Source organism: Hyaena hyaena, unplaced genomic scaffold (genome assembly GCF_003009895.1).
Source record: "Hyaena hyaena isolate Hyena2069 unplaced genomic scaffold, ASM300989v1 scaffold_311, whole genome shotgun sequence".
Lineage (NCBI taxonomy): Eukaryota > Metazoa > Chordata > Mammalia > Carnivora > Hyaenidae > Hyaena > Hyaena hyaena.
Genome location: NW_024080944.1, coordinates 1,948,352 through 2,081,390, shown reverse-complemented (window position 1 = coordinate 2,081,390; position 133,039 = coordinate 1,948,352). Strand labels below are relative to the sequence as shown.

Below are 133,039 nucleotides of genomic sequence, written 5' to 3'. Positions count from 1 at the left end.
AAAAAAAAAAAAAAAACAAAAAACTAAGGGCTTTTATAGAATAAAGCAATTAACTCTTGGCAACCTAATAGGGAGGAAAGCTGGGGAGCAAATACTAGGACTTCATTTTGCCTTCCCTCCAATATCCCACTGGTGCCCTTTACTGGTCAAAGCCAACTGGGCAACCATAGTGTAAGGAAGCCCTTTGATGGAGTCCATGCATATCAGCCTCCCAAGACACAGTACAGAATGAAGGGTGGAGAGAGAATCTGGATGGGCAAACAGAAGATGTACACTGTGGTATTTATACATTGGGCCACTGTGGAGTTTTAAATGGTAACAATAATGGAAGCACCAAATAGTGATCCATACAAAATCATGTTATAACTATATTAGGAAGATTGAAAGGATGCACATACATGGTGGTGGTGGATGGAAATGTGTGTGTACTCTTCCATGGTGAAAATCTATAGATCATGCCCAAAACTGGGGGAAAAAAATACATTACCTATGGAAAGAAATACAAAAAGACTTAACATGACTGCCTAAAATAAAAAGAAATAAAAACAATAAGGCAGTTGAAGAAGATCTCTCACTTTCTTCTCAGTCCTACCCTATTATCTCATGGTCCATGGGTGGAAAATGGTACATTTGACTCGTGAAACCTCTACCTCCAGAACAATTCAGAGATCCAAACCCTGTAAATTAGATGTTCTCACAGTCTGAAAATATCCCTCTGTGGATGACGTTAGTACACAAGGGAGAGCACACCTTCAGAGTGTGACATTTGGTGGTCACTCTCCTAGGGATGTAGTCAAGCCTGGCATATGGGTGTCCCTTTTTTTGAAAGGCTGCCTCCTGCCGCTTTATTTTCACGAAAGACTTGCTTTTGCTTTCTAAAAGAAATCCAGAGAGCTTGTTCCCTTTTAGGAAGAAAGGCTAAAAGCACAGATCGCGTGCAGGCTTGTGTTACAGCCAGCCCAGCCGTGGTAGAGGTGGCGGGGAGCAGGTAGAGGGGCCATGCCCAGCTCCTTCCTGGGATGGACACTCAGCATCTCAGTATCAAGCCGCCTCACCTTTGAATTTTTTCTGTGAGTATCTCTGCTTTATCTCCATTTATTTTGTGCATCTGTCAGCAAGCTGTGTCCTAAGGTATCAAAAAAAACCCAAGAGGTTATTTTTGGGGTCTGGGGATGTGCAAAATTTTTTCCTCATTTAACGGTAATTGCTTCTTCACTTTCTGCCATTTCAGCTTACAAAAGGTTTTACACAGATGGCTTTCGGATAGCGGGGGGAACCTGTAGTGGCCAAGGGGACTGATGATAGTCTGTGGTTCTTGCTGCATGTAAGGGGAAGGACACAACAGCCACAATGTGGTGTTCTTGCCAAAAATGCCTGACTTTAATGAACAAAAACGGTCAAACAAATATGGGATTTATGGGACTGGAACAAATCCAGTCCAGGCAACTGGCCCGATCTCTTCCAAACGACGATGGGGGCAGGAGGTATTGGGAGAGATTCAAGAAACCTAACACTCAAAAACAAAGTGTGAACTTTGATGGGATTGATGTTAGAAAAAAACAAACAAAAAACAAAACAAAGAAAAAACACATTGATAAGACATTTTGTGGAACAATCAGTATCCTTGAGTATGGGCAATATTATTGAATGGTTCTTGATCTTGGAAGGTGCACACTGAAGTATTTAGGAGTGAAGTGTCATACATCTGCCTCCCACTTTCAAATGGTCTAGCATTAAGAAAACATAGAAAAAGATGGAGGCAGTGTTGTAAGAAGTCAACAAGAGCCCTTCAGATGAGAACAATTCAAGTATGAATATCTAAATACTGTTTGCAACTCTCGTGCTGGTTCAAAAAAAATTTTTTTTTAAGTGTTTCTTTGTAGAGACAAATGTGGGGATGGGTGTGCTGCTGTTTTTTCATAATCAGCCTTGTTGAGTCTTTGACTCTAAACTACATACATGTTTAACTTTGATAAGAATAAAAATGAATACAATAAGTTGTCGAGGCTAATTGGAGAAATGTTACAATATTGAGAAATGTGTAGTAAGGAAATCAGTACTAATAGGAGATTAGCACTTTCTAAACTTGGCCGTTGAGTCTTATGGTTGGAATTTACCTTGAAGAACTTCTCAGCCTGCCTCCTCCATTGCAGTGATTAAGAAAAGGAAGTTCAGGGGAGTTAAGTGACTTGCCAGAGGTCAAGTACCTATGAAGCAGCAGAGCCAGGTCTAGAGGCCAGATCTCCTCACTTTCATTCCAAAATCTTTCCCTTATAATGCCAGGGATTATTTATCTGCTACTGTATAACACTATTGCATAATGTGTACATGGCTGGCTCTTTTCTTAAGAAAGATCATGACAGCAGTGGGTGAAAGGGGAGGAGAAAGGAAAAACACATGCCAAGAAGACCACAGTTGGATATCATCTGGGAAGAGAAATTGAGACTGACATTGCAGAGTGGTTACTCTCAGGCAATAAAGAATTCGTTCTCCTAAATTAGAGGGTTTCGACTGCTCGCACTGTAATTGGCTATTAGAGCTTAGTAATTGATATTAAGAAGCTTATAAGCCTTTGGCTCCCAACATTTGGCCCAGCTGTCAAAAGTCAGCACAGACAAGATGGACAAAAAAGCTTTATAGCTGTTCCTGGCGATCACGGAGATTTTTAGACAAAGAAAAATTGTTTCTTAGAATTTGAGGTACGTGGTTTGTTTTAAAAAATATCTATCCAATTTCCTTGCCAAGTTTTAAGACCACAAACAATAAGAAGGGTGGGTTTGATGATGTATATTATTATTTCTTTTCTCTTATATTTTATTACAAAATTTTTCCAAGCACATGTAAAAGGTAAAAAAATTCATTTCAGTTACCATCCATATACACACCACCTAAATTATACCATTAATATTTTACTTTTCTTACTCTATCAAATATCTAGCCATCTACATGTCTCTCTTTCCATTTAATAATCCATCTGACTTTTGTATGCATCTCAAAATCAGTTGCAGACATCAGGATACTTTCCCCGAAATACTTCAACATTCAGCATGCATGTCATTATTTCAGTATTTTAATGGTTATTTTTTCTTTTTTTTTTTACGTTCATTTATTTGTTTTGAGAAAGAGAGAGCACGCAGGAGGGGCAGAGAGAGGGAGAGAGAGAGAATCCTGAGCACTGTGACCGTAGAGCCCCTTGTGGTGCTCAAACTGATGAGCCGAAACCAATAGTCAGATGCTTAACTGACTGAGCCACCCAGGAGCCCACTTTTCTGTTTCTTTAAAGGTAAAATTTACATAAAACAAAACGCAAAGATCTTAGGTGTTCAATTCCATAAGTTCCAACAAATACATGCTTGTGTGCAAACTAAACCACTACCAAGACACAGAACCTAAACATTACACTCAGAAAAGTTCCTCATATCCTCTTCCAATAAATCACTACCCCCAAACAGAGACAACCATTGTTCTGAAACTTGTTCACCAAAAATTAATTTTGCCATTCCTAGCACTTCATATCCATGGGAAAATGCAGTTATGCACTCTTTATGCAAGGTTTCTTTTACTCAATACAGTGTTTTAGAATTCATTCATGTTGTGTGTATCAGTCATTTGTTTCTCTGTATTTCTGAATAGCAGTCCATTGTGTGAAGGACATGGCGTGTGATTTATTCCCCAGCTGATGAACAGCTGAGCTGTTTCCAGTTTGGGCTCTTATGAATAATGCTGTTCCGGATGTTCTTATATAAGCCTTTTTGTGGACATTTGTTTTTCATTTATCTTCGGTAAATACCTAGGATTGGAATCTGTGGGTCATAGGATATGCATATGTTTAGTTTCATATAGAAACCATTGGCCTTTTTTCAAAGTGTTTGTACTGTTTTATACTCCACCACCAAAGTAGGAAAATTTGTCCTGGTTGTCTTAAACATGAGCCATTCTGTTCACATGTAGAGTTTTGGGTTTTTTTTTTTTTTTGATAAATGCATTTCCTTTCTTTTCTTTTCATGTTTATTTGAGAGAGAGCATGAGATGGGGAGGGGCATAGAGAAAGGGAGATAGAGAATCCCACACCTCGATCTCGCAAACCCTGAGATCATGATCTGAGCCTTAATCAGAGTCAGAGTCTTAACTGACTGAACCACCCAGGCATCCCTATGGATTTTCTTATTCTTGGTATTTCATATAAGTAGAATAACATAATATGTTACTTTTACATTATATGATATTAGGAATAGTTATAGATTCCTTGGATGACAGAACACACAAACTGGAAACACACGTTTGTTATTTATAGTCCAAATGAGAGAAGGAAGCTTCACAGGGTCACACAGGGAGCTGCACCTCAGGACAAGGTAACAGTAAGTTGAAAGTCCAAATTGTTGGGGGCAATGCTTGTGGGCTTCCTAAGAACTAAGTATTTTGAATAATTCTGTGGGTCCAAGCAAGAAGAAGCCACCCCTGGGTGTTAGGTATCTAGGGGCCTCTAGCAGTTGGAAATGTGTGTCAAAACCCAGGAGTGTCAGGGCCCAAAAGGGAAGTAGATAGGGTGGAATCTTCTTAGCAAACTACCCACAAAAGGGCAGGGGAAATGAAAATGTTAACCATGACTTCAAAACTGGCTCAAGACAGCACTTGTGAAATGTGTTATAGCAGCTTTTTGGATCAGACTTCTTTCATTTGGCATAGTGCTTAAGTTCATTCATGCTGTAGCATGTATCTGTACTCCATTCCTTGTTATGGCTGATCATTATTCCATTGTCAGGATACACCACATTTTGTTTAGTCATTCATCCATTTAATGGACATTAGGACCGTTTCCACCTTTTGGCTGTTACTAATAGTGCTGCCATAAACATTGATGCACAAGTTTTTATTCACACACTTGTTCTCTGTTCTTTAGAGCATTTACCTAGAAGAGGAATTGCTGGCTGATATTTAACCTACTGAAGAATCACCAAACTTTTCCACAATGGCTGCCCCATCTTACATTTCTACTAGCAATGGATGAAGCTTCCAATTTCTCTACATCTTCACCAACACTTGTTATTTTCCATTTAAAAAAAATTATAACCAGACCACCTAGGTGGCTCATTTGGCTAAGGTCTGACTTCAGCTCTGGTCATGATCTCATGGTTCATGGGTTCAAGCTCTGCTTCAGGCTTTGTGCTGACAGCTCAGAGCCTGGAGCCTACTTCAGATTCTGTGCCTTCCTCTCTTTCTGCCCTTCCCCTGCTCATGCTCTGTCTCTCTCTCTCAAAAATGAACATTAAAAAAATTATGACCACCATGTCATTTTGATTTGCATTTCCCTAATGACTTAATGGCACTGAGCAACTTTTCATCTGCTCTATGGCCATTTATATATCTCTTTTCAAGAGATATCTATTCAAGTCCTTTGCTTATTCTTTTTATTTACTTTTTTTTTTAAGAGAGGGAGAGAGGAAGAGGGAGAGAGGAAGAGGGAGAGAGGAAGAGGGAGAAAGAGAATCTTAGGCAGGGTCCATGCCCAGCACTAGCCCAACTAGGGCTCAATCTCACAAGCCCGACTTGGGGCTGGACCATGACCTGAGCCAAAATCAAGATTCAGACACTCAACTGACTGAGCCACCAGGTGTCCCAAGTCCTTTGCCTCTTCTGAAATTGGGTTGTGTGCCTTTTCTGCATGAAGTCTATTATAATTCCAGAAAGCAATCTTCTTTTTCTAATAATTTTCTCTTATTTTCAATATTTGTAATCTGAATTTGATAGATTAAGGTTTGTTTATTCCAACAGGTGACATTTTTAAAAACATGGTTAAGCAAAATGTACACATTGCTTAATGAAAGGATCAACTTTCCAGATGACTCTATTCTAGTTTTCAGAAAAGAACTGAATATCCTGATTAAGAGGCATTAAGTTAAACTGAAATTCAAGTCTCAAAATCCTATTATTGGAAAAAATGGCAAAACCTTGTTTTCGTAACCAGAAATGTTAAATACAATGGAAAAATGATGAGTCTCATTAACCCTCTAAAATAAAATTTTAATTGTGGGCAAGAGTTCGTCAAGTTATACTAAGAAAAACTAAATTTTAATACTATAAAAAATGAGAGGTCTTGGCCTTTATAGTTCTAGGCAGGTGGGTTGGGTTTTTTGTTTTTTGTTTTTTTTTTGCCTATGTTAGGGAAACTGTATCATGACCATGAAAATCGTAGCCAACATGACCAATTGAGGGATTTTACCGTATATATATATACACACACACACACACACACACACACACATGCACACCAAAATATAAACCCCCAAAAATCAGGGAATGAACAAAAACTAACCCTTAATAAGTACTATTTGAGTTTGGGGTGTTTATTTTTTAAAGTTTATTTATTTTTGAAAGAAATTTATTTTTGAAAGAAAGACTGCATGTGAGCAGACGAGGGGCAGAGAGAGGGAGAGAATCTCAAGCAGGCTCTGCGTTGTCGCTGCTGAGCCCAATGTGGGGCCCAATCTCAAGAACGGTGAGATCTTGACCTGAGCTGAAATCAAGAGTCAGACAGTTAGCACACAGCCACGCAAGCACCCCTTAGTAAGTATTATTTTAATTCAACTCAGTTAGTAACTATAATTTCTCTAAATGGAAAAACAGCCCAAATCATCCCACTAAACTTTTTTCAAGTGCTAAATAAGTGGACAGAAAACACATGAACAAGGATAACATTTATTTAGTCTAACAAAGTGAGTGTGACTAGGCTTTACACTAAATTCTCTCTTTTTAAAAAATTTTTTAAATGTTTTATTTCTGAGAGACAGGGAAAGACAGCGTGAGCAGGGGAGGGTCAGAGAGAGAGGGAGATACAGAATCTGAAACAGGCTCCAGGCTCTGAGCTGGCTGTCAGCACAGAGCCCGATGCAGGGCTCAAACCCACGAAGTCTGAGATCATGACCTGAGCCGAAGTAGAACGCTCAACTGACTGAGCAACACAGGCGCCCCTAAAATCTCTTTAAAAAAAAAAAAAAAAGGTTCCTTAGTTTTAGGGAAAATGTACCTGGAGAACTGCCTTAGAGATAAGAAACAGGACCAGAATAAACACATTCCTCTCACACTGAAGATCTGGATCTCAGGAATCAGAGTGAACCCTTGTTTCACTTAACATTGTGGTACTCAGTCTGGATGAGGAAGTTCACAGTGACATACTTAGGTTGTTTGGTAACAAATTGTTGTGTTATAAAAATGTCAATCCCAGGAGCAGCTCGTGGTAGGAAGCCAACTCTGGGAGCTTGCTGGCAAGGTCTGAAAATGGGAATCGTTTCCAAAAGGGTTTAGCTAAACTCAGAGATTGTTGCTTCCTTCTTTGGTCTATTCAAAAAACATTTATTTCATCCCTACTATATAGTTGGTGGTGACAATGCAAAGATGAAAGAAACTGAGTCCCTGCCCTCAGGAGGGTCTCTACCCAGGGAAAGGAGAGGGTAATACAGAAGATTAACTGGCTGTATGCCTCAACAGAAATATCTATAGGGCCCTGTGGTATACGGCAAAGACAGTGTTCAAATCCATCAGAAAGAGCTTCATAATGAAGGTACAAATGTGTTGAGCCTTTCCCCTCAACTTCTTGTTTTAAAAACTTTCAATCAGGGAAGGCTGGGTGGCTTGATAGGTTAAGTGTCCGACTTCAGGTCAGGTCATGATCTGACAGTTTGTGGGTTCAAGCCCCGCATCAGACTCTGCTCTCAGCACAGAGGTCACTTTGGATCCTCTGTCCCACATTCCCTCTGCCCCTCCCATGCTTGTGGTTTCTCTCTCTCTCTCTCTCTCTCAAAATAAATAAATAAACTTAAAAAACAAAAACTTTAAAACCCATAGGAAAGTTGCAAAGATTGCATAATGAACATCTACATATCCATCATCCAGGTTCACCAGCTGTTGACATTTTGCCCCATTTATTCTTTCTCTTTCTCCCTTTCTAATCCTTTATCTCAAAATTCTTAAGCATGTATTTCCTAGACATTCCCCTACAAAACAAATTATCACAATGAGGAATTTTAATTTGGATACAATTCTATTGCTAATATACAGGTCATATTCAAATTTCCAGGATATTAAAACTGCTCCCCACTCCCCCAATCTAAGATCCAATTAGGATTGTGCATTGAATTTAGTTGTCACGTCTCTTTAATTTATCTTAATCTAAATTAAATTCTCAGCTTTTTTTTCCTTTCCTATCTCTCACGACATTAACATTTTGAAGGTTCCAGGCCGGTTATGCAGAATAGCTTTTAGTCTGGATTTTCCTGATTGTTTTCTCTTATGTTACGTTTTCTGTTATGATTAGATTCAGGTTAGATACTTGAGGCAGGAATCTGACTTTGGTATTATTACATAGACACTGGCAAATAGTGACAGGTTTGGCTGGGGTCTATACTCCAAACAGCTTAAGCAAGGAAATAGACACTTAATAACTGGCATCGGGCAAGTAGGAAGCACTGAGTCAAAACAGAAGCTTGTCTATTTCCACTCCCAGTCAAATCAGTAGAAATTCTGATTAATACTTAACAACAGCAACCAAAGAATATTTTATTTATTTTTTATTTTTAATAGTTTATTGTCAAGTTGTCAAGTAACACCCACTGCTCATCCCAACAAGTGCCCTCCTCCATGCTCATCTCCCCTCTCCCTCTCCCCCCACCTCATCTACCTTCAGTTTGTTCTCGGCATTCAAGAATCTCTCATGGTTTGCCTCCCTCCCTCTCCCCAACTATTTTTCCCCTTCTTCTCCCCCATGATCCTCCGTTAAGTTCCTCCTAATCCACCTATACGTGCAAACATATGGTATCTGTCCTTCTCGGCCTGACTTATTTTGCTCAGCATAACACCTTCAAGTTCCATCCATGTTGCTACACATGGCCAGATTTCATTCTCATTGCCATGTAGTATTCCATTGTATAGATAAACCACATCTTGATCCATTCGTCAGCTGATGGACACTTAGGCTCTTCCCATGTTTTGGCTATTGTTGAGAGTGCTGCTATGAACATTGGGGTCCATGTGCTCCTATGCATCAGCACTCCTGTATCCCTTGGGTACATTCCTAGCAGTATTCTTGCTGGGTCATAGGGGAGTTCTATTGTTAATTATTTGAGAAACCTCCACACTGCTTTCCAGAGGAGATGCACGAGTTTACATTCCCACCAACAGTGTAGGAGGGTGCCCGTTTCTCCACATCCTCGCCAGCATCTAGAGTTCTCTGATTTGCTCATTTTAGCCACTCTGACCGGCATGAAGTGGTATCTCAGTGTGGTTTTGATCTGTATTTCCCTGAGGAGGGATGCTGAGCATCATTTCATGTGTCTGTTGGCCATCTGGATGTCCTCTTTGGAGAAGTGTCTGTTCATATTCTTCTGCCCATTTCTTCACTGGATTGTTTATTTTTTGGGTGTGGAGTTTGGTGAGTTTCTTATAGATTTTGGATACTAGCCTTTTATCTGATATGTCATTTGCAACTATCTTTTCCCATTCTGTCGGTTGCCTATTAGTTTTATGGACTGTTTCCTTTGCAAAGAATATTTTATGTACGGTCATGCTTAAAACCAAGAAAAGCAATTCTCAATGGACTTAAGGTTAGAGCAGTGAGTTGGGGCTCAGGGTAGGAAAAGTCACTTATAGGAAACTGGGACCTTTGTGTTGGGAGATTCTCTATGGCATTTCTGCATGTATTGTGATGACTTTTATCCTACATTATCTTTTCAAGGATGTTTATACAGCAAATAGCTTCGGGGATTAGAGATAGTATCTCCCACTGGAGATTTATTACTGGGCAGATTTATTTCCTGATAAGGCTAACAATGATAATGTTGTCCTCAGGGGCAAAGATTGGGCACATATGCCAGCAGCCCCTTCAAAAGATGGGGGTGTTCTTAAGCTCGGTGCTTCTCAGCTGTGACACAGACTCACTGTGTGCACAGCATCTACCTGGGCCTCAGGGGCAACAAGAACCAGTGAACACAGGAAGTCATGCTGCCTGCTGTGCCTAAATCCATTTGGGTTGTTCTCCACAGTAGCTGAATATATGGAAGTGTGGAAAGCTGATCTTGAGCTATAGGAGTCGCTGTCACTTGACTGCTTGACACTCTGCCACCGACCAGCAACTGCAGGGTCTGAATTCACAATACTCACATTTGCTTCAACCTGGTAAATTAACATAGAAACTCATCTGGGTGGCTCAGTCAGTTGAGCATCTGACTCTTGGCTTTGGCTTAGGTCATGATCTCATGGTTTGTGAGTTTGAGCCCTGCGTTGGATTCTGTGCTGGTAGCATATAGCCTGCTTGGGATTTTCTCTCTCTCTCTCTCTCTTTCTCTCTCTCTCTCTCTCTCTCCCTCCCTCTCTCTCTCCCTCTCCCTCTCCCTCTCCCCAGCTTACTCTCAGTCTCTCTTTTAGGCCCTGGCAGAGGCAAACTTGAAAGTGCTTTATAAGAGTGCTTGCATAACCCACAACATAAAGAATTTCCATTGAAGAGAACCTCTCCACCTATCATTTCACAATTTAAGAGAGAACAGCTCACAGAAGAAACTGTACCACTGGAAATGTGAGGGAGGATACATAGCTGCTGAGAGCATTTAGGCTCTAAGATGAATAGATAAGACAGCAGTCTGAAAGAGACTTTCATGAAGTATGTTTAAAATATAACCATTCCTTGGAGATATTACAAGTTCAGTTCCAGACCACTGCAGTAAAATGAGTATCACAATAAAGCAAGTCAAACTAAGGTTTTCTTGATCCAGTGCATATACAAATATTATGTTTACACTATACAGTAGTCTATTAGGTGTGCAAAAATATTATGTCTAAAACAATATACAGACCTTAATTTAAAATATTCTTTATTGTTAAAAATGCTAATCATTAGCTGAGCTTTCAGTGAGTCATAACCTTTTGGCTGGTGAAGGGTCTTGCCTCAATGTTGCTGGCTGCTGACTGATTAAGGTGAGGTTTGCTAAAGGTTGGGGTGGCTGTGGCAATTCTTGAAATAAGACAATGAAGTTTGCTGCATTGATGGACTCTTCCTTTCACAATTTCTCAGTAGCAGGTGATACCACTTGATAACATTTTACCCACAGTAGAACTTCTTTCAAAATTGCAGTCAGTGCTCTCAAATCCTGCTGCTCTTTTATCACCTGAGCCTGGACCTAGAAGCAGTGATACTCCAGTAGCAATTAGCATATCTAGCACACAGATTTTGGTTAAAAAAATTTTTTTAACACTTATTTATTTTTGAGAGACAGAGTGGGACAGAGCATCAGCTAAGGAGGGGCAGAGAAAGAGGGAGACACAGAAACAGAAGCAGGCTCCAGGCTCTGAGCTGTCAGCACAGAGCCCGATGCGGGGCTCAAGCCCATGAACTATAAGATCATGACCTGAGCCAAAGTTGGACACTTAACTGACTGAGGTGCCCCCAGATTTTGATTTTTAAATGTTATTCTCCACTTAAAGGAAGCAAAGCACCTTGGAGAGATGGCTGATTTTAGAGGGGGATAGGGTAGCTATAAGATGAGCCTGTGCCAAGAAAGTGAGGAAGTGCATATTTAATACTAGGGCCCCATGGAAAGGACAGAAGGGCTAGCTTGAAGCTCCCACCAGCCAAATCTAGGGCAATTCAACCCTCAAGATAATTATAGCTCATTGGCTATAATATGAATCAATAAGTCTACCTTTATATAAACAAACAAATGGGAAGAAGGGAAAATTGTCCTGACCATAGAAGGATAACTAATAAATGTAGAAAGAATGATGGAATGAAAAAATCTTTTTGGCAACCATCTTATTAATTTTTTTAAAAATGGTTTTTCTTATTTTTTTTTGAGACAGCACAAGCTGGGGAGGGGCAGAGAGAAGGGGACAGAGGATCTGAAGCAGGCTCTGTGCTGACAGGCTGAAAGCAGTGAGCCTGATGTGGGCCTCGAACCCACGAAACATGAGATTATGACTGTGTCAAAGTCAGATGCTCAACCTACTGAGCCACCCAGGTGCCCCCACTTAAATAATTGCTTCAGCCAAGAGTCACCAATCAAAAAATTACTGGGCAAAAGTTAGAAAAGTGATAGGATATTTAGATAATCTCTAAGTATCTTCTTTTTAAAAAATGTTTATTTATTTTTGAGAGTGAGCGTGAGTAGGGGAAGGGCAGAGAGAGAGAGGGACAGAGGATCCAAAGCAGGTCCCCACACTGACAGCAGCAAGCCCAGTGTGGGGCTCAAACCCACGAACCACAAGGTCATGACCTAAGCGGAAGTTAGATGCTCAACTGACCGAGACACCCAGGCTCCCCAAGACATTTCTTAATTACAAACAAACAAAAAAAAGTTATAGTAACTGCACAATGAGGATATCTGTCTGAATGTACTTTAACAGAGTGTCAACAGATATCACACTGGACCAACAATAACACATATCTCCTCATAGCATGCATTGAGAAACAGGGCTGGGACTAGGGTGAGGCAAGCTAGGCACTTAGAGCTGACTCTGTACTTGAGAATGAACATTTCCTTAAAATCTGCACACTAAGAACCTACTCCCCGACTGACTCTGGTCCCAGCCCTGCTGAGAACAGCACAATATCACTTGGGTGCCACTCTGACCCAAAGTACCTAACTTGAACCTAATCATGAGGAAACATTGGATGAACTCAAAATGAAAGACATTCTACAAACTAACTGGCCTATATTCTTCAAAAATGTCAATGCCATGAAAGGCAAAGAAAGATTAAGCAAAGATCCCAAATAAAAGGAGATTTTAAAAAAAGATAACCGGTTACAACATATGATCTGGGATTTTCTTTTTCTGTAAGGGGCGCTATTGTGACAATTGGTGAAATCTGAATAAGATCTCTAGGTTAGCTAATAGTATTGTGTATGATGATTATATAAGAGAATATATTTGTTTTTAGAAAATTCTGATTCAGGTATTTAGGAACAAATGAGCATTGTGCCTGCAACTTACTTTCAAATGCTTCAGGGGAAAAAAAAGGGTAAATAGATAGAAAAAGATAAAGTAAATGTGGTAAAATACTATTGTTTCGTAACTCTGGGTAAAAGGCATATGGGACTTCTTTGTGATACCTTGCAACTTTTCTGTAGGTCTGAAATTGTGACAGACTAATTTTTTCAGATCAAATATCTGATAAGAGTTCCCTAAGAAGACAATAGAGAGAATGGGAAGAGGAAATGTGTACAAAGCAAACCATTTTCCAGAATTGAAGACCTAAGTCCTCCATCTGACAGGTCACAACAGGACGTCCCCAGTAGAATAAATCAAAAACTAAAATCAACAACACAGGGAACAAGTGATGGTGAGGATGTGGAGAAAAGAGAACCTTCCTGCACTGTTGTAGGAATGCAAATTGGTGCAGCCAGGCTGGGAAACAGTATGGAGGTTCTTCAAGAAGTTAAAATACAATTATTCTACCATCTAGCAATCAAACTACTAGGTTTTTACCCAAAGAATACAAAAACACTAATTCAAAGGGATACATGAACCCTTATCTATTTATAGCAGTATTATTTACAATAGCCGAGATATGGAAGCAGTGTCCATCAACTGACGAGTGGGTGAAGAAGATGTGGTGTATACACAATGGAATATTATTCAGCCATAAAAATGAATGAGACCGGCGCGCCTGGGTGGCTTAGTTGGTTAGGAGTCCGACTTTCGCTTAGGTCATGATCTCGCGGTTCATGGGCTCGAGCCCCGCGTTGGGCTCTGTGCTGACTGCCAGCTCGGAGCCTGGAGCCTATTTCAGAGTCTGTATCTCCCTCTCTCTCTGGCCCTCCCCTGCTCACGCTCTCTCTCTCTCTCTCTCTCTCTCTCTCTCCTAGAAATAAATAAAAATATTTTAAAAAAATGAATGAGACCTTGCTATTTGCAACAACATGGTTGGAGCTAGAGAGTATTCTGTTAAGTGAAATAAGTCAGTCAGAGAAAGACAAATACGATATAATTTCACTTACTTGTGAAATTTAAGAAACAAAACAAATGAGCAAATCAGGAAAAAAAGAGAGAGAGAATAAATAAAAAATAAGGCCACCTCGAGGTAGGTCAGAACATTGATTCTGAATAGAAAACTTTAAAGATATCAGACAGAGAGGCACCTAGGTGGGTCAGTCGGTTAAGCATCTGACTTCAGCTCAGGTCACGGTCTCACGGTTTGTGGGTTTGAGCCCCGTGTCGAGCTCTGTGCCAACAGCCAGCTCAGAGCCTGGAGACTGTTTCAGATTCTGTGTCTCCTCTCTCTCTGACCCTTCCCTGCTCACACTGTCTCTCTCTCTCAGAAATAAATAAAACATTAAAAAAAAGAATTTATAAAGATATCAGAGAGAAAAGACAGAGTACACACAAAAGACTAAGATCAGACTAGCCGCAAACTTATTTGAAATGACAATGCTAGAAGCCAATGCAACAATATTTTCCAAGTGCAGAAAGAAAATAACCAGGATGGCTCAGTCGGTTAAGCGTCCGACTCTTGGTTTCAGCTTGGGCATGATCTCATGGTTTATGAGTTTGAGTCCCACATTGGGCTCCATGCTGACAATGTGGAGACCACTTGGGATTCTCTCTCTCCCCCTGTCTCTCTCTACTCCTCCTCTGCTCACCTCTCTGTCTCTCTCTCAAAAATAAATAAACTTAAACAAATGTTTTTTAAAAAATTTAAAAGAGAATAACTGTCCAACTAGAATTCTTACCAAGCTGACTGTCTCTTGAAAGGGATGGATATATTATTTTCAGATACTCAGAAACTAAGGAAGTTTACTACTCAAAGATCCTCACTGAAAGAACTACTTCTTGATATAATCTAAGAAGAAGAAATCAAAGATGAAAGTTGAATGAGGTATGAAAAGCAATGCTGAACAAATAGACTGATAAGCTCTTTGTTAAATCTATATACGACATACCTGAAAGAGAGACAGAGACAGATGTGCACACTCATCTAATACAACATTCTGCCTCGTTTTGGCTCTTATACTGTAGACAGATGTTCTTTGTAATATTTAGTGCCATCCATTCACATCTGTGCTTTTTTTTGGTGATTTTGCCATTAAAAGGGCTCCCACGGGTGTAGTGAAATGCTGTGTAGTGTTCCCAGGCATAAGAAGGCTGTGATGTGCCCTACAGAGAGAATACGTGTGTTAGAAAAGCTTCATTCAGGCATAAATTATAGTACTTTGACTGTGAGTCCAATGTTAATAAATCAACAATATACAGCAAATAAAGTTTCTCTTCTTTAAAGAGAAACACACATAAAACAAGGTTATTTATTGACTCATTGATGGAGGTATGACCTATGACTGCAGGAACCCAACCCCGTATTGCCTCCAGGAGAAATGGTTCAGTGTTTGCCAACTTCGTTCTGGCGGTATCTTTACAGAACATAACTACTGCAAATAATGAGACTAGACTGTACTTTTTTCCAGTTAATTTAAGATTTAGGTTTATTTTTTATGGCTCCTTATTTCTTTCTTTCCAGTGTGTTCTGAATTAGATTTTATTCTGCTTCATCTATTTCACAGTACTAAAGCATAATATACCGGAGTTCCAATTCCTTCCTTCGTTCCTTCGTTCCTTCCTTCCTTCCTTCCACTTCTTTGAGTATGACTGATACATGCTATTCCATTAATTTCAGGTGTACAGCTTAGTGATTCAGCAACTCCATATGTTATGCTAAGCTCACTGCAAGTATAAATGCTATCTGTCATCATGCAGTGTTATTACAATCTTATGGACTGTATTCACTATGCTGTACCTTTTATTCCTATGATTTACTCATTCCATAAACTGGAAGCCTGTATCTCCCATTTCCCTTCACCATACCAGTGCGTTCTCTGTAGTTATAGGTCTGATTCTGCTTTTTGTTTGCTTGTTTGTTTTGTTACTTAGATTCCACATGAAAGTGAAATCATATGGTATATGTCTTTCTCTGTCTGATTTATCTCTCTTAGCCGAGGTTGTAGTAACTATATTCCAAAGCAGGGTTTTTCCTTCTTTGACAACATAAATGTAAACATGCCTACTAAAGTGTTCTCATTGCTAACAATCATACCAAACAGTTTGGATTTACTCACGTCATACAAATGAACCCAGAATTGTTAGTTGTTATGCCTAGCTTTACACAAGTATGTCATTTAGTGAAAACCCTAGGTCAACACATCTTGCCCATGTGTCACAGGATGCGCTGATTAAAAGTCAGTTTGAAAACTTCTTGAAATGGGCTGAACCTAAAATGATTGAGATCAATCTGCTAAATTCAAGAATTCTGAGTTATTTTTGCAGCTGATCTATCACCTTATGCTCATGGTAAAGGATTCAGAGTGCTGTGTGCAAAGGGAGTTTTCATGGGTGATGGAAATATTTTCTATCTCAGTGGTGGTGGTGGTGGTTACACAGACGTATACATCAAAATTCATGTAACTGTACATCTCAATAAACCTGGCTTTAAAAAATGAGAATCTTATGGTATTAGGGAAGAAAACAGTGACAAGAGTGGCTGAGCAATATGTGAGAAGAAGTTTCCTTTTTTATTTTGGCTTCTTAGCCAAAGAGCAGAGATAGAAATCTTTATTACTGAATAACTCAGCAGTAATTTCCCACATTTTCTTCTGCAGGACCATTCTTTACTTTGGATTTTTAATTGCCTTATACAAAACTTCTAAATTTTTCCTCAAAATACAAAGTTTTATTTGTATCTATGAATTTAAAAAAATTTTTAGCCATTCTCTAATGTGGTTTTCATCTTAACTCACAGAACTCATTCACTGGAGATTTGATAATGTCCATAGTTGAATAAAAGGCTTTAGACCATGAGCAAAACAGGATGATTGAAATCAGAAGGGGAGGTAGAATATTCCTCTTAAGTAAAGCCCTCTCTTTAGAACTTTCCAGACACCGGATGATCATAAACACAAAAGGCATGTTCCTAAACCTGTGCATTATAAAGCTCTTTCCCTTCTCACAACATACACAGATAAGTGAGTGAATAAAAAGATTTCCTGTCACTTAATACACTTCAGGTGGGGAGAATTTAAGACGTGGAAGAATGGGCCCGCTCATGTTTCTGACACGGGATGCCTCTTAAGAGCATGGAGATGGGCAAGATACCTGGGCAATTATGGCAGGTGTGACTATGGTTTCCTTTAGATTAGATGGTAACCCTTTCTAAGCCTCCAGTGGCTCAGCCGTGAAAAGAGGCCACTATTTCTGCAGAGTCCCCTCAAGGTTTAGCCAGACCGGGTACCTGTTCGCTTCCCTCTCTGAAGGCTGGAAGAAGGCTTCCACATATCATGGCAACGATGCTGTGGGATTTGTACAGACATACCTACCAGGTGAAGGAGTAGTTCTCATTGCTGACCTCTGGAAAGAGTTGATGTTTCAGGTGCACTGAAGAAGCATGGTATGGGGGGAAAAATCCCGCGTTCATCATGGACTAACTGTGCAAGTGCCCAGTGGCTCTTCCTGGGTTCTGGAGAGAATTTAGTGAGAGAACACGCAGGACTAATTACACATGTATAAGTGCAGTGACGGGCACGGCAGTTACTCATGTGACTTCTCTCTTTCTGACAGATTTCACATTTTCCTTTATGCTTGTTTGCTAGGATGCATGTGACTGTGGTTTTATTTGTTTGGATTCTCAAGTAATTTCCTCTAGTCCGGGTTTTTTTAAGTAAAGTTATTCTTCCTTTCAATTTCTACTTCCCCTTGATTTTGGTGGAGCCCAAAGTCCTCTTTTATTTTCATATCTTGATGGGCATCAGGCCGGAGATTTTGAAGTTCTCGGTTCTCATTCCTTCTGGTTTGACTGTGTCAGGGTGTGATTGGGCTCAACAGCAAGGCAAGCAAGGACCTCAGCAGAGCACTGGTGAGGTATGGGCAGCACTGGATTAATCTGGCCCTCAGGAGGGAAGCCAGTGCTTACCACCATGATCTCTCAGACTTGTGTAGGGAGAACAGACTCGATCTCACTGTCAGTATTCAAGGAGTTCAGAACAGTGAGTCAGGGTGGTGGTACTCAGAGTAGGTGCGAGGCAGTTTTCTGCACCACCACCTGGGGGTTGGGAAGAGTGAGTCCAGATGCTGAGAAAGAGGGAATTTCTGAGGACTTGCAAGGGTTGGAAGATTATGGTTTTGTGAGATCTGAAGTTTGTAAAACTGAGGGGCCTTCTTGAAGAAAAAAAAAACAAAATAATTTACTTTTGCAAATGCTATACAGCATGGAACTCTGAAAAGCTAGCTAAGTCTCTGCTCAGGACCTTGGCAGGGACCCCTTCAAGGAGGGGACATGAAGCATCAGCTTCATGAACTTCATGGTATGTTTATCTCTGTCCCATAGTGGTGTTAAGGCTAGGACTTGGGACACAAGAGTGAATGCAGATCAGGAAAGTGAGGCAGGAGTCCAATCCAAATGAGACTAGGCACATAAAATAAAGGATAAGAAAAGGAGCTGACTTGATATTCACGAGGGCATCCAGGGCTCAGTTCCAGATACAGGACTTACGGCAGCCTGCACAACTCCACACCTTCCTTACACAGTAGAAAGCCTGCATTGGTGGCCATATGATAACATGCCCAGATTCATAGGGATTACGAAGGGCTCACTTCTCTGTCTTGTGGCCAAGTCACACAGAAGATGAGTCTGACAGGGACTTGAACACACTAATTTATTTGTTTGTTCATTCAGTCATCGAGCAGTTACTTTGTGTGTTTTGGAGGAAAAATGAAGACTAAGTCCCCATCTCTTTCCTCAAGGAGCTCATGTCTAGAAGCAGTGGCTAACATCTACACATGAGTAGCCAGTGTCCCCCCAAAAATCAGCTGTGGACCCCAAGAGCCTCTGACAGTGAGGTGGACTGTCCTGGTTTTAGCATTTCAAATCCTATGTTTTAAGAAGTTCCCTAGTCTAGGGCACACTGGGTCAGTTGGTCACCCTAGCAGGGAGGGACTGTGACTAGTTTTCTTAGAGGCAGGACAGCATTGAGGTTTCTGGGTTCAGCCTTGAAGCACCATTCATTTCCCTTTAGGGTGTGGTGGCCCTTGAGTACTTTCGGATCTATTCTTGAGGAAGTGACTCCAAGTTCCTGGGAGTGTGTGATACAGTGCGTGGTAATCCTGGGCTCTGGTGTAAGAAGAAAAAGTGCAAGGAGTGACAGTGGTGGGGAAGAGCCTGGGAGAGCAGCCTCCTGGGCCACTTGTGAGGCCAAGCCCAGAATGTGAGGAGCCCGATAAAGTCCAGGGCCTCCAGGTAGCGGAGCTCAGAGAGTAGTGGCCTCTGAATCAAGAACAATGGACTGGCCCACTAGCAAAGGGACCTTCAGAGTTTGTGAACCTGCTGCCCTATAGCCCACAGGCTCCTTACCCTGAGAGCAGAGCTGGGTTAAGAGATGCCAGCAGAGAACAATGAACATGGAAGAAACACAGTATCCCTTTGTTGCTCAGCCCTCCCTTGGGCAATAGTCTGTCTGGGTTAGGGAAACCAGCTCTGGATTTTTAACCTGAGAGCTTCATGTTTAGTTTATCTCATACCCAACACCTGAAATTACATGCCAAATTATGTATATATATAAGCATATTCTCAGAAGATAGCATCCATCAGGGTCTCAAAGTTGCTCAAGAGTAGAAACAGATTAAGAAACACTAGACTAAGTAGTTGCTAAAGTCCTTGTTTTCACATTCTATGATTCTTTGATAATACTCTGGATAACGGATTTGAATTTATAAAAGGCGAAAGATTTATGTGATCTGAAGACAAATTGGAATATATGATTCTGTAGTCTGTAGAATTCAGACTCAAGATTTTAATGTTTACTCTTACCTGAATTTCTAGATTTTCAGTCTGCCCTACAGATGTCTGAACTTTCCAGCCATAAAAGCATGTGAGCCAATTTCTTAATTCTTCTTTCTCTTCCTCTCTCTCTCTATTCTACTGAGTCTGTTTCTCTGGGAAACTCTGATCAGTACACAATCCATTAGTCATTTATTTCAAGTTACAATACTGAGGATTAACATATATATGACTCACCAGAATTCTTCAGTTCACCACTGGTGAAAGCAAGCCTGAGGCCATTTGGGATAAATGAGTACTACTGGATAGAAACAAGGTACAGAGTGAAAAGAATATACTCTTTTGAGTATATTGAACTCAACATATTTGAAGTATGTTGCAAGCTTCAAGTAATAAGGCCAAAGAGCCCAGTTTGGTAAACTTGGCTGAAAGCAAGTTGGTTAATATGACGGTTTAGTCAAAAGGACAATTTGGTTAAAAATGAAGATCCTTTACTTTCTAATTGCACTGTTAAAATTTTTCAAAAAAGTATGTATGCATATTACTTTCATAATTTTACAAAAAGAAGATAGTGAATATTTTCAGGCACTGGTTTTTCGGAATGCTGGTGGTAGTGGAGAGGCTGCTGAAGTAGGCAGTAACACCTCCCTGCTGCCTACAGAGGAGGGCTGCACCTTGGGAGCTGGACCACCCCCTGGGAAATAAAGCTACAGGAATCTCAAAATTTACATAGGCCTCCTTTCTGCGACTGCCATGGGCTCTTCTGGCTGAAAAAGTGACTGCTGGAGGGTGGAGGGTGGGGCTTGATTAACAGTGGCCACCCAACACTTTGTCATGTCTTCCTCACCAGAGGGCTGGAGAAGGTCTTACTCATTGCGTGTTATTTCACTTATAAGTATTTATTGATGTGTATTACATGCACAAGTTTTACCAGGTTTTCTTGGGAGAGCTGGGGGCTCTGTTTGTTAATATATACTTCGGGCTGAATTTTTAATTTCTTTACAGGTCACTTTATTTTTTTAAATAGATATTCATAAATTGTAACTTTGGGAAAAGGAAACGCCAAGGACCGCCTCCAAGAACTCGCTCACCTCCACGCGCCCCTAGCGACCGCCCGGCCTCAGCACAGGCTCCGAAAGGGTCTCTGCGCAGCCGTGACGTCACGGCGTCGGGGCGGGGCCGCGGCAGGGGCGGGCCGCTTCCCGGATCTCGCGGTGGGGCGGGCAGGAGGCGGTGGCCCTGCGGGGCGCGCTCGGTCCCTGAGGTGCGGGCCTTTATAAACGTTCCCGCTCCGTAGGCGGTTGTCGCGGAGAAGTTTGCGGGGTCGGGATGGTCGGTGTGCGTGCGGTCTCAGAGCAGAGGCGCCCGGAGCAGAGCGCGCCAGTCCCGCCTCGCGCAGGCTTCGTGCTAGGGCTGGACGTGGGCAGCTCGGTGATCCGCTGCCACGTCTATGACCACGCGGCGCTGATCCGCGGCTCCAGCGCGCAGAAGGTGACGGGGGAGCGGGCTTCGGGGCCACGAGTCAGGGTCGCGCAGAGCAGGCGGGATCGAGTCGCGGGAGGCGAGCGGGCGGGGCAGCCGTATCCAGCTGGACGCAGCCACCTGTAGCACCCGCGGGACCTTGGCCCTGACCGGCGGACCGAGAGCGGCCAGACACACAGATTGCCTCCACGGGCAGGGCTGACACTTGCGCGCCCTTCCTTCCTGTCCTGGCTGAGGGCTGGAGGAGCCGGGTTTGTGACCAGGTCGTTGGCTCGCTTCTGTCACCTGCTGATTCGCCTTTCCTGGGTGGGACTGCGGAGACTCGTAGGGCATGGCCAGGCAGGGCACTCCACGCTTATCCAACTAAAAGGTTTCTTTGTGACTTGCTAGGTTTTTCCCAGTTCCTCGGTAGATCTCCAGTCCCGTCTTTATTTACATTACATTGTTGTCCATTCTTCAGTTTCATTATTAACTCCTTTCCAGGGTGCTGGTTGTTCACCCGAGCAACTGATTTTCATGGATATAGGAGGTATCCGATAAGTTTTAAAGGCTATATTGTCATTCCTTGTATCTTTTCCATCTTTGAGCACTGATAAAAATAGCTTTTTCTGATTTGAGAAACCTACCAAATCTTGTTATTAGTAAAGCAACCAATAGATTGGTGTTCTCCCGTTCTTATTTTAATGCAGTGTTAATTTCTACGAGTGCACCAGAATAATACTGATTGGCTATGGTGTTCTTGCGCTTAGCCATGTTAGGAGCCATTAGTTACCTAAACCATTCCCAACAGTCTTGGATTCTCCCATTTGCTCAGTTCCCACTCTTCTTCCCAACCCCTTAGCAGTGGTTTTCACCCATAGCATTTGCCAGGAGTAGCTCTAGCCAAGTGACTGCTTTTAGCAAAGAGGGGAATTTCATTCTGGGCTCAGGACCAGGACAGAGAGCTGGGAGCCCAGTCCCTTGCTGGGCCCTACTCTGGCTACCTGTGCAGAGACCTACACGCACCAACCCTCCTCCAACCTGAAAGAACACTGCCTTTCAGTGACTATATATCTTATCTTTTTATGAGTCTTTATCACAACACAATGATACTTTTCACTCAGTCTCCCTCATAATTGTAGACATAAAATACTTTTGTTTTAGGCAGTCGTGGGTTTTTTGTTTGTTTGGTGGTGGTGGTGGTGTGTGTGTGTGTGTAAGGAATGGAAGTATTTGGAACCAAAGGAAGACACAGATTGTCAGAAAATACAAAGTTTCAGTTGCTGTTTTATGATTAACTTTTTAGAAATGAGATAGGAATCTCATAGTTGAATCAAGGTTTCTGTGAGTAGCCGGAGCAAAGAATGGTTTGCTCAGACTCTGTACTGTTAAGTGTCTGGAAAGACATGTGGATTAATAAATATACAAAAGGTCCCTGCCCTAAACGATGAAACACTTAGCTTAAAGAGTTTTTAGCAATGCACCTCCAGCTGTAGTGGGACTTTATAGCAGTGCTTCTTAAAGTGTAGTTCCTGGGCATCTCAGGTAGAAATAAAGAAACTAAGATTTAGAAACGTGTGTAGCAGTTTGGTAGAGTAATTTTATGTCTGTTGACCTTAATAATGAAATATTTGGGGTTTTATTTTGTGTGTAATTTTTTCCTGTAAAATTGTTTTATTTTTATTTTTAAATTTATTTTTAAGAGAGAGAGAGCACAAGCAGGGGAGGGACAGAGAGAAAGGGGCACAGAGGATCTAAAGCAGGCTCTGCGCTTACAGTAGAGAGCCCGATGCCAGGCTCAAACTCACAAACTCTGAGTTCATGACCTGAGCTGAAGTCAGATACTCAACCGACTAAGCCACCCAGGCACCCCTAGAAAATTGTTTTAATTGCGTCTTTCTTTTTTTAATGTTTAATTTTCAAGAGACACTGCCAGTGGGGGAGGGGAAGAGAGAGAGGGAGACACAGAATCTGAAGTAGGCTCCATGCTCTGAGCTGTCAGCACAGAGCCCAACTTGGGGCTCAAACTCAAGGACTGTGAGATCGTGACCTGAGCCAAAGTCCTACGCTCAACTGACTGAGCCACCCAGCTGATCTTAGAAAATTGTTGTAATTGTGTCTTTAAAAATTGTTGTTCCAGGCGTGTCTTTCTGTGTCTTTCAGAAAAAAAAAAATTATTGGTCCCTGCGTCACCTGGGTGGCTCAGTCACTTGAGTGTCAGACTCTTGATTTCAGGTCAGGTCATGATCTTGCAGTTTGTGGGATTGGCCAGTGTCAGGCTCCAGGCTGTCAGCTTGGGATTCTCTCCCTCTCTCTCTCTGCCCCTCCCCTGTTCACGCTCTGTCTCTCTCTCTCTCAAAAATAATTAAATATTAAAAAAAATTTTTTAAACCCAAATCTTTCTATAGATTCTTAAACATTGGTGTTACAGACTAGTATTCAGATTTTAAAATCTACATGTCAATACTTGATGTTTCTAGTTTTAGAAATGGAGAAAGTTTATCATGTTCCCCACTGGAACATCATGCTATTGTGAGAAATCGTGGAAAACAATAACGTCTTAGTGGGAAGAACAGGATAGAAAGACCACTTCAAAGAAAACAGTAGAGCCTCTACTACTGTGTACCCATTCGGACAGTCGTGAAAACTTCTGGTTGCTGTCTTTTTGTATTGTTTGTAACCCACAAAACGGATCGTGTTAGCTTTGGTTATACTCTTGTCTAATTTCAGTGTGGTCTTCCTTCGGTACAGGAGGACATTTCTCTGCTGTGACATGTTTGGGGATAATGAGCTGTCTGGGCTGGTGGAGTGGGGGAAGTGACTGTGGAGTGCCACCATCAAGTCTGAAGGTTTGTGGGCTTGATGCAGTGATACCCGCTTTGAGTTTTTTTGGTTGAGGAAATGTTTGTTGCAGCTGAGGCATTTGTCTGTGGTCATGAAAGTCTTGCCTAGAAAAAGCAAGTATTAGAGAGAAGGGGAATAGGTTTTGTTAAATCTGTCTCAGAACTCACTGGGGAGTAGTAGATTCTTTTTTCATATCAGACATTGTCATTTTCATGCTCCCCGCATAGCCACTGTTTCCTCTTTATTTTGGCCTTTTCTTACATGTTAGATCTTTGGTTGGCTATTCGTTCATATTTTCAGTAGCACTCAGTAGTCTTACCCCACTCAGCTATATCTGGTATTTGCAGGGAAAGAACTCTTCTGGTTCAGTCCCTCTGGAGAGTAAACCTGTTACCTTCTGCTTGGTTAGGAAGGGGTGATGGGACTGGAGGAGGGGATTGGGGATCCTTATAAAGCCTTTGAAGCAATCTTGTATGTTCAACCTCATTTGGCAGGTACCTCTAATTTACCATGGAATCTCCGCCGGGGGTTGAACAAAGATTTGGTGCAATCTGAGTAGGGAGTGAAGTATCAGCTTTCTGTTCTGTTTAGCCATGTGCTGCCCACACACTCACTGTTATTATTAAAAACATTTGATAAAACCTAGGTCTGAGCCTGTTTGCTCTCTTCTCATTGTCCTTCTGCATAAACCTTGCAGAGGAGAGAGACAGAGAGAGAAAATGAAAATGAAAATCTTAAGCAGGCTCCAGGCTCAGCATGAAGCCTGACTCAGGGATTGATCCTACAACCCCCCGGGATCATGACCTGAGTTGAAATGAAGAGTCCGACGCTCAACCAACTGAGGCTCTCAGGCCCCCCTTGAATATATAGACTTTAAATCTTCCACTGAACTTGGGAAATTTTTAGCACTATTACTTCCCTGAAGTCATTTTTATTTTATTTGCACTGAACTCTTTATTTTCTTCTTGGAGGGCTCTGATGACATAAATACCAAATCTTTTGTTCTTGTCTCGTAGATCCCTTAGCCTTTATTCTAATTTTTTCCAATATATTTCCTTTCTGATATTTATGTCAGATAATTTCTGTTGATCTGTCTTTGATTTACTGACTTCGTTACCTTTATTCTACTATTGAGGCCATCCAGGATTTAAATTTTTTTTTCATTTATTATTTTTTAGAGAAAGCATGAGTGGCTGAGGAGCATAGGGAGAGAGAGAGAATCTTAAGCAGGCTTCATATTCAGTGCAGAGCCCGATGAGGTGCTCAATCCCAAGACCCTGGGATCATTGCCTGAACTGAAATCAAGAGTTGGGTTCTCAACTGAGTGAGCCACCCAGGCGCCCCTATTTTAATTATTGTATTTTTATTTTTTAAAATTAATTTTACCAGCTTTATTGAGGTGTGATTGACAGATAAAAGTTGTATATATGTAAAGTGTTTTGGTATACATATACATTATGAAATGATTACTGCAATTAAGCTAACATACCCATTAACTCACATAGTCACTATTTGTGCATGTGCATGTATGTTGAGAGCACTTCAGAACTGCTCTCTTAGCAATTTCAAGTGTACAGTATGTTATTATTAACTAGAGTTACCATGCTGTATGTCAGGTCTCCAGAACTTACTCATCTTATATCCGAAAGTGTGTACCCTTTGACCACCATCTTTCTTTTTCCCCCATTCCCCTAATTATTGTATTTTTCAGTTCTAATATTTCTTTTTTTTTTTTTGTCTTAATGTTTCTTGGCTGAGATTTTTATCTTGGCATTTGTTTCAATATAATTTGCCCTTTCTTCTTGGAACATTTTTTGTAATTGCTGCTTTGAAGTCTTGATCTGATATCTGTCACCCTGGCATTAGTATCTATTATCTTTTCCCATGTGAGGTGAGATTTTTTTCTGGTTCTTCACACACCTTATAACTTTCAGATAGTTTCATGGACATTTTGAATATTGTGGTATAAGACTCTGGGTTTTGTGGAAGTCCTATGATGAATGTTGATATTTTTCTTTTTTTTTAATTTTTTTATTTTTATTTATTTCTAGGAGAGACAGAGAGAGAGAGAGAGAGTGTGAGCAGGGGAGGGTCAGAGAGAGGGAGACACAGACTCTGAAACAGGCTCCAGGCTCTGAGCTGGCAGTCAGCACAGAGCCCGACGCGGGGCTCGAACCCACACTGCGAGATCATGACCTAAGCGAAAGTCGGATGCTTAACCGACTAAGCCACCCAGGCGCCCTGATATTTTTCTTTTACCGGGCAATGAATGTAGTTGGGTGCAGGCTACATGTTCCACCAGCCTTCTGTGGACTTTGGTTTTACTGTTGGTTATTTCCAAAATCTTGGCGGTACTATTTGTATCTACCCTGTGTATGTGCCACCCAGTAGTCAGTCTAGCACCTGAGTAGTGGTCTCTCCCTTAATTCTGTTCTTAACATCTTTACTATGCTGGTTAGGATTACATTCACACATGCGGAGCTTTGAGGTGAGCCTCAGGATTCATTCACAGCTTTCTGGAGCAGCTTTCCCAAGCTCCTCCCTCTCTGAGATCTTCCTGGGACTTTTGGTTCCTGTTTTGGCTCCTCTTGCCAGAAAGCTGGAGCTTTCATTACCCTACTTTGCTGGCACTTCTATGCCCACAGCTGCGCTACACATCAGGAAGCACACAGAGAGAAAAAAAGCCATGGGGATCTTGGGCCACAGCTCCTCTGGTTGGAGAGAAAGTTTTACCTCCTTCAGTGTTTTAGGTGCTTGTGATTACTGGTGCAACCACTACCACAAGATAGCCTGGGTACAAAAATATGGAGGCAACGTGGGGAAAAATAAAAATATGGGAGACTTCTCCTGTTCTCTCTGAGTATTAGCCAAAACATGAGAGCTTCTCCTGGAGTTCCCAATGTGCCCTGGTACTCACTTCTGATTTTGTGGGCTGCCTTGGGTACAGGTTAGGGGAGGTCAGGGGAAAAAATGGGTGACTTAACCACCAGTTCAGCTGTAGAACTTACCCCAAACAGCTGCTCCGTGCATTCAGTGGGAGAGACGGGATGGAGTGCACTTCCTTCATCATAGTCTGAGCAACAACCTGGTACTTGATTTGTTAATTTTTATTTTTTTAAAAATATTTTTCTTATTACATAAATAGTACATATCCATTCTAGAAAACTTGGAAAATAAAAATAAATTTGGAAAGTAAAGACAAAGACTGCTAAAATTTTCTGTAAACTCATGAACAAAAGAAAACTTTTTATTTCCTATTTTGCATTTTAACAATAAAAATGAATTAGATAATAAAATCATGTTAATCATTTTAACTGATAATTTTAAGACTCAGATATTATTGACTTGCTTTAATGTTGTTTTTACTAAATTTTCTCTTTTTCTAAATAGGTGGAAAGTCTTTGTCCTCAAACTGGCTGGGTTGAAATTGATCCGGATGTTCTCTGGCTTCAGTTTGTTACTGTAATAAAAGAGTCTGTTAAAGGTAATTAGACATATAAAAATAATAAAGTATATTTTGTGTTAGTAAGAGTTTCCCTCAGTGTTTAGAATTGTGGGTTTCCTAAGTTATAATTATACAAATAGTATTTTACTGAGGTCACAATTTCCAGTTTTTTCCCGCAGACATTTGTGGTTTACTGTTAACCACTTTATCAAGGAAAAATAACAGCAACTCTCTCCTCTGGCTTAATTCTTCTTTCAACTGCAGTATAAAGGCTCACCTTCCTTCTTCATTCCAAGTTGTAGCTAGTGCTCATTTGATTTCCTGTTGTGTACAAAATACCAGAGGGTTATTAACAAAGTTATACCTGATACACAGTTCCTGCTCTTAGGAATTTACACTTGAATTACCTTTATTGTCAAGTTTTTGTTTTTAATTTTTTTTTTAATGTTTATTTATATTTGAGTCAGAGAGAGACAGAGCATGGGCCTGGGAGGGGAAGAGAGAGAGAGGGAGACACAGAATCTGAAGCAGGCTCCAGGCTCTCAGCTGTTAGCACAGAGCCCGATGAGGGGCTCGAACTTACAAGCTATGAGATCATGACCTGAGCTGAAGTCAGATGCTTAACCAACAGAGCCACCCAGATGCCCCCGTTTTTGTTTTTCTGTGTGGCCTCTTGATGCAAAGCGCTGTTCTGGCCATAGCCGCAGTTGGAAATCTTAGCTCTTTAAGAACATTTTCAGTGCAACTTTCTTTAAGAACATGGTCAAAGATGACTTGTAAATGTGAATTCTAAAAGATCTTTTACTTCATTTTTGTGGTTGAATTGCATCTCCTTCTGACCTTTTTGATTTGAAATACATCAAAACTTATTTTAAAAAGTTGCAAAAATAGTAATACATGGAGTATCTGTATACCTTCCTCCCAGATTCAAATATGTTTAGTAGTGTTTACCATCCTTTGCAGACTCTTTCATTTGACCAGTCTGAACATTGGTTCTGACATAATAACTTGTTCTCCCTAAATTTGAGCATTATCTCCAAAGAAAGGAGAATTCTGTATAACTACAGTGCACTTATCTCAGAGGAAATTAACATTAATATAGTAATATTTTCTAATGCTTCATCTTCAATATTCCTCTCTTATCTCAGTCATTAATAGCTTTTTTTCCAGTCTGGAATCCAGCCAAAGATGATGCATTGCATATAGCAGTCAGTCTACCTAGCCTCTTTTAATCTAGAGCATGTTCTTTATGACACTGACAGTTTTCAGAAGTACAGGCCAGTTTATTAGACAGTCCTACATTATAGGGTTGTCCTGATTTATTTCCTCATAATTAGCTTCAGGTTAAATAGTTTTGAGAGTAGCACTGTACAGGGGTGATGTGTTTTCCTCAGTGCTGAAACTGAGGTTGTCCCTGTTTTTCCTAGTGGAATAAATTGCTCTTTTAAAAGAACATCACAAAAAATACATGAGTAGCTGATTTTAAGAAATATGAACCAAAAAAACCCATGTTTTACGTGCATTTTAACATCTGTATAGAAAATAAGATCTGAGCTTCAGTAATTACAATACTTTCCCTGAAGATTTTCCTTTATTGTCATCAACCAGCTCCTATTATGGTGTATTGATCTTAAAAATAAGTTGTTTTACCGGCAGAAAGGGGTTTATTCAGGAATAGCAGAATTGCAATTTGGGTCAAGCAAGCTATGGCAAAAACCACAGGCTAGTCCAACAAACAAAAGAGAGGAATGTTATTTTGTCAAGAAGGAGAAAGAAATTGGGAAGGATTGTTTTGAACTGTGGTCCATTGAGAGACAAGCAAAGTTTGGGGTGATGATGGTTTCTCATTGGCTGGGGTAGTAGATTTGTTATAGAAGATGCAGTGTACATCTTTTCCTATTAGGACCTGTGATTGTTGATTCTTTTCTGCTGAAGATTCTTCTCTTGGGGTCTTTAACTGATAGGTCTTCCTGTAATTGACCCAGGGGTATGGCCCTGACTGTGTTTTAGAGAGGGTTTCCTTTATTAATTTGATCATTGCTTGAATTAAGATCCAGTCTTTTAGTCTTACAAGAAGAAAATACAATCTGACTTACCTTGAGTATTGTTTATTTTTTCCTAACATTTAAAGCAAAAACCCATTTTTTAATTATTCGAATACGACCTTTTTCCTTTTAAGTAAAAATTTACTACAAAATCATCTTAGTAATGCTTTCTTTATTAGCTCCGTTATACTACTAAATGCTAAACCCAGATGTTTTTCTTAAAGATTATATTGAATGATTTATTTATCATCCTACAATATTATAGAGAAAACTTCACTGGCTTTTACACATGTGTTTTACCTATCTTTATTTTTAGCTGCAGGAATAGAGATGAATCAAATTGTTGGTCTTGGCATTTCAACACAGAGAGCAACTTTTATTACGTGGAACAAGTAAGTTCATTGTTCGATTCGATAAGCATTCTGTTGCTGGGTTCATACCACAGTGAATGCACTGCTGTGAAACCTTTTTGAGGAGTTTTAAATTTGTGAATTAAGAGTTTTGCTTGGTTCAGAGGGATGGAAGTCGTCCTACGTTTTAAAGTATACTCCCTGCGTGTTATTTGGGATTGACTTCTATTAAATAATAACAATAAAAAATATTGTTACTGTCATTACAATTCTCCATTCCTTTCTTTTGATATGAGTTAGTTTTTCAAATAAGCATGGATTGATATCTTAAAAATTAGCTTATACCTAAAAAGATTCAGGAGAGTCTAACAAATTTCATAAACACAATTCTCTAATTATGGTTTATTTTTTTCAGTCTGTTCCAAATTTAATATTTAAGTACCAACAGCATAGGAAGTGTGTATAAACATAATGATAATATCATAATGGCTACCGTATAGTGAATACTTATGATATTTCAGCTTCTATTATCCTAACAAAGGTACCTCTCTCTCTCCCCCTCTTTGCCCCCCTCCCACTCTTTCTCTTTCAAATAAAATAATAAAAGAAAATAATAAAAAAATAAAAACAGTAACAACAACAACAAAACTCTATAAAATATTTCTTTGTTACAAAGCATTAGACTCCAAAGGGCATCTTGAGGATGGTGCAGTGGGGAGGAAAAGTGGTAGATATAAGGGAAGGGATAAATGTGAGAAACATAATCAGGGGGAATTCACAAGGACTTAGCCTCTAATTCAGTATTGGGCAAGAGGAAGAAGTTTTAATTTACCAATGATGTTTGGAAATTATAGAGAACATAAAAGGAGAAACGAGTTAGGTGGTGATGAGGGTAGGTAGAAGGGAATATGATAAAGTGTTTGGTTTGAGACACAGGGATATGGAGATACCCCAAAGGTGGTTAGAACATTTGTCTGGTTTATACTGAAGCATGGCTCATTTCCTGCAGATAGGAGCTCTTTCTTTGAGGGTATAATGCATCTCAGATTGATGCCTGCATCTATAGTCCCTCTGAACCTTCCCCCAGCCTCTCACCCAGTGCATTGGGCACAGTGAGGCTTAAATAGGTAATACATTTGTCAGATTAAAGAATAAAGGAATTAAAGTCATCAGTGTAGATCAGGGTTTCTAAATAGTGGCACCATTGACATTTTGGGCCAGATGTTTCTTTGTTGTTGGGACTCTCCTGGGCATTGTAGGGTGTTTAGCAGCATCCCTGACCTCTGCCTGCCAGGTACCAATAGCACCCTCATCCCCTGGTTTTGGAAACCAAAAACATCTCCAGACATTGCCCAATGTCCCCTGGGCGGAAGAATCGCTCCCAGTTGAGAACTCTTGACATAAATAAAGTCTAGAAAAGTAGGTGTGTTCTCAGGTAGAGATTATATGGATAAAAGAAAAGAAAACTGAGGATTTGGACAATGAGTATCCACCCCTCCACACACACCCCCGCCCCACCCCCTACTAAAAGGGAGTCAGAAAGCAAAAACCTAGCATGACAGGTCAAACATACCTGGGAAGTGAGTGGTATGGAAGTTGAGGCAGGAGAATGTTCCTAGGGAAACAACTGATTGGAAGTGTCCTGTTTTGTTGGATTTGGAGATTAGATCATTGGCCACAGAGATTGCTTTTATCAGAACCTAGATTCCAGGGGTGCCTGATGGCTCAGTCAGTTAAGCATCCGACTTCGGTTCAGGTCATGATCTTGTGGTTCGTGGTTTCGAGCCTCACATCGGGCTCTGTGTTGGCAGCTCAGAGCCTGGAACCTGTTTCAGATTCTGTGTCTCCCTCTCTCTCTGCCCCTCTTCTGCACATGCTCTGTCTCTCTCTCTGTCTCAAAAATAAACTATTTAAAAAAATTAAAAATAAAAGAACCTAGGTTCCAGGTCATTCATGACAGGAAGGTAAAAATATTAGGATGCAAAGTTTTTATCTGGCAGTAGAAGCATACCTCATTTTTAGGAGAAACAGAGGAGTCAGATTCCAAGACCATCCAAGACCATTCACTTCCCTTACTGGTGTTGTTGCCATTTTGGAAGGATAAGATTTCTTCCTCAGACAATTAATTTTGAGTTTTCTTTTTGGCTATCCTTTTTTGAGATGTTCATAATTCTTTCATCATGAGTTTTGGAAACTTTTCTTGTAGGAACTGAAATACTAGATATTTTAAAAAAAAAAAAAAAGCCCACACAAAGCTTTGTGCTTCTTTCACCTTAAGATAATGGAGTCTTAAAGTTCCCTGGGCCCTGCGAAGCCACTGTAGCACATAATGCTGGCAGATCTACAAGCTTCCCAACAAAGAGCTGAGATACAGCACGGGAGTGAGTGGGCACAGCTCCGAGCTCATTTCTTAGAGAGGGATTGACAGATAGGACCCTGGCACAATGTACTGTGCATTCCAGACCCGGACAGCACCTCCTCCCGACTCACCGTTTCTCCTGCGGTCACCGTGCATTTCTGTCGTCACAGCCACAGAAACATTGTTTTCCTGTTGTTGTCAGGAAGTCTAAAACTTTGAACTTTCTTTTTGTTTTTCTTTTTTCCTCTCCTTTAGATGCTCAGTGTTTATTGACTTTTTTACAGGCCTTGACTTTTCTTCATATTCTTCAGATTAAAGTATTTTTCAGTATATTTAATCAGTGGTGTGTTTAGCCTGTATCTGACAGTAACTATATGATATCTCCTCCATTTTGGTTGTTTTAAATCCTTTTGTTCTACAAAATCAGAGGTGTTTTGTTCCTTCAATCCCTGTGTCTCTCGGGGAGACTCCTTAAAGCTAACCTTAGATCAGGGTGTGTGCCGATTAGTAACATAAACTATGAGTCATGCAGGTGAACTGAGATTCACTCCGTAACTGTTTGAGGACTTACAGGGAGTAAGGCAATGTGCTGGCTGCAGAGCTGAATGTGAAAATGAATAAGAACACCAGCCCCAAGGAATTTACGGTCTCATAATACAAGTATATAAATGACTGTGGTCCCACACCACCAAAAATATCTTTTATTGTAGTCCTTGATACTTGTGTTAATGGTTCTTACCAATTACTTATGACACAAATATATTAAGAGCCATGGAATGGTACAATGTGTTAGAGAGGTTTAAGGCAACTCATTTATTATATTGCTATTTGTGTTTTTCCTCCATTTCTCTTTTTATTGTTGACAGAGGTAAAACAAACATAAATCACAGCTAAGTGAATATTGTAATATGTGCTACTTCTTAAGATGAGTATTCTGGATTGTCTTCTATCTACCATGCTATGAATTAATGATGCTTCTTTCCTCTTGTGATCTTATCCCTTTGTTTTTCAGCTGTACTAGCGTTTAATGCATCATGCTTCATCCTGGCAACCTTTGAACATGTAAAACATTTTGTCAGTAGTGTTCACTCTCCTCGTTTGTTATTACCTACCCTTCAGAGCTCAGCTCTGTTGTCATTTCTCAAGCCTTTCCTGACCTTTACTCTAGGCAGGGTCTCCTTTAAGTGTTATCAGGGCACTCCGTATTTTTCCTTCATAGGACTTATTCCTGTAGTAAGTAAGCAGTGGAGTAATTGAATATTTGTTTGGTCCCTTGTAGAAAATATATTGATGTTTGTTTGCTTATTTTGAAAGAGAGAGGGAGTGGAGGAGGAGCAGATAAAGAGGGAGACAGAGAATCAAAAGCAGGCTCTGGTCTGTCAGTGGAAAGCCTGATACGGGCCTTGAACTCATGAACTGTGAGGTCATGACCTGAGCCAAAGATGGACACTTAACCAATCGAGCCATCCAGGCACCCCATGAGTAGAAGTTTTCTAAGTAGGAAGAGCAAATCATGGACAAAAAACAGGAGGTGTAAGGGTATGGGGTGTCTGGAGAATCAAAGGTACTTTGAAATTCAGGGGGTAAAATAGGGAAGGCACCACACCCAAGGGTTCTGATTCTACCTAACTCTCACCTTCTCTCTGACTACCCTCCTAGTCTGTGCTCCACCCACACTGGCCTGCTCTCTCTGTTTCTTGAACATTCCCCTGGCTCCTACTTTTATTAGAAGCAGCTTTGCACTTGTTGCTCCCTCAATCTGGAATTCTCTTATCTGAGATCTTACCTCTTTCTCATCATTCTGACATCACCACAGAGATCATTTCTCCTAGGAGACTGTCTCTGACCATTTTATTTACTCATCACTTTACAATTTTATTTTCTTGATATCACTTATTATCCAAAATTCTTGTTTTCTTATCTGCATATTTATTTATTACATATCTCCCATACTTATAAGAAGTTCCATGAGTGTTCAGATTTTTGTCTGCCATATTCTCACTAGGTCCTTCACACTTAGAAGTAGGCCTTCAAATCTTTGAGTGATTGAGATGTACCTGGAGAGGAAGACAGAGTCCCAGACCAGGAAAGGTCATTTGTTGTGGTAAGGAGTTTATCTCTTATAAGCAGTGGGGATTTATCAAAAGCTGTTAAGCAGAGGGATAATAAGATCGAATTTACATTTTAGAAAGAATATTCTTAAAATATTTTTTCATGTTTATTTATTTATTTTTGAGAGAGACAGAGCACGAGTAGGGGAGGGGCAGACAAAGAGGGAGAGAGAGAGAACATCCCAAGCAAGCTCCTCACTGTCAGCCCAGAGTCCGATGTGGGGCTGGAATCCATGAACCATGAGATCATGACCTGAGCTGAAACCAAGCCAGATGCTTAACTGACTGAGCCACCCAAGTGCCCCTAGAAAGAATATTCTTGAATCAGGGTAGATAGTGGATTTGAGGTGAATGAGAGTAAGACTGGGAAGTCTCTTTGAAGACTATTGCTTATTCAAGCCTCCGCTCTCATACCTAAAAACATTCCCCACCCTCAGTTACTCTATTCCTTTACCATGCCAGTCTTTCATGGCATCATCCTTATATGAAATGATAGCTTTAATTACTCATTTGCTTCTCCCCTCCATTAAAATATAAACTCCAGGGATATAACAGAATCCCTGTAGACTTAGGATGATCTCCTCACTTCCCCCTGGTTTTTGGCTGAAGCAGCTAAAGGATACCATTAACTCAAGTGTGGCACACCGCAGAAAGAGGGGGAGCAGGTTTGGGTGGACATGTTGCATTTGAGGTGTTATGGAGCCATCTTAGGAGATATGCAGAAGATAGCTATTTGTGAAGGGGATGGAAATTAAGTGAGGACTGGCCCTAGAGATGTAGATGGGTGAGTAGTCCTGTGCTGACTGCATTCATGAGTGTGGGTCAGATTTCTTTAGAGAGAACAGCTAGTTAAAAAGAGAAGGGGGTCAAGCATACAACTCTCAACAGATACTAGCATTTAACTGGCAGTCAGAGGAAGAAGTATTTGCAAAGGAAACCAAAAACATATACTTAGAGAGATAGGAGGAAAAACAGCACAGTGATATCATGGAAGCTTAGGAAAGTAACAGTTTTCTTTTCTCTTTTTTAATTTAAATGTTTGTTTATTTTTGAGAGAGAGTGCGCAAGCAGGGAAAGGGCAGAGAGAGGGGGAGACAGGATCCAAAGCAGGTATAATGGAGTAGGAACCTGTGAGGATTGAGAATTGGTCAAAGCAACTATTGAGATGGAAACAGAGGTTGAATACTTCGGAACTCTAGAACCTAATCAGGCCTTATAACACCTAGGGGAGTTCTGGATGAGGTAGTGGCAGCTATTCTCAGGTAAGAGGATGTGTGCAAGCTGGCCGCCGTCTTTTACTCCTCAGTCCTGCTGGAGGTATGGGGAAAGCAACTCCCATTACTGGAGTAAGTGGCTACTACTAGGGCAAGCAGTGGGGACACTGTCCCACAAAAATTTGGGTGTATATGCTTTGGTAGGTTTGGTGGTGCCCCACAGGACTGGCATAGATGCTTACCTAGGTTCCTGCCCTCTCAGCTACAGAGACTTTCTTAACCAGGGTCCGTTGAAAGACTTAATGGTTTTTTCTGGAGTCAGGCATTTAAGAAAATCTTTGTCAGCTCACTAGCTAGTCACAGATAACAGAAGTTGCAGAAACTTTAGTGACCGCACACAACAAGGAATACACACTTTGCAGTAATAGTTTGGAAAAGTTACACACTGACAACTCCAACCTTCAAGAAAGACAAATCGGCAATCTCTGAGGAGGGCATAAACCAGATTTCTAGAGTTACCACTTTTATTTTCAAAGGAATAAGTTTTAAACATCTCACTGACTGAAGGAATTAGTCACACTTTAAGGAATGTTTGATGAATTAATCTGTTAAAGACTAAAATTATACACTAAGATATAAAATTATGCATAATAAATAGTATAATTTAAAACTATACAATTCAGGATTCATGACATTTCCTTATAACCACTTTCAACATAATCACTCTGTCTTTCCTGTAAATAGCACCTCTCAGTGTTCAGTCTTACAAGTTATTAAAGCGAGGTGCATTTTTAAAATATAATTTATTGTCACATTGGTTTCCATACAACACCCAGTGCTCATCCCAGCAAGTGCCCTCCTTAATACCCCTCACCTACTTTCCCCTCTCCCCTATCCCCAACAAACACCCCCTCAGTTTGTTCTCTGTATTTAAGAGTCTCTTATGGTTTGCCTTCCTCCCTTGCTGTAACTTTTTTTCCCCTTCCTCTCCTCCATGGTCTTTTGTTAAGTTTCTCAAGATCCACATATGAGTGAAAACATACGGTATCTGTCTTTCTCTGCCTGACTTATTTCACTTAACATAATGCTCCCCAGTTCCATCTACATTGCTACAAATGGCTAGATTTCATTCTTTCTCACTGCCAAGTACTATTCCATTGTATATGTAAACAACATCTTTATCCATTCATCAGTTGATGGACACTTCGTTTTTTTTCATAATTTGGCTATTGTTGAAAGTGTTGCAATAGACATTGGGGTACATACGCCCCTGTGCATCAGCACTCCTGTATCCCTTGGGTAAAGGGCTAGCAGTGCTATTTCTGGGTTGTAGGGTAGTGCTATTTTTAAGTTTTTGAGGAACTTCCACACTGTTTTCCAGAGCAGCTGCACTAGCTTGCATTCCCACCTATTGTGCAAGAGGGTTCCTGTTTCTCCACATCCTTGCCACCATCTATAGTCTCCTGATTTGTTCCTTTTAGCCACTCTGACCAGTGTGAGGTGGTATCTCAGTGTGGTTTTAATTTGTATTTCCCTGATGATGAGTAATGTTGAGCATCGTTTCATGTGTCTGTTGGCCATCTGGATGCCTTCTCTGGAGAAGTGTCTATTCATGTCTTTTCCCCATTTCTTCACTGGGTTATTTGGTTTTTGGGTGTGGAGTTTGGTGAATTCTTTATAGATTTTGGATACTAGCCCTTTATCTGATATGTCATTTGCAAATATCTTTTCTCATTCATTGGTTGCCTTTTAGTTTTGTTGATTATTTCCTTTGCAGTGCAGAAATTTTTTATCTTGATGAGGTCCCAATAGTTCATTTTTGCTTTTAATTCCCATGCCTTTGGAGGAGTGTGGAGTAAGAAATTGCTGCAGCTGAGGTCAAAGAGGTTGTTTCCTGCTTTCTCCTCTAGGGTTTTGATGGTTTCCTGTATCATATTTAGGTCCTTCATCCATTTTGAGTTTATTTTTATGTGTGGTGTAAGACAGTGGTCTAGCTTCATTCTTCTGCATGTTGTTGTCCAGTTCTCCCAGCATCAAGGTTCATTTTTATATATTAAACTAACAAACAGTCTGGGTTAGATTATGGCAGAAGTGTTTCACTCATACATTGCTGTCATATTTTTATAATGTATTTATTTTCGTATAAAATTATTGTCTCCAAATAGCTATCAAGTACAACCAATGCTCCAGATGTTCCCTGAAGCACCATCTGGTATGGGCACCCTCGTTGAGAAGACATTAGAAGTAGCATAATAATCAATATACAGTATTGGTTATAACATCACCTATTGCAGGTTTGGCTACATATGAGGGGCTGGAAAATTTTCTTACCTTTTGACTCTATAATCTCACACTTAGGAGTAAGGGAGATTTGGGGGAGATAACCCAACAGAAGCAACAACAGCTCTTCAAAATTTGCCCTTGGGAAATAGGGTCACTGCAGATGTAATTAGTTAAATTAGGATGAGGTTATAATGCAGTAGGGTAGATTTCTAATTCAGTATGACTAATGTCCTCATACAAAGACAGCTGCATGAAGACAGACACACAGAAGATGTCGTGTGAAGAAGAGTTGGAGTGATGCAGCTATGAGCCGAGGAATGCCAGAGATTGCTACAAACCACCAGGACAAGGCAAGAAAGGACCCCCTTACAGGTTTTAGAGGGAGTGTGGCCCTGGCAACACCATGAATATGGATGTCTAGCCTCCAAACTATGAGACAATAAATTGATTTTGTCTTAAGCTGTTATTGCAGCCTAAAGAATCAAATACAATGGTCAATTGATTTTTGACAAGGGCTCCAAGACCAGGCAATGTGGAAAGAATCATCTTTTCAACAAAAGATCTTGAGAAAACTGGATGTCCATTTGCAACAATATGAATGTGGACCCTTACCTTATACTATATACAAAAATTAAAGAATAGATCAAAGTCTCAATTTAAAAGATAAAACTTTGTAGTTTTAAAGAAAACATGGAGGAAAAATTTTCATGACCATGGATGTAGCATTGACTTCTTAAATGGCACCAAAAGCACAGTTAATAAAACAAAAAATAGATAAATTGGACTTCATCAATATCAAAAACTTTTATGCATCAGAGAACATCATTAAGATATTTTCATATTTTTGACGACTAATTTTTCTTTAATTTTCTTAACTGCTGGAAGTCTCTGAAGCATAAAAATTGCTCCAAATTTAATCATAAATAAAAAAATAAAGCCATGTTGAAATTATTTTGACATAATGTACAATTTGCATTTTAAAAATATGTCTGTGGGGTGCCTAGGTGGCTCCTTCGGTTAAGCATCTGACTTTTGATCCCAGCTCAGGTCTTGATCTCAGGGTTGTGAGTCTGAGATTTAAAAAAATGTGTCCGGAAAAATTTACATTCATTGGTGTCTTAAATGTGTAGTTAGATTTCTGGAAACTGACTATAGCCTGTAATATGGAAGGTGTGTGTCTCGGTGTGCATCTTTGTGTGTTTGGTTTGTAATTCCATCTAGGATAGAGGACTACATTTGTGCTAATGATAATGGTAACTGTTTGGATCACTGAAGGAAAAAGAAGTAACATGTTCATGACGTAGGTGAATGCTGTGATTCTCATTAGTACAGGTGAAAAACGAAGGGGAAGGACACTATTAAGAGAGTGAAAAAGAACCCTCACAAAATGGTAGAAAATATTTATTTGCAAATCATGTATTTGATAAAAAATTAATATTTAGAATATATAAAGAACTCTTACAAGTCAACAAAAACAACAAACAACACAATTCACAAATGGACAAAGGACTTGAATAATATACAAATAGTCAATAAGCACATGAAAAGATTCTGTACAGTATCACTAGTCCTTGGGAAACATGTATCAACTACAGTGAGATACCGCTTCACACCCACCAGGATGGTTATAATTAAAAAAATGGAAAACAGCAAGTGTTGGTGAGGGTGTGGAAAGACTGAAACTCTTGTATACTGGTGGCAGAGTGTAAATGGTGCAGCACTGTGGGGAAAAGTTCAGCAGTTCTTCAAAAACTAGACTTACATTATGACCCAGCAATTCTGTTCCTAGGCATATACCCAAAGGAATTGAAAACAAGGACTCAAATAGGTACTTGCATAACAGTGTTTATAGCAGCATTATTCACAAAGGCAAGGAGGTAGAAACAACCCAAATGTTTGGAAATAACGGTGATGGTAATATATGACATTGTGAAATGTGCTTAATGCCACTGAACTGCACACTTAAACATGCTTAAAGTGGCAAATTTATGTTATATATTTTACCACAGTTTTTAAAAAGAGAGTCACAGGGTAGAGAGTGTGCTAGATCATCAGATTCAGGAAAGGATGGAAGCCTGAGAAAGGTTGGTAGGAAGACAAGGGACTGTTTGAGGGATTAAAGGTTACAGTGAGTTTGAACATAAGTTATTTTTAAAAAGTTTTAAAATATTTTTATTATTGAGAGACAGAGAGAGACAGAGACAGAGCATGAGCATGGGAAGGGTAGAAAGAGGGGGAGACAAAGATTCTGAAGGAGTTTCTAGGCTCTGAGCTATCAGCACAGAGCCCAACGTGGGGCTTGAACTCACAAACCGCGAGATCATGAACTGAGCCCAAGTCGGACGCTTAACCGACTGAGCCACCCAGGTGCACCAGCTATTTTTTTCTTAAGATTATTTATTTATTTTGAGAGAGACAGAAATAGCGCGAGTGGAGGAAGGACAGAATGAGATGGGGAGAGAGAGAGAATCCCAAGCAGACTCTGCACTGTTAGTGCAGAGCCAGGCGTGAACCTATGAGATCGTGTGATCATGACCTGAGCTGAAACCAAGAGTTGGATGCTGAAGCGACTGAGCCACCCAGTGCCCCTGAAGGGAAGGTATTTAGAGAGTAAGACTGAGAGAACTGAAAGAGTAGCAAAATGTGTTGACTAATACATTGGAATGTTAAAATTTCGAGTGTCGAATGTTTCCAGGTAATATAATTGAGGATGTGCCCATTGGTGTGGACTGCTTAAGAAATATGGGAAATAACAGTTTAGGGAGTTGAATGTGGTCAAACTCACACAGGAGGGCACCTGAAATAGGGTAGAAAGCAAGCCTGAGTTGGATATTGAAGATTATTAGATATCAGTGTTTGAATTTGCAGGAACCAAAAAGAAAAATGATTTATTTCTATGGTATTTCTTAGTTCTGTACTTATATTGTAGTGTTGACCCAGAGTTCGTTGAATTTTGTCTTATTGAACAAATTTTGATAAACTTGGTAGGTTACCAGTGGATAAGCCAGTCCTAAAGTTGAGAGGTATATAAATAGGTTCAGGCAATATTTCAGCTCTTCTGTGTAGGTACATATGTTTTTATATGATTGTGTGTATCAAGTAAAATGAAGGGAGGAAGCATTGGCTTCTTGCTTTTTAAAGTGTGTAACCAAGTCTTTAAAGGCCGTTTCATTAGATGGGTTTTGTTGTAGACATATGCACATTGTACTGCTTTAAAAAGAATATCTTTTTTGATAGAATTTGATGTAGAGTTACTTACCACATTATATTACTTACCACATTATATTACCACATTACATCATATTACTTACCACATTATAATTGTTACAAAATGTGTTCAGTTTATAAAATGAAAAAATCATTCGGCAAGCCCCATCTAATTAAATCCTACTTTGAGATTCCAGTGTTGCCTTTAATTTTGTTTTCTCTTGTGAAAGATCTTTTATTTAATACAGCCTCTGATTTATATTGAGTCTCAGAATAATGTTATTTAATATAGCCTCTGATTTATATTGAGTCTCAGAATACTGTTTTTTATCATTCTTAGGAAAACGGGAAATCATTTTCACAACTTCATTAGTTGGCAAGATCTAAGAGCCATTGAGCTTGTAAAATCTTGGAATAATTCACTCATTATGAAGGTAAACTTTTTCTTATCTTCTGGGATTTAGATATTACTATTTTCCCTGTAAATGTCTCTTAACTGTATAATCTCCTACCTGAGCAGTTTTGGACTGTTGAGAAGAGAATACACAGATGTACACTCCTCACATCAGGGAAACTTAATCATAGCTACCCAGAAGTACATGTGGTAGACTAAAGTACTTAACAACTACACTTCAGGAGGACCTGAGGTTTAGGATAAACCACAGTTTCTCATGTTGGGTGAGAATTCATATTGCCATTCTTGGAGAAGTAGACCATGTCCAGAAAAAATAGAGAAATGTCCAGATTTCATCATCTTTTGTTATAAAAGTGGAGAATGGATATTGAGACACATAACTATCTGATGGCCACAAGCTCTTCACCTGATGCCTGTCACATCGTGGTAGCAAATAACAGTGATCCTGACTATGACAGTGACAGCAGTGGTGGTGGCAACATAAGTGTGAGATTACTGAGTCAGAGGGTAAGACAGTTTTCCAAATGTGGCCAGATCTGCAGTCTGTGATGTTATAATTAATATTGCATATTGCAGTTTTACATATTATAATACCACACAGCTAAGTGCCTTTTCAGTTAGGGTGCTTGTACAGAATGGTGCTGCAAGGCGTATCTGGAGCATTGATTTTACTCAATAACTATTTGGAGACATTAATTTTATATGAAAACAAATATGAATATATTATAGAATATGACAGTAGTGCATGAGTGAAAGAAACACTTTTGCTGTAATGTCACCCACATTGGTTTTTCTTTTGTTAGTTTAATATATGAAGATGTACCTTGCTTTAATAATTTGTCAGAGTGAGTACTGAGAGATGCTGTTTACAAGAGGGAGTGATTAAAGAGCTGAAAATGAGTATAAGAAAATGTCATGAACTTTGAATGGTATAATTTAAAATTATACAGTTTATAGGGGTGCCTGGGTGGCTCAGTTGGTTAAGCATCTGACTCTTGATTTTTGGCTTAGGTCATGATCTCATGGTTTGTGAGTTTGAGCCCCACCTCAGGCTCTGTGCTGACAGTGCAGAGCCTGCTTGGGATTCTCTCTCTCCCTCTCTCTCTGCCCCTCCCCCACTCACTCTCTCTGTCTCAAAATAAATAAACTTAAAAAAATTTTTTTTAATTTAAAAAATTAAGTGACACTAATTTATAATGTATAGTTCTACATCTTAATGTATAATTTAGTTTTAAGTTGGTCAATTTATCAAGCTTTTTTTAGGTTAATCAGTGAGGTTTAAAACATTTATTCCTTTAAAAATAAGTCATGACATTGAAAACATTTACTTTTGTAATATGAACACCAAATCTCAAATCATGATATAAAACTGACTTCAGGGACTCCTGGGTGGCTTAGTCAGTTAAGTGGTTGACTTCAGTTCAGGTCACGATCTCTTGGTTCATGAGTTTGAGCCCTGTGTCAGACTCTATGCTGACAGCTCAGAGCCTGGAGCCGGCTTTGGATTCAGGGTCTCCCTCGCTCTCTGCCCTTCCCCCACTCACATTCTGTCTCTGTCTTTCTCATTAAAAAAAAAAATAGTAAAAATTGACTTCGAGCACAAAACTCAGTGTTTAAAGCACTTTTTCTACTCAATATTGAACATGTGCATCATGTAAGCTTTGGCTTCTCTTAGGAGAAAAATGTGCATGGATTCTTACAGGTTAGCACATGCTCTTCCAGGGACTGTCCTGCCAGTGGAGGAACCCCACCCTGCACCCATCCTATCCTAGATGCTTATGGTTTATTGACTGAGGCTCCTGGAAATGTTTAGGGTGTACATGCCAGAGATGGCACCAAAGTCATCAGTTTAGCCACGTTTAGCTCCAGGCAACAAAGTGAAGTAACTAAAATGTGTTGGCAATCTCCTGGCACCATTGTTTTCCTCCAGTCTTCCCAGCAGCCATGCTTCTTCTCACTGTTGTTCTGATGCTTGTTTGATGGTTGCTAAGGCTTCTCTGCTTTTAGCATAAAATCCTAACTCCCTACCATGGATTGGCCCCATCCACAACTCTGACCCTTTCCCAGAAGCTGCTGAGGATTCAGCCCCAGCTTTGCGAGCCTGCTTCCGTTCTTGTAGCACCCAAGCTGTCTCTCACCTTAAGGCCTTCGTACCTGCAAGGGGCTCTCCTGCCTTCAGGACTGGATTCCTCTCATCCTTCCAGGCCCAGCTCACCTGCCACCTCCTCTGTGTGAGGCCTTTCCTGCCATCCTATTTATACAGAGTAGTTTCACCCCCTGCCCCCAATCCAGTCTCTGTCCTTTATTTCTTTCACAGCACTTATCATTTTTCAAAGACTTTTTTTTTTTTTTCTAAATTTATTTCTAGGAGAGAGAGAGAGAGACAGCTTGAGCAGGGGAGGGTCAGAGAGAGAGGGAATCACAGACTGAAACAGGCTCCAGGCTCCGAGCTGGCAGCCAGCACAGAGCCCGATGCGGGGCCCGAACCCACGAACCGTGAGATCATGACCTGAGCGAAATTCGGACGCTCAACCGACTAAGCCACCCAGGCGCCCCTCAAAGACTTTGAGACATACATTTTTTTCAGTTGAAATTTTAATTGAGACAATTATAGACTCACATGCAGTTGTAAGAAATAATACAGGGATCCCTTATAGGCTCTGCAGTTTCTCTCAATGTAACTGTTTACAAAACTATAGCATAGTGTCACAACCAGGACATTGACAACAAAATGTTAACTGTATGTGAATTAAAAGTACAGGTGTTAGGGGCACTGCGTGACTCAGTCAGTGAAGCTTCTGGCTCCTGATTTCAGCTCAAATCATGATCTCACAGTTTGTGGGGCCGAGCCCCACTTTGGGCTCTGAGCCCACAGCACGGACCTGCTTGGGATTCTCTCTCCTTCCCTCTCTGCCCCTCCCCCACTTGCATGTGCTCTCTGTCTTTCTCTCTCAAAATAAATAAATAAACTTTAAGAAAAAAGTACAGGTATTAGAACTCTTAATAATTTTGTGTGCTCCCTGACCCCAGGTATCTGCATTTTAATAGAAGATCCCTGAAAGATTAAATCTAATTTTTTAAATAGAGGAAGGTATAGTGTTCTAAGGGAGAAAAAACTTCTTTCAGTTTGAAGCATTCTTTAACATATAACACATCAGAGGAAGGATTATGGGTGGTTCCGTTAGATACTTTAAGGATGTCTTATCTTTTATTAAACAGTGCCAAATATGTAGAAACAGGAAGTTTGAGCATGGAATAAGGTGAAAAGGAAGTTAAAAGGGTACAAACTTTCAGTTATGAGATGAATAAGGTCTGAGGATCTAATGTATAACATGATGACTGTAATTTATAACACTGTATTATATAATTAAAATTTGCTAAGAGTAGATTTAAGTGCTTTCACCAAAAAGAAGAGGAAAAAAAAAAAAGGACATGGAGCACTGGATGGCTAGGTAGCTGAATGCCTCCTGACTCTTGATTTCGTCTCAGGTCATGCTCTCATAGGTTCATGAGTTTGAGCCCCACATGGGGCTCTGCACTGACAGTGTGGGGCCTGCTTGGGATCCTCTCTCTCTCCCTCTCTTTCTGCCCCTCCCCCACGCTCTCTCTTTACCTCTCTCAAAATAAATAAACTTAAAAAAAAAGACAAAACTGAAGTGTAGAGAGAATTGAGTCTATACATTCTCTTGATTGTTACACTTATTTTAGTAAATACACCCATCTTTCAGTAAATACACCCATCTTTAGTAAATACACCCTTATTTTTTAGGGAAGGAGTGGGCAATAACAGAGGAGAAAATGCAAGAAGGGGGTAAATTCTCTATAAGTGAATATTCTGTAAAACATGAGGCTCAAAAGTTGAATTGTCCGTCTCCATTCTTGTAGTCGGTGGCAGGATAGAGTTTTTATTTTTGATGTGTGTGTGTGTGTGTGTGTGTGTGTGTGTGTGTGTGTGTATTTTTACTATGTATTACAAACCTTAAAACTCAAAGCAGATTTTCTGTGAGAGGCTTTTTTTTTAATTAAAGATTTTGCTTACTAAAAAGTAAATTTAAAGCTATATATATTTCATCTTCGATTTTGTTAAGTATAGGTAGTGTCCAATGAAATCATACATCCCAATTTTAGGTACTTGATGTGTAGGGGAATTTCCTTTATGGGTTAATAGTTACCTCATTAAAAATATATTTCTTTTTTTTAATGTTTTTTTTTTTTTAAATTTACTTCTGAGAGCGAGAGAGAGAGACAGCGTGAGCAGGGAGGGTCAGAGAGAGAGGGAGACACAGAATCTGAAACAGGCTCCAGGCTCTGAGCAGCTGTCACCACAGAGCCTGACTTGGGGCTCAAATCAATGAACTGTGAGATCATGACCTGAGCTGAAGTTGGATGTTTAACTGACTGAGTCACCCAGGTGCCCCTAAAAATATATTTCTAATAGGAATATAGTCTTATGCCTTTACTCTCTCCCTTTCTTTTTCTTATTTTTTAAGTTTTTTTTTTTTTTTTNTCTCACATAGAAATACATAAAACATTAAATAAAATTTTTATTATTTTTTATTTTTTTTTTTTTTTTTTGTAATCTCTGCACCCAGTGTGGGGCTCAAACCTACAACCCTGAGACCAAGAATCACATGCTTCTCTGACTGAGCCAGCCAGACGTCCCTCTCCCTTTTATTTTAAAAGATTTTATCTTGAGCTTTTTGTGTTTATTAAAGAAGATCATAGTAAATGTGTTATATCTCATGTTAGAATGCAAATGTCGTCCACTTGGGGTAATACTGCTTTACTTCATTTTCTTAGGTGCCGAGAACACTAGAAGTTGTTGAATGATTTGTTATCGGGTTTATTTTCATATGTGTAGAATTAATATAGAAATATCAAACACCATTAAGTGCATTTTCCTAAAATATCTTTTTTCCTACTAGCTAATACAGAGTTCCTGCCGACTGCTGCACCTTTTCACTAGAAATAAACGATTTTTAGCAGTCAGTTTGTTCAGTTTCACAAACCAGCATGTTTCTTTGAGATTGGCCTGGATTTTACAGAACCTGGTTGAGGTAAGGAAAGATTTTGTGTGTGCGTTGTATGTGTGTGGGTGTAGACTACAGGAAATACAGAATTAAAGGAATAAAGCACTGGGTGATATATGTAAGCCAACTTGACAATAAACTAAGAAAAAAAAGAAACAATAAAACAAAAGAGTAAAGTGGTTAATATAATGAAAAAAAAAAGAATTAAAGGAATAAAGATAGTAATTTGATTATTTGAGGGAAAATTATGTCCACTACATATTGGGATAGAATACAAGGAATCTTTACTTAGTTTGTTTTAAGCCTTTTTTATTATGAGTTATAACATATACAGAAAACCCAATCAAACAAAAATATACCAGTCAGTGATACATTCTGGAGCAAAACACCTGTGTAACACTACTTGCATCAAGAAACAGAACGTTGTGAAACTGTGTATCAGATATGTTTCTTTCTTAACACTATCTTTTCGTTTTATCTGAATTTTTTCGAATTTTGGATAAATGGAATTCATGTTTATTTTTTTGTGTCTGACACCTTTTAACATTATATTTGTGAAATATACCCATATTGGGCATAAATTAATTTTCTTACATTTTCATTGCTATTTAGTGTTCAGTGTATGATTCTATCTCTATCCCTTCGTTCATGTACATTTGAGTTATTTCTAGTTCGGGGCTATTATAAATTGTACTGTCACTGCAGTACATATAAATGCATTTCTGCTACATCTATACATGGGAATGGAATTTTTAGGGCATGAATGGATATGTATATCTTCAACTTTAGTGGATAATGTCAAAGGTTTCCCACAGTTTTTGACAGTTTACATACCTACTGTCAGTCAATGTCAGTCAATGAGAGGACTTCTTATTTCATTTATTATCATACTTGATATTACCAGGGATTTTTTTTAGCCATTTTGGTACATAAATCATGATCTCTTGTTGTGATTTTAGACTGATAAAAAAAAGAAGATCCAACTGTATGCTGTCTATAGGAGAAATATTTTAGATTCAAAAATACAAATCAGTTAAAAGTAAAAGGATGGAAAAGATCTCTCATGCAAACAGCATCCATAAACTAAGTGGCTATAATATTAGCAAAATAGACTTTAACACAAAAAATGTTACGAGAGATAAAGAAGAGCATTTTGTAATAAGTCATTCCATCAGAAACATATAACAATTATAAACATATATGCATGTAGTAACAGTGCTTCAAACAAATGAAGCAAAAATTGTCAGAATTAAAGGGGAAGGTAAACAATTCAAAAGTAATAGTTGGAGACTTCAACACTCCACTTTGATAATGGATAAAACAATTAGACAGAAGCTCAACAAAGAAATAGCAAACTTGGACAACAGTATAAACTAACTAGACCTTTTATAGAGATCTCCAATAATAACAGAATATGCATTCTTAAGTGCACATGTGGTATTCTCCAGGATAGATCACATGCTACACCATAATACAAGCCTTACTAAATTTAAAAGGACTGAAATTATACAAAATATTTCTTTGATAATGAATGAAGTTAAACATAGTTAACAGATATGGGGCTCCTGGCTGACTTAGTAGGTGGACCATGGGACTCTTGATCTCAGGGTTGGGCATCAAAGCCCCACGTTGGGTGTAGATTACTTAAAAATAAAATCTTTATAGGGCACCTGGGTGCCTCAGTTGGTTAATCTTCTGACTCTTGGTTTCAGCTTAGGCCATGATCTCACCTGAATTCGAGTCCCACATTGGGCTCTCTTCTGTCAAAATGTGGAGCCTGCTTGAGATTCTCTCTCTGCCCCACCCCTGCTCATCCTTGCTCTCTCTCTCAGAATAAATAAGTAAACATTAAAATAAAATGAAATTCTCAACTAATTTGACAATAAACTATTTGTAAAAAAAAAAAAAAAAAGAATGTGGAAACCACAAAAAAAAATAAATAAATAAAATGAAATTCTTAAAAACATAATTAAACATAATTAGCAGAAAGAAATTTGGGGAGTTCAAAAATATATGGAAATCAGGGGCACCTGGGTGGCTCAGTTAAGCGTCTGACTTCGGCTCAGGTCGTGATCTTACAGTTCGTGGGTTCGAGTCCCATGTCAGGCTCTGTGCTGACGGCTAGCTCAGAGCCTGGAGCCTGCTTCGGATTCTGTGTCTCCCTCTCTCTCTCTGACCCTCCCCTGCTCACGCTGCCTCTCTCTCTCAGAAATAAATAAAACATTAAAAAATTTTAAAAATATGGAAATTAGTATACTTAAAAAACTTTTTTAACTTTTTTTTTTTTTTTAATTTTTTGAGAGGCAGAGTGTGATCAGGGGAGGAGCAGAGAGAGAAAGAGACACAAAATCCAAAGCAGGCTCCAGGTTCTGAGCTGTCAGCCCAGAGGCGAACGCAGGGCTCAATCTCACAATCTGTGAGATCATGACTGAGCTCAAATCAAAAGCTGGACACTCAACCGACAGAGCCACCCAGGTGCCCCATGTATACAGACTATATTAACAAAGCATCTAACATTCTACCTTAAAACACTGGCGAAAGATAGCAAACTGAACCCACAGGAGCAGAAGGGGAGAAATATAAAGATTGGCATGAAAATTAATGAAACAGAAAATAGAAAAACAGTTGACAAAATCAACAACACAATGGTTTTTCCATGTCTTTTTATGGCTTGGTAGCGCATTTCTTTTTGTCACTGATTAGTTATTTCACTGCGTAGGTTGTTACAATTCGTTTATCCAATCTCTTGTTGAAGGACAGTGCTTGTTCTAATTTTTGGCACTTGTGAATAAAGTTGCTATAAACGTTTGTGTGCAGGTTTTTTTATGAACGTAACTTTCAGCATATTTGGGTAAATACCTAGGTGTGCAGTTGCTAGATCAGATAAGACTATGTTTAGCCTTGCAAGAAAATGCCTATCCGTATTCCAAAGTGCCTACACTGTTTTATACCCTGGCTACCAACAATGAATGAGAGCTCCACATCCTTGCTAACAATTGATACCAGTTTTGGATTTTAGCCATTCTAATAGGTGTGAGGTAGTATCTCACTGGCTTAATTTGTAATTCTTTAACATAACAATATGATAAAGAAATATGAGTTTTCTTTTTAAACATTGGCAAGAACTTCTAGTATATATTGTCTAGAAGGGATGGCCACATACATTCTTTTCTCATTCCTGATCTTGGAACAAAAGCTTTCAACATTTCACCATTTAGTAAGAATATGTAGTAGGTTTTTTTTTTCTTTTTCTTTTTAAATGTTTATTTATTTATTTTGGGAGAGAGAGTGTGCTCATGGAAGGGGCAAAAAGAGAGGAAGAGACAATCCAAGCAGGCTCTGTGCTGTGCTGTCAGTGCAGGGCCCAACACACTGCTCAGGCCCAGGAACTGTGAGACCAGGACCTGAGCTGAAATCAAGAGTCAGATGCTTAACCAACTGAACCACCCAGGTGCCCATGTAGTAGGTTTTCTTGCACCGGGTTGGCTCAGTCGGTTGAGCATCTGTCTGACTTTGGCTCAGGTAATGATCTCACAGTTTGTGAGTTCAAGCCCCACATTAGGCTTGCTGCTGTTGGTACAGAGCCTGCTTCAGATCCTCTGTCCCCTTCTCCACTCACGCACGTGCTATCTTTCAAAAAATAAACATCAAAAAAAAGATAACCTTTCTGAAATTAAGGAAATTCTCTATCATTCCTAGTTTGCTAAGACTTTTTTAAAAAAAATTTTAATGTTTATTTTTGAGAGAGAGAGAAAGAGACAGACAGAATACAAGCAGGGAAGGGGCAGAGAGAGATGGGGACACAGAATTCAAAGAAGGTTCCAGGCTCTGAGCTGTCAGCCTACAGCCCAATGTGGGGCTTGAACTCACGACTTGGAAGATGATGACCTAAACTGAAGTTAGATGTTTAACTGACTGAGCCACCTAGGTGTCCCTTCCAAGACTTGTTATTATTAGTGGAAGTTGAATTTATCAAGTACATTTTCTGCACCTATTGTCTAGGAGTGGCAGCCTACTTGAGGTTTGTAACCCTACAAACCTTGAATTTATTGCTTCTGTTGATATTAAAAATTTTGCAGCCATTATTTTCAAAAGTCATTTCTAGTCCATTCTCTTTATCTCCTTTCCTCCTAGAAAACTGGATTATATGCATGTTAGACCTTCTCATTAAAGGTCCCCTTTGTCTCTCACTCTTTCATATTTTCCATTCTTTTGTCTTTTTGTACTTCATTCTGGATATTTTCTTCTAACCTCTCTCCCATATCTATTCTTTCTTAAGCTGCTTCTAATGTGCTATTAAAACTCATCCATTAAGTTATTAATTTTTTAGTTCTAGAAGTTTTATCTTTACATAATTAATACGGTATTTTAAAGTCCATGACTATTAATTCTAGTGTCTGTCGCCTCTGGACTCTGTCTTTCCCTCTCTTCTATTTTCATGTTCTTTTGTTTCCTCAGATGCCTGATTATTGCATTTCTTTTAAATTTAAAATGCTTAATGGATGTATGATTAACATACAAAAAGCTGAACATATTTAATATATACAACTTGATGAGTTCGGTGAGCCTAGTTACTTATTCGTATGCATATGTATGTATATCAGCTAGACATAGTATTTGGAAAATTGTGTGTAGAAATTATGAGAGCCTTAACTTAGCACTCTCTTGCCCTGGATAAGATTTATGTTTGTTTCTTCCATTTTTCTAGACACCAGGATTACCTCAATCCACTTTAGTGATTGAGATGATTTAAAACTGAGTTGCAGTTCCTGTGAGAGCCTGTCTTTCTGGTTTCCCCTTAGTCATAGAATAGAGTCATTTGGAGTCTTAGCCCAAAGCATGGAGGATCGACCTTGATCCTCCTACCTTGGGAAGTCCTAATATCAACTCTCTTGATAGTCTCAAATCAACCTACTACCTCTCAGAGGACCGGGCTTTCAAATATTTTTTAAATGAACAGATGAATTTACTACTTGCCAGGCATTGTTGCTACTCACTGAAATTACTTTTGTCTAATCTGGAACAAATTTTAGAATCGCAATTTCTAAATTTAAAGAGAGTTTGAAATAAAGTAATAAGCACTCCATACTTGAATGGAATCTTTAAAATACTTGTTATAAATAATCTCCAGATAACTTCCTCTTTGGAATATATGTCACGTTTTCATTTTATTAATCCTTTCTACTTTTGAAATATAATCCATCCTTAAATGTATTCATTTGCCATTCTTTTTATCTTATTTTTTTTAAACTTTTTTTTAACGTTTTATTTATTTTTTAGAGAGAGAGAGAGACAGCATGATCAGGGGAGGGTCAGAGAGAGAGGGAGATACAGAATCTGAAATAGGCTCCAGGCTCTGAGCTAGCTGTCAGCACAGAGCCCAACGCGGGGCTCGAGCCCACGAACCGTGAGATCATGACCTGAGCCGAAGTCGGACGCTTAACCGACTGAGCCACCCAGGCACCCCATTATCTTATTTATTTAGGAGGCATTTTTTAAAACATCTATTATATGCCAGGAACCCTCCTAGGTGTTGGGCTTATAAATATGAATGCAATTTAGTTCTTACTCTTCAGTAGTAAGCTACTTAAGGCTAAGGGCTCTAGTAGGGAAGTAATGACGTTGTAAGATAATGGCCATATGGAAGTTAGCCATTGGATGCCGAGTTTGGCAAAGCCAGGAAATGCTAGTCTTGATGGATAAATAAGAGTTAGAAAGGTGGTGAAGTGTGATGTAGGGCATTGTTTTCACTATATTAATAATATCTTTAGGGGCGCCTGGGTGGCTTAGTCGGTTAAGCGTCCGACTTTTGCTTAGGTCATGATCTCGTGGTTCGTGGGTTCGAGCCCCGCGTCGGGCTCTGTGCTGACTGCCAGCTCAGAGCCTGGAGCGTGTTTCAGAGTCTGTGACTCCCTCTCTCTCTGACCCTCCCCTGCTCACGCTGTCTCTCTCACTCTCTCTCCTAGAAATAAAAAAAATAATAATAATTAAAAAAAATAATATCTTTAAAAAAATATCTTGGGACACCTGGCTGGCTCATTTGGTAGAGCATGAGATGCTTGATCTCAGGGTTGTGAGTTCGAGCCCCATGTTGGGCACACAGCCTATTTAAAAAAAATGGTAATAATGATATTTTGACAAGTATTTCATTTTCTCTGTTAGCTATTTTAAAGAGTTTTTGATACTTTTGTTTCCTGTGGCATGCTTTATACTAAGGATTAGCAAATTTTTTCTGTAACATGCCATTTAGTGATAATTTAAACTTTGAAGGGGGCGCCTGGGTGGCTCAGTCTGTTAACTGTCTGACTTCGGCTCAGGTCATGATCTCATGGTTCGTGGATTGAGCCCCGCATCAGGCTCTGTGCTGACAGCTCAGAGCCTGGAGCCTGCTTCGGATTCTGTATCTCCCTCTCTCTGTCCCTCCCCGCCGCAAATTCTGTCTCTCTCTGTCTCAAAAATAAATAAACATTAAAAAAATAGTTAAAAAATTTTATCTGTGGACACTGAAATTTGAATTTCATGTACTTGTTATATGTTACAAAGTATTCTTTTTAAAGACAGTTATAAAATTTACTTTAAAAATTTTTTTAAACATTTATTATTAAGAAATAGAGACAGAGCATGAGCATGGAAGGGGCAGAGAGAGGGGAAGACCCGGAATCCGAAGCAGGCTCCAGGCTCTGAGCTGTCACCACAAAGCCCAACGCAGGGCTTGAACCCACCAGTGGTGAGATCATGACCTGAGCCAAAGTTGGACACTGAAGTGACTGAGCCACCCAGGTGCCTCCTCGACAGTTATAAAATTTGAAAACCATTCTTCACTTGCTGTACAGTTAGGCAGTGGGTTGAATTTGAACTGTGGTCATAGTGTACCATCCCCTGTTTTAGACTTCTTAAAAATAAGTTAGAGATATTTGTATGTCTAAAAACATGTATATATACTTTGTTTATTCATCACAAAGCTAACACACGTTTCATGTAAAATCGAAGCCTTTTATACCTTATAGTAATTGCTTAGAACTGTTTGGGGGTATGTTTTAAAAATAGTTTCTTTATAGCTTTATTTCTTTTTTTTTTTTTTTTATTTTTTTTTTTAATGTTTTATTTACTTCTAGGAGAGAGAGAGAGAGAGAGAGAGACAGCGTGAGCAGGGGAGGGTCAGAGAGAGAGGGAGTCACAGACTCTGAAACACGCTCCAGGCTCTGAGCTGGCAGTCAGCACAGAGCCCGACGCGGGGCTCGAACCCACGAACAGTGAGATCATGACCTAAGCGAAAGTCGGACGCTCAACCGACTAAGCCACCCAGGCGCCCCGCTTTATTTCTTTTTTTTAATTAAAATAATTTCTTTTTAGAGAGAGAGGGCATGAGCAGGGGAGAGGGGCAGAGAGAGAGAGAATCCCAATGCAGTGCTCAGTCTCACAAACCATAAGTTCAGGATCTGAACTGAAACCAAGAGTCACATGCTCAACTGACTGAGCCATCCAGGTGCCCCTGTATATATTCATTCTTATAAAAAATGGGATTATATTGCATTTACTGATTAAATTTAATTGTGTACTTAATAATTTAATTTCTTTGAGTCAGTTTTGTGCCATTGTGTTTTTAAGGTGCAAAAGGCAGTTGAAGAAGATAATTGCTGCTTTGGGACAATTGATACCTGGTTGTTACACAAGCTCACAAAAGGTAAAGATGGTCTGATTGATCTATCTTAAGTAACTGAAAATATGTTTTGTATTTTATTTACTTATTTTTTTATAATGTATCATCGAGTTAGCTAACATACAGTGTATATAATGTAGTCTTGGCTTCGGGAGTAGATTCCTGTGATTTGAAATTTTTTTAAATGTTTATTGTGAGTGAGCAAGTGGGGGAGGGGCAGAGAGAGAGAGGGAGAGAGAGAATCCCAAGCAAGCTTTGAGCTGTCAATGCAGAGCCCAATGTGGGGCTCAAACTCATAAACCATGAGATCATGACCTGAGCTAAAATCAAGAGTTGGATGCTTTACCCACTGAACCACCCAAAAACCCCCCATGTAACTGAAATTTGACTGCTAGAAATGTTTCACCTAAAAAAATAGAAGTTACTTTTTCTTCTTCCATATCTCAAATATACTGTTCTTTGGTACCCCAGTAACTTCATGCAATAGTAAAGCTACATTACTTTTAAATTTGCAAGAGGATTTTTATTTTTTATTTTTTTAATGCTTTATTTATTTATTCATTTATTTTTTACATTTGTTTATTTTTGAGAGACAGAGACAGAGCACAGGTGGGAGAGGAGAGAGAAAGAGACACAGAATCTGAAGTAGGCTTCAGGCTCTGAGCTGTCAGCAGAGCCCCACCCAGGGTTCGAACTCAAAAACCATGAGATCATGACCTGAGCCGAAGTCAGATGCTTAACCAACTGAGTCACCCAGGCATCCCTTGTTTATTTCTGAGAGAGAGAGAGAGAAAGAGAACGAGCGTACAAGCAGAGGAGGTGCAGAGATAGAGGGGGACAGAGGATCAGAAGCAGGTTCTGTGCTGTCAGCAGCCACCCTGATGTGGGGCTCGAATTAACAAAGCACAAGATCATGACCTAAGCCAAAGGCAGACACTCAACTGACAGAGCCACCCAGACACCCCAAAGAAGGTGATTTTTGGGGCACCTGAGGGGCTCAGTCAGTTAAGCATCCGACTTCAGCCCATGTCATCATCTCATAGTTCGTAGATTCGAGCCCTGTGTCGGGCTCTGTGCTGACAGCTAATAGCCTAGAGCCTGCTTTGGATTCTATGTCTCCCTCTCTCTCTGCCCCTCCCTGCTCACACACACACTCTCTCTCTCAAAAGTAAATAAACATTAGCGGAAAAAAGGGTGATTTTTAAATTGTAGTAGAACCTCAAATAGAAAGTGAAGAAACAGTCTTAATTTCAAAAGTGGTAAGACGAGTTAAATGTGTGGGCAGCTTTGCAGCTAGGCAGCTACAGGCATTCACTTGCATCTTTGAACCCCTTTCCTTATCTTGAAACTGGAGGTCATGATGTGACAATGTATATGAAAGTAGTTTTGTAAACTGTAAAAGTTCAAAAAGATGAAGTGGGTAATTCCTTTGGAGACTTGTACTGGAAATACATATTTTTGAATGAATTTGAGGCCAAAGCTCTAACTTATAAACTAGGGATAGTTGTTGACTGACACTACCTGATAATATATTATTTTCAATGTAAATCTAGGTTCTGAATTTGCCACAGATTTTTCAAATGCCAGCACAACTGGGCTGTTTGACCCTTTTAAGGTAAGATTTTTTTCCCTTCCTTTTCAATCACCAATTTTTATATCATTTGCTTGGATTCTGATGGTATATTTTTATACTCAGATGTGTTGGAGTGGGCTCCTGACTTCCCTGCTTTCAATACCATTGTCTCTCCTGCCTCCTGTGAAGGATACGAGGTAAGAATGGACATCAGATACAGAAACCAGCAAAATTTTGCTTTAGTAGGGAAAGCATTTTATTATTTGCTGAGATGATTGTATATCCATGATATAATTTTTTGGACTATGCGGAAATCAATTTGTTGCATTTTATTTATTTTTTTTTATTTTTTATTTTTATTTTTTTTAATTTATTTTTATTTTTTTTTTTTTTACAAATAGTTTATTGTCAAATTAGTTTCTACATAACACTCAGTGCTCATCCCCATGCATTTTAGAATTAATATTTTTAGTGCTGTAACTGACTCTTTAATCAATTTTATTTGAAGCCACAATTTTGGATCAGTGGACGAAGAGATATTTGGTGTGCCTATACCAATAGTGGCCTTGGTAAGTAGAAAACTTGAGGGTTTCTCCATGTATAGTATAAAGTAACTAATATATATGAATAGTTGGGATTAGATTTAAGAGACATAGAAAGTCCTTACAGAATAAAATTAATTTTTTTCTTTTTAAGTAAAAGTGCTCTGGATTATAATCAGAAGTATTTTTTGTATTCTGGAAAGGGGTTCATTGGGCCTTACATGAAAGCAGTTTATGATCTTTCCTGAATTTTATATGTATGGCTTTTCAGAAAACTGTTACTTTTTAAAAAATGTTATATTCTGAGTAATGTGTGGTTTATATTTGATACTCTGAGACAAAAATCAGGGATAGAGCCAATGCTTATTATATCTGATACAGTGTAACCAAATGGTGACAAAACAATTTAAAGTAAAGAAGAATGTTATATTCATGTTGTATAAAATTCTTAGCCAGTATGTACCAGTAGAGAAACTGGAAGAGTGAAAAATTAGCTGGTTGAGGTTTTTGAGGATTCTTTCTTGATTGTACTCTTTCTGTCTGGATGAAAGAGCTAGAACTTAGAGAATCTCAAGGATTTACCAGCTGGTAGAGGGGCTGTGTTGAAACTCTGACCTTGACTTTGATTTCCTATAATAGCTTAAGCAGAAAATATAGACTGTCTTTCCCTAGATGGTTGGTTGCCATAGTAGATGGAGGAATCGGGTGAGAGAAAGGGAATTTAATTCCCAAGTTACAAATTCCTTGTCACTTAGAGAGGATTAGACTTCTTCAACCTAATGGTAGGCGCAGGTTTAGATGAGGTATGGCTGGAAGAACTGAATGTTAGTGACAAAGTGTTCTTCAGATAAATTTTGTCCTTATAATATTGCTGTACTTTGTTAAAAAGATGGTTGCCTGACTGGCTTAGTGAGTAGAGCACAAGACCTTTGCTCTTGGGGCTGTAAGTTTGAGCCCCACATTGAGTGTAGAGATTACTTAAAAATAAAATCTTGGGGCCCCTAGCTGGCTCAGTTGGTTAAGCATCAGGTCATGATCTCATGGTCCTGAGATAAGCCCCACGATGGGCCCTGCACTGGGCCTGTATCCTGCTTAAAATTCTCTCTCTCCCTCCCTCCCTGACTCTCTCTCCCCAGAAACAAACAAAATTAAAATAAAATCTTTAAAAAAAAAAAGAAAGAAAACCAAAGGCCCCAAATAGTAAACCAAGACTTAATACTAGCTAGTCTAACAGTTTCAGCTCCCAGAAATGTAACCTTTAACTAGTCAGCATGGGAATTTTCCATCGGCCCTACAAAATTTACTGAGAGACCCCTTTCATTTCCCTTAGGAAGCTAGTTTTCTCTAAAACAATGACTTTTTGTTGCTAATAATTTTCTTTTTTCCACTCCCTCTCTACCTTTAAAAATCTTTCTTTTTCTGGGGTGCCTGGGTGGTCAGTCGGCTAAGTATCCAACTTCAGCTCAGGCTAGATCGCGCGGTTTTTTAGTTTGAGCCCCACATTGGGCTCTGTGCTGACAGCTCGGAGCCTGGAACCTGCTTCAGATCTGTCTCTGTCTTTCTCTGCCCCTCCCCTGCTTCTGTTCTATCTCTTTCTCTCAAAAATAAATGAACACTAAAAAAAAAATTTCTTTCTCTGTAGCTCTTAGCAGCCCCCACTGCTTGCTAGATGGGATGCTGCCTGATTCATGAATTGTTTAATAAAACTAATTAGAACTTTAAAATTTACTCGTTTAAAGTTTTTGTTATTAAACAGATTTGGTGGCAGGCAGTGACAAGATCCAAAGTGAATTTCCAGCAGCATTCAGGGACAACAAGAAACACAGGCATGGTTTCCTGCACACCCTTTGAATTCACTGTCTTTCTCGCTGTTTCTGAGGGCTGTGGGTAAGTTCCCTCTTGGTTCTGAGCTCTGCTCTTTGTGCATTCAAGCTCCTGCAATCTAACTGGCTTTCCTTTACAGGGTGGGTTAGCTTGAGCTGCCAGAAGGTTATGCCCAGGGCTGGCAGTTTTGCCTGGAGCTTGACTGAGCTGACAAAAGGGTCTGCCCAGAACCAAATCCCTAGCCTTTCAGACCACAATTTCCCTTGAATTGTTAGAAAACCCCACCAAGATTCCCCAAGAATTGGTGGTGGTGAGCACAGGGCCTTCTCTTGACCAGGACACAGCAACATCTCTGGGTTGTTGCTAATACATTATGTTGCACATGTTTGTCTTGTTTTATGTAGATAGAAGCTATTGCTGTCAGGGCTCTCAGAGGCCGACAACCTGTAAAATTGGTGGGCATAAGTTGAGCATTTAAAGGGTGTTAGAGCGCTCACCGCCTCAAGAAAATAGAGGAAGTTGATCACAGAGTGGGTTAAATTGATACAAGTTCACTCACCAACCTCAAGAAAACTTCTATACAGTAAGGTACACTGTAAAATATGCATGATCCCCAACCCAGCAGCTCCAACCTAAAATCCCTTTTAGGGATTAGTTCAGCTCCAAGAATCTCAAAGCCTTAGCTAATGGTATCTTAAAATTCTAAAAAGTAAAGCATGCCACCTCTGGCACACCTGCTTACTATATATCTAAGAACTAAGTACTGGAAGTTGCAGATAGATATCTTGCAAAAATGGCAGAATCTTACTAAGCTTATTTTGGTAACCATTAGGTTGGGGGAGGGATCCCAAAATAAGGCCAGAAATATGAGTGGCACCCCATTTGTAGCTACATACGGCTGGAGAGAAAATATGGGTTAACTCCATTTGTGCCTAGAATCCTACCAAACTGGAATTTGGTTGTAGGAAATTACAACCTAGAAATACAGTGGCTGTTATGGGAACATTCCAATTAGATAAGATCATTTAAAAAATGCACTGGGGGTGTGCCTGGGTGGCTCCTTCGATTAAGTGTCCAACTTTGGCTCAAGTCACGAACTCCTGGTTTGTGGGTTTGAGCTCCGTGTTGGGCTCTATGCTGACAGCTAAGAGCCTGGAGCCTGCTTCAGATTCTGTCTCCCCCCTCACTGCCTCTCCCCAGCTCGTGATTTGTCTCTCTTTCTCTGTCTGTCTTTGTCTCAAAAATAAACAAACAAACAAAAAAGTGCACTTGGAAGCAAGGATTCCCAAATTAAACAGAATGGGACACTTGTTTTAATTGGCAAGCAGAAGCCTCCAAAAGGTTTTGAAATTCCCAAGTTGTTTCATTAAAAGATTCATTGTAAAAGGCTAATGAAAAAATAAAGATAGAAGAGGCACCCCAAACAAAAAGGCTGCTCCCCTCTTTCCTCCTTGTAGATCTCATTCCACTCATCCTCAGTCTGAATTGTTTTTCCATTCTGAAAAGACTACACAACCATAAACAAACTCTACCATATTAATGGCCTTATAGACATCCCTGAATTTACCTTCGAAGGAGGACACCCACAGGGTCCCCTCCTAGAGTTGTTGAAACTGAGGAATTTTCTGGTAAAACTGCTACATCACTGCATTAAACAGCCAAGGAGAAACTCTGGTAGACACCAGACCCTGCAGAGGGGATCCTGGAAAAACTGGCAGAAGCCAGCAAAGGGTGAAAGTTCTTTTCTTTCTTTTTTTTTTTTTTTTAAGTTTATCTATTTTGTGAGAGAGAGTGTGCAAGTGTGAGCACACACACATATGGGAAGGGGCAGAGATAGAGGGAAAATCCCAAGCAGGCTCTTCACTGTCAGCAGGGAGTAAAGGGTGAAAATTCTTACCAGGATCAGTTCCTTCCAAATCTCAGTCTGTAGTACCCAGTCCAAAGAGGAAAATAAAATTTCACATTGTCCCTTCCTTTTCAAATTCAAATTCATTGGTGCTTAATCCTTTTCTTCCAGAGATACATAGTGCATTCTTATTTGTCTGGTTTTGCGTGACTGGTCTTGGCTTTTTGCCCTCCTGGGACATGCAGGTTTGGGTTCTTTATTTTGACTATCATTGAGAGTGACTCTGGATCTTGAGAAGGTAGTATCTTTTGCACCTCTTCAGGGACCCCTTTTACAGTCATAGGGGTTTATTCAGTACCACCAGAAATGTTCAAAATTAGAAGCATGTCCCTAGAAGAAAATGAAGCAAATGAAAATAATATAGTTGGATAGGTGGATCAACCTATGTCATGTAAGTTACAACCCAATTGTTAGAGGAATTGAAAGCAACTGTCCTTATCTTACAAATCTTCATAAAACTAAAACCATAGCTCTAGAGGCAATCCAGAGTTTACCTATTGCTTTAGCAGTCCCAGAATTGCCCCCGATTTTTAAATATTTAAAACATTTTTTAGTTTATTTTTGAGACAGAGAGAGACAGAGCATGAGTGGGGGAGGGGCAGCGAGAGAGGGAGACACAGAATCCAAAACAGGCTCCAGGCTCTGAGCTAGCTGTCAGCACAGAGCCCAACGTGGGGCTCGAGCCCATGAACCGTGAGATCATAACCTGAGACGAAGTTGGACGCTTAACCGACTGAACCACCCAGGTGCCCCTTAATATTTTATTTTTATTTTTGAAAGAGAGAGACAGAGTGCAAGTGGGGGAGGGGCAGAGAGAGAAGGGGACACAGAATCTGAAGCAGGCTCCAGGCTCTGTGCTGGCTCTAACCCATGAACTGTGAGATCATGACCTGAGCTGAAGTCAGCCGCTTAACTGACTGAGCCACCCAGGTGCCCCCAAAATTTAGGTAAACTTTTAAATAGTTTCCTAAATCTTTTTGGTAACCCAATGTCTTAAGATTTTGCTGAATTAGGTTAAGTAATGAGTTAAGTTTAATTCATCAATATCTAAATCATTTGTAAATAACAGAAAACACTAAAACATTAATTATTGAACATAAGTTTATCTACTTGTGGCTTCTTATTCCAGAAAAACTAAAATATAATTGGATGTGTTAGTGATGTGGAAATATTGGGGTTCAGAGCCAAGGGCCAAGAAAGAATTCTTGAGACATCTTCAGTGCAAAAAGGTGGTTTTATTAAAGCATGAGGACAGGACCTGAGGGCAGAAAGAGTCTCACAGGTGTACTGACAGGTAACTGATTACATTTTCAAGTTGGGAGGGGTTTAGGGATAGCATAAGTCTCTAAGGAACTTTGGAAACAAGGTTTCCAGGACCTTGAGGGACTAGCTGTTGTTAGGAAAACAACTGTCTAGTGAAACCTTAGTCATGAGACTAAGATGTGTATCTTTAGATGTGTATCAGTGAGCCATATGGTTGGAGGATGATTGCTAACATATATCCTGGGGCATAGACATAAAGGAAGTTTCCAAAAGAATTTTTATATGTTAAAGGAGACTTTCAGGGTCCTAGAGGTCAGGATAATGTTAAGCTAAGATTGCCTTTTGCCCTGAGCAAAGTGTTATCATTGAGGCCTCTGAGTTCCTAGAGGAAGGTCATTTCCTGTCTCAAGGACTTGTCAATGGGCAATAAGTTGTAAGGAAATGTAATTTTTTTTTCTTTTGCCTTTGGCACCACATCATTAGCACTACATTGGATAATTTTAAAGGCATATGCTTCTAAAAATTATAAAGTATATCTATAAATTTACCAATCTAAAGAATGCTGATATAGGGGTGCCTGGGTAGCTCAGTTGGTTGAGCATCCGACTTTGGCTCAGGTCATGATCTCACGGTTCATGAGTTCAAGCCCTGCATAGGGCACTGTGCTGACAGCTCAGAGTCTGGAGCCTGCTTCTGATTCTGTGTCTCCCTCTCTCTCTCCCCCTCCCCTGCTCATGCTCTGTCTCTCACAAAAGCAAAATAAACATTTAAAAAAAAAAAAAAAGAATGCTGATATAACACACAGTTCCCAGTTACTTAACACTACTAGAAATGATAAGGGAAACATCTCCAAGGAAGATTCAAGGGAAGTAAAATATATGTTTTTGATTAAAAAAAAGTGTGAGGAATGGAGATGTACTTTTTTAAGGAAAGAATAGCTGTAGAAATTTTGTGAAAAAGGAATCTCTGGAAAGGAATTGTATATGTGGTCAAGACTAAGATTGGAATGAATAGATTTTAATACCAAAACTAAACTTGTACAAAATTAAAATTTTATTTTCTGGTTTTTTTGTTGGTTTTAAATATAATTTTTTAATAGTTTATTGTCAAGTTGGTTTCCATATAACACCCAGTGCTCATCCCAACAAGTGCCCTCCTCCATGCCCATCACCCCCCTTCCGCTCCCCCCCAACCGCCATCAACCCTCAGTTCTCAGCATTCAAGAGTCTCTCATGATTTGCCTCCCTCCCTCTCTCCCACTATTTTTCCCCTTCTTCTCCCCCATGGTCCTCCGTTAAGTTCCTCCTTATCCTCCTATATGTGCAAACATATGGTATCTGTACTTCTCTGCCTGACTTATTTCGCTCAGCATAACACCCTCAAGTTCCATCCATGTTGCTACATGTGGCCAGATTTCATTCTTTCTCATTGCCATGTAATGGCATTCCATTGTATAGATAAACCACATCTTCTTCATCCATACATCAGTTGACAGACACTTAGGCTCTTTCTATGTTTTGGCTCTTGTTGAGAGTGCTGCTATGAACATTGGGGTACACATGCCCCTATGCATCAGCACTCCTGTATCCCTTGGGTAAATTCCTAGCACTGCTATTGCTGGGTCATAGGGGACTTCTTTTGTTTCTTTGGCTTCTATATTGTTTATTTCTGCTTTGACTTTTATTATTTTCTCTTCTCCTACTGGGTTTGGGGTGCTAGTTCCTGTAGGTGCGCTGTTAGATTTTGCACTTGCGCTTTTTCTAGTTTCTTGAAACAGGCCTGGAGAGCAATGTACTTTCCTTTCAGGACTGCCTTTGCCACATCCCATAGAGTTTGGATTGTTGTATTTTCATTTTCATTTCTTTCCATATATTTTTTAATTTCTTCTCTAATTGCCTGATTGGCCCATTCGTTCTTTAGTAGGTTGTTCTTTAATCTCCATGTTTTTGGAGGTTTTCCAGACTTCTTCCTGTGATTGATTTTGAGTTTCACAGCATTGTGATCTGAAAGTGTGCATGGTATGATCTCAGTTCTTTTATATTTATTGAGGGCTGCTTTATGTCCCAGTATTTGATCTATCTTGGATAATGTGCCACGTGCACTTGAAAAGAAAGTGAATCCATGGCCTCAGGATGTAAAGTTCTAAATATATCTGTCAAATCCATCTGGTCCAATGTGTCATTCAAGTTCTTTGTTTCTTTAGTGATTTTCTGTCTAGTTGATCTATCCATTGCTGTAAGTGGAGTATTAAAGTCACCTGCTATTAGCACATTCTTATCCATAAAATTGTTTCTGTTTGTTATTGTTTTTTATATTTAGGTGCTCCCATATTTGGTGCATAGACATTTATAATTTTAACACTTCCTTATAGATAGACCCTGTAATTATTATATAATGCCCTTCTTCATCCCTTGTTACTGTCTTTACTTTAAAGTCCAGTTTGTCTAATATTAGTATAGCTACTGCAGCTTTTTTTTTTTTTACTTCCAATACCATGATATATATTTCTCCATCCCCTTACTTTCAATCTGAAGGTGTCCTCCATTCTAAAATGTTTTTTTTGTAGTTAGCAAATAGATGTATTTTGTTTTTTTATCTATTCTGCTACCCTATGTCTTTTGATTGGGGCATTTAGTCCATTTACATTCAGTGTTATAAATATATGGGTTTAGAGTCATTGTGTCCTTTTTCAGATTCATGCTTGTGGTGGTGTCTCTGGTATCATGCATTCCTTGCAATATTTCCCTCATAGAGTCCCCCTCAGGATTTCTTGTAGGGCTGGTTTAGTGGTGACGAGTTCTTTCAATTTTTGTTTATTTGGTAATACTTTTATCTCTTCTTCTATTCTGAATGACAGGCTTGCTTTATAGAGGTTTCTTGTTTGCTTTTTTTTTCTTTTCATCACATTGAAGATTTCCTGCCATTCTTTTCTGGCCTGCCAAGGGTCAGTAGATAGGTCTATCACCACTCTGATAGGTTTCCCTTTGTATTTTAGGGCCCTTTTATCCCTAGCTGCTTTCAGAATTCTCTTTGTGCTTATATTTTTCCAGTTTCACTGATATGTCATGCAGAAGATCGATTCAAGTTATGTCTGAGGGGAGTTCTCTGTGCCTCTTGGATTTCAGTGTCTGTTTCCTTCCCCATATTGGGGAAGTTCTCTGCTATAATTTGTTCAAGGTCTCCTTCAGCACCTTTCCCTCTCTCTTCCTCTTCTGGAATTCCTATGATACAGCTATTATTCCATTTGATTTTATCGCTGAGCTCTCGAACTCTCCTTTTGTGTTCCTGGATCTGTTTATCTCTCTTTTTCTCAGCTTCCTCTTTTTCTATAATTGTGTCTTCTAAATCACTTATTATCCTTTCTGCCTCTTCAATCCGTGCATTGGATGTCTCCATTTTATTATGCATCTCATTTATAGCATTTTTTAAATTCATCACAACTATTTTTAAGCTCCATAGTCTTTGTAGTAATAGTTTCTCTGATGTCTTCCATGCCTTTTTCAAGTCCAGTGATTAATTTTATAACTATTATTCTAAATTCTTATTCATTTATGTTGCTCATATCTGTTTTGAGCAGTTCTTTAGCTGTCATTTCTTCCTGGAATTTCTTTGGAGGAGACTTCTTCCGTTTCGTCATTTTGGTTAGCTTTCTATCTCTTGTTAGTTTTAAAAGCTTGTTATGCACTCTGCACCTGCGAATGCTGCTGTACCAAAGAAAGCTCTTTGACTGTTCAGGGCCTTTCTGTTCAGGAAGTGTTCTTTGGATGGTGTGTCTTGGTCTCTCTTGTTGAGATCTTGGTTGAGATCTTTTATTTCCCTACTCGTAGTGGTATTTGGGACTCTCCACCATGTGTACTTTGGCTTGTTTCTTGAGGTAGCCCTGGAAAAGAAAACTGACAGACAAACACACAGGGCACAAAGGCACACAGACGCACAGACAAATCCAACAAACATGCAAACCGAAAGGTAAAGGAAGGGATACACACACACAGACACACACAAAAGAAGATGGAAGGAAGACAAATAATAAAAATAAAAATACATAAAAAAGAAAAAGAAAAACCCCAGCAGACAAAGGACAGTCTAAAGCATAGAACCAGAATTCCCAGCTACAAATAAAGAGCCAAATGTATGCAGTGCTGATGGAGGAGCATATACAAAGAGAGAAATGACAAGGCAGGGATGAAGCAAAATTGGAAATGAAATGAGCAGGCAGAGAGACTAAGAGGCTTAATTCCGAGAGAGAAAGAGGGGAATATGGTTAGAGGTGAGGTGAAAGAAATGACTATAATGCTTCTCAGAGAAACTATATAGTCTGATTACTCCAGAGAGAGAGAGATAAAAAGGTAGCAGTGGAGGTGTAGAATATACATCTAGAGAATGGATTAAATGCGACTGTTTAAGCAAGCCAGTGAGCAGAATTAATCATGGCAATGCATCCATGTTGGTCTTGCCCTGGACTCCAGTAAAAAAAATTTTAAAAAAGGCAGCTCTCTAGCGGGGATGGGAATGGTTTGGTGTAGGCCGGTTTTAGCCTCCAGTGCATCCTGTGGTGATCCTGCCTTGGTGGTTGTGGGGAGAAAAGTGGCAGCGCCCCAGTGCCTTCTCGAACCAAGCATTACAACTCACTCTTTTGGGTCTGATCTCCCTGTGCGGCGGGCGTAGCCAAGGTGGGCTGTACTCTATGTCCCAAGCCAGGCCTCGTTTCCAGATCTTAGTCCGCTTGCCACATTGATATCACCGGAGTCCCTCAGAGCAGCTTCAAGCCTCTCACCTCCCCCCTGGGGATTGAGCTGAACCAGAAGCACAAAGCCGCGGCTTCAGGTTCTACCACGTGCCCTCCAGTTCGAGCTGGCGAGCGGTGATTAGTTTCTCCCGGGGTCTCTTTGGATGAGTGCGTCCTGCCTAGGGTCAGCTGGAGAACAGGAAACCGGGTCCCTCTGTGTCCCGAGCTGAGGTTTTTCTCTTCTCCAGCGACAGGAACAGTGCCTTGAGCAATTCCAGCCGCTCTTTCTTTTTCCCCTCAACTCACCGTGGTTCCCCGCAAAGGGGGCTCCCTCCTCTCCCTCTGTTTCTCCTGTCCCGGCTGGTTTTTATCTTCCCCAGTTCCACTCATGCTATAAGGTTTCCTTAGCAGACTCTGTCTCCTTTTCCTCCCAAACCCTGGATTCTGTAAGGGTTCCTTCCTATGGCTTCAGACCTTCTCCGTTTGAGAGAGGTGTGTAAGTGAAATGTATGGAGCGCCCTACTTCTCCGCCATCTTGCCTCTCTTCATATTTTCTGTTTTAAAAAGATAAAATTTGTTTGCACTTAAAAAATTTTTTTTTAACATTTATTCATTTTTGAGAGACAGGGAGTGAGCAGCGGAGGCACAGAGAGAGAGATAGAGACAGGATTGGAAGCAGGCTCCAGGCTCTGAGCTGTCAGCACAGACCCTGATGTTGAGATCAAGCCCATGAACCCCTGAGATCATGACCTGAGCCAAAGTTGGATGCTTAAATGATTGAGCCACCCAGGGGCTCCTTTTTGTTTGGACTTTTGATTGGCTTATGTCTTTTTGCCCTGTAACATTCCAAAGAATTTGCTAAACTATTTAAGTTTATTTGATATGTTAAATGACATGTGAAGCATTGTCAAATATGGGAATCAAGGAACGCCTCTCTGAGAAAGGGACTTCTGAGCAGAGATGCAAAAGATATGAATGAGCAATCACATAGTTACATATGGGAGGATTGTTCTAGGCAATGAGAATAGTGGATCCCAGAGAGGAAGTAAATGTTTTAGAAAGATCAGGAGATGGTAGGGGTTAGAGCACCCAGAATTCCATGACCATGGGGAATGTTTTAGAAGATAAAATTGAAGAGAAAGCTATGCATAGCATAGCAGATAACTCAGGACCTTCTATTCTCTGATAAGCATTGGGAATGCTATTCTAAATGATTGGGAAACCACTGGATGCTCTGTGTGAGGGAGAGCATGAATGAATTTACACTTCAAAATGATCACTAGATGCAGGATAATAATGGGCAAGTAAAGATTCATTAAGAGGCTGTGGCACTGAAAATGATGGAGAAATATGGGGACTGGGATTTTCCTTGTCCCTCAAGCACACCTGTATTGATCACTTGCAACACCCAGGAAATTGATCCACTTACTGGCAGAAGGATCCCCACAGTTGGAGGGAGACAGCTTGGCAGGCGTAAGGTGCACGGAAATGAAAAAGAAAAATGGTGATGTTGCTAAGGAGAAGGAACCCTTTCTTTGGAGAGAGAAAAGGGCGGGTAAGAGAGACGGGTTGAGAGAGCACAAGAGGAAAAACCTCTCTGGACCATGGACTAGGAAGTGAGAAGTACTGAGTGTCCCAGATTTTTTTTTGCAAACAGTCTTTGGAGCTCAAACTCTGAGGTTTTGAAGTGTATGACTTTCTCCGGAGCAGAGCTGTGGTGCATGCTTCTGGAGAGGAGGGAGCTGGCCTTGGAGTGCATAGGGCAGTGTAGGGATCTCCAGGATTCACTGGGAGAGAACGTCACCCTTTCTGGAGGGCTTTTGGAAGAGGGTTTATTGCCTTCCCAAGGACAAAAGGCCCTGCAGGTGCCAGCCAACTGCCTTTCATTAGCTGTACTCCAGAGGAAGGGAGAGGATCCACGTGGTCCTTTAAGACTTTGGGTTTTGAATCCCAGCTGCATGCCAAAGAAAAAGCATAGGAGAGTTGTGGAGCTGGATCAGGGTGAGCTGACTGCCCTCACTATTCTGTGGGGCTCCCTGAACAGCTGGGGGTATGAGATCCCCACACAGCAAAGGAAACAATCTTCTGCACAGCAAAGGAAACAGTCAACAAGACTAAAAGGCAACTGATGGAATGGGAGAATATATTTGCAAATGACATGTCAAATAAAGGTTAGTATCCAAAATCTATAAAGAATTTATCAAACACCCCAAAAAATAACCCAGTGAAGAAATGGGCAGGAGACATGAATAGACACTTTTCCAAAGAAGACATCCAGATGGCTAACAGACACATGAAACGATACTCAACGTCACTCATCATCAGGCAAATAACATCAAAACCACAATGAGATACGACCTCACACCTGTCAGAATGGCTAACATTAACAACTCAGGCAATAACAGATGTTGGCAAGGATGTGGAGAAAGAGGAACCCTTTTGCACTTCTCGTGGGAATGCAAACTGGTGAAGCCACTCTGGAAAACAGTATGGAGGTTCCTCAAAAAATTAAAAATAGAACTACCCTATGACCCAGCAATTGCACTTCTAGGTATTTACCCAAAGGATTAAAAAAATGCAGATTCGAAGGGGCACATGCACCCCAATGTTTATAGCCGCACTATCAACAATAGCCATAATATGGAAAGAGCCCAAATGTCCATAGACTCATGAATGGATAAAGAAGATGTGGTATGTATATATAATGGAATATTATTTGGCAGTCCAAAAGAATGAAATCTTGCCATTTGCAACAATGTGGATGGAACTGGAGTGTGTTATGCTAAGTAAAATAAGTCAGAGAAAGACAAATATATGATTTTATTCATATGTAGAATTTAAGAAACAAAACAGATAAACATAGGGAAGGGGAAGAAAAAATAAGATAAAAACAGAGAAGGAAGCAAACCTTAAGAGACTCTTAAATACATAGAACAAACTGAGGGTTGCTGGAGGGGTGTTGGGTGGGGAATGGGTTAAATGGGTGATGGCCATTAAGGAGGGCACTTGTTGGGATGGGCACTGGGTGTTATATGTAAGTGATGAATCACTAAATTCTACTCCTGAAGTCATTATTACACTAGATGTTAACTAACTTGAATTTAAATAAATTTCTTTAAAAAGAGGTAATATTAAGCCTTCTTTATGTTGTAAGATTTTGGCACATGTACATAAAGTCCATTCTGCTTCCAAAACTAAAAAAAAAAAGCCCTCAAATTGCTAGATTTTTTGCCATGCTGATGTCCTTTAACATGGCAACAGTCTGCTGCTGAGTCAGAGAAATTAAGATGGGTAAACACTGTCAATTAAATGAATAGTTGGGGCTGTGGGAAAACCAAGATGGCTGTTTAGTTCTTCCCAGCTCCCTGGCAAACACTGTTTTTCAATTTGTACATTCCTTCATGCACCATAGGGCATTTAAGATGACCCAAATTATGAATAGATGTTGGTAGGGAGACTTCTATAATATTGCAAAAACAATCTACCAGGAATTTCTGATTTGTCAGATCATCCTGGAGAAACTGATATTCTTCCCAGAGCCTCAGATCTCCCCACTCTGGACCATTTTAACACCTGCAGCTGGACTTCATTCAGCTGCCACTTACTATGGGTTACCAATATGTTCTTGTTATTGTTTGTATGTTTTGTGGATGGGTTGAAGCCTTTCCCTGCTGCAAAGCTGTGATGCCCTCACAGTAGCAAAGAAACTGTTAGAAAACACGTTTTCCCATTTGGGGCATAGCTTCCACAATCTCCAGCAGTCGAGACACCCACTTCACAGGGCAAATCTTATGAGCCTTAATGAAAACCTTGCAAAACTTCTTGGAATTCTATCAGTATACAAGCTTCTGCTGATCCTTTGTTGTCTCAGGCTATTAAGACCAGCTACTGTAAACCTCTAATATCTTATACTCAAGGATATCATCAACAGGAGGTTAAAGAAACTTCCTCAGATCCCATTTCAAAGGATCCTGTCGGTCACAATGTAGAGCCTGGGGATTTAGATATTCTGGAAACATTATCAGAGGAAGGTAGCTGTTAAGCCCCATTTGAAGAGGAATCTTACCAAGTGCTCCTGATCACTGACACTGCTGCAAAACCAGAAGGGATGGAGCCTTGAGTACATATTTCTCACCTTGTGAAGGCTCCAACTGCAGCCAGGCCCTGTACAGACCCTAGATACCTCCAGATCAAATTGATGAGGAAGAGAAGTCACGTCGAGGCATACCACTTCTGCCCAGGACTATGGATCAAGACTTTAAACTTTATTATTATTATTTTTTTTAATGTTTTATTTATTTCTAGGAGAGAGAGAGGGAGAGCGTGAGCAGGGGAGGGTCAGAGAGAGAGGGAGTCACAGACTGAAACAGGCTCCAGGCTCTGAGCTGGCTGTCAGCACAGAGCCCGACGCGGGGCCCGAACCCACAAACCGCGAGATCATGACCTAAGCGAAAGTCAGACGCTTAACCGACTAAGCCACCCAACCGCCCCAAGACTTTAAACTGTAAACATGAAACCCTTTCTCCTTCTTTCTTTTATTCTAACTTTGGCCAGGAAAGATAATACTCTCATCTGTTTCTCTCCAGGCCATTGTTAAGGGGGGAATCCTTTGGAATTTAGAACAACCTTTTATTTCAGGCTATGAGAAAGTCTAACTGACCGCCTTACTTTTCAAAAGCAAAATAAGACATCTATTTGGCAACTCTCCAGAAGTTACGTTGTTGACTTAGAAAGGATCTTCTTGGAGGCTTTAATGATTCAGGATTCATTCCTCTTGGCAGGTCCCTACATTCTTTAATAAGTGTAAATAAGCCTGTGATCAGGAACTTCTCAATTCTTGAAATTATTGCAGAATCTGCTGCTAAAACAACTGCTGTCCATCAAAGATCCTTAGACTCTTTGGCCAAAGTTGTTCTTGATAGTAGGATAGCCCTTGAATATCTTTTAGCTAAGCAAAGAGGTACCTCTGCTGTGGCCCATACCACCTACTATATCTGGATTAACCCTTCTGGGGAAATTGAAACTTAATTTCATAAGATCACTGAGCAAGCTGCTTGGCTTAAAAGAATAACTTCTTCAGCAGGGTCTTTCTTTTATTTTAACTAATTTGAGTCTTGGGGATTATGCCTCTGAAGTACTCTCCAAACATTGGGAATTATCCTGCTTATAGTTATCATAATAATCCCCCTGGTACATTGTAGTCTCTCAAAAGCTTTAAATGCATGAAAACCTAACCACAAAGCAAATGATCTCTCTGAGACTAGACCGTCAGAAAAGGAATGAAGGGGACAACTTACTTACAAATTGTGAACCTAAAGTTGTAACCTGTGAATATCACAGAAACCAGCAAAAAATGATCATGATCTGTGAATACCACACAATGAATAACAGCTGATCAGCTCTGGAGCGATGGCAGACAATGGTGCTAACGCTTTAAAGTTTGATCACATCTCTCAGTTAAGCTGAAAGCCTGATCAAAAGGGAGGAAATTGTTAAAAAGAAAACCACAGGCCTCAAATGGCAGCCCCAAGCCAGTTAACCATGACTTAATAGCTAACCTATCTATAGTTTCAACCCCCCAGAAATTTAACCCTTAACCACTCAACATGGGAATTTCCTGGTCAGCACTAGTAAGTTTAATGATAGACTTCTCTGTTCCCCATAGGAAGGTGACCTTGCCTAAAACAATGGATTCTTTGCCAATAGTTTCCTTTTTTTTCCCTCCATTCTTCTCTACTTCTAAAAATTTCCTTTTCTTTAGCCCTTTGGAGCTCGCCACTTCTAGATAGTGTGCTGCCCAATTCATGCATCAATTAATAAAGCCAATTAGATCTTTAAAATCTACCCCTTGAATTTTTGTTATTTAACAATGTATATGTACATTTAATTATTTTAACAGCATGTTCTGTTTTGTCTTATAACAAAAATGTATGTTTGGGAATGTGTAGTTTTGACCTACATCTATTTATATTAAGCATATACCTATCACTCTTGTTAAAAGAGAAATTTGTGAGGTCAGTTATTTGACTAACGAATGAAACTGCTTTTAAGTTGAAAAATCTTGGTTGTTTTTTCTACACAATTTTTATTCTGACCTTTATTTCAAAGATTATCCCTGGGATACTTGAAAATCATAAGGTAGATTGCCCACTAAAAATTCCTGAGGCACATTCCCTAGAGAGACTTCTATCTTATTGTTCCTCTTTATTCTTTCCAGGGTTTTTTTTTTTTAAAGAAAGGAAAAAAGAGAACAAAATGTTGAGCCATGAGAATACAGTATAGGAGACGGTGGGATACAGTGAAATGTGCCACTGCTAAGGCCCAGCCATCTTACGTTGAACATTTTTGACAGGTCGCCGATCAACAATCAGCCATGTTTGGAGAGTGCTGCTTCCAGGCAGGAGATGTGAAACTAACCATGGGAACTGGGACATTTTTGGATATTAATACTGGAAATAACCTGCAACATAGTGTTGGAGGTAGTTAGAATTTATCCTTTTTATCAAAAATATCACTTATTTTCATATTTAATTTTTGTGATACTGTTCCCCATTTTACATTAAGGACACTGTAACATATTTTTTGTTATTATTCTTAGAGATAGTCAGTATCCATTTCCCTTCTTTCTGTAAAAGCATAAAAAATGAGAATGATGTTATTATAGAAAAACTCAGGATTAGGGTATTTTGGTCAGTTTTCCAAATATTTACCTATAATACCTGTTATATTTGTTTAGGCTATCTTTCTAGGCCTCTAAATTTTCTTTTATGTGTTAGCAGTTCTTTCTGTGAAGAAAAAAATTTTTGGTGGTAATTCTCATCTAGTGATCCATGCATATATAATGGCAATTGCCAAGCAATTGGTCTCCCTGGTGGAAGACATCCTATGATGTATAAACCAAGAAATTTAGATTGTGGAACAACACCTTAAGAGGCCTGTGGGCTATTAATCTGGGTCATGGTCTCCTACCATGGTTACTGAGAGATAGATTTTAAAATACTTTTTTTTTACCTTCCATCCCCTCTCAAGCTCTTTTTTTTTCCCCTAACTAGGAAAACAAAAGCTAGAAAATTTGATCATTGCAGGTTGTTTCTACTTAGGAACCTCTTAAGTAGATTCTACTTCTCTGTTTCTAGAGACAGACCCCATGGCTAATAAAAGCTAATGTTTATTTTTCATATTACATATCAGGCATTGCACTCAGTTCTTTTTATGCATTAACTCAGTTTATTCTCACAGGAGCTATCTGAGGCACACCATTTTACAATTGAGGAAACTGAGGCTAAGAGGTTAGAAATTTGTGAGACCACTTACTTCAGATCCACTTTGCTACTTTTTAAGAAAATCAAATTGTTCTACTGTAGTCATCTCTGTAATAAATTACCTATTTATTATATCTGACTTATACTGTTTCTTTGCTTCTAAGGCTTTTATCCACTAATTGGGTGGAAGATTGGGCAAGAAGTTGTATGCTTAGCTGAAAGCAATGCAGGAGACACTGGTACAGTCATAAAATGGGCTCAAGAATTAGGTAAGTCATCTTATAAACAGATTTTACAGGCCACACTTAAAGAATTCAAGAATACCATAGTACTACAGACCAGTGGGAATGAATGGATTGTTCAAATGAGACATAAAAGGAACTAGAAAATGTAGGGAATTATTTTATTATACTGAGATAGTAAAAGGCTAGGCACTAAGACCAGATACCATAAAGAATAAGAATAATAAACTTAAGTATATTAATTATTAGAATGTATAAGGAGAAGGATGCCATAAACAAAGTTAAAAGGCAACTTGGTAAGAACAATTCATAGTGTACATCAGAAAAATTAATAAAGATGACTAAAAAATGGGGGCACCTGGCTGGCTCAGTCAGTTAAGTGTCTGACTCCTGATTAGGGCTCAGGTCATGACCTCATGGTCATGAGATCAAGCCCTGCATTAGGCAGTGTAGACTCTGCTTGGGATTCTCTTTTTCTTTGCTCTCTGCCCCTCCCTTTCTGAGGGGCACGCTCTCTCTTTTTCTCTCTTTCTCAAAATAAATAAATAAGCTTGAAAGAAATGACAAAAATGGACAAAGGACAGAAGTACAGGTATCATAAATCAAATGACTATTAAAAAATGCTATTCAGAGTCACCTGGCTGCTCAGTCAGAAGAGCATGTGACTTTTGATCTGAGAGTCTTGAGTTCAAGCCCCACGTTGGGTGTAGAGATTACCAAAAAACAAAACAAAACAACTAAAAAATGCTATTCACATTTAATAATCAACGAAATACACATCTGAAAACTGATGTCACCTGTCATCGGCAGAGATTAAGTCGTTTGATGATGCTCAGCATCTGTGGGAATATAGAGAAAAAACTATGCTTGTTTTCCAATGTAATGAATTTTTTAATGTATTTTTTCATCTTTTTAATGTTTATATTTGAGAAAGAGACAGAGTGCAAGCTTGGGAGGGGCAGAAAGAGAGAGGGAGACACAGAATCTTAGGCAGGCTCCAGTCAACTCAGAGCCTGATGTGGGGCTTGAACCCATGAACTGGGAGATCATCACCTGAGCCAGTTGGAGGCCCAACCGACTGAGCCACCCAGGCACCCCTCCTTTGTGATGAATGTTAACTAATATGGTCTTTCTTTCTTTTTTTTTAATTTTATTTTTTTTTAATTTTTTAATGTTTTATTTATTTCGAGGAGAGAGAGAGAGACAGCGTGAGCAGGGGAGGGTCAGAGAGAGAGGGAGACACAGAATCTGAAGCACGCTCCAGGCTCTGAGCTGGCAGTCAGCACAGAGCCCGAACGCGGGGCTCGAACCCACGAACCGCGAGATCATGACCTAAGCGAAAGTCGGACGCTTAACCGACTAAGCCACCCAGGCGCCCCCTAATATGGTCTTTCTGTAGGATAAGCAGGCAGTATGTGTCAGTTTATAGAGTGCAGATCCTTTTGCCTCATTCTATTCTTTGTTTCCTAAGGAAACAATGGGAGAAGTATGCAAAGATATTTACATGCAAAGGTGTTTAGTGCGGCAGTTGGAAATAAGTTCCTGTCTAATAATAAAGCATTACAGTCTCTCCATACAATGTGATGATGTAGTTGTATATCTTATTGATGTAGAACGCTTATATGGCACATTAAGGAGGGGATGATGCAGTTGTAGAACAGTCAGTATAAATATTTTTTTGCTTTTATTTTACAGTTTTATTGAGATATAATTCACAAAGCAAACAATTCACCCATTTCAAGTATAAAATTCAGTGTTCTTTAGTATGGTCTCAGGTCTGTGCAACCATCACCACAATCTAATTTTAGAACATTTTTATTCCCCCTAGAAGAAACCCCCATATGCATTGGCATTGACTTCCTGTTCTATCAACCTCCCCTAAGCTACCATGGATCTACTTTCTGTCTCTATGGATTTGCCTATTCTGGACATTTCATATGGATGGAATCTAACCATATGTGGTGTCTTGTAACTGCCGTCTTTTACCCTTCGTACCAGGTTCACCCATGTCATGGCATATATCAGTACTTCTTTTTATTGCTGAATATTCCATTATATGGAAGTACCAGAATTTATTTATTCATTCATCAAATGATGGACATTTTGATTGTTTCCACTTTTTAGCTGTTGTGATTATGAACAGCCTGTGTATTACATAGCCTTATTCTCTGCTGTTGTGCTCCAGTAACACAGGTCATTTTTCCCCTAGCAGTATCACTTTTAATTGCTACATGTGACATCTGCTTGCTCTAGGTGATCCCCATAAGACTTCCCCATGTACTTTTAAAATTACCGAGGACTCTTGTTTACTAGAAATAAGGAAACTGATTCCCCTCTGGGTATCTTCCCAAGAGAGATAATATATCCTTCATTAGAGAGGATGAGATAAGCATTTTCTCACATGTGAACTAATTCTAGGGAGTGAACAGCTACATGTTACTGCTGGTGAATAGGATCTTAGTTTGTGGTCCTGCCTCTCCTCATCCTGGGGAAGAGAAGTGTGGCTTAACCACTGAAGCTGAAGTGGAACCCAGCAAGAACGAAGCCTTAGGTTCTCAAGTAGACAGTGCAGATCCAGGGCTTGTAGATGGCACTACCTGAGTATTGTTGGTGAAAATACTAGAGGCTGCTAAGGACACTCTAGATGTTCTCTATGGATCCAGCCTGCTAACCCAGGAGAAAGTCCCCCTTACGTGGAGAAGAAAGGTGGCCTGGCAAAATCCCTGGAAGAGTCTGCCAAGTGGACATCAGTACTGTTTGGTCTGAACTGCTCCTCTTCCAGCCTGAGTGGGGAGGCCTAATCTTTCTCATATCTCCAGAAACCAGAGCACCAAAGTTTACCCCTCTGCCCCTCATTGCCTGACAACCCCATAACCCTGACCTGACAGAGGGGACAGTGTAGGAGCAAATAGTGCCCTGAATGGGAGTGACCACGCTCAACAGGTAGCTCCTATGCGGGCAGATAGAATGGAAGAAACAGAAGATTAAATTAATACCAACAAAAGTCAAACCTAAAGGGAAGACAGAAAATATTACAAAAAATGTCTGGAAAATGTAAAGAGTTTTGAAGAACAAAACCATGATATGTAAAATGTAAAAAGAAGTAGTAATAAAACATAAAATAGACAGTGCTGAAAATCCAAATAAGAATCAGGGAGAATTTGAAAACAAAAAAGAGGAAAAAAATAGAAGATAAAACTGAGAGGTAAGAGATACAGAGGAAAGATAAGAGACAATAATATGTGAATAGTAGTCTTTCGTGGCATATGAAAATGTAATTATGGAAATGGAGTTACAAAAATATAAAAATTGAAGTGACAAATTGAAAATAAATTTCCCTGAGCAGAAGAAAGACCTTACTTTTCAGACTGAAATAGCTTCCTAAGTTAAAAGAAAAGTTGTAAATTAATACAGTCCTACATGTAGCAATTATCTGGTTTCCAGGAATAAAAAAAAAAAGCTTCATGATAGGAAGAGCTGTTTATTTATAAAGAAAAAAAAAAACTAGATGAGCATGAAAGTAGTTGTAAAGTTTAGAAAGTGGAACATGTACATATTAGGAAAAAGAGCAATGAGCCAATAATCTGGTGCCTGGCTAAGATAGCATTCATATTAAGTGCAAAAGGGTATTTTCTGGCCATGCAGCATATACTTTCTGAGGAAATTACTGAAGGAGATATTTCAGCCAAAAGAAAATAGAGCAAAGGTCTCAACATGGGCAAAGCAAAGTACATAAATAAGGTGTATTTCAAAAAAGATTTTTTTCCTAGTAGCAGGCCAGACTTTGTTCTATATTATTTGAATTGGTCTTACACCAAACTGATAAAAGATGTCTTACTGTAATGTAGTGTCTTTATTTTTGGACATTCAGAACATCAGGGGCGCCTGGGTGGCTTAGTCGGTTAAGCGTCCGACTTTCGCTTAGGTCATGATCTCGCGGTTCGTGGGTTCGAGCCCCGCGTCGGGCTCTGTGCTGACTGCCAGCTCAGAGCCTGGAGCCTGTTTCAGTCTGTGACTCCCTCTGTCTCTGATCCTCCCCTGCTCACGCTGTGTCTCTCTCTCTCCTAGAAATAAATAAAACATTAAAAAAAAAAAAACATGAAGTACAAAAATCTCCTTAAGAGATTGAAACTATCTTAACACTAAAAAGAGCCTCTAATTAAACTAGGTTTAAATATTTTATGCATAATATATAGTTGTTCTATAAAAAAAGTAATGTTTCTGTTAAAAAGTTTCAAAATGTATTCTGTTTTTTGTTTTTTTAATTTTTGTCTTCTTCCCATAAGTGAGTTTAATTCTGTGGTGTATAACCTCTGGGGTAAAGTCCGGGTCAGGAATAGACTACAAGTGTACATTTTTTCTGTTCTTCATTTTTTCTTTCTGTTCATTTATATTTTCATTTCAAGTTCAAGAAGTCTCTTTCTAAACACACGCACACACTCGTGCGCGCACGCGCGCGCACACACACACACACACACACACACACAAATCCTTTTCTCAGTTCCATACTTTGAAAAGCAATAGAGTGAAACATCTCAGCCTATTATGTAATATGGTTAGAAATGAATAGCGGACACAATATATAAATTGTATTTAGCCACTTGGATATTTGAAATGTCTTTTCTTGAGTAGCATAGGAATAAGGGAAACATTTGAAACATAATTTGATAGTGTCCCAAAAATACAGAAATTACAGAAATTAACTATAATTCTGTAAGAGCAGTACTTAGAGGAAAATGATGAATACTTACTAATAAGGAAAAGGAGAGAAACATAGTAAACTTCCCAGCCAAATATATAAGGATATATAAATTATAAAACTGAGAAATGATAAAAAGTAAAATTGATAAACTAAATCTCTTTTTAAAATATCCAAGAATTGAAGTATCTTATCTGTGTTTCACTGGGACTGTATACAGTGTGATACATCATGAGAAAGAGGTAAAAATGAGAACTGTGTTAATTATTTATTTTGAAATAATTTCAAATTTAAAGTTGTAAAAATAGCAGAAAAACTTTTGTATACCCTTTATCCCAGATTTGCTATTTTTTTAAGATTAAAAAATTTTTTTTCACATTTATTTATTTATTTAAAATGTTTTATTTATTTCTAGGAGAGAGAGAGAGAGACAGCGTGAGCAGGGGAGGGTCAGAGAGAGAGGGAGTCACAGACTGAAATAGGCTCCAGGCTCTGAGCTGGCAGTCAGCACAGAGCCCGACGCGGGGCTCGAACCCACGAATCACGAGATCATGACCTAAGCAAAAGTCGGATGCTCAACCGACTAAGCCACCCAGGTGCCCCTTCATTTATTTATTTTTGAGAGGCAGAGGCAGAGCATGAGCAGGGAAGGGAGAGAGAGAAAGGGAGATACATAATCTGAAACAGGCTCCAGGCTCTGAGCTCTTTGTTAGCACAGAGCCTGATGCAGGGCTCAAACTCATGAACTGTGAGACTGTGACCTTAGCTGAAGTTGGACGCTCAACCAACTGAGCCACCCAGGCGCCCCAAGATTTTATTTTTTTAAGTAATCTCTACACCCAGTGTGAGGCTCAAATGAACAACCCTGAGATCAAGAGTTGCACGTTCCACTGACTGAGCCAGCCAGGTGCCCCCTAGATTTGCTAGTGTTTAATATTTTACCATGATTGCTTTATCGTCTGCCTACCATCCATCCATCTATCCTATGTGCTGTGGGATAGATAAATATCTTTATAATTTTCTGAGCTCTTTAAGAATTGATTGCATGCATCATTCTCCTTTCCCTGTAGTGCTTGCTTCATGGTGCATTTCCTAAGAACAAGAATATTCTCTTACTTACCTGGAGTATGGTTATTAACTTGAGTAAAGTTAACATTGGCTATACTGTAATACTTAAAATTTTTTTAATTTTATTTATTTTAGAGAGACAGAGAATGAACAGGGGAGAGGGGTAGAGGAAGAGAGAGAGAGAGAGAGAGAATGAGAATCTTATGCAGGCTTCATGCTGAGTTGGGTCGGATCCCACAACTGTGGGATCATGACCTGAGCTGAAATCAAGAGTCAGATGCTCAACCAACGGAGCCACCCAGGCACCCCTTATAAAATTTATAGTCCATATTCCAATTTTGCCAAATGTCCTAATAATGTCCTTCATTGCAATTTTTTCCCAATACAAGATCGAATCCATAATTGCTTAATTGTATAATTTCCTTTAATCTGGAAATGTTTCCTCAGCTTTTTTCTCATGCCAGTGACATTTAAAAATATATATATGCCAATTGTTTTCTAGAATATTTCTGGATTTGGATTCTTGTGACTAGATCCATGTTATCTAGTTTTGGCTGATTCATACATGAATGATAACTGTATCCTTCTTAGAATATACACCTAGAGATAGAAAGTGTCCTTTAGTCTTGTTTTGGTTCTATTAAATTTTGTTCATGTGGGGCTCACTCGGTTAAGTGTCTGACTCTTGATTTTGGCTCAGGCATGCTGTGGTTTGTGAGATCGAGCCTTGCGTTGGGCTCTACAACACCAGAGCCTGCTTAGGATTCTCTCTCTCTCTCTCTCTCTCTCTCTCTCTTTCTCTCTCTCAAAATAAACAAGCTTAAATAAACAAACTTAAAAAAATTTTGTTCACATGCATAAGATGTTTTCCAGTTTTGCCATTGTATAATTACTGTTTTTCCTTTTTAATAGATGATATGTGGGGAGATACTTTGAAACTCACTAGATGCCCTATTTCTCATCAAACTTCCCCATCCTCTAAATTTAGCATTCATTGATAATTCTTGCCTGCATCAGTTTTTATTCTAATGGTTGCAAAATAGTGTTTGCTAACTCTGTTATCCCTTCTGTATTTATTAGTTAGCATTCTATTGTGCTATGAAGTTTCCACTTCACCCCTTTTATTTACTTATTAGCACTATAATCTCATGGTTTCTAATTCACCAGGTTATAATTCTTACAGTTCTTACTTATTTTCTTGTTCAGTTTGTCCTGGATTTAGCCAGTGAAAATCTCCTCAAACTATCCTCTATGTCTTTAAATATCTATATGTATATATTTGTTAACACTTTATTAATTTCTAGCACAAGACTTTTAAAGCTCATCTTATGTTTTTCCTACTTCCTAAGTGGAATTAGCCTTTCCCAATAAGCCCTAATTCCTATGAGTGGAAAGGGGTATTGAAAAATAATGATTGGCAGTGTGCCTGGCTGGCTCAGTTGGTAGAGCGAGCAGCTTTTGTAAGCTTTAAGTAAGCTTTAAGCTTACTTAAAAAAATAATAATAAAATTTAAAAATAAATAAAGGGGCACCTAGGTGGTTCAGTCAGTTAAGTGTCTGATTTTTTTTCTGTTTTTTAAAATTTTATTATTTAAAAAAAAATTTTTTTAATGTTTTATTTATTTCTAGGAGAGAGAGAGAGAGACAGTGTGAGCAGGGGAGGGTCAGAGAGAGAGGGAGTGACAGACTCTGAAACAGGCTCCAGGCTCTGAGCTGGCAAACAGCACAGAGCCCAATGCAGCGCTCGAACCCACAAACCACGAGATCATGACCTAAGCGAAAGTCGGATGCTTAACCGACTAAGCCACCCAGGTGCTCCTATTATTTTTTAGATTTAAATCCAAGTTAGTTAACATGTAGTGTAATAATGATTTCAGGAACAGAATTTAGTGACTCATCACTTACATATAACTCTAGTCCTCATCCCAGCAAGTGTCTTCCTTCATGCCCTTTGTCCATTTAGCCCATCTCCCCACCCAATACCCTGCCAGCAACCCTCAGTTTGTTCTCTGTATTTAAGAGTCTCTAAAGATTTGCCTCCTTCTCTATATTTATCTTATTTTTGCTTTCCTTCCCCTATGTTCCTCTGTTTTGTATCTTAAATTTCACATATGAGTGAAATCATATGATGTTGGTCTTTCTCTGACTGACTTCACTTAGCATAATATACTTTAGTTCCATCCACATTGTTGCAAATGGTGAGATTTTATTCTTTTTGATCACCAAGAAATACTGCATTGTATATATATAGATGTATATGCACATTGTATATATAGAAGATGTATATACACATCTTCTTTGTGCATTCATCAGTCAATAGACATTTGGGCTCTTTCCATACTTTGGCTATTGTTGGTAGTGCTGCTGTGAACATTGGGGTGCATGTACTCCTTCTTTTTCAGGATTGTTTTGGCTATTCAGTGTCTTTTCTGGTTCCATACAAATTTTAGGATTGTGTGTTCCAGCTGTGTGAAGAATGCTGGTGTAATTTTGATAGAGATTGTATTGACTACGTAGATTGCTTGTAGTATTGACAAGTGTCTGATTGTTGATCTCAGCTCACGTCTTGATCTCAGGGCTGAGTTCAAGCCCTGTGTTGGACTCCATGCTCGGTGTGAAGCCTACTGAAATGAATGAATGAATGAATGAATGAATGAATGAATGAATAAATAAAAGTACAAACAGTGATTGGCAGCAGATTTCATCAGGGCTAGAAGTGTGTGTGTATGTACGCACGCGTGCATGTGTTAACAATTTTTGAAACATCGCACCTCCAGTTCTAGTCTAAGTACCTAAGAGTCTTTCCTTGCCTTTTTCTGTTCTATATTTTTATCTCTTCCACAGCAAGAACCCTGGCTCCCATCAACATTGACATTATGCATTCATTTGTTCAATCTTGAAATATACACAAAAGAGCTTCAGAATTACTAGACCATCCCACTACAACAAACAATATTTGCTCAAGTTCCTTTGCCGGTTTTTTCCTTTATCTCAAGAATGTATGAATATATGGTCAAAGCACACTATTCAAAAGTTACTTCGATTAGTTCTTATTCTTCTCCCTTCAGTGATTTTATTAATTTGAAATAGAATTTTTTGTTTCTGTTATCATTCAGTTTTAGTTCCCCCCCCACATCCTTTTTAAAAACATTATCAGTATATTTTTATTTTTTTTTAATGTTTATTTACTTTTTGAGAGAGAGAAAGAGAGTGCAAGTGGGGAAGGGCCAGAGAGAGGGGAGGACACAGAATCTGAAACAGGCTCCAGGCACAAAGCCTGAAGCAGGGCTCAAACTCACGAATTGTGAGATCATGACCTGAGCCAAAGTCAAATGCTCAACCAGCTGAGCTACCCAGGCACCCCACATTATCAATATATTTTTAATGTGGAATTTTAACTTGATTCCCAAAGTCAAACTCATGACAAAAGATATGCTCAGAGAAGTTAACTTCTTCACCTGTCCCTTCATCTGTCTCCCTATATCTTGTAACCATTAGGTTTTGGTTTTTCCTTTATATTTCTTTTTGCAAAAACATTTAGGATACATGCTTTGTATTTACCCTAATTTCTTACATAAAAGATAAACCACATATGCTCTTTTATACTTTGCCGTTTTTACTTAAAAATATTTTCTGAGAATTACTTCCCATCATTTCACAGATATCTTCTTCATTCTTTTCACAGCTGCGCAGTATGTGTATGTACGTAGTTTAGCCAGCCAATATCCTATGTTTGGGCACTTAAGTAATTTCCACTACTTTGCAAATAAGGCTGCAGAATAACCTTGGGCATATGGGTTTTCTTTTTGTTGGAGGTATGTCTTTATAATAAACTCCCAGAAGTGAGATTGCTACATAAAAGGATAAATATATTGTAATTTTGTTAGACATTGCCAAATTCCTCTCTGTAGGAACTGTGCCATTTTGCATTTCCACCAGAAATGTTTCTTTTTTAAAATGTTTTAAATGTTTGTTTATTTTTGAGAGAGAGAAAGCATGCACATACAGGGAAGAGTTAGAAAGAGAGGGAAACAGAGGATCTGAAACAGGCTCTGTGTTGACAGCAGAGAGCCCGATGTGGGCTTTGAATTTACAAACCCTGAATCAAGACCTGAGCTGAAGTTGAATGCTTAACTGACAGACACCCTGGAGCCCCTCAGCTAGATATGTTAGATACTGTTTCCCCATAGCCTTTTTCCTCATTGAATCTTTTACATCAGTGAATGATCTGGTTGGATGAATTGCAGAAGTTGGGGGCTGAAATAGAAGTCTTACTTATTGTGACGCTTTTGACCTTTTAAAAGCACTTTATCCTCTAAATGGCTGTCATGTAAATGGAATCATATAAATGGATATTAGAATCCACAATATTATATAAATGGAATCCTATAACCAGTTGAGAAGCTTTCTTTTGGTCAACATAATGCCTTTTGAGATTCATCCATGTATTGTATGTGTCAATAGTTCATTCCATTTAATTACTCAGTAGTTTTCTGTTTTGGATATATCACAGTTTGTTCATCCATCATCCCACTGGAGGATCTGTGGCTGTTTCCAGTTTTGAGTGATTATAAATAAAGCTACTGTAAGCATTCATGTACAGGTTTTTATGTGAACATCCATTAATTTTAAAAAATTTCTCTAGGATATATACCTAAGAGTGTTATATAAACATACACACAAATAAGTATGAGTTTATCTTTGTAGAACACAAAAACAAAAACCTGCCAAACTGTTTTCGAGAGTGGCCATACCATTTACCATTCTCACCAGCACCGTGTGTGTGTGTGTGTGTGTGTGTGTGTGTGTGTGTGTGTTGCTCCTGTGATTGGTATTGTCATTTTTGTTTGTTTGTATTTTAATTTTCGCCATTCCAATAGGTGTGTAATATTATCTGTCACTCACTGTCTGTTCCATTGAGACTCCTGAGTCTGCCTCAGACCAGGAAGGGGGGCTTCTGTGGAAGCTCTTCATATTTGCATCCAGTGTACAGACCCAAGTATTGGGTCTTAGGCTGTCCCTGAGTTTAGGCCAGGCGATATCAGAGAAAATGAAAACAGGAAACTCACTAATGGTTTGGCGTTACTTAGAGTTTCCTGCTGGCCTTATTCTTCTGAGTCCTCAGCTTCTCCATGCCTTCCATCAGGATTCTTAGTTGTATTCAGTGGGAGAGACAGAGTGAAATCTGCTCCCTCCCAGAGATTTTTCATCGTAAGCTCATTTGAGAACAGTTTAAGTGGAAGATTATTTAGGGAAATTCTTTAAGCAAGTATATTTATTGAAAGAGCCAATGAAGAATGTAAATTAACTAGATTCCTTTTTTTCCTATTTCTTTGGCCTGTCACCAAAAACCTTTCCTCAAACTAGCCATCCACTATGTTTTCCAAATTTTGATTGAAAAATTTAGACAATTTGGACATGATGTTTTTTAAAAGTATACATTTCAAAACCAACGTTATTTTTTAATATTAGTTTTTGAAGTAGTAGAGATATTTTGATGTGTTATATGAACATGTTGACCAAATGAGTATGACTTATGGATCTGATAATTCATTTTGAATAAAATTTATAGTTATTATTGAATGATCCTTATTAACTTGAGTTTTAACGTAGATATTCTTTAATCTTTTTGTCTTTAATTTCTTCATTATAAGAATAACAAACCATTCACTAAAATTAAACCATTTTTCTTGAGGCTGTATAAAGCCTTCATATTTATTATGACTGATTCTTGAGCTTTTTCATGGGATCTATTCTTTCTGTCCTACATGCTTATTCAGGAGTCAGTTCACAAACAGGGATATCCAACTGATCAATGAAAAGGATTTCAACTTAGTTAATAGAGAAACATAAAATCAAACCATCATGCAATCCATGAAAATAGCTAAAATAAAAAACACAGATAGTATCAATTCTTGGCAAGAATATGGCATAACTGTAAATTTCATACTGTTGGCAGGAGCCTTAATTTGGTATAATCACTTTGGAAAATGGTTTGGCAGTATCTTCTAAAGTTAGTCCTAAATGTGTAGAGGCTAGGACTATCATTACCACCCCTTGGTATATAGCAAACAGAAACATAGACATATGTTCACCAAAAAGAATGTCTATGAGTGTTCAAAGTGGCCTATTTATATTAGCCCCAAACTAGAAACTAACCAAATGCATATAATAAATTGTGTATTGTCACACAGTGGAATATTATATACACAACGGTAAGAATGAAGTGTAACTACTTGTAATAGCATGAATGAATTTCACATGCATTATGTTAAACAAAAGTTTGTATCTTGATCTGGATGTTGTTTATCTAGGTGTATTCACACTGTGAAAATTCATCCCACTATATACTTGGGATTTGTGCAGTTTTTTACATGTATGTTCTATACTTCAGTAAAAATAGTATATTAAATTAGTTAGATCTTTGAGTTTTTTGTTTGGTTTTTAAAGATTGGCTTTTAGTATACCTAGTTATTACTGGCCCCTTAGTGAACCCATTAGGTGGAGTAGTTTTTCAGTTGATTCTCTTGGTTAGTATAGGTAGATGATCTTTTCATCAGAAAACTAGGATTGGTGTTATCTTCAGGAGAATAATTTATTTTAATGCCAAAAAAGCACACAGAATTGATTTTTATTTTTTATTTCTTTTTTTAAAAATTTTTTAATGTTTTATTTATTTCTGAGAGAGAGAGAGGCGTTGTGAACAGGGGAGGGTCAGAGGGAGAGGGAGACACAGAATCTGAAGCAGTCACCAGGCTCTGAGCTAGCTGTTAGCACAGAGCCCAATGCGAGGCTCGAACCCACAAACCGTGAGATGACCTGAGCCAAAGTCGGACGCTTAACCAACTGAGCCACCCAGGTGCCCCGATTTTTAAACAGCCCAAATATCTTTAAAGAAAAAGTAAGGCCTGCTGCATACATAGTCCATTTAAGAAGACCTTCCATGGGCTCATAAACCTATGCAATGTGAGAGCCCAGATAGTACTAGGGCAGATTGTTTTTCAAGTGAGCAACCTTTCATACTGTATTCTTGGTTAATGTGGATCCAGGTAAATACTAGTTATATAACATAATTCTCTTTATCCCTCCCCAACTCCTCCATTTTGTTTTAGCATTTTTTGTTGTTGTTGTTATTTTTGTTGTTGCAGATCTTTTCACAGATGTTGCTGAGACTGAAAAAATGGCCAAAAGTTTGGAAGATTCTGAAGGAGTCTGTTTTGTTCCATCTTTTACTGGATTGCAGGTATTTTTTAAAATTTTTTATTTTTTAGTCAGTGACAATTAACAGACATTTCTTTCTTCATACCTACACTTAAAATTATTTATATGCCACTCCCTTACTTGAAAATTTGGACACTGATCAGTATGAAAGTGAAGGTACATTCCAGGGCTTAGAAGCTGTGACTTAGCATGAATTCCATGAGAAAGCAGAGCAAATTCAGCTTAGAACTACATCCCTATGGTAATGAAAAGTTGGCAGGTTTGGTATAGAACTTTTACATAAGACTTAGTGCTACTTTGTCATAACCAAAATTAACCATTTCCCAGTGGGGGAAAATATATCAGTATATTGGGATTTTTTACTTAGAGGAAGTTGAGAATTAGAAAAATAATGTTAATCTCTCTCTCTTTCTCTCTCTTTCTCACACACACATATGGGTATATTGTGCAGTTATTTATAAGTTTCATTCACTTTTTAAAAAATCAAATTCTCTTTTGGTTAACTGTTGTGGTGGAGTATTGGTTATTTTGCCTAATCAGAAAGTGAACCCAGTACAAGAAATGGCTCTGTAATATTTGACTTCGTATTTAATTGAAAGATCTGTGATATTGCCTTTTATTTTGGCATACTGTTAGGAAGACTTTAAAAACCTTTTCAGGTATATTATTATGAATAAAATTCCTTTTTTTGGAAAGCTTATCCTACCCTTTTAATCCTTCTCTAAATATTATTTCCTCTCGAAAAATAAAAATTTCTCTTCTAGTCCATGCTGTACTCAGGCAATCAGTTAAAAAGTTCAAGATTTGAAATTTTGGACAATATAATGTAGAAACTGGTGGGAAAAGATTAAATCAGAGTGTTTCAAATCTTTAAAAGTACAATATTTCCAAACTTGACGTTTAAATGGGCATTATTTTAATATCTGTAATAATTTCCTTCTATATATGTTATCCTAAAGGACTAAAAATTTATAAGTAACATAATAGAGATTACACTGCGTCCTCTTTGGGGCGATGTGATGAAACTAAATAGCATCCATGATAGGACGGGGGTGAAAGAGTATTTGTTGGATTGACAATTCAGGAGGAAGATTTAGATGAATAGTTGTTATCAACCAAGGTAGGATTTAATTAGGCTACTATATATTCTTCCATTTTTTTGAAAAATATGATGGGGGACTTAGTCCTGACTTTATCTTGGCAGCTGTCTAACTTTTGCATTAATCCATATGCCTGTAAAAATAATATCAAGTATATGATACAAAGTATTGCTAAAGCCAGAAGATTGGAGAAAACTCTCACTGATGCAGTTTTTAAGGTCATGTTAATAAAAAATGTCCCTTTGCTGCCGTGACTGCAACCTGGAAGTCTGTTGGATTCGAGGGGCGTGGAAGAGGACTACAAACCCAAGTATTTCCTAATGTAACATGAAACTCTTAAGTAGAAACTGAAAGTTAATTCAGACAACAATAGTGTGTTGATACTAAGCTGTTTGGAAAATAGGAGGGAGATCACTGATAAGTTGCCTATGTCTACAAGCAAAGAAAATGAAGGATTGGGGAATGGGAAGGAAGGGTCAAGTATCTGTAATACTGCCTTTAATTTTAGAATATTGTTACAGCCATAGATGATGGGGCAGGATGTTAAAAAGTCTCAATAGCCTCCATTTCTCAAGGGAGTCTGCTGAGAAAGTGGCACTGGGGGAAGTTGGAGGAGAGTGGGGAAGTCTGGGACAGCCACTTCAGGGAATAGCAGGGGGTGGGCTGGAGCATGGGGGCCATTACCTGGGGGTGGCATCAGTTGGTGCACCACTGTGGCTTTGGTGTAGCAGGGCTTGTGGTTTGGCGGGGGAATGGCGGAGATACTAATGTAGAGTATCCATGACAGGTATAGGAGGCAGGAATCAGTGGATATCTGCTGGACTTTGAATTACTGTGATGGTGACAGTGATAGGATGGACAGGATTGTGAATCAAGTGGCAATCTTCGCAGGATGAGGAGTCATGCTTCTGAGGGTTCTTAGGTTTGTAGGCAACAGACTTCCTTATGCTACCCTGAGAGGAGCTGGTTGTTCACTGGTATTAGAAAGGAGTCAGCCACTGACTTTGCAGTTCTTTATGTTGCTTGTGGTCTCTGCTTCTCTGTGAGTCTGCTTTTCTCGTTACCAGCTCTGCTTTATACTCTTTCTTCCTCATAACTTCTACTCGTCATTATTTTCCTCATACTTTATGCTTCTCTACAATTTGGAAATACACACAGCCTTCTTTTACTTTGTGCAGGCTTTTAGCTTCAGTTCCCCCTTGTTGATAGTCTTTTCTCAGATGGTCATTTCTGGGAAATCTGAGAATCTGATTGGTCCACCTGGTCTTTTCAGGCTTTGGACACATTTTGAGTTAGTCATTGCTCAGTCCCTGTGGTTGTGGCATTGGCAGTGGGACTAGGGCATGAAACTTGACTGTTATAGACAACAAGGTTTGTGGATCCAAGCAGTTTCCTCCAAAAGAGATGTGACCAAAGGTACCTGGGTGGCTCAATTGGTTGTGTCTAACTTTGGCTCAGGTCATGATCCCATGGCTTGTGAGTTCAAGCCCCATGTTAGGCTCTGTGCTGACAGCTCAGAGGCTCCAGCCTCCTTTGGATTCTGTCTCCTTCTCTCTCTCTGCTCCTCTCCACTCATGCTCTGTCTCGCTCTCTCTAAAATAAATAAACATTAAAAATGTAAAAAAAAAAAAGAAGAAGAAGAAGAAGAAAGAGATGTGGCCAGCAAATACTGGGAATACTGTCTCTGGTTTTGAGAGTGACTAGGATGTCGGAGTGTGAAGGGAGGTAAAACATGATGTTGATGTGGACCTAAACAAACATGGGGGAAGGTAAGGCACCTGGGTGGCTCAGTTGGTTAAGCATCTGATTTCAGCTCAGGTCATGATCTTATAGTTTGTGAATTCTAGCCCTGCACGGGGCTCTCTGCTGTCAGTGCAGAGCCCACTTTGGATCCTTAGTCCCTCTCTCTTTGCCCCTCTTCTGTTTGTGTGCTCTCTCTCTCTCTCTCTCTCTCTCAGAAATAAACATTTTTAAAAAAATGGGGGAAGGGAAGTGTCTCCTAACAGTAGATGTGTAGTGGCTGAGAGTGATTGTAGGATGTAAGTACAGGATTGACTGGTCCCTGTGGTATGGAAGCTCAGCAGTCCTCTGGATAGCTACCACTGAAGCTATTTGCCCAGCACAGAGGCAGGTTTGTTACAGCAACCACAAAATAAGTGGAAGGAACTTCTCAGAGTTGGTTATGGTTTAGGAGAATTAATTTACAATAGAAGGAAGAATTCAGAAGACACAGAAAGGGATATGGAGAAAGTCAATAGTGGGAAGGATTTTGGTAAGCAGTAATAGTAATATAAAATTTGTAGTGAACTATGTGTCAGGCATAGTTCTAAATGTCATGCATTATCTCATTTAATCCTCAGTAACTCCACAAGGCAGAAGATACTCTTATCATCCCATTCTGAAGATGAGGAAAGTAAGATGTAGAGCTGTTAAATCACTTGCCTAGTCTCACACAGCTAGTGAGCGACAGAGTTGGTTTCAGGGCCCAGCTGTTCTGACTCCAGAGTCCAGGTTCTTAACCACTCCACTATACTGGTTCATGGTATGGCATAAAATATAAGAATGGGAATACACAACAGATGCCTTTAGGTTCAAAATTGACAAGGAGCGGGGGGTGCCTGAGTGGTTCAGTCGTTTAAGCGTCTGACTTCAGCTCAGGTCATGATCTCACGGTTCATGGGTTTGAGACCTGTGTCGGGCTCTGTGCTGATAGTTCCCAGCCTGGAACCTGCTTCACATTCTGTGTCTCCCTCTCTCTCTGACCCTCCCCTGCTCATGCTGCCTTTCTCTCTCTCTCTCAGAAATAAATAAAACATTAAAAAAAAAGTTGACAAAGGGCAAGAGGCATATTGACATTAACCATCTTACAAGTACCCAGCAATTTAGGCTAAGATTCCCGTGGTCACACTGGCCTACCGAGGCTGGTAGTCTATGCCTTGGGCAGGAATCTTCTAGGTTAGCTCAGGGCTTCAAGCAAAACTTTGTGGATTCTCCCTGTTCCTAGTTGGTTGATGGTCTGGGAGGCGTACTCAATAGGATCAGCAGTGACAGATTAAAAATGTGGCTGGAGGCTGTCTGCCCTGTTGGGATGTGAGCAGACCTAAAGGACCTTCTTTCCCAGTGTTTTTCCTACCATATCATCCCAAAGACAGGCTCACTTGGACTAACGCAGGGACAGTAGAGCCTATAAAGAAATTTTTAGGTTTCTATGGACTTTATTACCCCCTCAGATTGGCCTACTACTAATTGTAAATTATGTTCATAGTTGTTTTTACAAAAGTCATTTCAAACCAGTCATACCAGGATTTTATGTGGTATACTAGAAGGAGTAATTTTTATGCAAAAAAAAACAAAAAAACAAAAAAACCCAAAAAACCCTTAGCACACTACTAGGAACTAATACAGTATTCTACCACCTGATATAGACTAGTGTTACTGTATAAGTAAGCTTTTACTAAGTGGATCACCAGAACATGTTAATAAATTTGAAAAATTATCAGGATAAAATCACAGTAGGAGGAAAATCATAGCTACAGTAAAGATAAGATGTAATATGGAATTTCTTTAGTTAAATAGTGAGGAAAAGTATTGTTCGTTCATTGATTAAACAAATGTGTGTTTATGCCCTGATGGGCCAGATGCAATGCAAGGCCCCGGAGACACATAGGAAGTACATCAGATGAGTTTCCACAGAGAAAATAGAGTTTCAACAAACATCCACACAAACATATGTGGTTATATACACATGACATGAAGCAAAGTTCGGGGTCTCCATAAAAGCGATGATGGGGGCTTGGCCTTGTCTCTGGGATCAAAGTTTTCCCCGAGGAATCTGAGCCAAGTTTTGGAAGGGGAGTAGGATTAGTTAGGAGAAGGGGTGGTAGAAAGTTTTCCAGGTAAGGAGAGGATGTGTCAAGGCCCTGAAGCTAGAAGGTGCCTTTCCTGGGGACCATCGTTTTCTGACAGCACTAGCACATCCCTCTGTCAAGACCTTACATCAGATGTTGGAACTGTTCTTCTGTCCCTTTCCTTGTAAGACCATAGGTCTGGCAGGGGTCTCATCTTTGTGTCCTAGAATTGTCTTGGATTTCTGAGGGTGCAGTAAATACAAAATTTATTTGATAGATACATAATTCCAGGTCAGGGCTTCGGCTCTTATTATCTTTTATAATGTATTATTTTTTGAGAGAGAAAAAGAGCGCAAGTGGAGGAGGGGCAAAGAGAGAAGTAGACGGAGGATCCGAAGCAGGCTCTGCCCTGTCAGCACAGAGCCCAATGCAGGCCTCAAGCCCATGAACCATGAGATCATAACCTGAGCTGAAGTCAGACGCTTAACTGACTGAGCCACCCAGGCGCTATAAGACTTTGGCTCTTTTAAAGACAGATGTTAGGCTGAATCATTTCTCATATTAGGCAGTGAGACTATTAAGCTAAGAAATATAAGGGTTTAGTTTGAATGTCTGACAAAATATTAAGTATGACAAAAACAGTTTCAGTGTAAAAACTTTACAGGTGGATAAACGGAGAAACACTAGGATTGCTTTTCATTTCCTCTTATAAAGCTAGACATCTAAGTTGTTACTCTGCTTCGGTCCCTTCTCTTTGTATGAGCTCAAACAGAAGGTATAGCTAAGTCAATATCTATAAGTCAACTAAGTCATCCTTGCTTAAATCCTATTAGAGAGTTAATCCTAATAGTTAACATATTTGGGGGGCTGTCATTTATTTTAAAACTACTTAACTCTATATAAAGAAGCATTCTTTTTTTCTAACATGGGTGTGTTTTTATTGCATAATATGTCTTTAAGTCTGTAAGTGTAATTTAGAACAATGATAAAACTTGTTACTATCTCTTTCTTTAGGCTCCTTTAAATGACCCCCATGCATGTGCCTCTTTTATGGGTTTGAAGCCTTCCACCAGTAAATACCATCTTGTACGAGCAATATTGGAATCAATAGCTTTCAGGTAGCAGAACTGGCCCTAAACTCACCTCTCTGCATACAGTATTGCCATTTCCTTTTATTAATTTCTCCTAAATTCTGAAATTTCATAAGTTTTTAAATGTTTTTATTTATTTATTAAGAGAGTGGTAGCGGGGAGGGGCAGAGAGAGAGGGGGACAGAAGATCTGAAGCTGGCTCTGTGCTGACAGCAAAGAGCCAGAAGTGGGGCTCAAACTCACGAACTGTGAGATCATGACCTGAGCTGAAATCAGATGCTCAACCAACTGAGCCACCCAGGTGTCCCTAAAATTTCTTAATTTTAACTGAGCATTTATACCTTTTGTTTATGACATAATTATTGCTAATTTCCTTAGCATTTCTGTTTTTCATATTTAATAGTTCCAATACCACTTAGATTTGATATCTGAAAATAAAATGATTTTTAAAAATATAGCTGACCCTTGAACAATGTGGGTTTGAACTGTGCAATCCATCTATGTGTGGATTTTTTTCGGTAAATTCAGTATGGTACTGTAAATGTATTTCCTTTATGATTTTCTTAGTAACATTTTCATTTCATTTCATTTTCATTTCTGGCTTACTTTATTGTAAGAAGGCAGTATGTAATACATATAACATACATACTCTGTGTTAACTGACTGTTATCAGTATGGCTTCCGGCCAGTAGTAGGCCATTAGTGGTTACGTTTTGGGGGAGTCAGAAATCACACACAGATTTTTTGTTTTGTGGTAGGTCAGCACCCCTAATCCCCACATTATCCAAGGGTCAACTGTGTCTATATTCTTATGCATAAAAGATTTAAAGTTTGGACTTTCAAAGATTTTTGTATCCTTATTAATAAAGGAGAATTCTAATTAATAATGCTTCCATTATACTCAAAGATTAAGTCACCAAAATTATTCTTTTTGTATATTTCCCTGTGATCTTTTCGTTATGGCACATTTGTAATTTTAATTCACATTTTTAATTTTAAATCACATTTTTAATTCTTAAAATTAAGAATGTGGCTGTCATGATATGGAACATTTGGAACATTTAAAATAAAAATTTCTGATTACAAAATGATAATTTCTTATTTGATGAATTCTGTTAGATGTTATTCACGGTATGTCATCTTTATAGCTTTCTATTAAATGGATGCTTGCTTTAAATTTTTATTTGTAGAAATTATAATAGATTAAATTTATTTCTAAATGAAATTTATGGTCTCTTTTATCAAGGTGAAAAGCCCAAGGCCTGAAACCTCTCACTTGTTTGAGCATCTGATATCAATTTCAGTTAGCATAATATATTTTTTAATGTTTTCTTTTGCATATTTTATAAATATCATATATACAAATCACAGTTTTAATTTTGCTTGATTTGAAAAAAATAGAGAATTATTATGATGTGAATTTCCTCTAAACAGTTATCTTGATTTTTTGACTAGAAATAAACAGTTATATGAATTGATGCAGAAAGAGATCCATATCCCTGTGACAAAAGTCCGGTACGTAAACTTTGTTTCCAATAGATTTAATTAGAAATCAAAAGTGAGTGCTAACTGCTATTAGTGTTTTCATCATTATGACTATTCGGGATTTTTTTAAAAAAAATATGCCTAGCTTCTTTGCAACAAAATTCTTGGTCATAGGAATTTGGAGAGGAAAGGAAAGCTTATTTTGGATTTACGGAGAATATAACACAATACAGAATTTAAGATGATCTTAGCACCCACATGTATATTATAAAGATCTGTATTTATTCTTTTTAAGATTTTATTTTTAAGTAATCTCTACATTCAACGTGGCGACTCAAAACCTTGAGATCAGGAGTTGCACACTCCACCAACTGAGCCAACTAGTCACCCCTATCATAAACATCTTTCAAAACTCTTTTTTGGGTTTGTGGCTATCCTTTTGTCATGGAAACATCACATTTTATTTGCTGGAATGTCCAAATGAATTTTTATGTTGGCTTAGTTTACTTGGCCTATTTTGAACTAGTCCCAGGATGAACAGAACAGGTGAGAAAATTGGTGTTAGGAATAAGGAAAAATGTTTGAAGATTACCTAGTAAGGACCTTTTTCCTCAGGTCAGTGCTACGTGATATGATTTTGGAATTAAGAGGGTGAGCTTCAAAAATAAAATCCAGATTCTAAAAAAATAAATGTGGCCCTTTTTAAAAAGGATGAATAGTGTTTTTATGCATTTGTTGGAATAATTTATCTCAAATATCTTGCTCCCCACAGGGCAGATGGAGGAGTTTGTAAGAACAATTTTGTCATGCAGATGACTTCAGACCTGATTAATGAGAAAATAGAGAGACCTGTCAACATAGACATGTCGTGCCTTGGTGCAGCTTCTCTAGCTGGCCTTGCTGTTGGTATGTGTGGATTTTATAAAAGCAAGAGCTGTCTTGCAGGCTATTTCTTGCCGAGAGCATTTCTCTTCCCAAATGACTGAATTATAGAGAGGGTCTGGAAAACTTTGGTGTCCATTTGTTTTGGAACCTGGTCTGGATCACTGGGGGGAAGAACCAAGCGGCACTAGGAGATCTTGGAAGGCAGGAGGTTTATTTTACACCAGCGGGCTCAGAGGAGATGACTGACTCTCCAGAGGTGTGAGCCCCCAGCACAAGCAGAGGGAACAGTTTATAATCTTTGCTTCTACATTCTGCATTAGTAATTTGGCAAGTGCATATGGCAAGTGGGATAGGAAGAAGAACCCGGAATGGGAGTTTTCGGTAGGGTACTGGAATTTCCCTGTCAATCCTGTCAGCCATATTATAACAGATTTTTCCCTGTCACAGTAAGCTCCATACACAAATGCACTTTATTCACAAAATATTTCTATGCCCTCCTCTGTGGATGGTCTGTTTGTACTTGTTCCATATTCACTTCACTTCTTCACTCAGAATTATGAGGCGAGGAAATTAATTCTCAGCTGCTCTGTCTTCAGCAAAGAGAAGGTCTCTGGACAAACTTCTGAGTAGATAGGCTTTACTTTGGCATTAGGAACCACTCCATTCTTTTAGTTATTGAAAATCTGTTGAGTACCTGCTACATGACAGTCACTGCTGGGAATAAAGAATTTAAAAAACATAGTCCTGACTGTGGGAGTCTCCAGGTACAGTCACACAAATCATCAAATTATTTACTATACTTGTGTGTTAAACCCAGTGAACAGTTATAGCATTAAGCAAGTGGTGTTGGCTCTCCAGAGGAGGCTTAGTCTTGATGGAGTTAGCAGACAGCCAGGTGAGGAGGCGAGGAGCCATGAGAGCTGAGTGGTCCAGTAAAGAAAGCAACTTGTGCCAATATCCCAGTTCTGTATGGTAAGTGCTGTTAGGGGAAGAGCAAGAGGGAAGGCTGGAGAGGAATGGAGGTCCAGGTGTGGGGCACTCCTTACAGGGAGAAGTTTGAACTTAATCATGAAGGCACTAGACAGCCACTAAAGAATTTTAAGCAGGGGAGGGACATGGATAGATCTGTATTTTAACAGATCACTTTGGCAATTAGTGAGAGGATTAGTTGGGAGGGGTGAAGAATGGACTCCAATTAGAGGGCTCCCCAGGAAGCAGTATGCTGCCTTAGGACCCTGGGAGTATTTAATATCTTCTTCTATGGAGGGGAAGAGTGTTTGTACAAAATAGGATATCTTAGAGTTAAAATTTTTAGGCTTAATATTTAACATATTAAAGTTACAAATCCCCTAAGTTCATTCTACTAAAAATCTGTTAATTTTGAATAAAATTAAAACAATCACTTTCACTTGTTCATTGATTAATGTGTGGTAAATTCAAATTGAAGAAAATAACTTCTCCTTAAATAATCATTCCCATTTACTCATTTAATTAAATTCTTTTGTATATTTCAACAAATATAAATTTAATACAGTTGATTTTCTTTTTAATAATTGCATATTCCTAACTGAGCAAACTTAAAAGTGTAACCAAAAAAATCTTCTCAAGAACTTAAACAGCTTTTGCAAAATGAATAAATTAAGCGTATATTTACAGTAAATCAAATACTCATAAATATTCTAATACTATTTATAAGGCAAATCAAATTCTTGTGTACTTTTCATGCCAGAAGACTAAATATGTCAGATTCTCTTGAACATTTTAAATATACTTTAAGTAACACACACATACAGATTTGTCTTAAACATAATATAGTGGCTTGATCTTTATCTATATCTATCTATATCTATATTGAATTTCAAACCTTTCCAGTTCACAGAGACTTCACTAATTACAGAGAGCAGTTTTACCATGTCAGAAAAGCAGAGATTTCTGGTTGGATTGCTTCTCTTTCAGAAATCTGAGACTTGAAGGCTATGCACATTTTCTGTATTTTCAAAGTTCACCCAGAAACTATGTCTATTTGATAGTTATTTAATAAAATTGCTTCAAAAAATGTGTATCCTAGAGAGTAAGTAATTAATTCTGGAAATAAGGATTTTAAAAACATGCTTATTTATTTTCATTACTAGACTTATCTAACTAGTATACTAACGAAAACTAGTTTTAGTCTTTTAATAACTTCTATAAATTAGTTAATATCTTTAAATATAGATAAGTATAAAATGCTGACTTTGAAAATTAGAAAGAATGTGACCTGACAAAATTTTAGAGGGAAGAATTTTGTGTCGGCTTTATTGGTAACAAGCAATATATTTCATGCAGATTTGTCAGCTATGTTAGTACCTCAAACTAGGTGAGATATATGAGGTTAATTAACAAGATACTTCAGTCATTTCATACTACTTATGGTCATAGTTATAAATGTGTTTTCTTGCTGCTTTTTATTATAAATCACATGATCCTCTTTGTGAAGAACAATATATGCCAAAGCAATAGTATCATGAACTTTTATGAAATAGAATAGTTTGAAAAAGACACTACTTATTATATTCCATCCCAACTTTGGATTTCTGAGTATCCCAGGGAGTTGTCAGGATATATGACAAAAATCTTAATTTATCTTTGTTTTTTTAATTATGTAAAAAGAAAATATACTCTTCCTTACTTGAGGGTTTTTGTTTTTTTTTTCCTTCTAGCAAGTCATGAAAGTAAGTGATGACAGGGTCAGATTGCTCTAGACATGGTTTGGCACAATGCCACACAGAAATAAAGCTGATAGTTAAAAACCAAAAGATTGTAAAATCCTGATGTAGTTATTCCTAGGGATAGACAATCTAACAAAATTAAAAAGCAGCAAAATATTTTGGCTTGTGTTTTAAAACAATAGTTGTTAAAAATAAATAAAACAACAGTTGTTTACCTGTGCACCAGTTCACCTAGGTTTATGGACTCCTTATTTGCCTTAAAATTTGAGTAATTTTTTTCTATCCATAGGATTTTGGACTGACAAGGAGGAACTAAAGAAACTGAGGCAAAGTGAAGTGGTTTTCAAGCCACAGAAGAAATGGCAAGAATATGAAATGAGTATGGAAAACTGGGTCAAAGCAGTGAAACGCTCCATGAATTGGTATAACAAGATGCAACAGTAACTGGAATGATAGAACCATATATGGCTGGTTGATGTGATGTGCGGATGAGACACAGCTCAGGGATAATAACAAATATGACGATGACTGAGAAGATTTACAAGGAGCTTTGTGCAACCTGAAAGAAAAAACAGTGCTTTTTTGAATACAAAACAAAAATCCCTCATTTTTTAATATAAACCTGGGTAAAATTGTAAGGCAACAGTACCTCAAAACTTTATATCTTCTGTTTTGTAGCAGATTCCAAAGGACGTTAGCCATTTCCAGCCATATTTTTACAGCTATGGGTCCTCCTCCTTTTTATACTGGGTCAGTGATCTACACAAACATAATTATTTACTATCTGAGTTACTAGTTCTGGGTCAAGCACCATTCATGTTTTGTTCCAAAACTAAGTGACAAGTGTTCCTTTAATTCTTTAAAATTAAATGGGCTACATGAAGTTCATATAGCTAGAAAGAATGAAGAAATGTGAAATTTTGAAATGTTAATATTTAAAACCATAACTGTTCAATACTGTATCTAAGTATGAGCTCAATATGCCCCACAGATAGGCTTACTTGTTAGTCAGTTCTTTCTTTTATTGGGCTTAAAGACACTGCCTTAATTTTTACTTGTTTAACCAAATCTGAACACTCTTTACATATTGAAAAATAACTTCAGTTACTGAAACTAAAAAGGGTATTGATTCATCAGGAACAAGAAGATATTTTCTTTCTCAAACAGCATTTCTTTCAAAAACTTCTGGCTAAGTATGACATCGCATTTTTTTACAAAATCTAGGTAGTGAATATAAATCTTGCTTTTCTTTTCATATTCTTATCTTTGTTGTTGAGATGCTTGCATAAATGTCTTTTGCTTTTATTAAGTGCCTAATTGACAGCGCTTAATTTGAAGAAGGTGCCCTAATTCATTGATGACTTAAGAATTGCCTTCATTGCAATATTTAACTTGTCCAGGTATCTTTTATTTTTGTCCAATCTGCTTATCTCTCTGAGACAGGAGCAGTGGGTAGCGGACAGAGGTAATCAGAGTATATCCATGCTAATGGCCCACCTGGGCCAGAGCTCTACAGAAAGGAGCAGGGATAGTTCTGCATTCTCAAACTTTCTTGATAGAAACAAATGTTAAAGAATCAGAGTTGTGAGTAGCTTTAGGCCTGGTGTAAAATTGTCCTATGCCTGGAGACTACCTTCGAACCTTTTCTCGTATTACTTGCCCCTCTCTCCATTTGGGCTAGGTTCCATTTAGATTTGTAGCAATAATGAATTTATTTCCCTCTTAGTCAGGCTTTATCACATGAAGTCTTACTGTTCTAGAACTAGTTGTTAAATACTAATGTAATTTAAAAAGTAACTTACAGAGAATTTTGTGGTTACTGTCACATATATCCATTTCAGTGATAGATGTGATCGATCTAGAGGCTACATTGCATTTCTGCAAATTCCATTTCAGTGAACTTTGTCTTCTTAAAGTATTAACATTTTTGATGGGATCATTATAGCCAATATATAGTATCATTAACTCCACTAATTAAGATTTGGAAATATTTTTGTTGAGTGGAGTTGTTTTGTTTACTGTAACAAGTCTGATTCTATTATGTAGATAATGTTCTTTTCATTTTTTATGCCCTTTTTACAAAGCTTAGTGAACAATTATAGGTCTTTTATCAAAATCAGATCATATGCAAGCTGCTCCGTTGTTTTACGGTTTCTTATAGATTCTGCTTCTCAGTGGGTGTGATTTCATAGGAAAGAACTGTCTTTCTGTGTTAGGATATACTGAATTGTAATATTATGAATACTTAAAAATCTGTTAGCTCATTTCTTTTTCACATTCTTCTTTACATCAGAAAACCACAAAGTAAAGGTTAAATACCTTTTATTTTTTTATTTTTTTTTTAATATTTTTTAATGTTTTATTTATTTCTAGGAGAGAGAGAGAGAGACAGCGTGAGCAGGGGAGGGTCAGAGAGAGAGGGAGTCACAGACTGAAACAGGCTCCAGGCTCTGAGCTGGCAGTCAGCACAGAGCCCGACGCGGGGCTCGAACCCACGAACCGCGAGATCATGACCCAAGCGAAAGTCGGACGCTTAACCGACTAAGCCACCCAGGCGCCCCTAAATACCTTTTAGATAATGTGACAAAGTAACTTCAAATATGTCTCATCGGAATTGAGCATCTCAAAAATCAGTGGCTAATTTTTCCTTCTGTTAGTCTAGGAGTTAATTTATTTTTACTACCTCTCACTGTTTTTTAGTGACACGGTTTAGTAAATCTTTTGCCAAATTTGACCTAAATCATCAACGTGGTCACATTTGCCTTTGTAGTGGTAGAAACAGTTGATATTCAAAGTCAGTTGAGCAAAATAATTATCCCTTCCATCTTCCAAGTTTATTTTCATTTGTATGCTAATATTTGCAGTTTAAAAAAAAAATTTGTGCTAAGATTTCTCAGCATGTTTTATTTTCCTATTATAGATCAATCAGATATTTTTAGGAGATCTGTAGCTATCTGTTCAAGGAGGAGACTGCTTCTGTACGATCCTTCTTAAACTGGTGCAGTTGCTTTCATACTGAGACTTACTGATTTTTCATTTTTTTATATCCAACCATAATATGACTTCTCAATCTCAACATTATTGACATTTGGAACAGGTAATTCTTTACTTTGGGCTGTTGTAGTATGCATTAGAGGATGTTTAGCAGTGTCCCTCAGCTCTACCTGCTACCTACCAGCAGCATCCCCCTAATTGCAGTGGTTAAAAATATCTCCAAACACTGCCAAATGGACCTTAGGAGGCAATATCACTCCCAGTTGAGAACCACTAATATAGACTATTAGAAGAAAATTGAAGACTCCGCAAATGTATCTATGATGCTCCTTTTCTCTCTGCCTCATTTTACCTTAAGAAATGTTATTAGCAAAAAGAGGTGGTCGTTTGTTAAATAAGGTTTCTACTTTACTGGTTATTAAGGCCAAAAAAAAAAAAATCTTACGTTGTAATTGTTTTCTGCTGTTTTTACCCACTTACCCTCATCTGCATGCCTGCATCCTCTGTGGTCTTGATGAGTGGGTTGATGACTTCAGCATAGGATTATGTAGTCTGCAAAGTGTCTTGATGTGATCTGCCTTTTTGCTTTCTTGTCATCTCTGAACAAAAGAGATGATCACTCTCTTTTATCTGCCTCTGTATAAGACTTATATCAAACTGGAAGCTTTCTAGAAGCAGAAACCATGTCTACTTCCACAGAACTTAACTCTGTGCCTTCCTATTGGTTGGATGAATTTTTGCTTTGTAAGTGCAACTTTTTTTGTGTATATATTTTATCCTTGATTTACATGCATTTGTTAATAGGAATCAGCTTATATTTGTTGCAAGTAAGATATGTTTTGTTGGGTAAAGAAGGGCAACAGTTGACCCTTGAACAACATGGATTTGAACTGTGCAGATCTACTTTATATGCAGGTTTTCTCCATAAATATATGTACCATACTGTAAATGTTTTTTCCTGATAACATTTCCTTTTCTCTAGCTTACTTTATTGTAAGAATACAGTTTATACTATATATAAGATACAAACTGTGGGTTAATCGACTGTTTGTATTATTGGTAAGGGTTTTGGTCAACAGTAGGCTAGTTAAGTTTTTGGGGAGTCAAAAATTATACACAGATCTTTGACTGCACAGGGGGTCAGCACTCCTAACCCCTATGTTGTTCAGGGGTCAATTTAGGAGAGCTAGAATCCTCATAGTGTTTATTTTTAAATTCTTCATATGTTTTATATATTTGCATATACATTTGTATAGAGATACACATCTATAAATACACATAGTTCTGTCAACTTTCTAAGGTATGGTTGAAGCCTGTCCATTCACAGGTTTTGTGTATTTGACTGTATACAGCTCACAGATTGAATCTTAAGAATGCCAAACCCTCTGCCATTAGAGGGAGGTAACTTCAGAAACAGCCCTTTCTGCTGAGGATTTATTCTGGGCACCAGGCTTTAATTAAAAATAATTTAATCCAGGAGTTTGGCAAGAATTTTATCATTCTCTGAAAAGAGGACCCTGGAGTTCTTCAATGTGAAGTGATTCTATAGTCCTCCAGAGATAGCCTAGAAGGCTCCAAGCTACCCCCAAAGGGCTCTGAATCCCTTTGGGAAATCTAGATCATGTTTCTCAGAATTAAAACATACTCTGTACTTGCCTGGTCCCAGAATCATCTTCTTGCATACCCAATGCTGGGTCGTCTGTTTTAAACCAGTCAGAATGGTAACCCTACAGAAGTTAAATAGGTGATCCAGAATCACATTGTTTGTTTTTAAGTTTTAGAGCCTCATAGCCATAAATATTTTGGTATCAGCATTGGTTCTAAGTTACTGACTATATTGTCACCATATTCCCATGGGACCCTTGCCCTTTGGGGAACACAGGGGTGATCTTGGGAGTGGGAATGTTAGAGACAGGAACCTGAAGAGTCAGATATTTCTGAAGTTCTCTGTATTGTATTTGTACTGCCTTTCTCCCCTTTATTAGAAATTTGGTTATTGAAATACAATGGCTATATCTGTATAGATATCATACTATTTAGAATATAAATGATGTAAAGTTTCGGTTTAAATGAGCCATATTTAAGAAACTTTCAGACTGTTCGAGAGTAGCTCGAATGTACCATTTTACATTCCAACCTGCAGTGGATGAGAGATCCAGTTTCTCCGTATCCTTACCAGTGTTTGATGTCACAATTTTTTATTTAGCCACTGTGATAGGTGTGAATTTTTCTTATTGTGGTTTTAATTTGCATTCCCCTAATTAATAATGATGCTTAACATCGATTCATGTGCTGTTTTGCCATCTATTTATCCTCTTCAGTGAAATGCCTGTTCATATCTTTTGTCCATTTGCTAATTGGGGTGTTTGCTAAGTGAGCCATCTTTAAATTAATCTCTTTTTTTAAAAAACTTTAAAATCAGTCCAGTGACTTAAGAAGTCATTAAATAACATTCCTAAATCCTTCTAGGCAAAGTGTATACAGCACTTGAATGTGATTTTATAATGTAGGGAGGAGAAGAGTTCTCACATTCTTTCTGTACTCATGTAGTATAGTAGTAATACTGTATAATGGCAAAAAAGCTTCAAGGGTACCTTTACTTAGAATGTTAAGTAGGGTGTACAAATACATATTTTGTACATAGCTATCATCATGTTTGTAATCATTTTTATTTAAAATAAGCTGATTTGTGTAAATGTTTCAGAATGATTTTGTGGAAAACTCAAATTTCCCTATTTGTGCAAGACAATCTTGATTCTAGTTCATAGGCGTCAGCAAATTTGTAATTTTATTTCTCTGATGTTCTTAGAAATCTCAGAGTTGTACTAAATAGTCATTGAGAACCTCATAAATCAAGATCTACTGATAAAATCTAGGACACATTGCAATAGAAATGTATATGTGAATTTTTCCCTTACCTTTTTTCCACTTTAACTTTTGGATTTGTTTTTTAATTTTACCTGGAAATTCTTCTTTAATACTGTTTCCTGTTTTGGTTTCTGCACATTAAGAAGGTCACAGAGAAATAAGCATATGTTACTCAATTGTTAATCAAGATAAATTTGAGCTTAATATGATTAGAGAAGAAAGGTTTTCTGTAGCCCTGCCTCTTTAGATCCTGTTAGGCTTATCATTCTATATTCTGCATTCTTGCACAAGGGAAATTACTAGAGAAGAGGGTTAATTGTTTGCAGTGGGATAAAGATGATATAATTTGTTGTGAAAATATACTGTATTTTTAAACTCTTAGATTTTAAATAATGAGGAAAAATTTTAAATACTAACATGATAGAATTAACCTAGTAGTTAAAAATCCCTTCTGAAAATTACCTAAAATTATTTGGGAAACTACAATGAAAAAGTAAATGATTTTTTTATACATATTATGTTTTAAGGCCATTTTTATTTAGCGTTTCTCTGTTTATTGCTTTGGATTTGCACACATACACAGTGACATCCAGACGGTGAAGGATTCAGTCAGTCTGGATTTCATTCCCTGACTGTAGGGGTATCATTCCAAAGTAGGATATTTGAAGGAGGATAAACATTCACTTAATAGAATAAAGCAGTTTTCTTTTAATTTTATTTTAGGTCAAAGTAATCTTAGTGTAAAGAGGAGGATAAGGAAAGGAGGCATGAAGATACGTGGAGCTGACTTTTCTCAAATGTATCTATTTTATAGCAATATTTTTAAAGAATCTTGCAATTGTAAAAAATTGTAGGAAAAAGATGGGGTGGGTAGGGAATAATGGTGGATTTTTACCACTTAGATAAAGAAATAGAACCCATTAAGAGGTGGAGATTTAGGGCAGATACATTAGATTTGCTAATTCTCCTTCCCTCTCACCTACCACTTGGGCAAGAACATTAGCTAACAGATACTAGGAAATTCCTTTTCTCGCACAGTTCACAAGCGTCTCATCCTGTCTCTCCTAGAAAGTCCAGTCTCTGTCAGCATCTTGGCTTCGTCACCAAACACTATCAAGAACTGAAAGGAGTTTGAAATTTTACTCTACTTGGAAGGTAATAAGTTAGTGTCCCACAGTTCTGTGAATATTCGCAGAAGAGAGGAGATTTCTGGGTCAGAGATTAAGGGCTTTATACTCATGCCATAGCACACATCACAATCTTCATATTTGCATTGGTTTCCTTTGCCATTCAACTACACGGAGCAGTCCAGGTTGATGCTGCGCGTACAGTGAGTCTTCAGTAAGCTGAGGAATGTCAAGCTGAGGAAACTTGAGTCTTTTGTAATGGGCTGCAAGTAAACATGGCCAATGCTTACCCCAGAGGAAACTATTTGTATTATAATGAATAGTAAACAAAACTGCCCTCTGTTCTTGATAGAGATGTGTATTTTGGGACAAAGGCCTCCGTGCCTCTTGTAAGATAAACAGAAATGAGAGAGCCATGTGACATTGACTCTCAACAATAAATTCAATATCTTAATTGTAGCAGTGGTTTCATGGGTGTATACATATGTCAGAACTCACCAAATTACTTACTTTTTGCAAGTTTACTGCATATCAATTTCACATCAACACAATCGGAAGAAAAGTCCCAAATATGTTGTTGAGACCAGTAGCTTCAGTGTCTCCAAAAGTGCTTTTCAGAAAAGCAGAATTTGAGGCGCCATTCCAGATCTTCTAAATCAGATTCTGTATTTTATTATTTTATTTTATATTATTTTGAGAGAGCATGTGTGTGAGTGGGGAAGGGGCAGAGAGAGAGGGAGAGAGAATCTCAGTCTATGCTGACAGTACAGAGCCCAACATGGGGCTCAGTATCACAACTGTGAGATCATGACCTGAGCGAGAATCGAAAGTTGGATGCTCAATCGACTGAGCCACCCAAGTGTCCCTGGATTCTGTATTTTATAAGATCCCCAGTATTTAGTTTTTTAGCTTTGTATTTTGAAATAATTTTAGACTTAACAAAAAAGTTGTGAAAATGGCACACAGAGTTCCCCCAACACCCAGCTTCCCCTAATTAACATCTTACATAACCATAATATAGTTACTCAAACCAGGACATTCACATTGATAGGAGGATTAACTAATCTACAGATCTTAGTTGGATCTTGTCAATTTTCCAGCTACTGTCCTTTTTTCTTGCCCAGGATTTAATCAAGGATCCCACATTGCATTTATTTTCATGTCTCCTTAGTCTCCTCCAATCTGACAGTTACCCCAGTCTCTTTCTCTCTTGACATTTTTAAAGAGTACTGGCAGTTACTTTCTAGAATATCCCTCAGTTCTGGTTGGCCTGATATTTTCTTGTGATTGGGTTAAGGCTCTGAGTTTTTCTTAGAATGCTGCAAAAGTGATATGACTTTCTCAGTGCCGTCAGTATGTAGTCTTATTGATGATGTTAACCTTGATCTGCCATCCTAAGGTTACTATTCATTCTCCCCTTTGTGGCTAAAAAAATGTCTTGTGAGATCGTTTTAGACCATGTAAATATCCTGTTTCCCATTACACATTCACTCACTAGTTTAAGCCTCCATGGCTGTTTCTTAGTGGCAACAATCATTCCTGTACTATTTGCCTAATAATCGTGAATTTCTATTTACATTATTTATCTACATTTATTTGTTAGAATTCTACTATAAGAAAGATCTGTCTCTTACCCTCCATTTATTATTCAGTTATTTGTATCAGTACTGGTCTTTTGGTCTGCTTCTCTAGGCCCATCTTTTTATTACAATTATTGCAGCAGTCAGCTGCCCAGGTATACCCTGACAGCACCTTGCATCACCATAACTTCTGGGCTGGGATTTCTCTGCCTCACAGCTTGGAACTGATTTGAATTCACTCTCATTTTCACCTGTGGTCAAACCAGGAGGTTCTAGAGAGTTGACACCCTGTGGTCCATCTTTTAAACAATAGGGATGGGAGTCATATAAATACACTCCTCTTCAGCTCCTTAAGTGGACAGTGCTGAGGTGTGTTCTTCACAGCCCCTTGCAGAATCTTCTGCACCACCAAACCTCAGCAGCCTCCAGTAGGTGATTGTCTTAGAAACAGCCTTGGATTGGCTTTTCCTCCTTCATGTTTCCTGTTCCTTGGAATCATTTTCCAAAATAAACCACCTGCACAGAATTTTTCTCACAGTGGGGGGAGGGGGGGAGTTTGGCAAGCAAAGATTTGTGTATTACCAATTGTTATATATTTTGACTCTCACCCCTGTACATAACTAAAATCCTATAGAAACTCACATCTACAAAGGAGAGTTGTACAAGTATATTCATAACAGCAGAATAGAGAAAAAACCCAAAGGCCTATTAATAAGAGAATGGATTATGTAAATTTTGTTGTTTTTTCCATCAGTGAAAATGAGTGAACTACGTCAAGACAAATGACTCAGAGAATGAGCAAATAATAATAATAATTTGCAGATGAGTAATAAAGTTTGACCGCAAATATATGTAGTTCAAAAACATGCAAAACTAATCAATATATTGCTTGGAGTTATATACATATATGTTAAAATGTTCAAGAAAACCAAGAAGATTGTAATTCAGGATAGGATTATTCTGGGGAGAGGAAGGTGGAGGGTCACATGGGGGACACACTCAGAGCCCCATTGGTGTCCCTAGTCTATTTCTTAAGCTAGATAAGGGGTTTTCATTATTCCTTATACCTCACATTTATATTATTAGGATAAATAAAATATTTTATCATAAAAAGATTTTAGGTTTGATATTAAGAGTTTATTAAGAGTGACTGTAAAATCCTTCCACTGTCCTAACCAACTAAGTCATTCCAGAAATGAACGACAGAGAAGGTTTTGTTCCTGGCTGAGGATATACCAAGGCTTAGATTCTCCTCTGCCCTATTAATGTGATTAAACTGCACATAATAGGACAGTTTCTGGAAGAGAAGTCTCTTTTAAGTGTTATTTCTTTTGTCAGTTAATGGATGGATTAGGTGTGAAAACAGGATGCTGTTTAAAAAAAGTCATATCTGCAACCATCCAGACAACTGCAGATCTTTTTGTATAATAAAAAGGTGTCATCAAAGGACCTGTTACTCAAAGTGTGATGTTTGGTGCAGCAGCACCAGCATGAGGTGGGAGCTGGTTGGAAAGGCAGACTCTATACCCCATCTCAGATCTACTGACTCAGAGTCTGAATTTTAATAACATCCCTAAGTGATTCTTGTATTCTCCCTCTCTCTCTGCCCCTCCCCTGTTCGCGCAAGCTACCTCCGTCTCTCAAAATAAATAAATAATCTTAAAAAAAAAAAAAAAATGAAAAGAAAGCAGCTTCCAGCACCAGGAGAGGGGGCAACTAATGGAAGCTCCCGGGTTTAACTGTAACAGATCTGTCTCTTCCATGACCCTCTCTTTGTTGGCCCAAATATTTATAAGTAGAGACTTTTATTTATTTATGCTTCTTTCCTCTTTCCAACTGTGCTGGGCTGCGGCACTCTCATCCATTCAATTAAAACTTACTGAGCACTGAGGATAGGGTAGTGAATAGGATGACATGGCTCAGAATATCAAGGAACTTCCAAAATACAGATACTAAATGAGTAATTACAGGTTTAGTGAATGTTAGAAAGCAAACAATTTTAGAGCTGGAGATGGGGAGTCAGAGGAAAGTAATCTCAGCTTAGATGAGAAGGCATATATGTAGGTGAGATGTGGGTGAACGGTAGGGGGGGGAGGATTATTCCAAGAGAGGAATACCCATGAATGGAGCTCTTTGGGCATTTATATGTGTATTCCCAAAGACTTGCACAGTTCCTGGCATACAATAAGTGCTTAATAAGTGTTTGCAGAATCAATACGTGTTCTGTCATATTTCAGACATCTACTCTCTGGAATGGGAGATAGTGGAAGCTTTATTTTCCTTTTCAAAGGAAATAAGATCTCTTAATGGGGGAAATGAGAAGGAAGAGAGCTGACTGTTGTGCAAATTGCTAAATTGGAACTGTGAGTGGGAACGAAAAATTGATTTACATGATTTTCCTCCCTGAGGCAACTTGACAATTTATTCTGTTCTGGAGAATTTTCAGTTTTTGGCTTCAAAACCAAGCTGTTCCTTATTCTGAATTTCTTGGCCTGCTGTGAAACTAGCATTTAGTGTCTTTTACAGCATACCCTGATTAGGTCATGGAAATTCACAGCTAGATCAAACCAGTATATGGAAAATTTGAAACTTTCACTGCCCATTTTACTTCATGGTGTTGATAGAAACACCATTGGTTTTTAAATCATTTTTTTCAAAAGCAGTATTATCTAATGATCATAATTGCCATCATTTATTGAACACTTACTATATATATTTTACAGAGCAATATCCTTATATTCTTTATGAGAGTAAGTTGAGCCATATGAAAATTGCCAAATATTAGCAATTCGTATACTTCAACTTAATATTGTTTTCAGACTCTCATCTTAGAAACTTATAAAGAGATTAGAGAATCCCTGATTGCCATAGCCCTCCTCCAAAATTAAGCACCAAGTTTTCGCAATAGATGAAGAAATCCCATGAGAGTTACAGCTCCTTAATAACATCCACCCATCTTACTCCCATTAGTTCATGTGTCTATCGTGGTTTACATACTGTAGTGAAGTGTTTTACAATCCATTTCCCCTGCTAGACTTGAGTTCCTTGAGGGTAGAGTTTTTTACCCCCCCCCCCCCCCCCCCCCCCCCCCCCCTATCCTTGTGCATAGAGTGTTTGAAAAGTATTTGTTAACCTGAACCTTTAATAACATTTCTGCTGAAACTAGATTAATCCTATTGATTTTTTACTGGAAAATGCTCGGTAATCACTCCACCGGGGCTTTTGCATTTTAGAATCAGTCTGAGGAGTAGTATTGAGTTTGGCATTCTTGAATTCCTAGGAGTTTATCTATGTACAATTATGCAGAAATTTGTCTCCACCCCACCCCAGAGAAAAGTCCAAAGGTGCTCTCTCACCTCCTTTAGGTATTTCTTAAATGGCATCTTTTCTGCCGCCTTCCCTGAGCACCCTATTCAATACAAGTCATCCCTCAAACACTTTCTTTTCTTATTCCCCCCCACCCCCCGCCCGCCATAGCACCCATCAGCATGTAATAGTTTACATTTTGCTTATTTCTTTTGCATATTTTCTTTCCCAATCCACTAGAATGTAAGCTAGGTGATTTTTCACACAGGCACTGAATTAATAGGCAAAGTGTTTTCATTTTTGAACAAAATGGACGGTTATTTGGGAGTGTGGGCCGCAATTTTCTCTTTAGCTTCTAAGTGACATGGTGACCCGGCCTGGTGTGGATCTTACCTGCCTGGGTATTGACGAACTCAAGTCCCCGGTGGTCTCTAACCCATTGTCTGAATAATTAATCACAGGGTGCCCCACACGTGGCCTCAGAGTTACCCCTCCCCACCCCCTTCCTCGCTGATTCCCGGGGGTGAGCCAGCAAAGGCGTGGGGACCCAGATGTCCTTAGTTCTTTTTCCAAGAGAGACGGGGTTTTCCTGTTTCGGGCCTGGGGGATGCAGTTAGATGGAAAAGTCAAGATTCCGACCCAAGCCCGGGGTGAAGGAAGGGGGAAAGGGCGTGTCTATAAATTTTAGGCCTCAGGCCTGCAGCCCGCCCGGCAGGCGGCTGGGGAACGGAGTGTTGGTGTCAGCGCGGGTGTTGGTGTCAGCGCGGGGCACCCACTGGGCAGCTCCTGTGAGCACTAGGGGCCAGGACTGGGTTGCTTGAGGTCCCGCCCCTTCAACCTCGCGGCCCCCTCCCCTCTTTGGGAAGCCTGGGGGCGGGGTTTGTTTACTCCTTGCATGCACCGCCGACCTGGCCAATCCGTAGGGACCGGCGCCTTACGTCACACATCCGGGAGCCAATCGGCACCCACCGTGCTGCTCCGCCGCCAAAGCTTGCGCGGGGGAAGCGGGGCAGTGGCTGGGTTGGGTGAGGGCGGACGAAGCAGCCTGTGATCTAGGCTGCTGCAGCCACTGCTGCTCGGCACGCGGCCGCGCTCTGACCCTTCCTTTTTGGGCAGGCTCGCAGGCGCATGCACGGTCGGCGTCCCAAGGCCTCGAACTCCAGGGCCTTCCCTGGGCAGGCCTTGGATCGCCCACCCCTGCCCCAAGTGTGAACTGCCGGGACCCAGCCGCCTCCTAGCGCGGGCGGCACAGGAGCGGCGGCGCCGAAGCCGCGCCCCAGGCTCGGAAGAACAATCCTGAGTGGCCGCCTCGTCCTCTGCAGCCGAGCGGCGGTAAGGTCCGGGGCGAGGGCGCGGGCCCGCGTGCCGAGGGCCTCTGGACCCGGCCCGGCGTGTTCCTGGACAGGTTTCCCTCTCTGCGCCTCGGGGCCCCCTAGTTACTGCGAGTCCCATCTGTTTATTCCCATGCGTTCTCTCAGGCCTGGCCGAGTAACCCCTGAGTGTCTGGGGGGAGTCGGAAACCGGCGAGCCCCCCTCCCCCGCCTCATACACACGCAGCAAATTAGGAGGAGGCAACGTCCCCGTGTCATGCCTCGTGGAAGAAAGGGCTGCTTTCTACTTTCTCGGTCTCTGCAGGTCTTGAGGGCAGAATGATGGCTTCTAAGTCTGGTTTTCTGACTTTTCAGCCTTCCATGATTCACACGCCTCCATCTGTCTCTACCAGGTGCATTTCAGAGTTCCAAAGCTTTGTGCGCTTGAAAGAACCTCCTAACCCGCAGAAGGGAACTTTTCTTTAAAGTAGAGGATCGCTTTTGGGGCTCAGACTCCTTTTAGAAATTCCAGAGAGCCAAATCCCTCTCCACAGAAAAGTATAAAGGTTTTGTAGGATCTCTCAGAGAGAAGGTTCAACTAAGTGGGTGAGCGCTCAGTCTCTGGTACCAGCTTGTGTTATCTTGCATTGTGTGGTCTCAGTTTCTTCATCTGTAAAATAGTAGTAACAGCCTATTCCAGGTGTTTTGATGAGTAAGTGGACTACTCTGTGGAACGCATTTGGAACAGAGCTCACCACATATTAAGTGCCCTGCATGAGTTAGGCATTTTTATTATGGTCTATACATGAATGCCGGTTCAGAAAAGTGCCCCACGTTGTTTCTCTTTTCCTGTTGAAACAGTTAACAGGCTCATCCCTTTCCATATTTACTGCTGAAGCTCCCTTTGAGCCTTTGATACGTTTCTCTTCCTCATTCTATCTCCTAGGGCTCAGGCTCCCTGTCCCACTTATTTGCTCTCTTTTTAGTAAGTTAGTTAGCTCCTCTTCCTTCCCCTTTCTCCCCTAAATCTTAGTTTTGTGTCTTTTCATTTGACTTCTATAGCCTAATGTTTTCTGGGCCACTCTTTTTTCCTCTTAGTGGCTTGAAATTATCTTCACCTAATAAATACAATTATCCATCTGTCCTCTGTGCAGTGTAATCATGACCCAGTCTGTGTTCAGAGTTAAATATAAAAGGAATTTAGTTGATCTGACATTGCACGTTGCTTTTCCATTTCCTTGGTTAGCCTCTAATTTAGCTAAAGCTTTATCACTATCCTGTTACTGTAATAAATCTTTAATGGTAGTGTCCATTCTCAAGTAGCACCAGGAGAAAAATCAAATGCCTAGACCCACCCTTATGTACTGGCTCTGGATGCTTTTGTTATTTATTAGAACATCGTGTGCCTGGAACTAGAGTCTAGTTTACTGGCAGACATGGTGTCTGTAGCTCTGTTCTGGTGGTAGAGTTGCAGCAGTGTGGCACCTACATTTAATAAAGGTCCAACACTTACTAAACTTACTTTTGAGTACTTTTTATTTCTAGTTCTTTAAGAGGGAAAGCAGAATTTTGAAGTGTGTAATTACCATTTCTGTGATCATGTAACTTTCTCCCCGATTCTCTTAGATGTGTAGTTCAACTGGCACCATCAGGGTTTTCCCTTGCAGCCAAAAATCTTAACTGTCTGAACTATGTTCAATACAACTTGAAATTGGAGGTACAGATGTTTATCCTTAATGTGAGAAGCGTTTGTGGATGAAAATTGTACACTAAAAGACACCCTAAGAATTCAAAGATAGTTTTTTATAATTAGGAATTGAAATGTGAATGTACATTTCCTTCCCCCCCCCTTAAACGTGATAGGAAGACTGACTTTGTATTCTTGCTGTTGATAATTTATGTTTTATAAAAAATGACTGATTCATATTTACATTGCATCACAGCATATTAAAGCTCTTTTTAGACATTTGGAAGTTTTTAGAACACAATGAGGGAACAGACTAAGCAAAAATTAAATTCATGGCAGAGGTAATACGTTAGAACCTAAGTGTTTTGACTTCTAGTCTATTGTTTCTTTGTCTGTCAATCTTAACAGTTAACTCAGAACAAAGGATAGAAAGGGAGAGTTTAAAATGAAATTTTAAAAGCAGAGGGGGGAAATTTCTAATTTGGGCATTAAATATTAGTAGTACATTAGCATCTCTTTTTTTCTATCTTTAAACTTAGGTATGTTTCTTTTAAAGATTAAATAATAAGCCATATGTGTATGAATTTACTCACAGTCAAGTTTATATTGTCACTTGGAAAAATTGACTTCACTTTTTTTCTGAACTGTCATCATATTTTAAACTCTTATTGCAAAATGCATTATGATAGATCTCAGAAGAAGCTAGAAAGCATAGAGTTGAGAGTTTTTTAGATATAGAATTAGAAGTTGCAATGAATTTTGAAGATTATTGAAAATGCTTGCCTTTTCTTGAATCCTTTCCATTTTGATCTGGGATATATTACTTTAGGGGTAGGGATTTAAAAGTAGATTTGTGAACTTTTGGAATTTTATGCAAAATTATATGCACTAGTGTATTTTTCTAGAGAGAAGATTCATAGTTATCTAGTTTCTGAGGCAAAAGTATTTGGACAACTCCAGTTTTTATAATATGATTTCCTTTACTGAACCAGAAATTACATCTTCACTGGATCTAGTTCTCTTTTCCATTAGTGGGTTTTCAAATATTTGAAGGTACTTATTATATTCCACTAATTCTTTTCTTCTCTAGACAAAATATTCTGTCTTTAACCTGTCCTAATGATTTTGTTGTTTTGATTTGAGCCTTCTCACAATACTGATGGCTTATTACTGCATTTGTTTGAGTCTGTCCATATTCTTCTTAAAAGTGTAGTACTTACAGATATTAACCAGTAGAAAGGACCATAAGTTACCTCTCTGATTTTAAAGCATGTACTTTTAGTAAGAGTAGATTTGCTTGTTTGGCAACCATATTGCACTGTTAATTCAAACTAATGTGTCCTGGCTAAGAAGACAAATCTGGAGCTAGCCTGCCTGAATTTAAATCCTCGCTCTACAGTTTATCAGCTGGGTGACCTTGAGTAAATTATGTAAACATTTTTTGGGCCACAGTTTTCTCATCTGTAAAATGAAATTTATAATAGTACCTATCTCATAGGATTGTTACAAGAAATTAATGAACAGATATAGTATAAAATATTTAGGATGGTCCCTGGCATTTAAATGCTGTATATGTTACCCATTATTATTGATTTTGTAGTCTGCTAAAAGTATTGAGTTGTTTTGTTTATGCTCTTCCAATTCTTTAATAGAATATTTTTTTGGTAGGACTTTATATTTATCCATATTAAATCTTATCTTGTCAGATTGGTTCTATTCTGTTGACTTTAAAAAAACTGATTTGAGGCACCTGGGTGGCTCAGTCTGTTAAGTGTCTGACTCATGATCTCAGCACAGGTCATGATCTCACTGTTTCTGAGGTCAAATCTTGCATTGGACTCTGCCCTGACAGTATGGAGGCTGCTTGGGACTCTCTCCCTCTCTACTCTCTCTCGCTGCACCTCACCTGGTTATGTGCGCATGTGCACTCTCTTGCGTGCACTTTCTCTCTCTCTCTCAACAATAAATAAATAAACTTAAAAAATATTTTAAAGACTGATTTGGTCGTATGGTACATAGGGCTTGTTTATCTATAGACGTGACAAACTTTAAGTGTGATAATGCTGACATTGCCTTCCTGCAGATCTTATTAAATGGTTGAGTAGGGAGGGCCAAGAACAGAGCTCTTGTTCTGCTAGTGACTTCTCTTAAGGGTGATTTAAAAAAAAAAACAACCTTATTAATCATTTGGTTCAAGTTATTCAGACAGTTAGAAATCCAGCTAATTTAGTATTATTCACCTCAGATAGTTCCAAGTTTTCACAAGGAATATATAAAAACTTTAACAATTGCCTTTCTAAAACCCAAGTGATTTTATGTACTTTATTTTTTAAAAATCCTATCAGTTCAGTAGCTGTCAGGAAAAGAGCATTAATCTGTCATTATTTGTCCTTAATTAACCATGGTACTGGTTTCCAGTGATGTATGTTGGCTACTACCTTTCCTATGTTCAAACTTCTCTTGGTAATTATTCTAGAATCTTGTCTAGAGTTACATTTAACTTCAATAATCAGTAGTTGGCAGGGTCACCTTTTTCCTTTTTTGAGGAGCAGTACTACATATCCTGTCTTTATGGCAACCTCTCCTGCTTTCCATAGTTTCTGAACACTTGCCAGCAGCTGCATGGAAATTTCATCTGGAGCAATACACCTTATTGAAGGTTTACTAGGAGCAGTTAGGAGCTCTCTCTAATCTTCTCATTCATACTGAGCTTTGGTTTTCATTAACTCATTGATTAAATTTATTAAATGCCCCTTTTACACAGAATACCAATGTCTGTTTCATGCCACCCAATCTGAGAGAAATTTTCTTAATAGAGATGACTGAAGTAGAAAGGGTAATCCACATCCATTTCTCTCCGTTGCTGCTGTTACCATAGTCTGGGCCTCCATTCCTTCTGGGCTGCAGCAATAGCTTCCTATTGACCTTCTTTCTTCTAATCTTTTTCTGTTTCTGATGCTGAAGCATTATAGCCAGAGGCATCCTTATTTTTTAAATGCATGGATCTTAGGGTGCCTGGGTGGCTCAGTTTGTTAAGCATCCGACTTTGGCTCAGGTCATGATCTCAGTGGTTCATGACTTCGAGCCCCGTGTTGGGCTCTGTGCGGACAGCTCAGAGCCTGGAGCCTGCTTCAGATTCTGTCTCCCACACTTTCTGCTCTTCCCCCTCTCATGCTCTGTCTCCTTCTCAAAAATAAGTACACATAAAAAAAAATAAAATAAAATGAATGGATATCAGGGGCACTTGGGTGGCTCAGTCGGTTAAGCATCTGCTTTAGCTCAGGTCATGATCTCGCAGTTTGTGGGTTCCTGCCCTGTGTTGGGCTCTGTGGTAACAGCCCAGAGCTTGGAGCCTGCTAGAGATTCTGTGTCTCCCTTTCTCTGCCCCTCCCTAGCTCATGCTGTCTGCCTGTCTGTCTATCTGTCTGTCTGCCTCTCTCTCTCTCTCATTAATACATTTAAAAAGAAAAAAAATTTTAAATGCATGGATCTCTTTAAAGTCTTTTCTTCCCCATTGGAGTAATTCAGGTTTTAACTTTGAGTAATTCCCAACTTCCTTAGCTTGTTTTCTGTTTATTGTCCTTTTAAATTCAACGCCCTCTCCACCTTTTCAACCTTTCTTATTCTTAGGGATGATAAGAACTATCAGCCAGATAGGATGGAGAGATGGTGACTCCCCATCAGCTGGTCTTTGTGTGAGTCACCTAGTAGATAGATATGGAGTGGTTACGATGTTATGGGCACTGTGTAGGCACTGAGTTGACAGAGGAACATGATACAACCTCAGCCATTCAAGAATTCTAAATGCAGGGAAGGATAGAATAGAGGAAAGTGTTTGAAGAGCCAGAAATCTTTTTTTTAATACTCATAAGCACAATAAGCATAAGTTTTTAACAGACTCCATTTTATTTTAAAAAGAGCAAAGTATGTTGTTACTTAAGGTTGAGTTTGTTAAAGTGGCTAATTCAGTTCTAGTTGAGTTAAATCAAATAGTAAAATGGTAAGCCTATAAATGTAGGAAAATAGTATATATTTCAAAACTGCCAAAATAAAATGTTTAATCAAAACTAGAAGGAGAAAGGGGATGGGAATGGGCAAAAAGGTGAGTAGGAGGTACAGGCCTCCAGTTATGAAATGAATAAGTCACAGGGACAGGCAGCATAGGTGATATGGTCAGTGGAACTATAATTATGGTGACAGATGGTAGTTTTACTTGTGGTGAGAAGAGTATAACCTATAGAGATGTTGAGTCACTACGTTATCTACCTGAAACAAATGTAACCTGGTGTGTCAACAATACTTCGATAAAAAGGTAAAGAAGAAAATAAATAAATAAGTAAAAGCAGAAAAATGGCTATATAAACCTATTCCCACTTCTCAGAGGTTCCATCCTCTGAAGTATACAGTGAGATACCACCCTCAAAAAAAAAGACAACCAAAAAACTGGCAGCACTAATTTCTCTTTTAATCCACTTTGGAGTGGATACTTTAAAAAATCAGTTTATTAAGTTTTTCTTCACAGCATCCTTGAAATAAAAAGGTATTTATTAAATGCTATTCAAAGGAAAGAAAGGTGATGATAAGAAGTTGCTTTAAAAACATATACAGGTAACAAATGGTGGTCAATAAGTGATTTCTAGGTTAGTAAGTGTTTGGAAAACCTGTCAGGTAAGTAATTCTGCACTAATTGATACTTTTTAAGGTATAAAATCTTTACAAGTAGAAAAATTTTGTAGGCCTAATGATTATTTTTAAGTTGAATGAATCAGTGTTTGTAGGTGACAGAATATATTACTTGTGCAGGCATTCCAAGAAACAGCAGTAGCAGTAAAACTTTTACTGATACTAACATTCTTTCTGAAACTTTGCTGTTATGCTCATACTGTCCCGGACATACTGTATCACAGTTGCTGTAAAAGCAGCTACTAAAGTATTCTCTCTTCCCAAATCAAATTATTTTCTTTTATTATTATTGTATGAGGTCGGGTGCTATTCTCAGGATAATCTGGACTATCAGATACTACAACTCTGAGAAAGATCTCTTTTAAGTTATTAGTTTTGTAGGGTAGTTGAAGTTATGCTCTGGGGAAAGAGTTCAAAACAATTGAATTTCTTCTCTTGACACAGTGACAAAAAATAAGTATAAATTTTAAGAAACTGAAATGCTAAGCAAACGCATGTGACATTCATGTTAAGGAAATGATTTTTTAGAAAGGATCCCTACTACTACAAAACACTTCTTCCTTATAACAAAGAAATTCCAATAGAGATGTGAGAGAGATCTTAGTAAGTAAAGAAAGTAAGATATTCTGTTACTATAAGCAGCTCACTGAAAAATAATGACATCTTGTTGACAAGGCCTTTCCTCCATAATCTGCAAAACATAAAAGGCCATGATATATTGTTTTAGGATTAAGTAAGAAGATAAAGATCGAGAATCTGAGTACTTTGTGTTCATCATGAATTCATAATGGCTTACTTTACCCAGTACCTACAATGTGATAAGGATCTCATTTAATCTTCCCCCAAAGTTTATGAGATAGATTTTATTTATTGTCTTTCATTTTACAGATAAGGTCATACAGGTTGCTCTGCTGGGATCAGAAAAGCAGTAATGGCAGAGCCGGGACTAAAACATGAATCTGTAGGACTCTAATGCTATCCACTTCACTGTATTGCCTTGCTGACATGACGTTTTTATGCCTGTAACATTCAACAAGAGCCCAGAATCTTTACAGCTTCTCCTGAGTCGGGCCTTTCCAGTATAGTTTCTGTTTTTTCTAGAGTGTTGTGAATTCACCCATATATTAGTGAGTGAGTTCAAAATTAGCCATTGTTTTTGATTGATTATCCTTTCACTGTGTCACCCTTTGACTATATTTTAAAAAAGAGACCATTTCTGTGTAATGTATGCGGTATCTTAAATTCAGCTGTATTTCAGTTAATTGGTTAAATCATGATGATGAGCTGTGTGAATCTATTATACTGACTGGTTTGCTGTGAATAAAAATAAGTATATACTTTGGGGCACCTGGGTGGCTCAGTTGGCTAAGCATCTAACTTCAGCTCAGGTTATTATCTTACATTTCATGGGTTTGAGCCCCACATTGGGCTCTGTGCTGACAGCTCGGAGCCTGGAGCCTGCTTCAGATTCTGTCTCCCTCTCTCTCTGCCCCTCTCCTGCTCACACTGTCTCTCTCTCTCTCAAAAAAACAAAACCAAAACCAAAACAAAACATAAATAAACATTAAAAAAATTTTTAAACAGGGGTACCTGGGTGGCTTAGTCAGTTAAGCGTCCAACTTTGGCTCAGGTCATGATCTCAAGTTTATGGGTTCAAGCCCAGCATTAGGCTTAGTGTTGACAGCTTAGAGTCTGGAGCCTGCTTCGCATGCTGTCTCCCTCCCTCTCTGCCCTTCCCCTGCTCATTCTCTGTCTCTCTCTCTCAACAGTAAATAAACAATAAACAATTTTTAAAAAACCCCTTTAAAAAAAACGACATACTTGGATAAGACATTAACCTAACTTCTTTGTAATAACATAAATATTTTTATTTTATTGTAAATTCTATATTATGTGTCACATGTCCTTTTGAATTGTTCAAAAATTAAATTATGTAGGCTAAAAGATAAAATGGGTATAATGAAATGATGTAAAATCTTGAACTTGTTATGAAATAAGAGAAAAAGGCTACAAGTGTTTTTAGAAAGTAAGAAGAATAAAAATATAATAGCAAATAATAGTGGCAGTGTTCATTGTTAGTCACAGAGCAGGAGCACCATGTAGATCATAGTCACAGATGCGGTGGCTAATTCATTTTGGGTCTGGTAAATTGAATATGCAACAGAAAATAAATATATTAGAAAATAAGAATGATAGTACATATCTTTTCATTAAAGTAGAAAATATAGCACAAAAGGATTTTATTCTTTTTGACTTTAACTCTAGGCATATTTCAAAGCATTCTGACAGACTGCTGAATGGAGCTCCAATTGCCTATCTATCTACTATCTTCATATGAAAAGTGTCTGACTCATTAATGCTTATTCCTGTTTCTATAAAATTCACTCCAGTATTTCACCCTGGAGAAAAAAGAAAAAAAAAAAAAACAGTTTGACTCAGATTGGCTTTGAGTGAAAATAGACAACTATTACATTAATTTAACTTACTTTTATGTAAAGCTTTTTCTCATTATTTCTTATCATCTTAATTACCTCAAGGGATTCTAGAATAATTCTCAGCCTGCCATGTAGCTGTTTATTAGGCTTGCTAGAACAATAAGTAGAGTATGAAGCAATTTTTCATGTTGTGCTAAAGCTGTTCCTATGAATTTTATTCAGCAAAAATACTTACACCTTTTTAAATTGACCAGTCTGTGGTTGGTAATATTTGTATGTCCAGTGTTAGAAGTTCCCATAGTTTCCATTTTCTGGTGCTTACTATGTGTGAATATTATTGTGTCGGATACTCCTCATTAAGATACTTCCTATTTTATCTACTGTTATTATCTTTTTAAGTTTATTTGTTTATTTTGATAGATAGAATCCTAAGCAGGCTCCACACTGTCAGTGCAGAGCTCACTGTGGGGCTCAAACTCACAAACTGTGATATCATGATCTGAGACAAAATCAAGAATCAGACACTTAACCAACAGAGTCACCCAGGAGCCCCCCACTGTTAGTTTTAAGAGTGTGTTCTAGGAGAGCAGGTGGCTAAGAATGAGGGAATAAAGGAGGCCATTGTGTTTTCTGGATTCTTCTGGGTTTAGGGTCTCAGGTTTACCTTTTCGACTTCTTATATTAATATTTAGCTGTTATCAATTTTAAAATTTTGTAAAAGAAAGGCTTTCTTCATATTTTTAGTTCCATTCTCTAACGTTAAAATCATGTTTTTTAAAAAACATACTTTTAATTGCAAGGTGGTTGATTTTTAAAATTCCACAATTTTTCACTAACTAAACAGCTATGTAACCAGCATCCTAGATCCAAAACACACTATTATCAGCACCTTAGTAGCCCTTTGCAGTCACGAACCCCTCATCCCCTAGGGAACTATCATAACTTCTAACAGCATGGATTGGTAAAACTACCTTTAACCACATCTGCATTAGTTCTTTTGATGGTTATCACTCTTAATGGTCTAATTATTGCTCTATTTCTTTAAAAAAAAACTTTATTTTGACTAATTTTAGACTTACAGGAAAGTTATAAAAGTTGTACAGAGAGTTTAATTATATCCCTCAGCCCATTACCCCTAATGTTATCTTTTTATGTAATCATAATATAATTATTAAGAGCAAGAAACTAACATTGGTTCAATATCGTTAGCTAAACTACAGACCGTATTTGAATTTCATCAGTTTCTTTTTCCACTACTGACGTTTTCTGGTCCAGGATCCTATCCAGGTTCCGGCATTTCATTTAGTTGCCATTTTTATTTAGCCTTCTCTATTCTCTAGTTGTCTTCAGTTTTTCTTTGTTGCATGACCTTGACACTTTTGAAGCATACTGATTATATGATTATATTTTCAGGATGTCCTCTATTTGGGTTTGTTCATTGTTGTCTCATGGGAGTGAAGTTATGCGTTTAGTGAAAATACCACAAAAAAATGATGCGTCTTTTTTTCATAGAACATCATTTCAAGGGGTTTGTGTCAATATGTTTTATCATTAGTGATGTTTACCTTGGCCCCTTGGTTAAATTGATGGATACCTGGTTTCATTTTTTACATCTAGTTCTCTAATCCTTTGGAGTTTATTCTTGTGTATGAAGTGAGATATGGCTTGAATTTTCTTTTCCAAAATGACTGCCTAGCACTCTTTATTAAAAAATTCATGTTTTTAACTGGTACAGAAAAACATGTGAGGGAATCCAACAGTCTTTCATAATAAAAACTCTCAACAAACCAAGAACAGAAGAGAGTTCCTTAACAAAATAAAGGCCATAGAGGGAAAGCCCACAGTTAACATCAACACTTAGTGGTGATAAACTAAAAGCTTTTCTTCTAAGTTCAGGAATAAGACCAGGATTTTTGCATTTACTCCTTTGTTTTAACATAGTATTGGAATTCCTAACTAGACCAATTAGCCAAGAAAAATAAATGAAAGGCCTCTAAATTGGGAAAAAGAAGCAAAGTTATCTCTGTGTATAGACAATAAGATCTTATATGTAGAAAATCCTAAAGATTTTGCATACAAAAACCTGTTAGAAGTGATAAATTCAGCAGAATTACAGGATAAAAAGTCAGCACACAAAAATCAGTACAGCATTTCAGTACATTAACACAGTGAACAATTCTAAAAGGAAATTAAGAAAATTCTATTTAGGGTAGCATGAACAAGAGCGAAATATTTAGGCATAAACTTAACCAGAGAGGCAAAAACATGGTGTGCTGAAAACTACAAAACATTGCTGAAAGAAGTTGAAGAAGACACAGATATATATGGACAACCTGTGTTCATGGTTGGAAGACTTAATATTGTTAAAATACACAGAAATTCAGTGCAATCCTTATCAAAACCCCAATAATGTTTTTTATGGAAAAATCATCCTAAAATTCACATAGAATCTCAAGGGACCCTCAGTAGCCAAAACAGTCTTAAAAGAAAACAAGGCTGGAGGACTCACATTTCTCAGTTTCGGTACTTATTACAAAGCTTCAGTAATGAAACAATATGGCACTGGCATAAGGACAAGCCATGTAAATCAGGGGAATATAGTAGAGAGCCCCGAGTAAACCCTTGCATGTATGGGCAGATGATTTTCAACAAGGGTGCCAAGACCCTTGGCAGCCTTTTCAACAAATGATATTGGGGAAACTGGATTTCTACTTGAAACAGCATGAGCTTGGACCTTACTTGATACCATATACAAAAATTAACTCGAAATGAATACTACAAAACTCTTAGAAGAAAAGATAGGGAAGAACTTCATGACATTGGATTTGGCAAAGATTTCTTGGACCTGATACTAAGAGCATAAGTACCAAAAATAAAAATAGGTAAATTGGACTGTATCAGAATTTAAAACCTATAAAAAATACCAACAACAGAGTGAAAAGACAACCTGTGGAATGGTAGAAAATATTTGTAAATCATATATCTCTTAAGGGATTAATATCTCGACTCTGTAAAGAACTCCTACCCAAAACCAACCTGATTCAACAATGGATAAAGGACTTAAATAGACATTTCTCCAAAGAAGATATACAAATGGCCAACAAACATATGAAAAGATGCTCAATGTTACTAATTATTAGGGAAATGAAAATCACATTTTTTAGGATGGCATCTATAAAAAAAAGAAAGAAAAAGAAAGTGAATATTACAAGTGTTGGTGAGGATGTGGAGAAATTGGAACCCTTGTACACTGTTGTTGATGGGAACATAAAATGGAACAGCTACCATGGAAAATAGTATGGAAGTTCTCAGAAAATTAGAAATGGAATTAACATATGCTTCAGCAATTCACTTCTGGGTATATACTCAAAAGCATTGAAAGCAGATTCTTGAGATATTTATGCACCCATGTTTACAAAAGGTAGAAGCAACCCCTGTGTCCATCAACAGATGAATTTGGGTAAGCAAAGGGTGGCCTTATACATAAAATGAAATATTATTCAGACTTAAAGAAGGAAAAAAGTTCTGCCTCTTGTTATAACCTGGATGAACCCCGAGGCCAGTATGTTCAGTGAAATAAGCCAATTACAGGACAGACAAATTCTGTATGATTCTACTTACATTCTACTTAGAGTAGTCAGAATATAGAGACAGTAGAATGATGGTTGTAAGGGGCTGGGGAGAAGGGAGTATGTGGAGTTATTTCTTAATGGTTATGGCGTTTCAGTTTTTCAAGATGAAAAGAGTTCTGGAGATTCGTTATATGCAGTGTGAATGTACTTGATGTTCTGAACTCTATACTAAAAAATGGTTAAGATAGTAAATTTTAGGGCCGCCTGGCTAGCTCAGTTGATAGAACATGCAATTCTTGATCTTTGGGTCATGAGTTCAAGCCCCATTTAGGGGTTAAATAAAACAACCTAAAATAAAACAGCCCCTCCCCACAAAAGGTAAATTTTGTGTTGTATATATTTTACCACAATTTCAAAAATCACCTGAAGAAAAAAAGGCCACTTTTACTTAGTGATTGGAGATGCCACCTTTGTCATATACTAAAATTTCATATATATTTGGGTCTAATTCTGGACTTTGTATCCTGTTTCACTGATCTGCTAGTCAATTAATGCATCTGTACCATAGATTATATTTAATTATAGAGGCTACAATATTTTTAATTTCTGGTAAGGCTGTTTTTGTAGTTTTTCATTACTTTGTTGGTTATTCTTGCATGTTTGTTTTTTCATATCAACTTTATTTTGTTTTGTTTTGTTTAAGTAGGCTACACAGCCAAGGTGGGGCTTGAACTCAAGGCCCTGAGATCCAAGAGTTGCATGCTCTATAGCCTGAGCCAGACGAGTGCCCCTCCATATCAACTTTAATATTATCAATTGTCTAACTTCTTAAAATGGCTTGTTTGTATTTTGATTGGGATTACATTAAATGTATAAATTAAGTTAGGGAAAATTTGTATCTTTATAAGGTTCAGTTAATCTTTCCCAAGAACAGGATGGGACTTTCCATTGTTCAATGTCTTCTTATTGTCTTTTAGGAGTTTTAAAAAATTTCCTTAGATAGGTTTTTTTTAAAGAGCTTTATTGAGATATAATTCACATAAAATTCACCTTTTAAAATGTATAATTCAGTCATTCTTATTATATTCACAGATCTGTGCAATGATCCCCACTACCCACTTCCGAAACATTTTCATCACCCCAAGAAGAAACAGTGTACCCATTAGCAGTCACTTCCCATCCCCCTTCTCCCTCCTGTCCCTGGCAACTAACCTACTTTATGTTTCTCTGGGTTTGCCTACTTTGATTATTTCACATACAATAAAACCTAGGTGTCTGAGCATAATATGTTCTGGAAACATGCTTATAATCCAAAGCACTTGTATGTTAAAGTGAATTTCCCCATAAGAAATACTGGAAACTCAGATGATTCATTCCACACCCCAAAAATATTCATATAAAAATGATTACAATATTGTAATATAATACACAAAAATGAAGAAAATACAAAGAAAAGTAAACAAATCTACCTGCACTTACTTTTGAAAACCTTCATGGCTGGTGTGAGGGAGACGAGAGAGGAGGGTTATTGTGCAGTACGACTTTCACTATCACTAATGAAATCACTGCTATCTGTTGGCTCAGTAGAATCTCTTTCTTAAATTTTTTAAATGTTTGTTTATTTTTGAGAGAGTGACAGTGTGCCCAGGGGAGGGACAAAGAGAGGGGAGAGACAGAATCTGAAGCAGGCTCCAGGCTCAGCTGTCAGCACAGAGCCCAACACGGGACTTAACCCGATGAGCCGAGTTCATGACCTGATCTGAAGTCAGATGCTTAGCCGACTGAGCCACCCAGGTGCTCCCAGATTCTTTTTCTTTTTATTCCCCTTTAACAAGGAACCTATCCAATGACACTTGCTTTTGCCTCCTTTTGAGAATTTTGCGGAAATGTGATGTTGCATTGTCATTAAACAGATTTATTGCTTGTACTGCTACAGCCTTTTTGGGTGGTGCTTTTCTACAAAATTTTATACATCTCCCTAATCTCATTTGAAGTGAGGGATTCCTCTGCCTGTTTCCTCTTCCTCTGCTGTTAAGATCTCCTCTGCTGTTGCTCACGATGCAGATCCATCAGTTCATAAGTGGTCAGCTCCTGGCCATGTTCCTCTACCAGCTCTTGAGTGTCCTCTTCATTCATCTCCAGTCCCATGCTCTGTCCCAAAGACACGCTTTCATAGACAACTGGTGGCTCCTTTTTGTTCATGAGCAAGCCCCTCTAAGTCATGTCCAAGAATGCAATCAGGCCACAGTTTCCTCCAAGCAGAATTGAGGATACTAATGGTGACCACATCCCAGGCTTTATTGATTATCTTGAGGCAGTTCACAATGTGAAACTGATTTTTCCAAAACTCTCAGAGGGTAAGAGGTTTGTTCTGTCAGTCACCTCAAAGTATTGCTGAAATAGTGCTTTGATGTAAAGCTTTTTAGAGTTTGAAATGACCTGCTGATTCATGGACTGGAGGATTGGAGTGGTGTTGGGAGGAAGGAACTTGACCTTAATGAACTCAGATTCCTCCAGTACATGTCCTCAAAGCCTGGAGGATGAGCAGGAGCATCATCCATAACCAGCAAGGCTTGGAGTGGCAGATTCTTTTCTAAGAAGTGTGTATTTCTTCACTGCAGGACCAAAGACCTGGTTGATTCACTCAACGAACAAGACACAGAGTGACCCAAACCTTGCTTTTGGACCTCCACATAATATTTAACTGTCTCTTCTGCACCTCGTATTTCTTGAAGGTTTGTGGGTTCTCAGAGTGATACATGATCAAGGGCTTGACTTTGAAATCTCTGCTTGCATTAGCACAAAACAAGGGGTTAAGATGGTCTTTCTTGGGCTTGTGACTGGGCATTACATTTTCTTCTTCTGTAATGTAGGTCCTCTTTGGCACCTTTTTCCAAAAAAGCCCTGTTTCATCCTAGTTAAAAACTTGCTCCGGCAGGAAACATTTGGAAACCATGAGCTTCAGGAACTTGGTAGCAAATGCCTCAGCTGCCTTAGCGTCCAAGCTCACAGCCTCTCCATGCCTCACAACATTATGAATGCCACTTCTCCTCTTAAAGTTAGCAAACCATTCCCTGCTTACCTTGAAGCCTTCTTCATTTTCTGTTGACATAGCTGGCAGTTTACTTATGAGGTCAGTGTAGGAGGCCTTTGTCTTCCCACAGATAAAGTTCTTGGTCATAGTATCACTTGCTAGTTCCTTCTCATTTATCCAAACCAGAAGCCACTTTTCTACATCTTCCAGAACACGTGGTTGTTGCTTTCATATTTGCGTGACTCCTTTTCCTGTATCTAGCTCCCTTATTTCTTTTTTCTTAATATTGTGCAAATGGTCAATGTAGACTTCTTATAAATCTTGCAATTTTAGCCACTCACATACCTCATTTGTACTTCTCGATGATTTCCTTCTTAACTTCCACTGTAATTATCTTCATCTTCTTACTGCCTTTCTTTTCAACCATTTTCTGCATGGGGCCAGTGTATACATTCACATGGATGTTGACTACAGTATAGTGTTAAACTCTTATTATATACTGTATTTAATGTAGCTGGCAGTAAGCAGCAGAGGCATGGGTCGGTATCTGCTGGCAGCCTGACCTGGAATGGAACAAATCATTCCAAAGCCTACTCTGTATGGAAAGAAAAGGACTGTCCATAGGTGCTTCGAAGTGACAAAAAATACTCTAGTGCCAGTTATGGGCACTTTCCAAAGTTCTGAAAAATCACTGATTTCTGCCAAACACTGTGGCTGAATGTTCGAACTTGGGAGATGATCACCCACAATCCCGCAGTGAGAGAGAGAGAAGAACCATTGGGTCAGTTGTGATCATATGACATCCAGCATCACATACTATTTGTACTGCAAGACATGCCTTGTCTATCAAATTAAAATTTATTAGAAATGTTTGCTTGTTTTGTAGAACACTCTCAGAAAAAGTTACTTGCAATCCAATGTTTTACTGTAAAGGGAATCATACAGCCTTTTGTGACTGGATTCTTTCACCTAACATGGTATTTTCTAGGCTTTTACATGCTATAACATGTATCAGTACTCTATTCCCTTTTTTTTTTTTTAAATATTTTTATTTATTTCTAGGAGAGAGAGAGACAGCATGAGCAGGGGAGGGTCAGAGAGAGAGGGAGTCACAGACTGAAACAGGCTCCAGGCTCTGAGCTGGCAGTCAGCACAGAGCCCGACGCGGGGCTCGAACCCACGAACCGCGAGATCATGACCTAAGCGTAAGTCGGACGCTTAACCGACTAAGCCACCCAGGCGCCCCATACTCTATTCCCTTTTTATTGCCAAGTAATACTTCATTGTGTGGATATACTTAACACATACACCTCATTATGTTTATCCATTCATTGGTGGACATTTGGGTTTCTTTATACTTTTTGGTTATTATAATAATGCTGTTTGACCGTTCATGTACAGGCTTTGTGCAGATAAAGGTTTTCAATTCATACATAAGGGGTGCCTGGGTGGCTCAGTTGGTTAAGCGTGCAACTTCAGCTCAGGGCATGATCTCACGGTTCGTGGGTTCAAGCACCGCGTCAGGCTCTGTGCTGTTAGCACAGAGCCTGGAGCTCTGTTTCAGATTCTGTGTCTCCCTCTCTCTCTGAGCCTCCCTTGCTCACGCTGTCTCTCCCTTTCTCTGTCAGAAATAAATAAAACATTAAGAAAAAATTTTTTTAAAAATCAATTCATACATAAAACTCACAAGTTTTATACATTTCTTATAATCTATTCTTAAGTATTTCATCTTTGCTATTGGGTGTCTTTACTATTATAATCTTCCTAGTATTTATTGATTTTTGTTTTTCTGAATTTATTATGTTGTACATTAGTTAAATTCAATTGTGACTTAATATTATTGGTTTTTTTTTTCAGTTTATTTATTTATTTTGAGAAAAAGAGAGACACAGAGAGAACAAACAGGTTGAGGCAGAGAGGAGGAGAGACAGAATCCCACGCAGGCTCCATACCATCAGTGCAAAGCCCAATGTTAGGTTCAAATTTACGAACTGTTGAGATCTTGACCTGAGCCAAGATCAAAAGTCAGATGCCTTAACCCACTGTGCCACCGAGGTGCCCCAATTGGTTCTATTCTTACCTGGTTTTGGTGTAAAGGTTATGCTGACCTTATCAAATGAGGCACTGTTTGGAAGAGAATTCTTTGGAAGACAATGTGAATTTCTTCATTTGGTAGGGGGCTGGTTTCCATATATACCTCTTGGATCAAACTTACTTACTGTATTGATGAAATTTTATATCTATTTGGCTCATCATTTCTAAGAGATATGTTAAAATTTCCTTATATAATTATAGATTTCTGCATTTTTCCTTGTATGCTTCTCATTTTTTGCCTTAACATTTGTAAACTATATCATAAAATACTTTGAAATTTAGAGTATTTGTGTCTTCCTACTGAAAAGAACCTTTAATCATTATATCCTCTCTATCCTCTGTAATGCTCTTACTATAAAGACCATTTGTCTATTTATAGAGTCACATTGTCTTTCTGTTTTCATTCTATTACTTTCTCTGAAGGTATGCTTTTGGCATGCCTCTTGTAAAGAGCAGTTGGATTTTGTTTTGCTTTTTCTTGTTTATTTTAAGCCCAGTGTGAGTCTTTTAACTAATGAGTGTACTTATGTATTTTTGTTTTTCTACCATCTATTTATATGCCGTGCTGCTTGTTTTCCTTTCCTATGTGCTTTTGATTATTCTTTTGTACTTCAGTTGGTTGCCTTTACATTTTTAGTGAGCACATTTAATTTACCATAGTATTTCCTAAACAAGAATTCTTTAATTCTTTTTTTTAAATTTTTAATGTTTTTTTTTTTTTTTAATTTATTAGAGAGCGAGAGAGAGCGAGAGAGTGAGAGAGCGAGCAGGGGAAGGTCAGAGAGAGAGGGAGACACAGAATCTGAAGCAGGTTCCAAGCTCTGAGCTAGCTGTCAGCACAAAGCCTGACGTGGGGCTAGAACCCACAAACCATGAGATCATGACCTGAGCTGAAGTCGGACGCTTAACCGACTGAGCCACCCAGGTGCCCCTAGAATTCTTTAATTCTGATCAAGCTTCTCCCTTCTTATGTTATTGTTGTCCAGGCTGTATTTCCTCCTTTTTCTCCCCACTCCCAGCCTTTTCATATTTTAAAGTTATTCACTAGAGTTATTGTACAGATGGTGTTTGTTTATATATACTCCTTTCTTTTTTATTCTTTTGTTCCTCTTTCTTGAAATTCTTTGTGGTTTCAGTTTAGTTTCCATTTTATTAAAGTATGTTTTTTGGATATCTCTTTATTGGATGTCTACTGATGGTAAGCTCACTGAAAATGCCTTTATTTCACCCTTATTTTTGAAAAGTAGTTTAAAATTCTAGTTTGCTAGTTTTTTTGTGGAAAAAAAAAACTTCACAGTGTTTTTGCTTTTAATGTTGAGAAGTTCTGCAGTCAGATTGTCTTTTTTTTTTTTAATGTTTTGTTTCTTTTTCAGAGAGAGAGAGACAGACAGCATGAGCAGGGGAGGGTCAGAGAGAGAGGGAGACACACAATCTGAAGCAGGCTTAGGCTCTGAGCTAGCTGTCAGCACAGAGCCCGATGCGGGACTCAAACCCACGAACTGTGAGATCATGACCTGAGCCAAAGTCGGACGCCTAACCGACTGAGTCACCCAGGCGCCCCGCAGATTGTCATTTCTTTGTAGATAATCTGTTTTTCTCTCTGCCTGATATTTCCCCCCAGGATTGTTTTTTTTTTTTTTTTAAATTATGGTTAAGTACACAAACATAAAGTTTACTATCTTAACCATTATTTTTAAGTTTATTTATTTATTTTGAGAGAGAGCTAGCAGGAGAGGGGCAGAGAGGGAGAGAGAGAGAGAGGGAAAATCCCAAGCAGGCTCCACACTATCAGCACAAAGCCTAAGATAGGGTTCGAACCCATAAAGGATGAGATCATGACCTGAGCTGAAGTCAAACCGTAACTGACCCAGCCACCCAGGTGCTGCGCTATCTTAACCATTTTTAAGTGTGCAATTCAGTGTTAAGTGCGTTTATATTGTTGTGTTACTATCACCACCATCTCTAGAACTCTGTTCATCTTGAAAAACTGAAACACTGGGGCGCCTGGGTGGCTTAGTCGGTTAAGTGTCCGACTTTCGCTTAGGTCATGATCTCGCGGTTCGTGGGTTCGAGCCCCGCATCGGGCTCTGTGCTGATTGCCAGCTCAGAGCCTGGAGCCTGTTTCAGAGTCTATGACTCCTCTCTCTGACCCTCTCTTGCTCACGCTGTCTCTCTCTCTCTCTCTCCTAGAAATAAATAAAACATTAAAAAAAAAAAAGAAAAACTGAAACACTGTCTTCATTAAAACAGTAACCCCCCATTCTCCCCTCCCCTTAGCCCCTGACAACCACCATTCCACTTTCTATGATTTTGACTACTCTAAGCGGTTATGTAAGTTAAATAAGTAGAATTATACAGTATTTGTCTTTTTCTGACTGGCTTATTTCACTTGGTATAGTGTCCTCAGGGTTCGTCCATGTTCTAGCACATGTCAGAATTTCCTTCCTTTTTAAGGTTGAATAATATTAATATTCTTTTGTATGGATATATGACATTTTGCTTGTCTGTTTATCTGTTGATAGACACTTTGGTTATTTCCACTTTTTAGCTGCTGTGAATAATTTTACTGTAAACATGGGTGTACAAGTATCTCTTTGAGACCCTGCTTTCAGTTCGAGTGTATTCTCAAAAGTAGAATCGCTGGATCATATAACCCTGTTTTTAGTTTTTTGATGAACTTCCACGGTGTTTTCCACAGAGACTTTACCATTTTATATTCCCACCAATAGTGCACAAAAGTTCCAGTTTTTCTATATCCTCACAACACTTTTTTATTTTCTTACTTTCTTTTATTTTTTTTGATAGTAGTCACCCTAATGGGTATGAGGTGGTACTTCACTGTGGTTTTATTTTGCATTTCTTTAGTGATTAGTTATGTTGAGTGTCTTTTCACGAGTTTGTGGACAATTTATATATCTTTGGAGGTCTGTTCAAGTCCTTTGTCTGTTTTTTAATCAGGTTGCTTTGTTGTTGTTGAGGTTTAGGTGCTGTCTATGTGTTTTGGATATTGATCCCTTATCAGATACATGATTTGCAAATATTTTCTCCCATTCGGAGGCTGGCCTTTTTACTTTGTGGATAGTGTTGTTTGATGCACAAAATTTAAGAGTTTTCATGAAATCCTGTTCTTTTTTTGCTTATACTTTTGGTATCATCCTCTGCCGGCTTTTAAGATCTCTTTCTTTTTAATGTTTTGCTGTATCTAGGTGAATTGTTTTAGTTTAGTTTTATTTTGTTTTTAATTGGAGGCCATTGTGAAATCTGAATCTGAGGATTTTTAGCAGATCTTTTTACTCCCTTGGTTCCCAGAATCTAGAGCTAGAGGGAGATATTTTCTTGTCTTTTCTTTAATGTTGGTTGATTTTTTCCCCCTCCCTAGTCCATTCTTCACTGAGAATGTGTGAAAGTGGGTGGAGAACCTCAATTCCGACTCTTAATGTGGTTCCCAAGGCCTGTCTCTTGTCATTGTAAGCCATTAAAAGGCAAAATTTTTGTTATTTATGTTGACAAATTCCTCCATGGCAGCTGAAAACTTTGTGGTTTTTTGTGAGCTTAGTGTTTAAGAGAATATTTATTTGATTTCTCCATTTCTAGATGTTTTGTTAAGGTGAAGTTTATAGATCAGAAGTGTTGCCAGAAACAGAAATGTCATATTTTTGTATAATTTCTTTCCTTTTCCCCCCTCGTTTCCTTTTCTGTAATTCTTTGGTAGTTGGACATTCTGAATTGGTGTTCTAATTTTTTTTTCTACCTTTTTGTTCTATTTTGTGTTTCTTTACCCTTCTTCTGCTTTTTTCTTTCTCCCTATCCATCCTTCTTTTCCTTTTTTCTTTCTTTTGTACTTTGTTTATTAATTGGCCTACTGTTGTTTTGTTAATTTGGCCTCTTCATTTCACATTCAAGGCTTTTTCTCAATTGTTCAGTAAAGTTTAGCCATCTGTTCAGATTAAAGAATGAGGCAGCAAAAAAAAAGCTGAGTAAAATTTTTGTGTATGGGGAGCTGTGAACCGCAAGTCTTAACACAGCATGATTGAATGATTGCAGGTCTTTTCTCTTGGGTCAGATTCCCCATGGAGGAATCTGCTTGATTGGCCTGTGTTCTGAAGCTGATTTGGAGGATAAGGTTGGGTCCACCATTCAGCATGTAAATCTTCATTTAATCTCTTTGTGGTATGATATGACACACAACCCTGTGTGTACTTGATTTCTCCATCTTGTCTGGTTTAGTGTCTTGAGAATACACACCCACTTGTGTCTTGCTAGGATGCACAAGAGCAGTTTCTTGGTTACATGGTAAAGCATCTTGGTAAAAACTATTCCTTTTTTTTTTTTTTTTAATTTTTTTTTAATGTTTTATTTATTTCTAGGAGAGAGAGAGAGAGACAGCGTGAGCAGGGGAGGGTCAGAGAGAGAGGGAGTCACAGACTGAAACAGGCTTCAGGCTCTGAGCTGGCAGTCAGCACAGAGCCTGATGCGGGGCTCGAACCCACGAACTGTGAGATCATGACCTAAGCGAAAGTCGGACGCTTAACCGACTAAGCCACCCAGGTGCCCCTAAAAACTATTCCTTATTCAAACTTTCAACTTGGTAATCTTATTTTCAGCCCCAACCCTGACTCCTACCCTCAGATGTCTCCAATTTTGGGGTATTTCCTTTGTGCTTCTTAGTGGTTTCATACCTT

At 38.7% G+C, this 133,039-nt stretch overlaps 1 protein-coding gene across 3 annotated transcripts; it reads left to right on the top strand.

Moving 5' to 3' along the window:
- The first annotated feature begins 21,031 nt into the window (after positions 1–21,031).
- On the top strand, positions 21,032–99,725 carry GK5 (glycerol kinase 5). Of its 3 annotated transcripts, none has more exons than XM_039248558.1 (16): positions 21,032–21,292; positions 27,497–27,590; positions 29,913–29,988; positions 41,461–41,554; positions 46,461–46,592; positions 54,174–54,249; positions 55,779–55,840; positions 55,922–55,995; positions 56,307–56,367; positions 72,412–72,538; positions 73,486–73,590; positions 86,478–86,572; positions 92,513–92,616; positions 94,045–94,104; positions 94,847–94,980; positions 97,957–99,725. In XM_039248558.1, exons 1-16 carry the CDS (start codon positions 21,131–21,133, stop codon positions 98,109–98,111), a joined length of 1,611 nt encoding a protein of 536 aa, XP_039104489.1. In that variant the 5' UTR covers positions 21,032–21,130; the 3' UTR covers positions 98,112–99,725. The 3 variants fall into 3 exon arrangements, with proteins under 3 accessions (XP_039104489.1, XP_039104492.1, XP_039104490.1); XM_039248561.1 differs by lacking the exon at positions 21,032–21,292 and adding an exon at positions 21,439–21,546; XM_039248559.1 differs by lacking the exons at positions 21,032–21,292; positions 27,497–27,590; positions 41,461–41,554 and having other exon boundaries at positions 29,777–29,988.
- Positions 99,726–133,039: the final 33,314 nt, after the last annotated feature.

Excerpts from the sequence above, each read along its gene's own strand:
- GK5 (XM_039248558.1), top strand. The coding sequence starts at position 21,131 with ATGGTCGGTGTGCGTGCGGTCTCAGAGCAGAGGCGCCCGGAGCAGAGC. Across the intron at positions 29,989-41,460 it reads ACTTTTATTACGTGGAACAA|GAAAACGGGAAATCATTTTC; the intron begins GTAAGTTCATTG and ends TATCATTCTTAG. Across the intron at positions 56,368-72,411 it reads CTATACCAATAGTGGCCTTG|GTCGCCGATCAACAATCAGC; the intron begins GTAAGTAGAAAA and ends CATTTTTGACAG.